Source organism: Pelodiscus sinensis, chromosome 6 (genome assembly GCF_052426305.1).
Source record: "Pelodiscus sinensis isolate ZL-2025 chromosome 6, ASM5242630v1, whole genome shotgun sequence".
Taxonomy (NCBI): Eukaryota; Metazoa; Chordata; order Testudines; family Trionychidae; genus Pelodiscus; species Pelodiscus sinensis.
Window position 1 is genome coordinate 106,936,630 of NC_143057.1, and position 144,179 is coordinate 107,080,808.

At 43.2% G+C, this 144,179-nt stretch overlaps 1 protein-coding gene and 1 long non-coding RNA gene across 2 annotated transcripts; one reads left to right on the forward strand and one right to left on the reverse strand.

Moving 5' to 3' along the window:
• Window positions 1–26,130: 26,130 nt before the first annotated feature.
• SLC1A3 (solute carrier family 1 member 3) lies at window positions 26,131–115,121 on the reverse strand. Its single transcript, XM_075932532.2, has 10 exons — window positions 114,528–115,121; window positions 112,645–112,924; window positions 81,989–82,126; window positions 47,313–47,517; window positions 45,487–45,529; window positions 37,680–37,975; window positions 33,362–33,595; window positions 32,762–32,956; window positions 31,209–31,343; window positions 26,131–28,804 (listed from the first exon to the last, which is right to left on the reverse strand). The coding sequence occupies exons 2-10, from the start codon at window positions 112,823–112,825 to the stop codon at window positions 28,600–28,602; spliced, it is 1,632 nt and encodes a 543-aa protein (XP_075788647.1). The 5' UTR covers window positions 112,826–112,924; window positions 114,528–115,121; the 3' UTR covers window positions 26,131–28,599.
• Window positions 60,738–63,111, forward strand: LOC142829969 (uncharacterized). The gene is made up of 2 exons (XR_012904949.2): window positions 60,738–60,916; window positions 62,586–63,111. It is a non-coding gene; the product is annotated as an uncharacterized LOC142829969 (long non-coding RNA).
• Window positions 115,122–144,179: the final 29,058 nt, after the last annotated feature.

Sequence of the window (144,179 nt, forward strand, 5' to 3'; positions counted from 1 at the left end):
TTTCATCATGACCTCACTTTTTATTCATTTTACTTTACCCCAATTAATATTAGTAATGTCTTGTTCACAGGAAGTGAATTCTTGGTCCATTTGACCAATATTCAGTTAAGTAGAAAACAAAAGTCATGTTGTGACAAATTTAGTTGGCAGTAGCAGCAGTAACATATAAAGTTCATTCAATAAGAGCAGAGGAACAATACTATGGTGACTTGGGTGACCAATCAGAGCTGGAAAGGAATACTTGATGAATACTGAATACTCAAAACCCCCAAAAAACAAAAACAAACGTCAAAAATGCCAAACCTTGCAATTAACAGTTAAGCACAGTTTATTGGCTGGTATTTTTTTCACATACACATTCACTGAAAAATTCTAAATAGCCAATATGTTGGTAAAAATTACAGCCTGTTCATATATAAATGTATGAGAGGATAAAATGCTAAATTTACTTAATGATTTGGCCAGCTCTATATAGTACTTTTTCCAATATAGATTTATGCATGTGGGTAATTTTTATTCAAATGAGTGGTCCCAATGAATTCAAATAGTTTACTTTTGTGAGTAAAGTAGTTCATAGGCTCAATAAGATCTGAGCTTTAGATACTAAGGTGACATGAACATTATAAATATCTTAGGTAGGCAGAATGTGTGTATTGCTTAATAATACAATGGCTATATTGGGTATCATGGCATTATTTATGCTTGGAACAGGAATGACAGGACTCAGTACTCTGTAAATAATCATATAAATAGAAGCGTAATGTCTGTGCCTCTATAACACTGTAGCGTTACAGTCTTGCCTCTGGGGGCACTGTTGCGGAGTGCTGCACAGGAGCGCTGACCCCAAACGGCAGCTTGCGCCGCTGCTCCTCCACGGCAGCCTGACTGAGTGGCGCAGAAGTCAGCTGAGCACCATGGCGGGAAGGGAAGGGGGGCTGGGCAGTGACGTACACAGCCAGGGGGCAGGGCCCAGCCATGTAAATCATCGCCCTGCCCCCCTTCGCCTTCTGTCCTGTGCTGCTCAGCTGGGCTGCCATGAGGGAGCCAATACGGCCATTTGCCGTTTGTAAGCATGAAATCATAGAGTTCACGATCCTAAGGAAGGGTAGATGGGAGAACACAAAATTGAGACAATGGATTTCAGAAAGGTGGATTTCGGTAAGCTCAGAGAGCTGATAGGTAAGGTCCCATGGGAATCAAGACTGAGGGGGAAAAACAACTGAGGAGAGTTGGCAGTTTTTCAAAGGGACATTGCTAAGGGCCCAAAAGCAGCTATTCCACTGCGTCGGAAAGATAGAAAATACGGCAAAAGACCGCCTTGGCTTAACCACGAGATCTTGCATGATCTAAAAATAAAAAAGGAGTCATATAAAAAATGGAAAGTAGGACAAATTACAAAGGATGAATATAGGCAAACAACACAGGAATGCAGGAGCAAGATAAGAAAGAGAAAGGCACAAAATGAGCTCAAACTAGGTACGGGAATAAAGGGAAACAAGAAGATGTTTTATAAATACATTAGAAGCAAGAGGAAGACCAAGGAGAGGGTAGGCCCACTAGTCAGTGAAGAGGGAGAAATGGTAACAGGAAACTTGGAAATGGCAGAGATGCTCAATGACTTCTTTGCTTCAGTCTTTACCGAGAAGTCTGTAGGAATGCCTAACTTAGGGTACGTCTAAACTACATGGCTCCATCGACGGAGCCATGTAGATTTGTTGTTTTGGCAAAGGTAAATGAAGCTGTGATTTAAATGATCGCGGCTTCATTTACATTTACATGGCTGCCGCGCTGAGCCGACAAACAGCTGATTAGCTGTTTGTCTGCTCAGCGCACTAGTCTGGACGCTCCCCTGCCGACATCAAAGCCCTTTGTCAGCAGCCCCGGTAAACCTCATCCCACGAGGAATAATGGGGCTGCTGACAAAGGGCTTTGATGTCGGCAGGGGAGCGTCCAGACTAGCGCGCTGAGCGGACAAACAGCTGATCAGCTGTTTGTCGGCTCAGCGCGGCAGCCATGTAAATGTAAATGAAGCTGCGATCATTTAAATCGCGGCTTCATTTACCTTTGCCTATGTGTCTAATCTACATGCCTCTGACAACAGAGGCATGTAGTCTAGACACAACCATAGTGAATGCTACTGGGAAGGGGGTAGGTTTAGAAGATAAAATGAAAAAAGAACAAGTTAAAAATCACCTAGAAAAGTTAGATGCCTGCAAGTTACCAGGGCCTGATGAAATGCATCCTAAAATACTCAAGGAGCTGATAGAGGAGCTATCATCTTTGGAAAATCATGGGAGACCAGAGAGATTCCAGAAGACTGGAAAAGGGCAAATACAGTGCCCATTTATAAAAAGGGAAATAAGAACAACCCAGGAAACTACAGACAAGTTAGTTTAACTTCTGTGCCAGGGAAGATAATGGAGCAAGTAATTAAGGAAATCATCTGTAAACACTTGGAAGGTGGCAAGGTGATAGGGAACAGCCAGCATGGATTTGTAAAGAACAAATCCTGTCAAACCAATCTGATAGCTTTCTTTGATAGGATAACGAATCTTGTGGATAAGGGAGAAGCGGTTGATGTGGTATATCTAGACTTTAGTAAGGCGTTTGATATGGTCTCATGATATTCTTATCAATAAACTAGGCAAATACAACTTAGATGGGGGTACTATAAGGTGGGTGCATAACTGGCTGGATAACCATACTCAGGGTATGTCTACACTACCCTGCTAGTTCGAACTAGCGGGGTAATGTAGGCATACCGCACTTGCAAATGAAGCCCGGGATTTGAATTTCCCGGGCTTCATTTGCATAAGCGGGGAGCCGCCATTTTTAAAACCCCGCTGGTTTGAACCCCATGCAGTGCGGCTACACCGGGCACGAACTAGGTAGTTCGAACTAGGCTTCCTAGTTCGAACTACCGTTACTCCTCATTTCACGAGGAGTAACGGTAGTTCGAACTAGGAAGCCTAGTTCGAACTACCTAGTTCGTGCCCTGTGTAGCTGCGCTGCACGGGGTTCGAACCAGCAGGGTTTTAAAAATGGCGGCTCCCCGCTTATGCAAATGAAGCCCGGGAAATTCAAATCCCGGGCTTCATTTGCAAGTGCGGTATGCCTACATTACCCTCCTAGTTCGAACTAGGAGGGTAGTGTAGACATACCCTCAGAGAGTAGTTATTAATGATTCTCAATCCTGCTGGAAAGGTATAACAAGTGGGGTTCCGCAGGGATCTGTTTTGGGACCGGCTCTGTTCAATATCTTCATCAAGGATTTAGATATTGGCATAGAAAATACACTTATTAAGTTTGCAGATGATACCAAGCTGGGAGGGGTTGCGACTGCTCTGAAGGATAGGGTCATAATTCAAACTGATCTGAACAAATTGGAGAAATGGTCTGAGGTAAACAGGATGAAGTTTAATAAAGACAAATGCAAAGTGCTCCACTTAGGAAGGAACAATCAGTTTTACACATACAGAATGGGAAGCGACTGTCTAGGAAGGAGTACGGCAGAAAGGGATCTAGGGGTTATAGTGGACCACCAGCTGAATATGAGTCAGCAGTGTGATGCTGTTGCAAAAAAAAGCAAACATGATTCTAGGATGCATTAACAGGTGTGTTGTGACAAGACACGAGAAGTTATTCTTCTGCTCTACTCTGCGCTGCTTAGGCCTCAGTTGAAGTATTGTGTCTAGTTCTGGGCACTGCATTTCAAGAAAGATATGGAGAAATTGGAGAGGGTCCAGAGAAGAGCAACAAGAATGATTAAAGGTCTAGAGAACATCACCTATGAAGGAAGGCTGAAAGAATTGGGTTTGTTTAGTTTAGAAAAGAGAAGACTGAGGTGGGACATGATAGCGGTTTTCATGTATCTAAAAGGGTGTCATAAGGAGGAGGGAGAAAACTTATTCATCTTGGCCTCTGGGGATAGAACAAGAAGCAATGGGCTTAAACTGCAGCAAGGGAGGTTTAGGTTGGACATTGGGGAAAAGTTCCTAACTGTCAGGGTAGTCAAACACTGGAATTAATTGCCCAGGGAGGTTGTGGAATCCCCATCTCTGGAGATATATGAGTAGGTTAGATAAATGTCTATCAGAGATGGTCTAGACAGTATTTGGTCCTGCCAGGAGGACAGGGGACTGGACTCAATGACCTCTCGAGGTCCCTTCCAGTCCTAGTATTCTATGATTCTGTTATTCTGTAACAATTGCACATGAACGTTTGAGATGAATGTTTGGTTCATTTATATTTTCTGTTTCTTATTACAGTAAACTTCTGATAATCTAGCACCTTTAGGACCCAGGGGGTGCCAGATTATCAAATATGCCGGACTATCAGAAGGGGAGGCTCTGGAAGGTCTGGGGTGGGATGCGAGCTCAGACCCCTCATAGCTCGCCCTTTCGATAGTCCGGCTCTGCCCCAGGCATCCCCGATTCAACCACTGCTGGTCAGTTTCAGCAGTGGCTGAATTGGGACGCCTGCGGCAGAGCAGCTGGGGTGCTACCGAGTTGGTCCCGTAGCGCCACCCCTCGGCTCTGCAAGACCAACCCGGCAGCACCCCAGCTGCTCTGCCCCGGGCTTCCTGGAATCAGCTGCTGGTCAGTTTCAGCAGCGGCTGAATCGGGGACGCCTGCGGCAGAGCAGCTGGGATGCTGCCGGGTTGGTCCTGTAGTGCAGCCCCTCGGCTCTGCAAGACCAACCCGGCAGCACCCCAGCTGCTCTGCCCCGGGCTTCCTGGAATCAGCTGCTGGTCAGTTTCAGCAGCGGCTGAATCGGGGACGCCTGGGGCAGAGCAGCTGGGATGCTGCCGGGTTGGTCCTGTAGTGCAGCCCCTCGACACTGCGGGACCAACCTGGCAGCACTCCAGCTGCTCTGCCCCAGGCATCCCCAAGAGCAGCTGGGGTGCTGCCGGGTTGGTTTCACAGCCCCGAGGGGCAGTGCTACGGGACCAACCCGGCGCATCCCAGCTGCTCTGCCCCCGGCTTCCCCGATTCAGCTGCTGGTCAGTTTCAGCAGCGGCTGAATTGGGGAAGCCTGGAGCAGAGCGGCTCCAATTGTCCAGCTGCGCGGAGCACTTCCGGGTTCCCGATGGTGCCGGACCATCAGGAGTGCCGGAGCATTGGATGTTGGACCAATGGAGTTTTACTGTACTCTTTTATATTCAGCTGGGGAAATTAGGAACATCGGAATTGCCAGAGTGGATAAGATCAGTGATCCCATCTCTGGCCAGTACAAGGTACTTTAGGAATAGTGTTGCCAGATGGTTTCAACAAAAATACTGGACACGCTTGACATTACATCACAATCTACATTACCTCTTATTTAGAAAATACCGGACATTTCTATTTTCTCAATTTGCTTCCTGAACAGAAAGCTAAAATACTGGACTGTCTGGTTAAACCGGACATTTGGCAACCCTATTGAGGAAGACACAAGAATCCTGAAGTAGGTGGTCAAGGAAGAACACTACCCAAAAGGAAGGTTTCTTCCAGCCTGCTTAGATTGGCTTATGCTCTGTGACATGAGGATTTATACCTTTTCCAAACCCTTTTTGTAAATAAGTCTATCTAAGGTACCTATTGATCTTTTTATTATCCATATAATTTTATCCATATATTATATTTTATTATCATCCAATCTTTGTTTTTAAATCAGCAGAACTCAATGAGACTGTGGCAATGATTTCCACAGGCTAATTATACATGATGGAAATGTGATACCTTCCATTTCATTGTATGCTCCCTATTGTGAGGGGGGTAAATAGGAATGCCCATGTACCTTCTCCTTACCATTCATTGTCTGCTGTATACCTCTGTTGCATTTCTTATTTATTTCCTTCCTAAGCAGTCTTATCTTTTCAATCTCTTTTCATGCATCTAATTATTTTGTTGTGTCTCTTTTTGACGTGGGGTGAGTAAGCACAAACACAATATTGCAGTGATGGGGTACCATTTAGCTATGTAACAACTTTTCACTATTTTCTCTGCTATTCATTTTTTATGTATGTAGACCAGGTGGTGTGTGTTTGTTTGTTTGTTTTTTGGAACAATGGAAAATCATTCAGCAATGATTTTTAGCATCCACAATGGTGCCTCTGTATCTTTTTTGAGGTGTGTTACAATGTCTTTAAGAAAGTTAAGTTGCACAGATATATAAAAGCCAGGAAATGCTAAGATAAAAGGTTTTATATTTTATGTGTGTTAAAATGGTATAAGACAATATTGTTATACAAGAAAATCTGCATTCTGATTTGTTTTTAAATACAGATACTGTGACAATGCATCTCTTTCATCATATCAGGGCTCAGATTTTCTCCTGTGGTTATTGAGGAGGTAAATCTGGGATAAATCAGTCCCACACCAGAGGTTTAGTATTTCATGTTGGCTTATTTAAAGGGTAAACCATAGGGACGGCATGAGGATTTTTTAAAACAAAATATTACATTTCCTAATTCTCACTGGAATAGTACCTCTTCTTATGCTGGCTACTAGCAGCAGCCAGGCCGAGCCATTGTCTTTAAGCGATGCTGGGCCTTTCCTCAAACAGTAACAAACACAATATTTCTCCATACAAGGGGCAAACAGCTCTTTACCTAGAAGCAGCATTTTTCCTCACTGCACACAACTCTTCTACACTTGCTTCTTCTCTCTTTTCACTTTACTGAAGATTTTAAAGGTTACAGCTTTCCCTTGATTATACACCAGTGTGCACTGTTAACCTGAAGTAGCCTTTTTCAGTTCATAGGAAAAAAGAGCATTATCCATTCTAAGACTGATATATGGGTTTCAACTACCCCTCCAGAGCTCTCAGGTCTAACTTTGTCACAATAGTGTGATATAGATATTTTATTTCACTTTTCATGTATCCAGAGCTGCATTGGTTTCTAGTCACAGGATTTGTGCATGTTTACCATGTGTTTCTGCTTTGCATGGATTTATATTCCCCTGAGTTTCAGTCAAAGTTTTGGCTGCCTTTCAATTTTAGTGACATTCAGAAAAATAAAATAAAAGATATTTGTCTGACTTGGTGGAGTTCCACATTTTTGCCTCTAGGTTGCACGTAGTTAAAGACAAAAACTTTAAAGCATCACAGGTTCATGTGTAAATTGAAGCAAGCCCAATGTCTCATGATTTCTAAGTTTCATTATGTAGGCTTTGCACAGACATGCATCTATTCACCACATCACTGAATTTTCTCACTTGGTCAATCCCTATGTACAGTTTAATGAAATTAGTAGGAAACTTTACTATGACAAAACTCTGTACTTTTAGAAATGGGTAAAACTTGGCTGTTTTAAACAAATCAAATTATTTTTGTTTTTACCACTAGATGTCAGTGTAAACAAAGAATTAGCACTTCATTAGTTATTGTGAGTTTAATCCCTTCTATATACTAGATTGGTGAAAATCTCAGAGGGGTAGTCTGTGTTAGTCTGTAATTAAAAAAAAAAAAACCCTTACAAATGAGTGGTTCTGGAGCACCTTAGGGTATGTCTAGACTACATCCTTCTGTTGGCAGAGGGATACAGATTAGGCAGGTCGACATAGCAAATGAGGCAGGGATTTAAATATCCGGTGCCTAACTTGCAAAAAAATGGCCACCGTGTTTTGCCGACTTAGCACTTTGTCGGCAAAAAGCGGTAGTCTAGAGAAGGATCTGTCGAGGGGAAAAAAAGCCTTTTTCGACAGATCCCTCTTTAGACTGCCGCTTTTTGTGGACAAAGTGCTGAGTCTGCAAAATGTGGTGGCCATTTTTATGCAAATTAGACACAGGATATTTAAATCCCTACCTCATTTGCAATGTCGACCTGCCTAATCTGCATCCCTCTGCTGACAGAGGGATGCAGTCGAGATATACCCTTAAGGTACACTACCCTCCTAGTTCTAACTAGGAGGGTAATGTAGGCATACCGCACTTGCAAATGAAGCCCGGGATTTGAATTTCCCGGGCTTCATTTGCATAAGCGGGGAGCCGCCATTTTTAAAACCCCGCTGGCTTGAACCCCATGCAGCGCGGCTATACGGGGCACGAACTAGGTAGTTCGAACTAGGCTTCCTACTTCGAACTACCGTTACTCCTCATTTCACCGGGTTCGAACCAGTGGGGTTTTAAAAATGGCGGCTCCCCGCTTATGCAAATGAAGCCCGGGAAATTCAAATCCTGGGCTTCATTTGCAAGTGCGGTATGCCTACATTACCCCGCTAGTTCGAACTAGCGGGGTAGTGTAGACATACCCTTAGAGACTAACAAAAAACATTTATATAATATCATGAGCTTTCACTTTTTTCCCCTTTCTTCTCCTCTTCTCCCCTCTTTTTCTGCTTTATATTTTGGGTTTTCTGTACCTCTCTGTGCCTCTTTTTCCACTTCTCTAAAGAAGTGGGTTGTGCCTATGAAAGCTCATAATCCTACATAAAATTTTTTGTTAGTCTCTGAGGTGCTACAGGACTACTCATTCTTAAGATTATTTTTTTTTTTTAGACTGGTGAAAGGCCTTTGGACCATATTAAGTAAAAAGTGGGAGATACGGGCCTGGTCTACACTTAAAAATTAGGTTGATTATCGTTCTAGTGCTCAGAGGTGTGCTGACCCAATTCTTGGTGTAGACACAGTTAAATAGATGGAAGAATGAGCTACCTCTCATTACTTGCGGATAGGGTTGCCAGATGGTTTCAACAAAATACCAGACACACTTGACATTACATCGCAATCTACATTATATCTTATTTAGAAAATACCGGACATTTATATTTTCTCATTTATATTTTGTCAAATTGTTTCACTAACAGAAAGCTCAAATACTGGTTCAAAACCGGACACCTGGCAACCCTACTCGGAGAAGTATTGTTCCTATAGTGATGGAGAAATCAATTCCTACAGTGATAGAAAGATCTATGCTAAAGCACCTCAGTAGCCACTGTTTGCCATTGCTTTCAAGGAAGGAGGATGTAAGTGCAGCGGCGGATTTAGGGCAGGGCGAGCGGGGCAGCTGCCCCAGGCCCTGCGCTTCCTGAGGCCACGCGCATGTGCCGTGGCACCACGGTGCATGCACTGTGTCAAAAGGGAGGGCCCTGCGAAATTTCGCTGCCCGGGGCCCCGCAGCACTCTCATCCGCCCCTGTGTAAGTGCATCACAGGAGTCTGACAACATGCATGCAGAACCACCCACAACAATTCTTTTGTCCCATCCGGCACTGGGAACCTAACCCAGAATTCAAATGGGCTGCAGGAACTGTGGGATGGCTCCCCACAGTGTGTCACTGTGTGAGTCGATGGTCGCTACGGTAGTGGGGAACGCACTCTGTCAACAGAATATGCTTAGTAAGGACATGCATCTTTGACTTTATAAAATCAGATGCTAGATGTTGACCTCAATCATTTCCACCTAATTTCATAGTGTAGACGTATCTTTAGAGCAGTGTTCCTCAAAGTGGTCCATGAAACCACTCTGAGAAACCTGTTAACTGGTCGCGCCAGTATGTTTACTTACCAGCGCCCTGCCTGCAGAGCCTCACAGCTCCTATTGGCTCCGGTTCACTATTTGCAACGAAGGCGAAGGACACAAAGTGGTGGCCTGGCCCAGGCCGATTTCCTGCTGCTCTCCTAAGCAGCAAACAGCAAACTGGAGCCAATGGGAGCCATGAGGCTCCATGGCCATGGAGCCGGTAAATAAACATACTGGAATGGCCAGTTAGCAGGTTTCTGAAAGTGACTTCATGGACCACTTGGAGAAACACTGCCTTAGAGAGAGACAGAGGGAGACTAGGAAAAGAATATGTCCTTATTAGCCTGGCCCTGAGGAAAAAGAATACTCCAAGGAAAAGAATAGGCCCCTTAGAGTCAGGGTGTTAGGGGATGTGACGGGGCAGAAGCGCCCTGCACTCCGACGCACCCGGGAGCTGTATGCCTGGCGGCTCTCCGGCCGGAGACGGGAGCCGCCGAGTCGGGCACTCCATGGCCAGCCGCAGGGGCGGCCCCAACACAGACCGCGCGGCGGTGCGCCAGGTGTTCCCAGGCGGCCGCGGCCACAAGACGCCTGGGCAAACTGGGGAAGCCTGGTGACGTCACGGGGCGCATGACAGCACCACGCAGCCACAATGCCAGGCCGGAAGTGGACCCATGCTGGGCCGGGCGGGGCCCCGCCGGCGAACAGCGGCGCGGGTATTTAAACCCCGGATGGCACCGTGGCAGGGGGGGAGTGCCGAGAGCGTCATCCCCTGAGAGAGGACAACGGATGGGCCCCAAGCCAAGGTGGTAAGCCCCGACTCGGCGGGCCAAACCCAGGTGGGGAGAGGAAGCAGCCCAGGGCGGGCAAAGGGAGCCTGCAGGCTGGTGAGTTAAGGCAGACGCCCAGCCAGCCGGACAGGACAACCTTGCTGTCTGAGTCCTTAGGGCCCTGAGCTGGGGTCCGTGAGAGGGGGGACGGGCCCGGACCCCCCTCTCCCCATCATGGGAGACAAGCCGACCTCCTACGTGAAAGAGGCTGGCAAGCCGAAAGTACAGGTGGCTAAGACACGGAGAAATGGACTATGGGGTCACAGGTGCATGGGATTAGGGGGGAGGCGGCAAGGATGACTGCACCCGCAAACGGGGACGTTTACAGGTGGTGGAGAATGTGGGTACTTTAAGCCCCGAGCGGAGGGAGCAGTGAGGTTTTTTTATCCCCTTGCCTCACTTAAGGTCCAAAGGCACCAAAATGGATCTGGCGAAAGTACTCGACTGGTTGATGGAGCATCAAAGGCAACACCAGCAGCAACAGACCGTGCTCATATAGCAACTCTCCACCCAGCACTTAGAGCAATAGAAGCAGCTGGTACACGAGCTGGAGGAGCGGTTTGAAAATCAGCAGGACTGGTGGAGGGAGCAGTACGGGCTGGCGCGGATGGTGACCCCGGGACCCTCGGCAGGGGAAGGAGAGGAAGGTGGTCCAGTGATGGCCCCCATTCGGCTAGCCAAGATGGGGTCTGACGATGACCCGGAGGCATTCTTAACCACATTTGAATGGGTCGTGTCCGCTGCGAGATGGCCTGAAGACCAGTGGGCTACCATATTAGCGCCGTATCTGACGGGACCAGCCCAGATGGCTTATAGGAGCCTGGGCATACGCGACACGTTACACTATTACAAAGTGAAAGAAGCCGTGCTGGACCAGCTCGGCATTACTCCTGAGACGTACAGACAGAAGTTCCTAAGGGAACGATACATAACGGGAGAGCGGCCAAGGGCTATAGCTCAGAGATTATGAGAGGCGGCCTGGCGGTGGCTAGAGCCAGAACAGCAGACAGGGGTCCAAGTCGCAGAAAAGGTGGTCCTCGAGCAATTTTTGAACATCCTGCCATCGGGGGGCCAACATTGGGTGAGGAGGCAGCACCCGTCAACGTTAGAGGAGGCCGTAACCCTCATGACGGACTACGAGGCCGCCGAGACCGCCGAAGGAGTAGGGAGAGGAGACCGGCCCCCTTCGACTCCGAGGGGAGAGGCCCTGAAGGTGGCCAAGCCACGGGGGGTTCCCAAAGAGACCCGGACCCAGAGGGCTGGGAAGCCAGAGACCCGAAGGCTAGCGCCGGCCTGGACGATCCTGGAGAGAAGACCTCCACCGGGACCTCCACAACCTCCCATCGCCGGAGAATCAGCCTCAGGGGAAACCGGCCCATCCAAAGGGGCATGTTTCCGGTGCGGGGAGGAGGGGCACTTCCAACGGGAATGCCCCTACATGGATTGCACCTATACACAGGCCTTGGCCGGGGATCAGACGCAGGAAGGAGGGGCGAAGGCGCGAGTCACGCGACAGGTGAGGATTGAAGGCTGGGTGGTGGAAGCTCTGATAGACTCGGGCTGTAGCCAAACAATTGTCCGGGAGGACCTGGTGGGAACACAGGGCACTCGGGGACCACCGGTATTGGTCCAGTGTGTCCAAAGGGACGTACACTGGTACGCAACGGCATGGGCCCAGATTGTCGACGGAGCTCACAAAAGTTGGGCTTTCGTGGTAGTGGCCCCGAAGCTAGTTTACCCGGCCCTCCTCGGACGTGACTGGGAAGGGTTCCGGCGCGTGATGGACGAATGGGGGAACCAAAAGAACCGGGAAGACGTAGAGGGCATGCTGGGGGAAAGTGGGGAACGCGCTGACCGCCCGGATGGCGCCGGGAGCAGGCTGGCGGACCCTCAGGGAAGGATGGAACCCCAGGTTACCGAGGCACCCCTAGAATCCTGGGACGGCGACTTCCTCCAGGAACAGAGGGACGACCCCACCCTACAGCACGCCTGGGTGGCAGTCAGAGAGGAAGATGGTGCGGAGGAGGCGCGAGCAACTCGCCACGGCGGCCCATTCTTCGAGGTATGTCGCGATCGGCTGTACAGGGTCACGGAGGGGGTGGAAGAGCACGGGACTCTTAGACAACTGTTGATTCCCGTCTGGTACCGTCGCCCACTGATGGGGCTGGCCGATGCCAACCCCTGGGCTGGGCTATGAAAAGATGGTACGTAGGATACTCCAACGGTTTTATTGGCCAGGCATGTACCGGGAGGTTAAAGACTTTTGTCTATCCTGCCCGGAGTGCCAACTCGTGAGCCCCAGGGGAGTCCCCAAGGCCCCCCTCGTTCCCCTACCGGTTATAGGTGTTCCCTTTGGGAGGGTGGCCATGGACCTGGTAGGTCCATTAGAAAAGACAACCACCGGGTGTCAATACATCCTGGTAGTTATGGATTACGCCACACGATACCCCGAAGCCGTCCCTCTGAGGACGACGACAGCAAAGGTGTTAGCAATTGAGTTAGTGAAGATCTTTGCCCGGGTGGGAGTGCCCAAAGAAATACTCACAGACCAAGGGACAAACTTTATGTCTCGACTCCTGGCAGAGCTGTGTAGACTGTTGTGGATACATACCTTACGGACTTCCATATATCACCCCCAAATGGATGGCCTTGTGGAGCGGTTCAATAGGACCCTGAAGAGCATGTTGAGGAAGCTTGCAGAACAGGACCCCCGCGCCTGGGACCGCTTATTACCCGCCCTAATGTTCACAGTAAGGGAGGTCCCCCAAGCATCAATGGGATTCTCCCCCTTTGAACTCCTCTATGGGAGGCAACCCCGGGGGATACTAGATATTGTAAGGGAAAGCTGGGAGGCCCAGGAGACACGGGTGAAGGGTTCAGTCCCATACATCCTAGAACTGAGGCAAAAGCTAAAAACCCTTGGGGACTTCGCCCAGGAGCAGCAGCGGGAGGCACAGGCCCGGCAGGCAGCCCATTATAATATAGGGGCCCGCCTAAGAACTTTCGGGCCAGGAGATCAAGTCCTGCTCCTGCTGCCCACACAAGACTCTAAACTGTTAGCCAGGTGGCAGGGGCCATTTGAAGTGGTTAGGCGTGTGGGGGAGGTAGACTACGAGGTGCGATTAGATAGGGCCCGCAGGGAGACGAAGATTTACCACGTCAATCTCTTAAAGGCCTGGAGGAATCAGGAGGGATTAATAGGGGACCTGGCGGAGTCTGATATAGACCTGGGACCCGGAGATATGACTCACACCACGCCCCGGAAGCCCAGGCTGAACTCTGAACTAACCCCAAAACAGAGAGAGGAACTGGAACGTCTGCCCCAAGGATACAGAGATGTGTTGACTGACAAGCCAGGGAATATGACCCGAGCCTACCACCACGTGAACACCAAGTCGGGGAAGACGGTGAGAGAGCCCGTACGGCCACTACCAAGGAAAGCCTGGGAAACGGTGAAGGAGGAGGTCCAAAAAATGCTCTGCTGGGGGGTGATTGAAGAATCCCATAGTGACTGGCGCAGCCCGATTGTATTAGTACCGAAACCCGATGGCTCAATACGCTTCTGCATTGATTTTCGAAAAGTTAATAGCATCTCCCAATTCGACGCATATCCGATGCCGAGGGTGGACGAACTGCTGGATCGTCTGGGCTACGCTCGCTACTTGTCAACGATAGACCTGAGCAAGGGTTATTGGCAGATCCCCCTCACTGCCGCTTCGAGGGAAAAAACGGCCTTCTCAACACCATTCGGACTCTACCAATTCGCGTGTATGCCGTTCGGGTTACACGGAGCAGCCGCCACGTTCCAGGGGCTGATGGACAAAGTATTAAAAGCCCACCAGCCCTACGCCGCGGCATACATCAACGATATCGTTATATACAGCGAAACCTGGGAAGAGCACCTGAAAAGACTGCAGGCTGTCCGAAGGACCTTGCAAGAGGTGGGGCTAACAGCGAACCCCAATAAGTGCCACTTCGGAGAGCAAGAGGTGACGTATCTAGGCCTGCGGGCTGGCGAGTTAAGGCAGACGCCCCGCCAGCCGGACCAGACAACCTTGCTGTCTGAGTCCTTAGGGCCCTGGGCTGGGGTCCGTGAGAGGGGGCGGGCCCGGACCCCCCTCTCCCCATCGTGGGAGACAAGCCGACCTCCTACGCGAAAGAGGCTGGCAAGCCGAAAGTACAGGTGATTAAGACATGGAGAAACGGACTATGGGGTGACAGGTGCATGGGATTAGGGGGGGAGGCAGCAAGGATGACCGCACCCGCAAATGGGGACGTTTACAGGGGGCCTATGCTTTTCCTAGGCTCCCTCCTTCCCTTTCTACTGTGAAATTAGATAGAATTCATTGAGGTCAACATTTTAAGTGTTATTTTGTGAGACGCAAGGGTGGAAAAGAGAGCTTGTGGGGAGGCAAGTAAGAAGCAGCCCAGGGAAGATCAGCAAGGTTGGGAACTGAGCAGACTGTGGCTGCACTTTGTAGGGTTTCTGGGTCTGAAACCCAGAAGAGTATGTGGGCCTGGTTTCCCCTACCAGCCACTGATAAAGTGGCATTGCCTGGTTATTAACTCCAGTGACACTCTATAGCCTATCAGTGCCTTGCCAGAGGGCTGAGTCATGAAGAAGCTTCAGGTTCTGGAGTGAGAAAAGGGCGAATGACACAGCAACTGCAAGGAGGGGTGGTGATCTGGCAGAGCTAATTCCCAAAACAGCCAGGAGGTGGTACTGCCTAATACTAAATAGAGCACCCTGTAAATATCCAAGGCTTTGTTGCTCACTATCTCTACTGTCTTCATGTATTCCTGCCCCTGCCCCCGCCCCACAAACACACACATTTTAAATCCGATTTATAGGCCTAATTTGCAATGTAGCATTCAAGTTCCAGTGAAATAGATGGTTGTGCAGAGCACTCATCACCTTGCTGGAGATGGTTTTGTCAAAGGTTATTTATAGATCTTAGTGCAGCACTTACTTTTATTTGACCCACCACTTCTGTAAGCCCTGGACTGCCTTCAGGATGCTAAGCAACTTGTGGAAGCTAGAGAAGCTGTGTTTGGCATCTGACCTGGCACAGACCAGCCTCAGGCAGTGTTAAAACTGGCTGCACAAAGTCAAAGACTGAGCAGTGTCTCCAGACTAGCTGAAGACAGGTACGTGAGGGGGGCTGGTTTCAGACCCTCTGATTGGGTGCTTCCATTTTCCCTGCCTTTTTGTGGTTATATGCAGCCAAGCAGGCAGTGTTCCCACCCCTTCCCTCAGGAGAACTACTCTTACAGGGGGGAGGCCTGGCTTTGGAAGTTAAAGAGCCCAGCAGAGCAGAGCAGCCCTGCTCCCTCCTCTCCTGCGAGCAAGCAACACTCCACCCAGGAAGAGAGAGAAGAGAACAGAGGGTGAAGGGCACAACAGACATGGTGATGTTTCCATTGGCATTTTTTTTAACTTCATTTTTTTTCAGATAACTTTATGCATTGGGGTCTAAGCTTGGGGCAATGCCTCTGTGCCTCTCTTCTTCAGATGCACTAAGTGTTCCTTGACCTCCTATAAAGACTTGAATCTTTAGTCTATTGATTCATTTGTAATGGGAGGATTTCTGTGAAATCTTTATAGTTGGTCAAGCATGAACCTCTGCTTCTTGCTCCTGCTCCTTGTGGCAGAAGTGTGTAATTGCCACACCTTGTTTTTTGTGTTCTGCACTTTTTCATCAGTAAGAACCATGCTGCCTGCCTCTGCCAACAGCAAGCTTCTGTTTTGTGTATTTCAACCTGTTCTGGAAGAAAGATACACGGCATGATTGCTAATGGAGACAGCTCCCTTGTACACACTTACCTTGTTCAAATAAAGTTTGTTTTGTCTGAACGTATATAGAAACTCTTGTTTGTGAATGCAAATCATATGGTAGCTTTTGCCTTCTATAGGAATAAGATTGGGGTCAGTATCTAAAACACCAGGCTCCCAAATGCAGAAAATTTCCAGTGCCAAAATTATCAGTCTCTTTCAGCCTGTTCAGTAACAACTGTCTGAGACAAGCAAGCATGTTTGGTCATTGTAAAGTAAAACTGAGACAACGCAGGGAGAGATTTTGATGCTTACATAGGTGCTGTCACATCTCCTAGCTTGAATCAATTTCCATTATGTAGAGGGTTTGCTGTTTGGTTCAATGGCTCTCAGCAGCCCCACTATACAAATTGTTCCAGCGCCCCTGGATGCTCAGCTACATTGTTAGCTTTCAATGCTGTTCCATAAAGCGATCCTCCCTTTATTCAATCATCCTTCAGAGTATCTGACTCTGTTTGTCACCAGGAGGCCTTATTCACTTCTGAGAGCAGCTCAAAGGAAACAAGGGAAAATTGACACCTGCGTATACAAAGCAAAAGTTTTTGCTTCTGTCTCAACAAAATCAGAATGTGTTTCCACAAAGTGTATCACAACACATCCTGATCAAATCTGAGAACTACCTCAGAATTAATGAGTAATATTAATACTAGTTAAGTGCCCCTCCTTGATTTTTTGCTACATTTGAAGCCAGCACACTAAATAGTATGCAAAGTTGTTCTTTTAATTGTTGAGTTATGCATATTTTGGGGGAAGATGTTTGCTGTAAAAATAATCTTTGCCACATGGTGGCAGAAAAATCTACCCTGACAACATTTGGCTGTCATTGCTGGGAAACATTTATAGCTTTTAGCAAGCTGATTGTTAAAGAGCCACGGTACATCAAAAAATGAAGCACTGGCAGCATGTGAATAGCTTTTTCTCATTGTGGGGGCTAAGTGGCACAGTGGGTTAGTGCCATAGTCTTTTTCTTCTGGAGACCAGGGCTTACATCCTGGCTTAGCTCATAAATAAAAGCAAGTTGGGTGGTCTCATCCCAATTCCCATGTGTGCACATCACAAAATCTGCCGCACAATTTGGCATGACTGGTGGTCTCTGCTTGGGAGAGGAATGGGACGAGAATAGCTGGGGTGCCACAGGTCAAGAGCAAGGTGAACTGGTACAACAGGATGAGGAAACTTGTCTAGCTCCTGCTTACACTGAGCTAATGATAGGCACCCTGTTATCCATAATAAGTTCACTCTCAATTTTAAAAACACTTTCATTTTGGTTTATCTTCTGTGAGCCAAGTCAAATGATCTTCACGTTGTTGTCATTTCATTTGACATGAATGTGAGTTTTATCTCAGTAAGGAATGCAGGATTTAGCTTTGTTTTCATACATAGTAGCAAGGAACAAATTATTTTTAACATTTATTTTAAAGTGAATGTAGTTTAACTGCTTATACATAGAACACCTATAATACAGGCGAGGGCAGGTCAGGCACTGGAGGCAGCACTTCTGTTTAGGTTTTATTGTGTAGTCAAACCTCTGTATAGGTATTTATATCAATTCCAATAGCATAGTATCTGAGTACCGCATAATTTGTAGTGTATTATTCCCCCAACACTTCTGGGAGGCAAGGAAGTACTATTACCTTCATTTTAAAGATCAGACACAGAGGCAAAGAGGAGCTAAGTGACTTGACCAAGGTCACACAGGTAATTTGTGGTGAAGAGAATTGAAACATGGGTTTACCAAGTCGCAGTCAAGTGCCATTACCTGTGGAGCATCATACCTCCATGTCCAAATGAACTTTTGGCTTCTCAATCCAGGACATTAATTACAATAATGTATGTCATTAAAAAGTTACATGTAACACTCCATCATGTATTGTATGTATAAAATATTATACATGTACTCTAGAATGTGCTACATTAATGCTCTCCAGCAACAGTACGCTTCTTCTTTTTTCCATCTGACTTTGCTTTTGTCTTGGACTGTTATTTCTCTCTCCCAACAGCTATAAATCAGCTGAACAATCTCTCATTCCCGAAGAGAGTTAAGTTACAAGTGTAAGAGAACACATGCACATTTTACAGGTTCTTTGTATGTATGAAAGCTCATATCTTTAAAAAAAAAAGAACTGTATTACTTATGTTTCTCCAATCAGAAATAGATCCAGAATAACTTCATTTATTTTGGGTATCAGAGGAATTACGGGAATTAAGGGACAAAATAAATTGGGATGGGAAACAAAGTATTAGGGCATGTCTACACTGCATGTTTATTTTGAAATAAGCTATTCTGGAAAAAATAGTCTGAAATAGCTTATTTTGAAATAGCGCGTCTACACTACAAGGAAGCCTGAAAACTAGTCCGAAGCAGGTTTCCCTAATGTGGATGTGCTACCTTGATTTAGAGCCCCAGCAGGCACTGGTGAATAATTAGTTTGAATGGCCCTGGGAAGGAGCTATTTCAAAATAGCAGCACTGGCGCATCCACACTATTTCTATTCTGAAATAGCTATTTCAGAATAGGCTCTATTCCTCATGGAATAAGGTTTACAGAAGTTGGAATAAGACATCCGTTATTTCAAATTTATTTCAAAACAACAATTTCTGTGTAGATGCTTGCATTATTTTGGAATAACAGGAAAAGAATGGGGGAATATGGGTAACGGAGAGGCATGGAAAATAAAAGAGGGTATGTCTACACTACAACGTTAATTCGAACTAACTTAGTTCAAATTAGTTAATTCGAACTAAGCTAATTCAAACTAACGCATCCAGACTAAAAAACTAGTTCGAATTAGCATTTTGCTAATTCGAACTAGCATGTCCACATTAAGTGGACCCTGAACCGGGCTTAAGAATGGCTAGAAGCAGTGCCGGCAGGGCATCAGCTGAGGACTTAGAGCGTGGAGCTGCTGCCTCAGGCTAGCCGAGGGCTGTGCTTAAAGGGACCCGACCCCCACCCCGGACAGATAGTTCTCAGGGGTTCCCCGCTTGCAAAACAGTCCTGGCTTGGAGTGCCCTGAGTGCCCACACTGGGCACATCACAGCACTCGGCCATCAGCCCGGCTGCACTTGCCGCAGGCTGCCATCTGGGGAGAGGGGGGCAATTGGGGGGCTGCAGGAGAGCTTCCCCCCCAGAAGCCCGCAGAGCCAGCCCAGTCCTCCCCAGGGGGCTCGTACCCCATTCCTCACCTCCTTCCACTTACCCTTCCCTAGCCCCCCTTCCTGATGTACAAAATAAAGAAAACATGCGGTCAAAAATAGAATCTCTCTTTATTGAACAAAACTCGGGGAGACTAGGAAAAGGAGGTGGGAGAGGGGAAGAGAGAGGGTGGGAGAGGGGAGGACAACTAAAATGATCAGAGGTTTGGAACAGGTCCCACATGAAGAGAGGCTAAAGAGACTGGGACTTTTCAGTTTAGAAAAGAGGAGACGGAGGGGGGACAGGATAGAGGTCTATACAAGCATGAATGGGGTGGAGAGGGTGAATCAAGAAAAGTTCTTCATTAGTTCCCATAATAGAAGGACTAGAGGACACCAAAGAAAAGGAATGGGTAGCAGGCTTCAAACTAGTAACAGAAAGTTGTTCTTCACAAAGCAGAGAGTCAACCTATGGAACTCCTTGCTGCAGGAGGCTGTGAAGGCTAGAACTAGAACAGAGTTTAAAGAGAAGTGAGATAAAGTGATGGAGGTTGGGTCCATGGAGTGGTATTAGCCAGGGGGTAGGAGTGGTGTCCCTGCCCAAAGTTTGTGGAAGGCTGGAGAGGGATGGCACGAGACAAATGGCTTGGTCACTGTCTTCGGTCCATCCCCTCCAGAGTCCCTAGGGTTGGCCGCTGTCGGCAGACAGGATACTGGACTAGATGGGCCTTTGGTCTGACCCAGTTCGGCCATTGTAAGCTCAGGGCTCAGGGTCGGGGGTCTCAGTGGACCACCTTGATTTTCATGCACACCTGCTCCTGGGTGGCCAGGCTGGCAGCTCTCCTGCCCTAGACAGCCGCTTTCCTGTGCCTAGTGCGGAGGTCGTGGATGAGGTCCACGATGTCCGCACTAGACCAGGTGGGTGCCTGCCTCTTGCGTTTCCGGGCAAGCTCCCGGGAGCCGCCAGCCTGGTCTAGGAAGAGGGGGATGGCTGGGGGGCATCGGGTGGGTGGCTCGATCCGTGCCAGGTTTAGGGTCTGCTGGCTGGGTGCTGGCAGGCTTGCACCTGGCACGGACACCGTAGCCAGCCTGTGCCCCTTTAAGTGGTCCGGGGCCGGGATGGGGGCAGTAGAGTTTCACTGGTGTTGGCCAGAGTGGCTATCAGGGAAAGCTGGGGAGGGCTAGCCTCCCACTAGTTCGAATTAAGGGGCTACACACCCCTTAATTCGAACTAGTAAGTTCGAACTAGGCTTAGTCCTCGTAGAATGAGGTTTACCTAGTTTGAACTAAGCGCTCCGCTAGTTCGAATTAAGTTCGAACTAGTGGAGCGCTAGTGTAGCGCCTATGAAAGTTAATTCGAACTAACGTCCGTTAGTTCAAATTAACTTTGTAGTGTAGACATACCCGGAGGGATTAAGAAGAAGGAAATGATAGAGGAATAGACATACATTCTTGTAGCCATATAAGTAAGAGTTGGTTGAAACTGGGAGAATATCAGGAAAACAGGAAATTATTTATTACCATTTCTTAAAGAAGTCTTGAGAAATTACTGAAAAAAACCCAGTTAACGCAGAAAAAGGAAATGAGAAATAGTAGTTATGGAGAGAAATCAGAAATACATAGAGCTTGTGTATTGAACCATAAACTCTGTTTTCAGAGACAAATGTTCCCGCAGTGTGTTTTGGAAGCTTCACCCACTCCTTGAACTTGAGAGATTTCTTTATAAGGACTCAGAACACTGACTATATGTATTAGGGCTAATGTTTTCTCTGTTAGGGCTGTGAATCTTGCTGCCTTTGCTGATATCATGTTTTTTGTTGTAAATCTGTTTCTGATGTACACACCATGTCTCTTGCTTTCTCTTTCTCTCCATTTGTTACTCCATACCTGTGATTTATACTAATCTTTCACAGTGATGCCATTAAGAGCTGCATGGGGCTTAGCTACCCAGCTCTCATTTATTTTATTCTGGGAAACAGTGCAGTTTGATTACAGTGGAAGTAAAGTGAATTGCTGAATAGATGATTGGCACTAGGAACAGTGTAATTTACTGTTTTATCAAGGATGTGGTATGGTATTAGTTGAACAAAATGGCATTTCTCATAATGGACTACAAACTTCACAGTGGAATTTGTGTGAGTACAGTACTTCAAATAAGGAGACAGAAGCCCATAATTGATTTTCTACATGAATGATAATTTTCCTTCATGCTGCCCACATGCTGTTACACACACACAAACTCTTGTGTCTGAATAGGGTGTTCATTATGTACCCCAATTCCCAAATAAAGGAGCTATTGAGAAACTGTAGCATGTCAGGGCCCTTTATCTGGTGGAAGGGGCACTGTTTAACAGGTAGAGCAATTGTGTGCGTAGAATAGCCAGATGATAAACTAAACCTTTGTCTTCAGCTGTGCCAATGATGGTAATAATTCCAGAAATAATAGGCTCTTTAATCAAACTTTAAGCATGAATATAATGGTTTATTACATAAAGTGGGAGAAGTCTCACTGGTTCAGTTTATGTACATGATTGCTCTGCAAAATTTCATACAAAACATTTTGCACTTCCTAACATGTTTCAGCAAAAATGAATGTATTTTGCAGACAAAATAAGTTCTACAATCCTCCCATGAGGTAATTATTATTTATTATGATTAATGCTACCCATTTTACTGATGTTTAAACTTCAGTAAGTACAGAGAGAGTAAGTGGGTTGGCCAATGTCATGCAATGAGTAAATGGCAGGGCTGGGAATAGAAACTGCACTATTGCAGACTCTCAATCGCTCTTCTAATAGCATCCCAACAGCCAGGGCCGGCTCTAGGTTTTTTGCCGCACCAAGCACAAAAATTTTTGGCCACTCCATCCCCCCTTTTTTTGATGGCTTTTACATGTTTGCACTTTGCAATGGGTTTTTTTTTTTGGGGGGGGGGGGGATGACTGTTTAAAATAAAAAAAAATGAAAACAGAAAATATGTAGTTAGTGAAAAAAACCCAATTTCCTACTAGTGTACTCATTTAATTTTAACAAAATCATAATTACAAACAATGTGGGTTCAACTATACACTGTAATGAAAAATATTAGTGTTTTCCAGTGCGCCCAGTTTCTCATAAATTAAAAGAATCTATATGAACTGAATTTTTCTAGTTTTTATACTTGCGTAGCCTTTTAATAATTCAGTAAAATCTAAATTTTTTGCAATGGTACTTTCAACTGAAATTAATGTGAGTCCTGACAAATGATTTTCAGACTTGGTAGACCTCAAATAATTTTTTAGTAATTTCAGTTTTGAGAAATTGCGCTCACCAGAAGCCACTGATACTGGTAATGTTAAAAGAATGAGTAATGCCATAGCAGTGTTTGGAGTGAAAAAAATCATTTCTTGCTATAAATTCTAATACATTTAGAGGAGAAGTTTTAGGATGTATTAGCTCAGATAAAGCTATTAATTCATCATACAAATATAATTTTAATTATTTTTTTCCATAAAGGCAAAGGTGCTTCAAGTAAACTCCCTCTCCCCTTTCACTTGCTGCTGGATCACAACAGCCTTTTCCCTGCCCTGTCCAGCCCCTCCCTATGGACAAGCACCCCTCACCCTGACCCACAGCCAGCTCAGCCCTGCCCCCCGACCAGCCAGTGCCCCTCACTCCTGACCCACAGCCCCTACGGCCAGGCCAGCCATGGGCTCCCCCCACCAGCTGCCGGTGCCCCTCACTCCCTAACCCACAGCTAGCCCAGCCCAGCCCTGCCAGTGCCCCTCACTCCTGACCCACAGCCCTTCCAGTGTCCCTCACTCTCGACCCACAGCCAGAATATCTGTGTGTATATGATTCCTTCACTAACAGAAAAAGTTCTCAGCAAAAAAGGAGAGGCACAATTATGGTGTGTCTAGACTACATGGCTCCGTCGACGGAGCCATGTCAATTAGTTTATTCGGCATAGTCAAAGAAGCGGGGATTTAAATAATCCCCACTTCATTAAAATAAACATGGCCGCTGCGCTGTGCCAACGATCAGCTGATGCCGAATAAACTAATTGACATTGCTCCGTCGATGGAGCCATGTAGTCTAGACATACCCTAACAGTGTTAGGTAGAAAAAACTCTGTTTCCCCATTCTTTTGGGATTCAGGCATGCAATCCTCAAGGGAGTCCTCGGGTATGTCTACACTACAAAGTTAGTTCGAACTAACAGACGTTAGTTCGAACTAACTTTCCTAGGCGCTACACTAGCGCTCTGTTAGTTCGAATTTAATTCGAACTAACGGAGCGCTTAGTTCGAACTAGGTAATCCTCATTCCACGAGGATTAAGCCTAGTTCGAACTAGCTAGTTCGAATTAAGGGCTGTGTAACCCCTTAATTCGAACTAGTGGGAGGCTAGCCCTCCCCAGGTTTCCCTGGTGGCCACTCTGGCCAACACCAGGGAAACTCAACTGGCCCCCTTACGGACCCGGACCCCCCCCACGATCTCCGCACTAGGCACAGGAAAGTGGCCGGCTAGGGCAGGAGAGCTGCCAGCCTGGCCACCCAGGAGCAGGTGTGCATGAAAATCAAGGGGGTCCACTGAGACCCCCGACCCTGAGCCCTGAGCTTAGAATGTTCATACTGGGTCAGACCAAAGGTCCATCTAGCCCAGTAGCCTGTCTGCCGACAGCGGCCAACCCTAGGGACCCTGGAGGGGATGGACCGAGGACAGTGACCAAGCCATTTGTGTCGTGCCATCCCTCTCCAGCCTTCCACAAACCTTGGGCAGGGACACCACTCCTACCCCCTGGCTAATACCACTCCATAGACCCAACCTCCATGACTTTATCTCACTTGTCTTTAAACTCTGTTCCAGTTCTAGCCTTCACAGCCTCCTGCAGCAAGGAGTTCCATAGGTTGAGGCTTCACATGTTGCCCCTGTCCCCTGCACTATCTCATTGGCCAGTTTCTGGCCAGTGGGAGCTGCCTGTCTGAAGAACAGGCATCGTGCAAAGCACGAGTCCCTCCTCCCCTCTGGCTCTTAGTCACAGATGACATGGCTCCTGCAGCCTGTGCAGGGGCAAGGCAATTAGGGAGGTTGCCTGAGAAACATGCTGGGCTGCTGGCTGGGACTCACCCAGGTAAGTGTCCCAGCTAGAACCTGCCTCTGGCACTTCAGCCTTCCCTCCCCCCAAACTTTTGCTCCCTGCCCCTATAACCCAAGCCCTCTGCCCCTCCTGAATCCATACCCCCATCTCAGATTCTGCACCCCAAATCCCTGTCTTAAGTCACAACCCCATCCTGTCCTTGGTCACAACCCAAACCCCTGCACCCCCTCCTGCACTCCAGTCCAGTGCCCCAGGTCACAACTGCCTCCTTCACCCAAAATCCCTCCCAGTCCCCACACTCCCTCTTGCATCCCAACCTCCATCCAAGACCCCGCACCTCCTCCATTAACATTATGGAAGAGTGCGGCCGTTGGCTACTTTCCAAAATCAAAAATTATTGCTCACCTCTGGTGTAGAACGTGGTTTGAATTAGTGCTGTTTCCCCCTGCCCTCTGGCATGGTTTTGTGTTGGGGTAGTTGGAGCAGCCTCAGTGCTGCTCTAACCTGTGGTGAGGCCAGCGCATGAGCACCAGGAGAATCGGAAAGCTCCTTAATTGTCCCCACCTCCTCCTCTGTACCCAGTGGACACAGGAGGTGATCCAAGCCACCGCATTTATTACCACTATAAACTAGGCATCAGTGTTTGAAATGTCTGAAACAGTTTTTCAAGTTCACATGCAAGAGGTCACCATGTGACTGTTAAAAGCATGTGAGGCTATTGGTCTATAGTCTTGTCTAATAGATAGTGTACAGTTAATACCATCAGATACCATGTTACTTTTCACTGAAATTGTCTTCCCCCAGAAGCACACCCAGAAATTAAAATTTTAATTAAAATTTCAAATCCATTTTACAGCTCTGCAAATAAGCCCATTTTACAGCTCTGCAAATAAGTAGCCTAAACATGGCATCTGGTCATATTTCAATCAATATATAAGAAATTAGAGAGTTTCCATTCTACTCTGAACAGTGACAAGTTACAAAACTGGATAATGGAAGCTCCTTGACTGTGATGAATTCTCCCATTAAGAAAATGTCTTCAAAATCTGAAAATTAGAGGTAATCTAATTAACTTGACTTGTGTATGGAACATGTTTCTTTATAGTTCTAATGATAAAACATGTGGCAATTCATCTAGAAAAATCCTACAGTGATCCACCAAAAGAAATAAATATTTTAGGGCATGAAAACAAAACTTAATTATTAGATAATAGAATTGTTGTGGGAAAAAAAGCTAATTTACCCATCACTGTTAATGTAATGAAACCATTTAATTGTGTTGGAATTTTATAGGATTGTAAGGCTAAACGGAGTTCTAGCTGTTACATCATACTTTATTTTTCAAATTTTGCTTTTGTTTGCTCAGTTGTGGTGATATGCTGATTAAATCTGTGGGCTGTGGTGATAGAATTACATTTTATAAATAATATCTCAGCATTGACCTATGTAATTTACAAGTCATATGAAAGCTCTTTATATTGTATGTTCAAGGAGCTATACATCTATTTGCACTAAAATAAACTTAACTTACATTAATATTTTTCTCTTTTTTTTATATAACTTTTTCCTCTGTCACATTTTTCTTCCTTTAATCTCCTTTTGCATCCTTCTATCTATGGAAGTTAAACATTTTCGTCATGGGAGACTTTAAGAAATGGGAATTTGAATTATAGAGAAGTAATCATGTATTAATTAGATCCTGCTGAGTAGAAAGTACAGGATTTCCTAAAACCCTCTGAGTTCAAATACTTGGATTGTGTTTGAAGATTTCTCTTTAAAGAGGATTTGAAAGAAATCACACAATACCAGAATTCCGTAAAACTATTTTTATTGAAAATACATCTACAAAGTAATGTTTCTCTAGCTATATTGGGTGCATCCAAATGCAGAGCCAATCAGATATGGGAAATGGAATCTTTCTATAGTAACTGATTTCCATAAGAAACAAAGTTAGTAAAAAAAAATAATCACAGACTTTGTGACAACTCATTTTTCTCTTCTTATGTCATGTAAATGGCTGTCTTTCTATTAAATCTTTGCAGGGTATTTCCAAATTGAGTCTCCACAAAAATTAAATTGTTACTCCATACATTCTAAAGTTAACTTTTATAAACACACATTGAATACAGGATCTATATAAAAATATCTCTAATTACATATCTGAAGATGCCTGCTAGGTTTTCATTCTGTTAGCAAGAAAAGTTCACACATCATCACTTTCAGTCAGAGATTCATCTAGAGCTTTTGAGGTGATTAAAGCACTGACTGCTGTATACTCTCCGCTAAATTCTGCTCACTTCACTTACAAGTTGTTCCTCCTCAAGTTGATTGGGTTGTTAAAAATGAGCAGGGTTTGTCACCCTGGGGGGAGAAAAAAACTTGCCCTGTTGCTTTAAAAATTGGAAAAAACTGCCTTCAGTTATCGCACTTACATTTTCACCACAATTACATTGACGTTTACACAACAGTCCTTATGGCCTTCTGAAGACAAAAGTTACAGATGTTCTTGAATATTTGGCAAGTGGCAATTGTGGTATGACATGAGTGTCTCAGTTTTGTGTGTGTGTCCCTCTCTCTTTTTAGTTCAAAACAAAACTAAATATTTTCAAATAAAACAGACCACTCAGTCAGTTTTGTGCTTGTGGATTCATGTTCCTCACTCACTTATATCTAACTGCATCATAAATCTTTCCATTTTAACTCCTATGGTAATACAAGGAGTGGAAAAGGAAAATATATACAATTAATATTTTTCATAAAAGGGTTTAATCTGGGAATAAACTCTAACAACAACAAAAAAATAGACAGAGTATTCTATTCCCCCTCCCTTTTTTCTTTCCTTCTTTGTGTACTGAAGGAGTTCTACAATATTACTCTTAAACTTTTTCTTATTATATTTTAAACATTTATTAAATGTATTTACTATTCTGCAGATTATATATATATATATATATATATATATATATATATATATATATATATATATATATATATTTTCCTAGTAAGTAATAGAGCACCCATTAGTTTTACTTTCTAAAAGATTATTCTTTATATGTGAGATGCTGCTGGTAAACCCTCAAAGATATGGGAACCTCACAATGGGAGTGGGGAGTTTTCTTCCCAGTATAAAACAAGGTGTATTTGGCTAATAATTTTACTATTTGTTCACAGAATGACACCAGATAGATTTCCACTTTTAGAAAGTGACCTCTTGGTCACAGGACTTCTAGCAATGCAATTTCAGCAATATAAATACAGATTTAGAGCCCCATTCAGTTAGGTTCTGAACACTTTGTGCCAGGTATGAAGTACCCTCTTGCAAAGTGCTGGCCCTCTCTGCTATTTGTATTATGTATTATAGATTGTGAATGTATCCACAGTGTGCTATGAATGAAGCACAAATGAAGTACACTTCCTGTGCTAAAGAGCATATAATCTAGGGCCCTGATCCCTCATATGTGTAACATTGCTCATCAGAGCAGTGGCATTAAAATTAAGGGGACTAATCAAGTGAGTGAAGATACACACATGCATAAGTGTACTGGTCAGTGGGAGCTGAAGTGTTAAACACTTGTTAAGAACTGGTCACCATTGACACTAAAGTGTCCTACTAACAAGAAATCACTTTATCAGAAATGACGTTTCAGTTCAGCTGGTAAAAGAGCTGATCGTGGGTATTTTGTTAACCTGAATACATACTCTTTTTGTTTTTCTTTGCTTTTTAAATGTAAAAGTCCTCCCTTTGTTGTCTTGCTTGTAACAGGAAAAAGATGTAACATTTCGGGGGGAGGGGAACAATCCTGTTAATTTGCTTATTTAGGTGCAGTTGCCAAGTTAAAAATGTTGATTTGTGTGCTTACTGATGTTAACAAATGGGTAATAGGTATTTAAAAAAATAAAAACCTTTTCAGGTTGTATTATCTGTTGTGACTTTCCAGCTTATAACAAAGGTCACATTTACAGGACTGAGTAACATATACGCTGGTATGACTGGTATGTTTCTAAATGATTTAATAAACACTCTCCCTCTTCCTCTCCCCACCCCGCACAGTTAGCACATCTCTAGCAGGGCCAGTATGATAACGTGTTAATTTTTAAAAGGGGGATGCAAACACATACTTTGGCCACTGCTAATTCAGAACATTTTTTAACAACTCAGTTCCAATGCTATCTTATGGGGGAAATCGAGATATAAATGGGCTTCTTGAAAACAAGATATGAATAGTTGTAGAAAATATATTCCCCACGCTTCCAGTGTTGGAATCATTCCCTGGTCTATCCTACATCTTGGTTTCACTGTCTAATGGTCTTTCATTTTCCTTTTCCTGTGAGATCAGTTGGTAGGGTTTTTTCATTTCATTCTCCTCTATCACAGAATTACCCATCTCAGCATCCTTGTTCTTCAGCTCATGTCGTGACAAATGTTCAACAATTCCTGCTCCAATGGAGTCACCCAAGACATTTGTAGTGGTACGGAGACGGTCCCTGGAAAATATTTGAGTTAGTCTTGTTTTTTCCCACTTGCTTAAGAGAAACATTCAGAGTCTGTGTTAAAGTAGCTTTTGAAAATAACCATAAAATGATCCAACACTTCAATGATTATTTATTAATTTATCTGAAATATTAATGGAATTACTCCATCTTTGTGGAAATTAACAAATATGTTAGAATTCTAAGTCCAATGCAGTAACCTGAAACATAATGGTGGCAGCCATTTCACTGGAGGACATGGCTCCAGTGATATGTAGTGATATGGGCAGAGTGAGCTTTGATAGTTCATGTTTGAGGGCTTGTATGTTACAATAAGGCAGGTGTAATAATCTCTAATACCTGAACTGATTGAATGTTTCTGCCTTAGCTGTCATTCCTAAAATGAAAATAAACTATTGTAAATAATCTAAGGTGAGAATCATGAGTGGCCAAAGCAAGGGCCTTTGTATCACGTAAGGCCCCAAAATGGTTGCCTGTGGCTGTTGAGGTTTTGAGTGATTTCAAAGGGAATTAGGCCCCTAAGTACTTTTGAGGAGCTAGGTGCTGGTCCATATAAAGACCAGCAAGAAATCAGTTGAGCTGGAGGATGTCAGGAATGCTCCTGTATGAGTCCCTGTGTTAAGGGAAAGATTTGGAGTTGATGAGGTATGAAAGAAAAGTGCCTGGGATCTGTAGACCATAGTGAGAACAGGAAATACTTAATGAAATTTTTTTGGTTATACTTTTTTTCAACCAATGTTCTGCTGTGGCATTACTTCTTCTTGGGCTGGTAGACAGCCCAGCAGCTTACCCATATCTGTAGGGGTAAAAATATACCCCCTACATTTTGTGAAAGGCCCCAATGGTAAAGGGGTGGAGGAAGGTCCACTAAGGAGCTACTGAGACATGATTGTGTACAGTTACTCCCCACACAGCCCTTAGGCTAGAATAACAGCTGGAGAGGAGGAGGAATCCTGGAGCAATCCTGGAGCCAGGCTGGAAGTAGATTTCACATTCTCATCACATCCACCTGCCTAGATCTTAAATGTTTGGGATCTATGTACATGATGAGAATTTCAAATTGAGCATTGTTGCCATAAGTAACTCAAATGTTGGGGTAAAGTTCATTTTTCTCTCTGGTACTCATTAAATCCCAACATGAGCCATGGTGCTGCTGTATAGTCAACCCTATGTGTAGCATCATCCATAGGCAATGCTATGAAGAATAGTGTAAAGCATAGGGAGGGGCAAATGATTCCAGTATCAGAGAACTGTTCAAACCCCCATATATGTCATCTGAATTCCTCTGTATTCCCTTTCAGTGGGCTCAAATGCTTCTCTTACGCTTACTTTGAACTGTCGCCAGGAAGTATGGTGGGAGTTTACAGTTAGATGAACTCTTCCCAGTATGAATGTCTTCCATAGGAAAACAACAGCCATTTCATCTCTGCCCTAACTTCTCATTTGTAGTTGAATTCCCCATTACCCTACCCAGATAAGAAATGGACATAACACAAGAACATAAGATTGGCCATACTGGGTCAGACTAAAGATCTATCTGTGTAGCCCAGTATCCAATGCTCAGAGCCCAAGAGGGAATCATCAAGTGATTCAAACAAATACTCTCTGAAGAGCTGGGATTAAGAAAAAGGGAGCAATGGCTGCTATCCTTCCCTGACAGACCTTGAGATGGAGTGGCGGAATGCTTACCTCTTCACTTACCCTACCCCCGCAAAGACATGCCCTGGAAAGTGGAGCAGCTTGTCTACCACCCTTATTTGCAGTGGCAAACATGGAAAGATTCCTGGCTTCTATGCTGACAGTGATGCTGTTCTATTCCTATAACCCTGCACAGAGAGATGCAGCTGGGCCTAAGGGGATTCCACAAGTCCATACAGATATAGGAATTCTCCTCCTCTAGTACCATTGTTCTAACTGGGGGTGGTGGTGTCATCTATGGTAGCTGCATCCTGGAGCCCTAAGTCAGCCCTTCACTTTCTTTGTGCTTGCCCTGGAGTTTTTATAGCATGTTGGGGGGACCTCAGAAAGAAAATGTTGAACCCCTGCTTCAGCAGACACAGAAGTGGGGAAACAAATGTCTGGACATATTCAGATGTCTGATAAGGCTAATATGCATATTATTTAGAACACTAATCTATTCACCCGTTCTTAGAGAAAGCACACAAACCTTCACTGCTCTGAACAGCCTGAAGTGTTGGGATAAATCAACTCTGAACTGAACCACTGAATGTCCAGACTTTGAGCCTCCTTCATAATAGGGTAAAAATGTGTTCTTCAAAATAACCACATTTTCTAACTATTTTCAATAAAGGAATAAGTAAAATGATCACATGACTTGCAATGTCCAGTGTATTTTAGAATATGTTGTAGCCCTTTAAGAACTCTAAGAAATACTCACAAGAACCAGTCCACTGCAATGATAAGAGTGATGTCCTCTGTAGGCAAACCAACAGATGTCAACACAATGACCATGGTGACGAGTCCAGCCTGAGGAATTCCTGCAGCCCCAATACTGGCAGCTGTAGCTGTGATGCTATGCAGAGAGATAACAGAGAGAAAATAAGTCAGCATCCAAAAAGAATTCTTACTATTTTGCAAACATTTAAAATATGAAAAAATGACTGTTTTTAGGATGAATACATGTTATTCTGATAGCAACTAACAGCCCCAGGGATGGAGCCGCACTGTAGAAATACAGAAAGGCACTGTAGAAAGGCATTGTAGAAATACAGAAGGAAAAGACAATTGTCCCAATTGTATACAAGGCTCTAGAAAAAGAATATTAAGACAAGGCATTTGAGTAGGTATTTCTCTTTCTGTTTTTTTTCCATACAATTTCATATTGTTGGAGAAAAATACAATGTAGAGGCTTAAGGATTATTTAAATAGAAATGCCCATTTTAGAGATCGGTTTGAACTAAACTCCCCATCTGAACACAAAGAAACTTTGTGAAAGTTTGTATTTGGACCCAAACTTCATAGTTAGCCCTTATCTTAATAATAGGTCAAACTGAAATCTTGGATCCAAGCACCTTTTGGTCTTTAGAGAAATTTGGCTCTGAATTTTCTAGGTTTCATCTCATCTTTGTTTGATAAATAATCTGTATCTAATCTTATAGAAGAATCAAGATTTAAAGCACAGGTCTAATGATAACACATTATCATCCCTATGTACAGGGGCGGATATAGGGCAGGGTGAGCGGGGCGGCTGCCTCGGGCCCTGTGCTTCAAGAAGCTCCGCGCATGCGCCGTGGCACCACCGCGCATGTGCTGTGTCAAAGCGGGGGCCCCGCGAAATTGTGCTGCCCTGGGCCCCGCAAAATCCTTATCTTCCCCTGCCTATGTAATACTGGACAACTGGGGAATCTAAAAGACGGTATCCATATAATCCATGGTAAATTTCATATATGTACTGGAGAGCAGAAATCCAAAATAAAAATGAGTCATGAGGGTCTGAAAGAATTTTCCCTTGTGTTGATTGAATATTGAAGTAGAGTAACAGTATTTAAAACTAGAAAGCTTTTTATGGCACAAAGTTAATAATAAACAAAATCTGAGATTTCTCCAAGTAATTTATATTCACTCAGCACTAGTATTGTAGCATGTTACTGTGCTGATTGTTTATGGTGCACATGCAGATGAATCACACAAACAATTAGACTACTTCACAATTTTTTTTCACACACTAGACATCAATAATACCATTTCTGCTCATAGCATTTTTCATAGTAATATCTTCCTGTAATACAAGGTGCAAGAATGTAAATCTACAGCTCCTACATGCTGCATAGATACTTAAGCTATCTAAAGTAATATATTTTTAAATGCTGGCTTTTGCTGATTCTCTTAAATATAGTAGTCTGTTGTTCATACCATTGTTAAAGGTAAGTTGAATCAAAATGTACACACACACACACACACACACACACACACACACAATGGCTTTTGTACCTGATTGTGATAATCTGCCCAAAATTCAGTTCAAAGTTGTTAACCTGTGCAATGAAAATTGCAGCCAAAGCCTCATATAAAGCAGTCCCATCCATGTTAATAGTAGCACCCACTGGGAGCACAAATCTTGTAATACGCTTATCCACTCCATTATTCTCTTCTAGACATTTAAATGTTATAGGTAGGGTGGCAGAACTAAAACGAGAAAAAGACAATATAGATACACACAATATATAATAATCTTCTATACTAGAGAGCATTAAGTCTGAAATAGTGTCCAAAAACAGAACAAATGAATGACAATTAATTTATTTAGTTATATCAACCTGTATTGTTTATCATACCAATAATACTATAGCATAGATTTCTCAGGCTTAGATATTGTTTTAACATTGATACTAGAGTAATTATAGCAATACTTCCAATGATATTTGTTAATGTCTTCATAGCAGAAAACGACCTTTTCTAATGCATCATGGCATTTGGGTAGACTAAACCCCTTTCACTGACATCCAAGGGAGATTTGTTTATGGACGGCGGGATTGGAAACATTTTGGTCAGATTTTATTTATAATTGGGCCTTAAAATTTCTTACCGTACCTTGAAGATGTTCCCAAAGCTGTGATCAGTGCCTGCAGGAGTCCTCCAATAAATACCCAAGGGTTCTTACGAACAACCAGGAAGTAGAGCAGTGGTAGGACAATAATAGCATGAATGAGCAAGCCAATAATAACTGTTACAGTGTACATGGCAAGCTGTCCACCAATCACCCCCATATCTTCCATCTCAACAATTTTCCCAGCAATCAAGAACAGGATACCAAGTGGAGCATACCTACAAGTAAGTAAGCAAATCAATTTGTGCTGAACAAAGTTTGTGTACAAAGTTATACTGATATAATGACCATAAACATCCTGGACCCAATTCAAGATCCTGATTAGTGGCAAGTCCACTGGGCAGTGGAGGCTATGTGCCTCCTGGTTCCCAGTGATGAGTATGGTTGGGGAAAGGGGTACAGTCAGGAAGCTGTTAGCCTGGCATCAGCAAACCTACTTCAGATTATAGGTAGCTGGGAATAATATAAGAAAGGCCATCTTGAGGCTACTTTTATGACGCACAGAGTTGAGGCTTTCCAAAAGAAGTTTAAACCATTTTCCTCAGCTGTGCCATATACTACTCAGCCAGAGCTGAGGATCTAGCCCTCAGCATGTCTACCTGCTAAGTTAAGGCATATAAAAGATTATCTTAATTGCAGCTGGACTTTTCATGGGGTCATATTTAAAAAGTCGCTGCTCGGCATTTTGCTATACTTTTGTAAAATTACATAACTTGATATTGCATTAGACTTTGCAGCCATCAAACCCACCTTGAAGTTTTCCAAATGCAATAATTCTCACCTCATATTTTAAATTATCTAATATTTCTAATATTATAATAATTACTATAATACACATATTTAGGAATGTGATAATGAGGGACAAAATGTTTGAAAAAAATTAGAAATTATTAGAAAAAATAAATTTCTTTATAACATTACTGCAGGATTTGTTTTTGTATCCATAACACTGGAGGTGTATATGTGTTTGTAAGATGATCTGCTGTAGCAAATAAGACGACGAGGAGTCCTGTGGCACCTTATAGACTAACTGAAGTGTAGGAGCATAAGCTTTCGTGGGCAAAGACCCACTTCGTCAGATGCATGTAGTGGAAATTTCCAGAGGCAGGAATAAATATGCAGGCCAGGATCAGGCTGGAGATGATGAGGTGATCCAATCAAGGAGGATGAGGCCCACTTCTAGCAGCTGATCTGGAGGTGTGAATTCCAAGAGAATAGAAGCTGCTTTTGTAGTTAGCAAGCCATTCACAGTCTTTGTTTAATCCAGAGTTGATTGTGTCAAACTTAAAGATGAACTGTAGCTCAGCAGTTTCTCTTTGAAGTCTGGTCCTGAAGTTTTTTTGCTGCAGGATGGCTACTTTTAGATCTGCAATTGTGTGTCCAGGAAGATTGAAGTGTTCCCCTACAGGTTTTTGTATGTTGCCATTCCTAATATCAGATTTGTGTCCATTGATTCTTTTACGTAGGGACTGTCCTGTTTGGCCGATGTATATAGCAGTGGGGCATTGTTGGCACATGATGGCATATATTACGTTGGTGGATGTGCAGGAGAATGTACCAGTGACAGTATGGCTGATCTGGTTAGGTCCTGTGATGGTGTTGCTGGTGTATATATGTGGGCAGAGTTGGCACCGAGGTTTGTTGCAAAAAAACCTCGGTGCCAACTCTGCCCACATATATACACCAGCAACACCATCACAGGACCTAACCAGATCAGCCATACTGTCACTGGTACATTCTCCTGCACATCCACCAACGTAATATATGCCATCATGTGCCAACAATGCCCCACTGCTATATACATCGGCCAAACAGGACAGTCCCTACGTAAAAGAATCAATGGACACAAATCTGATATTAGGAATGGCAACATACAAAAACCTGTAGGGGAACACTTCAATCTTCCTGGACACACAATTGCAGATCTAAAAGTAGCCATCCTGCAGCAAAAAAACTTCAGGACCAGACTTCAAAGAGAAACTGCTGAGCTACAGTTCATCTTTAAGTTTGACACAATCAACTCTGGATTAAACAAAGACTGTGAATGGCTTGCTAACTACAAAAGCAGCTTCTATTCTCTTGGAATTCACACCTCCAGATCAGCTGCTAGAAGTGGGCCTCATCCTCCTTGATTGGATCACCTCATCATCTCCAGCCTGATCCTGGCCTGCATATTTATTCCTGCCTCTGGAAATTTCCACTACATGCATCTGACGAAGTGGGTCTTTGCCCACGAAAGCTTATGCTCCTACACTTCAGTTAGTCTATAAGGTGCCACAGGACTCCTCGTCGCTTTTGCAGATTCAGACTAACACGGCTACCCCTCTGATACTTGTAGCAAATAAGGCAACATATCATTTCACGAATGCATTGTTTTCTTTGGCCCCTGACTCAGAAATGTTGCATGTTAGACTTTTGTAAAGATTTCATAGTAAATCTTCTGAGTGGGGATTTAGTTTTTGTGTTATTCTACAAATAAAAATGAATAATAATTCAAAGGAGAACGAACATTTGTGAATAGCAGTGACATATTAATATGGTATGCAATTACAAAAGCAGTGTTCTGAACTAATGAAAATAATGGGCATATTGTTGATGATGGTATTGTGATATCTTTTTTTCTCTGTAGAGTTAGGGTACATCTACACATCAGGGCAAAAGTCGAATTAAGATACACAACTACAACTATGTCAATTGCATAGCTGAAGTTGAAATAGCTTAATTTGGCTTTTTGCACTGTCTAAACAGCAGGAAGTCGAAGGAAGAGCACTCTTCCTTCAACTTCCCTTACTCCTCGTGAAATGAGGGTTACAGGAGAAGGAGTAAGAAGTCCTCCATCTCAACATTATTTCGAAATAAAGGCTTGCTGTGTAGATACGCATTTTGTTATTTCAAAATAACGTCAGTTATTCCAAAATAACACTGCTTTGTAGACATACCCTTAGAGGCAAAGAGTGATAGAAGTTAGGGTATGATAAGAAGGATATGCAAAGCAAACTCTGTTGCAGACTCTGAAGAGTGTATTTACCTCTTAATCATGATAGTAGGAATTATTCACATGCATCAAGAGGTGATTATACACTAAAATATTTAGATCCTCTTCAGTTTAATCTATCAGTATGCAGAATTAATTTTCTTTAAAAATCATGTTTAGTTATAAATAGCTAAACAGGTATTACCCTTCAGGATTGGCTCCTCCACAGCAGTTAAATGGAGTAGGTCTAGTGAAGTCAATGGAGCTCTACCGATTTCCAGTCAAAGAAGATTCTTAGATTCACAGATTTTTAAGGGAAGAGGAGACCATGAAGACCTCACAGTGCATTAAGCTGTGGGGCCATTGTCTGGCTTGAAGGAAAAATGTGCATGACCCTTTTTAGGTTGGAAAGGCTGTACCCCTTCCCTCCGCCCCAAAAGATTGCTGATTGTGAGAGAGACTTGCTGCAGCAGTTTCAACCACATCAGTGTGGGGATGCTGACCCATCCCCTGCTCCCTGGTGACTGGAAGAGAGAGGAGACTATTTAGGTCCATGCTGGTGCTGGGAAAACCCTCTTTTTTTTTACCTGAATCAGATGGACCAGCACCAGTCCTCCCACCCACAAGAAATAATTAACCAGGTTTTTCATGATCCTTATTGTGTAGGGATCACACCAGTTACTTCTTTCTCAGGGGTATGGGAAGGAATTCTTTTCCATGCCACCATATTGGCCAAAGTAATTTTTTCATCTTCCCTACAATGCTTAGTTGGGGAACTTGGTAGGGCAAACATAAAACAACGGTTAGGCTAAGATGTTGTGCTTCATTATATCAAGGTAGGGTGGATGTCTAGTGCAGGTACTCCTTAGGGGATGGTTACAGTGATAAAATGGATTGGCAAAGGATTTAAAAGAGATTATTCTTTAATTGAATAGCAAGGGAGATTCAGGCTTGGAGCCAATTCTTTTATTGTCATCGTCCCCCCCCCCCCCCACATCTACATTTGAGGAGGGAGGTGGTGAGGTTTCAGCAGCTGGTTGGCAGGGTCCAGGATGTGTAAAGGGGGAGGGCTGTTAACAGCTCCGCTGCTCTCTTGGGGATATATAAGTGATTGCGGAATTACCTGCATTATACACTTGTATTTGCCAGGTGCTCTCTGACATTTAGGAATAAAGTTGTGGCCTAATTAAACCTCCGCCCATCTCTCCTGTCCTCCTTCCACTATAGTTGAACAATGAACTTCTAATCTGACCACCTACAAAACACAGATCCTCAGTATCCAAAACATTCTGACATAATTTAACAAAGCATTTAACAGAAGCACTTACCACATGATCAGAGCTACCAATTTCATGATAGCTTCATTAAGGCTATCAAAGAAGTTTCTTAATGGCATCCCTTGCTCCTTCATGTTCCCAATCACCAATCCGAAACTTATTGAGAAGACCACCAGTCCCAGGGCATTCACTCCATTTACGCCACCTGGAACAGGGATCACCTCCTCTTTCATTCGAGTTAGGGTGTCCATTGCCTCTGATACATTGTTTATTACGGAAGCCACAACAGATGTTTCATTGGGAAGAATTGCTACTCTAAACTTTCTCTTCTCATAATTCGTTTTAAACTTAAAAAAAGAAGAAAAGACAGAAAACAGAGTGACTTACTGCATGAACAGACAAGTACACTCAGCATTTATCACTATCATGTGATATTAGCAGTATTAGTTCTGATTTTTATATGTCTTTTTTGAGTTATTAATTTGTAGGGTTGGCAACCCTATAGGATTAGTTTGGAGTTGCCAAGAATTAAAGATTAATCTTTAATTAAAGATTATGTGTTGTCATGAAATCTCTACGGGGTATGTCTACACAGCAGAGTTAAATTAGAAATAAACTACGCAACTTGAGCTACACTAAGTGCGTAGCTTAAGTTGAAATAGCTTATTTTGAATTTGGGAATGTCTACACAGCATTTATTTCAAAATAGAGCACTCTTCCTCCAACTTCCCTTATTCCTTGTACAATGAGGGTTACAGGAATTGGAGTAAGCAGTCCTTCAGCTCAACAATATTTCAACATTATGTAGACGCGGACTATGTTGTTTCGGAATAATGTCCGTTATTCTGAAATAATGCTGCTATGTAGACATAGCCTAAGAGTCCATCCAACCAAAATTGGCAACCCTACTTGTTTGTTTTATATTTAGAGGTAAAATAAAGTTTTAGGATGAAAATCTGGATCCCCTGAAGTAAATGGAAATTCTTGCATTGACTTCAATGAGGCAAGCATTTCACCCTTATTTTTCAAGTGATCAAGGCTGTACATTAGCCAGAACTACAATTTTTGTAACAAAATTGTGACTTTTGGATTGTACTTTTATAAGAAGTTATGATTTTTTCACTGTTTGCATACTACTTAGCAAGATTTTTCCATAAATTGGACTTTTTAGCTTTTTCTATGCTTTTTTAACTATTGATTATAGATATTTCATACATTTCTACTGGAAAGATCAATGTAAGGATAATATAAATATCATGCACCATGACTTTCCTTTGTTCAAAAACTGAAATTAGGAATTTTACATATTTTTGCCATGGAAAAGCATTGCATTTCACTCTTTCTAATAATCTGTGATTGATTTAGCTCTACATTTACAAAAGAATTCTGTCTCCTGTGACCACTGACCACCACTGTGAACAAATCAGATTCAAATTCTGAGCATTCTCCAAATATTTACTTTGAAAACAGCATTTATATTTTTCTCATGATAATTTCATGTTCAGAATATTTATATCTATACCAGAAAACAAATCACAGCCCTATCCTGCCTACACAAGGAACCTAAGTCTCACTTATACAAAGCCAACTTTTATATCTCTCTGAGTAAAAAAATTTAAAATCACCTAAGTAACTTAGGAACATTTATCTCATTGCACCCAATGGTATTTAGATGTTTAATTTTCTTAGGTGATGTTGATAATTTTACTCCATTATACCTATTCACTGAAAATGAGGATCCTTTCAATTAACCTTCAAGAATGCCAGATATTTTAGGGCACGGGTGGGGCACCTGTGGCCCCTGGCTTGCTTGGATCTAGACCCCAAGGCTTGGGGCTCCCACCCCAGCATTGGGGAGTATACGCTGGCCCTCCTTCCCCACTATCTCACTGTGGGGCTGGAGCACACAAAATCTACTAGCCTGGGGATCAGCAGCCCCGACCCAAAAAATGTTCCCCACTCCTGTTCCAGGGCTTTAAATCAAATGTATAAAGAAACCACTAATCCTTCAATCTGAGGGTATGAGTAGACTACAAGTTTTTGTCAGAAAAAGGTATGCAAAATGTGCTGCGCATTTTGCGTACCTTTTTTCGATTCTTTTGTCAGAAGAGGCTTTTCCGACATTTGGCCCATCTAGACTCCCAAGCCTAAATCTGAGTATCAGCATTTATTAATCCTTTTGGATGTCTAATCCCTGCTGTAGTATTCTAAAGGTCTTTAGCCTTTGCTTCCTTCCCTGACAGCATCTGGAAGTAAGGATTTTCATGCCCTTCTTAACAAAGGGGATTAGTGACGGGACTCCTTCCTCCCCCTCCAGACTGTGGCCCAATACCCTCAAAGAGGCAACAACGTCCAGCATTCTGGAATGTCTTATATCTGTCTCCTCAGGCCACTTCCTACTATCTACTCTCTCACCAAAGTCTTGTACTGTAGTGTGCCTGAAAGTAGTGACAGAAGAGAATATTGAACCTTCAGCCTCTCTGGGCTCAGCACACATGCTCTTTCCCTCCAGGAAAATGTTTCTGCAGCACCCATCTTCAGGAGCTCTCAAGATAGGGCAGGGAGAGAGAGCTGTCAGGACCCTTCTGCTCTATCTCTGGCCAGCATATGCTTTTAGGCGGGGTTAGCTAGGGTCACCTAGGCCCTGAGATGCTCCTTAACCCTTTAATTCCTGTTCGGTTTATACATGGAAACAGTCTCCTTAATTGAAATGCAATGCCTGGACTATTAATACATCCTAGCCCTTATCAGTCTAAGTTAACCATCCAAAAGACGGTCACTTTTAAGTAGGCAGATACCACATCTCAATGAGAGGAGAGCTAGGTTATTTGTGTGGGCCTTTGTCTGAAGGGAGAGGCACAAACTATATCCTGTGGGCTGTGTGACGATGTTTCCATAGATTACAGTACTAAACTGAACTCTAGTAGAATGCAGTTAGATCAAAGTGACATTTTAATATCTCATTTCCTTATGCTGCGAGTCTTTTTATTCTTTTGACTGTTTCTTTAATGGGACTATTTATGAGAATTTAGGTTATTCTCTTAAGAAAGACATTTCAGGAAAAACAGCCAATGAAGTTATGCTGCTTGGGTATGCCTACACTACCCCGCTAGTTCGAACTAGCGGGGTAATGTAGGCATACCGCACTTGCAAATGAAGCCCGGGATTTGAATTTCCCGGGCTTCATTTGCATAAGCGGGGAGCCGCCATTATTAAAACCCCGCTGGTTTGAACCCCGTGCAGCGTGGCTACACGGGGCTCGAACTAGGTAGTTCGAACTAGGCTTCCTATTCTGAACTACCGGTACACCTCATTCCACAAGGTGTACCGGTAGTTCAGAATAGGAAGCCTAGTTCGAACTACCTAGTTCGAGCCCCGTGTAGCCGCGCTGCACGGGGTTCAAACCAGCGGGGTTTTAAAAATGGCGGCTCCCCGCTTATGCAAATGAAGCCCGGGAAATTCAAATCCCAGGCTTCATTTGCAAGTGCGGTATGCCTACATTACTCTCCTAGTTCGAACTAGGAGGGTAGTGTAGACATACCCCTTTATACTAGCTGTGGATAAGGCCCCATTTGTTTGAAGATAGAGACCTTTTTTTCCTTGATAGACTTATAAATAGTGGCATTATTGGACTTTTGCAAGCTATGGCATTATTTCAATAATGAATAATACATTTCAAGATGAATTTTAATTAAATTATCAGAGTGTGAATATAAACAGTATCAGTTGTCTTACATACTAAAATGAATAACTTGTTTAAATTTCTATCATCCATGTCACTGTATTTGGTGATACAAACCATTGAACACAATTGTATTTGAATTTTATGCAAGACATTTACATCAGAAACCTCATACTAATGCAGTCAAATACTTTAGTAGTTAACTTGCAAAAAGGATAGTAACATAAAATGGTAATTATTAATATTCAGTATATACGAAAAGAAATAACACCATGGTATGTAAGAGAATGCTATAACAATATTATGTAGATGTAGTGACTCTCCTACTGTGGTTTAACTTTTGATTACACAGGTCAGTTCATACCTCCCAACCTGTCACTGCCAATGTGATATATATTATATCGGCAAACTTGAAAAACATAAGAAAAATGGTATCTCAGATTCTTGATTCAGCATTTCCCTTAATTTCATGCTGAATTATTTATAGAAGCATATATGAATCCGGCATCTCAACAGTAGCTGTGATCTATCTCAACTGGCTATGATAATTACAGGCAATAGCTAGTATTCTAGTGATTATACTTCATGTGTCTCGTAAGTTTAACACTTCAGTCTCAAGCAGACTGTGAAAGATAACACAAAACTGGGTAACTGGGTAACAAAATGACAGATGACATTCCATGTTGATAAATGCAAAATGATGTGCATTTGAAAATATAATACCAAATATATACATAAAATGATGGGGGTCTAAATTAGTTGTTACTGCTCAAGAAAGAGATCTTAGAGGGAGTCATGGTTTTCTGAAAACATCTACTCAATGTATAGTGGCAGTCAAAAAAGTTAATAGGATGTTGGAAATTAAGAAAGGAATAGATAATAAGAAACAATATAATATTACTACTTTATAAATCCATAGTATACCCACATACTGAATACTGCATGCAGGTTTGGTTGCCCCAGCTCAAAAATATTGGATATATTGGAATTGGGAAAGATATAGAAAAGGTCAACAAAAACAGAGCGGCTGCCATATGAGGAGAGATTAATAAAACAGGGACCTTTCAGCTTATAAAAGAGATGACTATGCAGGGATATGATAGAGGTCTATAGAATCATGACTGGTGTAGAGAAAGTAAATAAGGAGGTATTATTTACACATTCTTATAACTCAAGAACTAGGAGTCATCAAATGAAATTAATAGGCAGCAGGTTTAATTTTCATAACCTTGAAGGCTGGACAATGTTCTAAAAATTCAAAGTTTATTCATTTTGAGCAATACCATTCTATCAGCTACATATCTAAGCAGAGGAAGTGTCTTATGTAAATACAGTCTGCTCCAAAATTTTTACTTTTCAGAATATTTAACATTAACATTTTAAACCCTATTATAATCTGGCTTCCATGCCATCCACTGGCAAGAAGGAAGTGGTTTAAGCTGTCTCCCCCCCCCCCCCCCCACACACACCCGCACTGTTCAAAGAAAGAGCTGAATAGGCTTCATTAGGAGTCTCCTATGTTAAATGCTCAGTCAAAGCTGAAATCAGTGCTGGTAGAACTGCATTTCTGCTCTGCCTGCTAAGAGCTAAAAAATCACTGAAAGATTAAATCACTTGAGAGGGGGGAGAGTTTCTGCTCATCCTGCAATGTTCTGAAAATTACTAAGAGACTAATGTGCAGATGCCTCAACAGAGTGATAGGTGGCAGCAGAAATTGACTGACAATTGGCTGGTCAATGAGTGGTGAGGTGGAGAGGTGCATTGTGTCACCAGCAGGGCAGCAGGTGGAGAGGTTACAGCAGGTGGCCAACAGGGTGGCTGGCAGAAAGTGGTGGTGAGGAAGTGCTCGAGCACCAGAGAGAGTAACATGCCTTTGTGCCCCCCACTGGGTGGGAAGCGAACTTTGCAGATGCATCTCTGAACTCTGAGTCAGCAACTGTGAGAAGGATGCAGAAAAGGATTGGTTATGTGGGGATTGCTGGACTTAAGAACCTGAGGATCCTTCAGGGTGGGTCTGTTGCTCATAGTTTATGTATATGAACCCTGTTTGTGGTGTTATCCCAAAATAATGCCAAGTTACTTCCCTCCATTTAATAAAAGTTTATTTTCTATACTCAGACTCAGTGCATGTAAATGAGCAAGCATGGCCTCTCAGAATGCCCACGGGTGATATGTAATTGTTCCATGTTACTGGGTAGGGACTCAAGCATTGGTTTTGTGTTGTATCAATGGAAAGGAACTCCTAGATATTGAATCCAACCCTGGCTGCTGCTGGCTCCACCTGGTGGAAAGGTTACACTGGTAATGGGTGACAGAGAATGGATTATTTGCTGATTAACTGTTCTGTTCACTTCCTCTGAAGCACTTTGTATTGGCCATTGTCAGAAGACAGGATACTGAGCTAAATAGACCTTTGGTCTGACCCAGTATAGCCATTCTTATATTCTCTTCCCTTGTGCAAGGACTTGCAAGAAAGAGTAATAATAAATGGGTGAACAAGTTCAGAAGAAATATAGTAAGCACGATGAACCTTGCCATTCTCTTCTGTCAGACCGTCTTGATTTCCATCATTAGGTGCCACAAATTACTCTACGGTATATTTCAATATGTTTCAGGTTCAACTCCTTTTTAAGTGAAAACTGCCAAAATGCCAACCATCCCATAGGCTCATGTACTGTAGGGGTTATGTGTGCAATGGGCGTAGCACAAATTGCATATCTTATTTCGAGTTTAGGGTGCTGTGTAGGCGCACCCGTAGGGCATGACTAGACTACATGGCTCCATCGACGGAGCCATTTAAAGTAGTTTACTTTACATAGTCAATGAAGCGGGGATTTAAATAATCCCTGCTTCATTAAAATAAAAATGGCCGCCGCACTGTGCCGACAAGCAGCTGATCCGGCACAGCACGGCAGTCTAGACATGGCGTGGTCAACAAGGGAAGCCTTTGTCGACCGCTCTGGTGTGCCTCGTGAAATGGTGGATGCTTTCCAAGTAAGCATACTCTAATGATGAAAGGGACCAGATGGAAATAATTGTTCTTAAATATCTCCCGTTTATTCAGCTACTTCTGGCAATTCTTCTATACTGTAAGGTAAATTGAAGAACATGGTACATTTGTCAACAAAACCACAGAACATATTTATTTGCATAACAGTTCTTGCATTTTATAGAGTGGAAATTGTGCACTTAAGTAAAAATGCAACTTTCACAATATAAGGTAAAATCTCTTTGCATATATTGGGTTTAAAACAACTAGTATGAACTACTTTGCTGTTCACTGCAGTCAGTCATTTAAACTGCCTTCATTCAGAGGTCAGAACTCTTCTCCATGATAGCTTGGGGTGACACTATTTAATAAGACTAAACTCCCTGAGTACATAAGTGATATGTTTTAAAGATACTATAAAGATACAGCTATGGCTCCAAGCAAAGTTTCTGATACAGGAGCTAATGAATGGTGTATAATGTCAGTGAATGCAAGGTGAGACTGGTGTCAGGAAGAAGTAATCCTATTCTTGGTAACATACATTTATGTAGAAGGCTCACTATATTCATGAATTGCACTGCAAAGCTTTTGAAGGAGAAATTTAAATTCTCATTAGTATATTTTTTTCCCTTCTAACAGGAATGTTGGTTAGGGCTACACTGCTGGTGGAGAAACACAAGACATAACAATTAAGTGACAATATTTTTGGCATTCCTGCCTTATCAGGCAATAAGAAACAAGTAATAGCAAAGCTTCATATCAGTTTGACCTATTTGCTTTGCTTTTGAAGTGTGCAGTAGGCTTCTCTACTTCCAACCTATATTCTTCGCAAACTTCCTGGATTTGTTCCCACCTTTGTACCAATAGTACTTTCCCCTTCTCTTTTCCCTGTCCATAATATTGTCATTATAAAGAAAAATATCCATTTATTTTAATTAAGCTTGCCTTATACAAACCTGGAAAACTTTTTAAATTTTTGAGCTTGGTGGCCAGGTGGGTTTTCCCAAGTTCTCACAGCAAGTACCACTGTATAAATGACTGAAAACAAAACCCCCATTTTAGTTCATTTCCTTTAGCTGAAAAGTAACAGTGCATGTAAGATCCATGATTTCTGTAATGGATCTCTAAATTATGATATGAAAGATAGCGTATTGGAATTTCAGTTGGATTTAACAACATATTTTTACCTGTTTAAAGCAGGCTTCCACCAAGTTTGGAGGGAACATGTTTCTGTAAAAAGAAGATAAGAGAATGTGAGAAATATTAATCAGGATCCAACAACATGTTAATCAGTAGCTTAGCTGCTGTAGATAAACTGATTCCTGAAGGATAACTAAGATGAAAAAAACCCATGTGTATATGTTATAGTGAATAGGGTCTCAGTTATATTATTAGCCTTATTAGTTTTTCAGGACGAAATATCGGAGGGCCAGCCAGTACTGTGTTTCAAAACCTACATAACAGGCATGACTATGAAACAGAATGTTGGTGGCTTATTCAAATGCATATGATTAGATGCCTTCTTTTTGGTATTGGTATTATATGTTGGTAATGCTGTTTATTAAAATGATCTGGATACAGATTAAATTTGCTCAATCTTTAATGTCATTCCACTTTTCAAATGAAAGCTCTTGACATTTTGACAGTAACACAATTTAGTATATTTTATTGTGATTACTAAAAAGGAATAGTCAATAAGTATTCCTAATTAGAGATGAAGGAAATATTTCAATCAAAACATTTTTTCAGGAAATAATGCATATTCAGTGACACTTAAACATTTCACACATCCATGCCAATTTTTTGCCAAATTGTTTCAGTAAAAAAAAAAACTCTGAAAATAATTCCCTAAAAATTCTGAAACATTTTGTTTTGAGATATTAGAACAAAATGTTTTGATTTTTTTATTTGAAATTACTTTGTTTTGAAAGTTCCTTTAATTTTACCTTATAAATTAACAAATACGAATGCTTAAAATTGAACAGAAATGTTTCACTTTCTTTAATTCAAAGAATATTTTTACTTTTCAGTTTGCCTAAAATTTTGGAAAAAAAAATTTGGTTTGACCTAAAAAGTGTATTTTATTATTTTTTGAAATTGCCAACAGACTGAAAATTCTGTTTACACAGCTCTCTTTATATTGTTTAAAGAACATACAACATGCCCTAAAGCGTTTTAGAATAATTTTATATGTATTGCAAATGTTTTTTCCACAATGCTGAAATTTCACAGGGAATACATGCCAGTCTTCACCTGGCTGATCTTGAAGAATCTTGGTGAATCTTCTGTTCCATTCTGGACACCTCCTTCCTGGCATCATGGTTCTTGGAGGTTTCCCTCCATGTCTGTGCTCTGTGACCCTCACCAACAGATTTAACAAACAAGATTGTCTTCTGGATTGCTTGGTGGTAAAACCATTGGGTTCACATTATCGGCTTGTTTGGGTTCACACTATCCTTGCATAGCCCATGTGAAACACTGGTTGGAAAGAAATGCACTGCACAGTTTCTTTGAGCTTGGATGAAACAGACTGCTTTGCTTCTGCTCCATTCTTCCATGTATTTTATCTACTTTTCCCTGTTTTTGTTTCTTCTCCATTCAAATTGAGCAAAAATATGGCCCCAAAGTAGGGGCTGAAATGTAAAATTAAGATAAATGACTAAATTAATGGGTTTCAGTGAAGTGAGACTCTATTGAAGTAGAGGGTAAGGTAGAGGAGAGTAACTTGGTGTTAGAAGTTGTAGTATGTGGAGGGAGAGAGAATGCAGCGGGCAGTAAAGCAGGTCTCTGAACACAACCTTATTTTGAATTTTCAAAGCAGTTTCTTTCCTTGCCACTTTGTTCAGCTGCAGTCAACTGCAGACACTGTTGGTATAACCAGTTTGAAATGAAATGTGGCTAGTGTAGCTAGTCACTGTCCTACATGTTCTATGTTAATTTTCCCTGAGATGTACTTTTAGATATTACCATTGTTGCCATTGATGTTGAAATATGTACAATATAATAGCCGTACCTGATCAAATCAAGAAAAGCATCTGCTGCTGTCACTTGCATAATTTTGCCTTCCCTGTGCATATTTTCCTTTGTACCTTTCCCAGGGTGGATGATGACCACAATGATTATACCAATCATTACAGCAATGATTGTAGTACTCATGTAGTAGACTATTGCTCGCATTCCCATCTTTCCTGATGCTTTATTATCCAGGGCAGCCGTTCCTAATAAATTTAAGCACAAAAATATTCACTTCATAAAACTGTGAGTAAAGACACTAAACTCAGTGACTTGAGTGTGGCTTTGTGGGAGGAGTTCTGATAACCAGTACATTTAGAACTACTTTAGTTACATTGGTAGTACTGCCATTGTTTATGCTCCCACCTCCCAAACTTGTTATTACAAAATTACTTGTTATGCGAATTTAATTTTCCACTGAATTATCTGGTGTTAGGAAACTGGAATTATCTAGTGTTAGCAACTGATATCTGGAATCAGGATATGGAAATAGACAGACCATTGGTCTGTTCTGATATGGCTTTACCTTTGTACCACTGAGATAATACCTGGAGTTTTGGTTAACAGATTAAGCATAAATCACAAATACTTCATAGAAATCTGCTGCACTTAATCTGGAATGGCAGGAAGGAAATCACAGAGCACCTTGACACGCGATTGACTGCCTATCTGATGTGTTTATAGACGTGTGTGCGTGTGTGTGTGTGTGTGTGTGTGTGTGAGTGTGGAGTACCTTATAAAAATGTTTAATACAATGATCTGAGTTTATCTTTGGCCCAGGCCATGAGAGATTCAAATACATTTAGTAAGGAAATCCTTGCTATTTTCTGAATAAACATGTGTAGTGTTTTGGAAGCATCCCAAATGTTTGAAACATCAGTCCTAATATTTTGCTGATCTTAGTGAAATTCTGATTTATTATGCATACCAAGGTGTTCAGTGTGGAATTTTATTTAATCATTTTTGCCTAGTTTGCGCAAACAGCTGTTTTTCCGGAAAAACTCCGCAGTGTAGACACATCCACTGTGATACAGTGAAGCCTAATTCCATCTTTATGTGCTTTGAGATCTTTGTATGTTCTATACTAATGAGTGCAAAGTAGTAGTATTGTTTAAAACACGAAGTAAATTATAAAACCCTTTAATCTAGGAATGGGGAGTGCTTTTTTTAAAAAGTTTCCACCAAAGCTAGCTTTACTAATATATGTAAACACAAGTTTTAGTAATTATTGGTCCTTTCTGGTTCTGTGAAGAATATATGCAATTTTTATACCTGATGAGATTTGTTAGGATTGTTATTTTTAGTTAAATGTATACATATAAAAATAAAATGTATAATTAACAATGACAGAAAGAAAATGTGATATTGAAAATTGTGAGAACAATTTGTTCAAAACTTTGCTTATGTATTTTGAGTTTAAATGACTATATGTTCTTATTCCACTTGCACATATTGCTAAACAAGTAGCTATAAACTTTTTATTTTTTCCCCTCTGCATTTAGCTTAGCTCAGGCCCTGGGCTGCAGCCATTAAAGCCCCCATGGACTGTATTCTGGGCCAGCTCTGCCTTGATTGGGGGATTGGGAGTGGCAGGTCTGCATGCTGCACTTCCTCCTCTCCCTCACCCTCCTGGCACTGCATTTGCATGATGAGCATGGCACTGAGAAGCTCTGTCCCAGCCCTGCCTTGCCTGCAGGCTCTACCCCCTGCAGTTCTCATTGGCTACAATTCCCAGAAGTGAGTGATGGTTGCACACAGCCACTTGTTCACCCCACCAAACATGAGCTGCCCCAGGTAAGCACCCGTTCCTCATCCCCCTGCCATAGTCCCCCTCCCATACCCTAGCTCTCTCCCAGACCCGATATCCTACGTCCCATCCCCCCGCACTACCTCCTACACTACAAATCCTTTGAGCACAGCTGGGAGTTCCCTGCATCCCAAACACCTCATCTCCAGCCCCATCCCAGAGCCCACATCCCCAGCTGGAGCTCTCCTTCCCTCCCTCCCTCTCACACCCACCTTCCTGCTTCAATTCACAGCCTCCTCCTATAGACTGGATCCCTCATTTCTGGCTCCACCTCAGATTATAGGGAGTCCCACAACATCTAGTAGCCCCAGGAGAGTTAATCTGGCCTTGGTTCCTGGGCTATAAAATTGCAGTGTAGATGTTCGGGCTTGGGTTGGAGTTGAGTTGTGGAACCCTCCCTTTGCAGGAACTCAGAGCCCAGACTCCAGCTCAAGCTTGAATGTTTACACTGCAGTTTTATAGCCCTGCAGCCCAAGCATTGACCTAGGTCAATCCCAGGTCTTTTAGTATAGACATACCCCTCGAGGCTAATCCAGAGCCCAGTGAAATTAGTCAGAGTTTTTTTTCCATTGGCTTCAGTGGGTTTTGGATGAGACCTTCCGTAGGTACCAGGAGCCATACTCTTTTCTTACTGAGCTGCTTTCCAACTTGGCTTGCTATTTTGCGATCATGCTGCGATGTTGCCTTGTATTTCAATTGTGCTGGTCTTCATAGAATCATAGAACCATAGAGCTGAAAGAGACCTCAGAAGGTCATCAATTCCAGTCCCCTGCTCTAGGCAGGAACAATCCCAAGTAGATCAACCCAGCCAAGGCGTTGTCAAACCGAGACTTAAACACCTCTAGGGACAGAGACTCCACTACTTCCCTAGGTAACCCATTCCAGTGCTTCACCACTCTCCTAGAAAAATAGTTTTTCCTAATATCCAGCCTGGACCTCTCCCACCACAACTTGAGACCATTGCTCCTTGTTCTGCCATCTGTCACTACTGAGAACAGCCTTTCTCCAGGAACCTCCCTTCAGGAAGTTGAAGGCTGCTATCAAATCCCCACTCACTCTTCGCTTCTGCATACTAAACAGACCCAACTCCCTCAGCCTCTCCTCATAGGTCATATGCTCCAGCCCCCTAATCATTTTCGTTGACTTCCGCTGGACCCTCTCCAATGCGTCCACATCCTTTTTGTAGTGGGGGGGGGGGTCAGAACTGGACACAATACTCCAGATGTGGCCTTGCCAGAGCTGAATAAAGGGGAATAATGACATCTCTGGATCTGTTGGCAATGCTCCTCTTAATGCAACCTAATATGCCATTAGCCTTCTTGGCTACAAGGGCACACTGTTGACTCATATCCAGCTTCTTATCCACTGTAACCCCCGGGTCCTTTTCTGCAGAACTACTACTTCGCTGGTTGGTTCCCAGCCTGTAGCAATCCTTGGGATTCTTCTGTCCCAAGTGCAGGACTCTGCACTTGTCCTTGTTGAACCTCATCAGATTTCTTGTGGCCCAATCCTCCATTTTGTCTAAGTCACTCTGGACTCTATCCCTGCCCTCCAGCTTATCTATCTCTCCCCCTAGCTTAGTGTCATCTGCAAACTTGCTGAGGGTGCAATCCATCCCCTCATCCAGGTCATTAATAAAGATATTGAACAAAACTGGTCCTAGAACCAAACCTTGGGGCACTCTGCTAGAAACGAACCACCACTGTTGGGCCCGGCCTTCTAGCCAGCTTTCTATCTATCTTACCATCCATTTATCCAGTCCACATTCCCTTAACCTGCTGGCAAGAATATTGTGGGAGACCGTATCAAAAGCCTTGCTAAAGTCAAGGTATATCATATCCACTGACTTTCCCATGTCCACCGAGCCAGTTACCTCATCATAGAAGCTAATCAGATTGGTCAGGCACGACTTTCCCTTTGTGAATCCATGCTGACTATTCCTAATCACTTTCCTCTCCTCCAAGTGCCTCAAAATGGATTCCTTAAGTATCCCTTCTATGATTTTTCCAGGAACCGAGGTAAGACTGACTGGCCTATAGTTCCCTGGATCTTCCTTCTTGCCTTTTTTGAAGATGGGCACTACATTTGCCTTTTTCCAATCATCTGGGATCTCTCCCGATCTCCATGACTTTTCAAAAATAATGGCCAAAGGCTCCTCAATGACATTTGCCAACTCCCTCAGTACCCTCAGATGCATTAAGTCCGGACCCATGGATTTATGTACGTTTAGCTTTTCTAAATAGTTCCTAGCCTGTTCTTTACCCACCAAGGGCTGTCGATCTTCATCCCATCTTGAGTCACTTAGCGCATTAGTCCGGGATCCCACCTTGTCCGTGAATACAGAGGCAAAGAAAGCATTGAGTAGTTCAGCTTTCCCCACATCATCTGTCATTAGGTTACCTCCTTCATCCAGTAGGGGCCGCACACCCTCTCTGATCACCTTCTTCTTGCTAACATGCCTGTAGAAACCTTTCTTGTTATCCTTCACATCCTTAGCCAGTTGAAATCCCATTTGCGCTTTCGCCTTCCTGATAACCCCCTGGCATTCTCGAGCTATACATTTAAACCCCTCCCTGGTCATTTGTCTAAGTTTCCACTTTTTGTAAGCTTTCTTTTTATGCTTACATTTACCAAGGATTTCCCCTGTAAGCTAATCCAGTCTCCTACCATGTTTGCCTCTCTTGCTACGCATCGGGATGGTTTCTTTCCGTGCCTTCAATAAGGCTTTAAAATACTACCAGCTGTCCTGGACTCCTTTCCCCTTCATGTTAGCATCCCAGGGGATTCTGCCCATCCGGTCTCTGAGGGAGTCAAAATCTGCTTTTTTGAAGTCCAAGGTGTGTATTTTACTACTCTCTTTTCTTCCTTTGGTCAGGATCCTGAAATCTATCATCTCATGATCACTGCTTCCCAGGTTGTCACCCACCTCTACTTCTCCTATTAGTTCCTCCCTGTTTGTGAGTAGAAGGTCAAGCTGCGCACGGCCCCTGGTCGGATCCTTCAGCACTTGTATCAAGAAGTTATCCCCAACATTCTCCAAAAACTTCCTGGATTGCCTGTGTACTGCTGTCTTGGTTTCCCAACAGATGTCAGGGTGATTAAAGTCCCACATGAGAACCAGAGCCTGCAATCTGGAAGCTTCTCTCAATTGTCCGAAGAAAGCCTCATCTACCTCATCTACCTGATTCGGTGGCCTGAAGTAGACACCAACCACAACATCACTGCTGTTGTTTGCACCTCTAGTCCTTATTCCTTATTCCTTCTTTTCCTCTTCAGACAAAGGATTTTCTAGTTTGAGACAGGGAGGGGCTGACTGCTCTGTCCCAGTTCTTCACCTTTAATGTTTGTGGAGCCTGCTGAAGTAAATGTTCAAGATGGAACATAGAAACCCAAATATTAATGAAGTCTCAGATTTTGCTATATGAGAAGACAAATTTCTACCACACAAAGATGGCTCCTAGCAGGTGCTGAACATCCTCACCTCCTACTGAAGTCATTGGGAGCAGAGGGCATGCAGTGCTTCACAAGAAGCTGTTCTCACCTCGCCAGATTGATCTCATTGCTTTCAATAGCTTTTGTCGTGTCAACATAAAAAATATTATCCAAAAAATCCAGATGTTTTTAAAACATGAAAGAATAAAATGTGTTATTTTCTTAATTATTGTAAGGGTTGATGAGGCTTCTTAGGGCTAAATGGGTCTCTGGCAAGGTTCTTAATGGAGAAGCAATAGAGTTAGCTCTAAAGCTTTTATGTGTCACAGGCCATTGTGTACATATTCTTTTCTTTTACAGAAAGCCTGCAAAAGCTCCCATTGTTCTGTGGAGATGTATGTGCCCCTTTAATCCTGGCCACAGTTTGCTCTCCCACATGGCTGCTGGCTCTCAACAACTCTGCCATCTCATTCATCTCTGCTTCATCTTCTTCGTGTGCTCTCCCCTCCCCACCCTGCCCATGGGCCTGGGAAACTTGCTGGCCCACTGGTCACCATAAACAAGAATGCCTTGCTGTTGTCAAGGCAACTGTGAGCAGAGTGCCTGTAATCTTTGTATTCATACACACACAGGCTGAATGGGAATCATGTTTTGGGGAAAAGAGGTCTCTCAAATTCAAAACAAACCCAAATTATCCTCCCCCCTTCACATACTCTCTGCCTCTCTTCTGCTGAAATGAGTGTGAATCAGTCATACTGAGGCGGAAATAAAGACATAACAAACAGTTCTCCAGAGTGCTTAGGACAAAGGGCAACACAGTACAGCATTCCCTAACAAAGGTGCTAGAGAGGAAATTGAACAAAATGTTTTGAGAATTAGGAAAGGTAGCAACAAGCATGGTAATAGAGAGTGTGGAAAGAGCTGTCATCAATTATGGGCATATATAATTACAGACTGCAACTTTTACAAAAAATGGTTGACTACCAGCCATTATTCTATTCCTTACCCAGCCAGATCAGTCATACAAATTAACCTAAGGTTGTATTATGGTGACTTCCTTGAGCCCAGGTGGATTATTATTAATTATGATTATGATTATGATTATTATTTATATTTTTCTTAATCATTGCAGACTGAGCTCTATAAAGTTGCTCTGAGATGGATATAAGCTAATTTGTAGTTTTGTGTTGTGATAACGTAAAGGGACAACCTTTCATATACAGTTTATCATAGTCCACACACACACACACACACACACACACTTGACCTTTTGACCTTTTAGCATTTTTACACATGAGCAGAATTTGATGGAACAGCTGAATAGAAAAGAGTACAAAGATAATAGCACACAGTGATCAGCAGCTAGCAACCAGGAGTAGCAAATGGGAGGTTTACAAGAGAGTTGGTATCACAGAAACTTGGTGGGAAAATATACACGACTGGAATATTGGTATAGAAGAGTACAGCTTGCTCAGATAGGACAAGCAGGGAAAAAAGGAAGGAGGTGTTGCCTTATATATTAAATATGTATACACTTGGACTGAGGTGAAGATGGTCATAGAAGACAGACTTGTTGAGAGTCTCTGGATTAGGTTAAAAGGGCTAAAAAACAAGGGTGATGTCATGCTAGGGATCTACTACAGACCACCTACCCAGGCAGAAGAGGTGGTTGAGATTTCTTTTAAACAACTAACAAAATCATCCAAAACACAGGATTTGGTGGTGATGGGAGATTTCAACTATCCAGACATATGTGGGGAAACTACACAGGGCACAGATTATCCATTAGTTCTTGGACTGCATTGGAGACAACTTTTTATTTCAGAAAGTTGAGAAAGTTACTTGGGGGACGGGGAGGGAAGCTATTCTAGATTTGATTTTAACTAGTAGGGAAGAACTGGTTGAAAATTTGAAAGTGGAAGGCAGCTAGGGTGAAAGTGATCATGGAATCATAGAGTTCATGATTCTAAAGAATGGTAGAAGGGAGAGCAGCAAAATAGAGACAATGAATTTCAGGAAAGCAGATTTTAGTAAACTCAGAGAGCTGATAGATAAGGTTCCATGGGAAGCAAGACTAAGAGGAAAAACAACTGAAGAGATCTGGCATTTTTCAAAGGGACATTATTAAGAGCCCGGAAGCAAACTATTCCTATGTGTAGGAAAGATAGAAATTATGGTAAGAGACCACCTTGGCTTAACAAGGAGATCTTACATGATCTAAAAATCAAAAAAGAGTCACAAAAAGTGGAAACTAAGTCAAATTACAAATGATGAATAAAAGCAAATAAAAAACCTCATTTTTTGAGGTTTACAGGATCTTTTGAAAAAGCCTTCCCTTTTCGAAAGAACGATGTCTAAACTGCGGTTTTACTTTCGAAATAGCACTTTTTTGAAAGAGAGCCATTATGTGATTATGCAAATGAAGCACGGGAAATTCAAATCCCAGCTTCATCTGAAGTTTCAAAGTGCCTAATTTACATCCCTCTGTTGAAAGAGGGATGTAATCTAGACATAGCCTAGGAAAACATTCCTAACTGTGAGGGTGGTTAAACAATGGAATGGATTGCCTTGGGGGGTTGTGGAATCTCCATCACTGTAGATTTTTGAGAGCAAGTTGGATAGACATCTATCAGGGATGATCTAAATGGTGCTTGGTGAGGGCAGGGAACTGGACTTGATGACCTTTTGAGGTCCCTTCCAATTCTGGTATTCTGTGATTCTATGAGGGATTGAGAGAGCTAGATACACCTACCATTCTCTAAACTTAGGTCAATAACCCCTCGCCCCCCAGAAACGCCACAACAGAAACAACAAGAACAACAACATAAAAAAGCTACAGGAGTAAAAAGAAATGCTGGCAGAAGTCCAGCAGAAGAATTGGGGTTATTCAGTTTATTGCACCAAATGCAGCATGTATGATTACTCGCCTTGTGAGCAGGTGACATATATGTTGCTTTTGTGCAAGGTGCTCATGGCTCTCAGCAACTGAGTATGGGCTCTTGAGAATGGAATGGTTGACCAGGAGCAGCTAAGGAGACAGAAAGGTACATATATGAGACCTACCCTCAGTCTGACAGCCTCAGTGCTGTTGAGGTCTGCTGTTGAGGATGAAAATGTTTGTCAAGAAAATAATCTTACAGCAGTGGAGTGGATTCCTCTCCGGGGGAGGGAAACCTCTTATTAGGACTTGACAGGTAATAGTAATGAAGGTTTTGAGAATTAAAAATACAGATAGTTGGGTTTGTGATGAGTGGGAGATCCACATGGTGAATTGACTGCTAGGTGTGTAGATTGCAAATCCCTTGAGACAGCTAGATGATGCTGGGGAGGAGGTAGTCATGGTATATATAAGTAACAATGACATAGGAAAAGGAAGGAGAGATGTTCTGGAGGCCTAATTCATGCTGCTAGATAAGGGAATAAGGTCTAGGACTTCAAGACAGCATTCTCTGAAATGCTTCCAGTTCCATAGGCAGAGTGAGTTATATAGGCAAAACTGCATGTGTGGATGAAGTGATGGTGTAGAGAAGGAGGATCTTAGGGTTATTAGGAGCTAGAGAACTATTTGGAAAAATAGAAGTCTATGCAAGATGGATGCGCTCCACCTAAATCAAAATGAAACAAGATTGCTGGCATTGAAAATTTAAAAAGGACTTAAAGGAGTTTTAACATTAAGGGCTGGAGGAAAGTTGACAGATGCAGAGGAGTTTAGCAGCAGACATCACATAGGTGAGTTTCTAAATTCTAGTAAAGAGGAAAGGATAGAAGTTAATAAAGTACAGTTAGGAACTGAAGATAAACAGTGAAATGACAGAGTGTATTTAAGTTACATTATAAGAAAGCAGAGAACTAAAATGTGAAAAAATAAGTGCTCATACACTTATGCTAGAAGTCTAAATACTAAGACGGAGTGGACTTGAGTGCTTGATATTAAGTGAGTATATTGACATGGTAGGTATCACAGAATCTTAGTGGAGTGATGACAATAAATGGGACATTGGAATATAAGGGTACAAGATATATAGGAATGACAGAATAGAGTCATGCAGGTGGGGGTATGGCACTATATACTAAAGAAAGTATAGAGTCAAATATAGTAATCTTAAATTAATCAAACTGTACCATAGAATTGCTATGAATAGAAATTCCATGCTTGACTGATTAGAACATAACAGTAAGAATATATTACTGAACACCTGTTCAGGAGGATGATGGTGATTGTGAAATGCACAGGGAGGTTAGAGAAGCTATAAAAATAGCATAATGACATAAGAATGATCATATTGGATCAGACCAAAGATTCATCTGTCTTTCTGTAATGTCCAATGCCAGGTGATTCAGAGAGAATGAACACAACAGGTTATCATCAAGAGACACTATTATTGCCCATCCTGGGTAATAAATAACTATTGATGGACATATCTTCCATGAATTGATCTAGTTCTTTTTTGAATTCTTTTATAGAAAACTCAGTAATAATGGAGGATTTCAATTATCCCCATATTGACTGGGTACCTGTCACCTCAGGACAGAATGCAGAAATAAAGTTCTAGGCAGCATTAATGATTACTTTTAGGAGCAACAAGTCCTGGAAACCATGAGAGGAGAGGGAATTCTTGATTTAGTCCTAAGCGAAGCAAGGTCTGGTCCAAGAGATGAATATAATTGAGCCACTTGGTAATAGCAATCATAATGTAATGAAATTAACATTCATTTGGGTGGGAAAATACTAAAGAAGTCCACCATAGTAGCATTTAACTTCAGAAAAGTGAACTACACAAAAATAATAGGAAATGACACAAAAATGAAGTGCCTGCAAGCTTTATGGAAACTTTTTTTTTAAAACCATCATAATAGAGGTACATTCCAAATTAAAAAGAATAGGGAGGGGACTGAAAAAAATGCCACCATGGCTAAACTACAGAGTAAACAATGTGGTTAGATGCAAAAAGTTCCTCCTTTATAAATTGGAAGTCAAGTCCTACCATGGAAATTTGAAAGAAGCATAAACACTGGCAAGTCAATGTAAAAGTATATAATTTGGTAGAGCAAAAAAGAATATGAAGATTTATTTTGAGCAAAAGACTCAAAAACTAATAGAATTTTTTCAAGTACATCAGAAGCAAGAAGCCTGTCAAACAATTATTGGGGCTACTTGATGATGGAGGTGCTCAAAGAGCACTGAAAGAAAATAAGGCCATTACAGGGAAGTTAAATGAATTATTTGCTTTGGTCTTCACACAAAGGATGTAAGGGAGAGAGCCACACTTGAGCCCTTCTTTTTAGGTGACAAACCTGAAGAATAGTCCTAGACTGACAGTAGAGGAGTTTTTGAGGCAATCAAATATGAAATTACAGAACTATTAAGTGTATTGTATAACTTATAAATCACTTAAATCAGCTTCCCTACCAGATAGCTGGAGGATAGCTAATATGAGGCCAATTTTTAAAAAAATTACTCCAGAGGAAACCCTATCAATTATAGTGATAGAAATGTAGCCGTGTTAGTCTGGTGTAGCTGAAACAAAATACAGGACTCTTTAGCACTTTAAAGACTAACAAGATGGTTTATTAGATGATGAGCTTTAAAGTGCTACAGAGTCCTGTATTTTGTTTCACCTATCAGTTATGTTTGAGAAGCCTAACCTCCAGCAAAATAGGTTAAAACTATATTAAAGAACAGAATTATTAGACCCATAGATGCATGTGATTTTTGGGGAAGAGTCAACGCAACTTGACTGAAGGGAAATCATGCCCCAACAACCTATTAGAATTTTCTGAGGGAGTCAACAGGCAGGTAGAGAAAGGTGATCCTGTTGATGTATTATACCTGGACTTGCAGAAAGCCTTTGATAAGATCCCTTTTTGAGGCTCAGAACAGTTATGGAATAAGAGGGAAGGTCCCCTTGTGGTTTAGTAATTGGTCAAAAAACAGGAAATAAAGGTTAGGAATAAATGGTCAGATTTCAGGATGGAGAGAGCCAAATAGTGGGGTCCCCCAGAGATTTCTATTGGGACAAGAACTGTTCATAAATAACCTGGAAAAAAAGGTAAACAGTATGATGGCTGCAGATGACATTAAATTATTCAAAATAGTTAACTCCAAAGCAGAATACAGAGAGTTAGGGATCTCATAAAACTAGATAACTAGGCAACAAAATGAAAAATAAAATTCAGAGTTGACAAATAAAAAGCAATACACATTGGAAAATTATAATCCAAAATATACATATAAAATGATGCAGTCTAAATTAGCTGTTACTCCAAGGTCTCTTTCTGAAGTGGTAATTGTAGCTAGATCTCTGAAAACATCTGGTCAATGTGTAGCAGCAGTCAAAAAGCTATCAGAATGTTAGGAACCATTAGTAAAGGGAAAGCCAAGAACACAGAAAATATCTTAATGCCTCTGTTTTAAATCCACGAATACTGCATGCAATTCTGCTCATCCCATCTTAAAAATATATATTAGAAACAGAAAAGGTACAGCAAAGGGCAACAACAATTATTAAGGTTAAGGAACAGCTTCCATATGAGTAGAGGTTAAAAAGACTGCAACAATTAAGCTGGAAAAGAGATGAGTAAGGGACACCTTGAGGGGATATAAGATGTCTATAAAATAATGAATGTTATGGAGAAAGTGAACCAGAAGGTGGTGTTTGCCCTTTCCCGTAATTCAAGAACCAGAGGTCATCTGATGAAATTAATAGGCATCAGGTTTAAAACAAAAATAAAAAAGTACTTTTTCACACAGATGTACTTCTTTGCTCTCCTAACTAAATATTATCCGAGACAAAACATAGCAAAGATTTTTCCCCAACCCTTTTTAACCTTCTTTAATAAAATAAAGCTGTTGTGACAGCATAGTTTTAATATATGGCGAGTTGTTATAAAGCAAAGTGATTTAGGTTTTTCGTTAATATTTAATATGGCAGATAAATAGAAAGTGACATCTTAAAACTAATTTAAATTAATACTAGGTCGACATTTTGGAACAAAATTGGCAACACGCTCTTTCCAAAATATTCTTTTTAACATACATTTCCCTGAAAGTTTTAGTCTCAGTTTTTTCAAAATTAATCATTGAAAAGATAATGTTTTTGTTATTAATTATTTACCTGATTATTAGGACTGTCAAGCAATTAAAAAAACGACTTGCAATTAATCGTACTGTTAATAATAATACTGTAATAATAATACATCCCCCCCACTCTGACCCAATGCCCTTACCCCTCCCACAGAGCCAGGCCCTCCCAGCCCCTCCGCTTTAACCCAGAGCTCCTGCCCGCCTCCGGAACTAGCCACACCTCAGCTCCCCTGCTCTAACTGAGTGCCCCTGCCCACCCTCTGAACCAGCCAGTCCCCCACTCCGCTGCTCTAACCCAGTGCACCCACCCCTCCCCCAGAACCAGGTACCTCCAGCACCCTCGCTCCAACCCTATGCCCTCACCCCTCCTGCAGAGCCAGGTACCCCAGCCCCCCTGCTCTAATCCAATGCCCCACCTCTCCCGCAGAACCGGGGACATAACCAAGCAGGGCAGCAGGTAACACGGTGACTCCGTGGGAGGAGCCAACCCCCCACATTGGACCTGCCCTGGGTCTTACTGGAGCCTCTGCTGCTGTTGCCATGCACTTTTCCCTCCAGGTGCTGGGGTGCGTGCACAGAGTGGCCATGAACTGTCCAGGCACGCAGCTCCATATGTTCCATTTGACAGTCACATGCCGCCGCTGCCTCCTCCCCGATCCCCTTTGCAGGGCAAAATCCTCGACATTTTTTGCCATTTAAAAAAGCCGGCCGGATGGATCTTTAACAAGTGAAAATGAGGACATGTCCGGGGAAAAAACAGATGTATGGTAGCCCTAGATTAATGTGTGTTAATTTTTTTAATGCCTGCATTAATCGCAGGCATTAACACATGTTAATTGACAGCCCTACTAATTATCCTTTTACAGAGGCTTTATTATGAGGCTTTAGTAGTTGCTTGGAAAAGTCCATAATGATAGAATAGTAATAAAGACAACTGTTGATTCTTAAATGTGGCTGTGACGGGATGTACCAGCCCCGCACTGTGAAAGCTGAGCCTAATCAGGTCCACCTGGCTGAAAAAGCCCTTCCCCCGCAATCCTGCTGGGCATGCTCAGACTGTAGCCCAGGTATAAAAGCCTAGAGGGAGGCTCAGTCTGGACTGGCAGGTGGAGGTGAAGGGCCTCAGGTGGGAGCTCCTGAGCAGCAGCTGGCCACTCAAGAGGAGAGCTGTGGAGGCGCCAATGCCAGTTGGGACGTGACCACCGTGGACCTCTGGGAAAGCATGGCTCCTGAGGAGTCAAAAGACCCAGCCACCACGTGGGAAGTCGGCCTTTTGGACCAGGTAGGAAGTGGCCCGGGGGGGTGTGAAGAAATGGACTCTCCCGCCCAGAGATCCTCAGGGTATTTCAGTAGGATTCCCTGTCAAGGGAGTTGTAGGCCGTCCTGCCACTCACAGGGCCCTGGGCCGGGACCCGGTGGAGTAGTATGGGCCTGGGTCCCCCTGCTGGGGTACAACTCCTACCCCCGTGACTAGGCTCATCGGGCCGTCCAGCCCTGCCTTTAAGGGCCAGTGATTGACTCTAATACTGACTTTGGCTATTGCTCCATCCAGCCCTGCCTTAAAGTAGACTTTGTTTAACTGCCTCTGGCGATCAGGCCATTCAGCTCCAAGGGGAGGGGCCAGACTAGCAGTGATTTACCAGTTATGTGGGACATGCTACAAGGTCAGATACCCTGGTTGCACAGGACCCTACCCACCAGTGAGGTGAAGGAAGGACTGCCCTGCAACAGTGGCTCAATTTTTAAAAAATTGTCTTTCACTCCCTAAAGAAACAGTCTTCGATCATGTCTACAGTGCAGGAACTTTATCAGCAAAGATGTGGCGCCATAGCTATGCTGGCATAACACCCAATGTATTGACAGAAGGTATTTGTCACACTTCAAGGCAACAGCTCCCATATTTCCTCTTAATTGTTTAGCAAGGGCATCCACTCACTGGCTTCCAGCTCCCTAGACATTGCTTTTCTGATGGAGACATGCATCTCTCTCCCTTCTCTCTCCAGGCTGCACATTTTCTTGCCTTCAAAGTGTTATTCCCAGCGCAGACAGGTTGCAAAAGGACACCTTGCTTGCTTTTCAGTAATGGATAATTGTGTGACTACCCACAGTTAGAGTTACCACACATATCTTTCTGAGCAAGCCTACTTTAGTCTTAAGGTAAAAAGAGAAAACACACTAAATGTTAACAAAGAAAACATAATAAAAGGATGTACACACATGCTAATAAGCTTAACTGAGTTACCCTTCATCCCCTGTTCTAACATGGATTCTGGCAGGATCAGACCTTTAAATCTTCACCTTAGAGGATTCCTTATGGTTAAAAGTTCACCATGGCATCCTAAAAACAGGCTTAGTTTTCCCTTTATATATTTGGGGGGCGGTGGGTATCTGCAGTTTCCAAGAGCAAGCCATTAGAAGACAATATATTTCCTTCCCAGAGCTTAGCTTCAGAATTCTGGATTGAAAGTATGTCATATACATTACTGAGGTACTTCCTAGGAAATCCACTTCACAGGTATTGTTGCAAAAAAATTTTTTTGAAGTTCATAATGCCTCACAGAAAATGCATTAGTCAGTCTGTTACAGAAGGTGCATACATACATTCAATGATAACACACACAATTGCACATTTAATGTGGTTTAGCCTAAAGGTATTAATGCTTATTCAGTGAGGTTTAATTCAGTTCAGTAAAGATTATCTTAATTGTATAAGGTTTGTTTGGGGTTTTTAAAAAATATTGTCAATCTGACGTGAATTTTCTGTTGCTGAAGGAACACAACTTCTTGAGTGATAGAGGATAGGTTGACAGAAACATTTCTTATGTTGATCTAGATGCCTTTGCCTTTATGCTGGGTGGTTAATTTGGCATAGGTTGAGCAGTAAGGGGTGTGGGTTTTTTGTGCTCCTAAACATTATAGCTGTGTCAGTCTACATTTTACATGTGATCCAGGCCTTTCAAGGACCACTCCCTATCACCTACATCTTTCCGAACACTGGAGGATGCGTGAGATGACATCTGGAGATTGTAAGAATGATTCCCACTGTGGGTGATGGTACGATATGTGGAATAACAAGATCAGAAAAATTATCTGACTGGAATGTTTCTAAAGAAAAAGCCATTAGTTAGCTTAATCCAGTGGTAATTTTTGTCTGACTATGGCCAACATTGTTTGGGCTCAGTGTGTCTTTTGGGAGGTACTGACCACACTCCAGATCCACTGAAGCCAATGGAAGTGGAGGATATTGAGTGCCTCTCTGGACCAGGTCCTAAATTAATACCAAAGTAGACAGAACTTCTGATTTAAAGTTAATCAATCAACATAGAATAAATAATGAAATTGCAAAGAAGTACAACATTGTTAATGTTTACAGATACTTAATACTACAGCTTCATCTATGTATGTTAACTCACCAGTGCTAAAATTATTACAATTAATGACAACCTGAATGCCCATTAAAAATGTGCCTAAAATGCAGCATTGTGTAATGTTTTGCTGTGAAGATCTGCTTCATGGTCAAAGATGTTGACAGGACCCTTACATTTCTCAATTCCACTTATCTTTACTTAGCTAGAAGTTGTAATAATCAGATTATACATGTTAATATGTTTTGTTTGCTTTATTCAAACACGGCATGAAAAAAAACCCTCATGAGAAAATGCAGTATTAAAGAATGTAATTATATTCAAGCCACACTTATATGGCTGTGAGACTATCTACCTAATAACTGTGTGCAGAGTTTTCCAGTGAAAATCCCACTTCTTGAGCCAATCATAGAAAGTAGAGACCATAATTAAAACATGGGAGTTGACAGGGCATGGAAAAGCCCCCAAAAGCCCAAATGAGCAGCGGAATAGAATGATGTGATGCAAGGGATTCTCACAGACCCTTTGTTAACCTTTTGTTAACAAAACTAAAAGGATCATTGCGATGATTCTCTGCATATGATGGCGTGACACCCTCCCCCCTGCCACTTCCTGGAGACTGCTGAATCAGAGATGACTGATTCCTGGTGCTTATACTTTTGAATATATCCTTCTAAATGGACCAGATTGTACTAAATGCCAGGTATTTTTTGCCAGCAATGGACATCTCTGGATGTTTCTGTAGTCACACTCATTTCACATGACACAACTAGGAAGAATTCTGCTATCAATAGGTTCAGTATTTTTGTGAGAAAGCAAAAGACTTGCTACAATAGCAAGTCTGCCTAATATAGTATTGTTTGCCAAGGGGTGTTTCATCCATCCCTCCTTAGTTATGGCTATGCAGGACCATCTAAGGAGGGTCCTGAGCAACCCTCCCCTGCCCCAGCCCAGGTCAATCCCCTCTACTGGAGGCCCTGTCCTATTCCCCTTCCCTAGCCCTGCCCCTGTTCTGCCCCCTTGCAATGTAGCCTGGGGAATTATGGGGGCCTGGTGTGGTGGCAGCAAGGGTCATCCCCTCCATGCACTAAGGTGGCAGGAAGGCCTCGTAGCCTGCTCCACTCAACCCCAGTGTGCCGCCCTCTCAACTTGCTGCGCTCCACTTATCCACTGTGGCGGGAAGCAGAGTGCCCTGGGGTTGGGGTGCTCTGCTTCCCACCACCATTGAGACACTGCGTGCTGCAGTGGGCGGGGAGAGGGTGGCGGAGTGGAGCAGAATAGGCTTCTGAGCTAGTCTAGCTCCTGCTGCGACAGTGACTGCGGTAGATACCTTCTGCTGCTGTGCCAGTCCCTCGGCATCGGGTAATCCCATGGTTCCCATCCTATGAATGGTTTGGGTGGCTGCCATGGGACCCCCAGAAGTGTGCTGTCTGGGGTGACTGCCTCAAACCATCCTATGGATGGGACAGCTCTGTTTAAACAGAAAATGTTTAACTAGTTGAACAATAGATGAATTGATGTTTAAATAGATGATTAACTGAATAGATTTCCTAGTCCTGGCATGATTTTCCGCAAATGCTATTAACGGCAAAGTTTTCCGTTAAAAGCATTTTTGGAAAAGAGTGTCTAGATTGGCACAGACGCTTTTCCGCAAAAGCACTTTTTGTGGAAAAGCGTCCGTGCCAATCTAGACGCGCTTTTCCGCAAAAAAGCCCCGATCACCACCTTCGCAATTGGGGCTTTTTTGCGGAAAACAAATCTGAGCTGTCTACACTGGCCCTGTTGCGCAAAAGGACTTTTGCCTGAATGGGAGCAGCATAGTATTTCCGCAAGAAGCACTGATTTCTTACAGTAGGAAGTCAGTGCTTTTGCGGAAATTCAAGCGGCCAGTGTAGACAGCTGGCAAGTTTTTCCGGAAAAGCGGCTGATTTTCCGGAAAAACTGGCCAGTCTAGACACAGCCATGTACTCTTGGTACACAGAATTTTATCACAGGAAGGTATACTTTTACAGAAGCCTCTTAAAATATTGGCAGAAAGTCAGTAAATAGAGTGCATGTGTTCTCAAATAGTTTTACTCTGTTATGTCTTTTGATACTTTATACCACACCAAAACTAAATGCTAGAAAAGTATTTTTATTTTTGTTGTTGAACACTGATATTTAACATCATTATTATTCCTTTCTTTTTACAGTGTAAACCTCACCATGTTTGGTGCAAACACATTAAAACTGCCAATTTATCATGTAATGTAGTGATTTACAATTGCAGTAGTACACGATTTGCTTGAAAATGGTTTCAATTTGAATATTGCAACTTCATCAGACAGAGTCTATTAACGAAAGCAGGGGAAAGTTAGATAAACCTCTCCAGGGTAATGACCGGTATTACTAAGTAATCTGAAACTACACTATTGTCCTTCATAGTTAAATGACAGGTATACTGTATATTAAGAGCTCTCAAATGTTGTATTGCATTGTATGTAATCGATCCTGTTACTGCAGGAAACTGCAGTGCAACTATTGTTGCAGGAATATACTGTAGTGTTCTGCAAACCACAAATGATTTAGTTTGAAGTGCTGCAAGGTAACAAGAAACTTTTGGATAACCAAATGCTAAAGTGCATTTCCTGAAGCCCACATCTACCAGAGCAGGGCCCTGCTGTGGGGCTGTTTAGATACCCATTTAACTCTTCACATTATTCCATCCTTTGCTCACAGTTTTGGAATGTGCCAAAACAATATGTTTTTTGAAGGGAAACTAGGGAGTAATTTATCATCTTTATGCGTGCTAAGCAGAGCAGGAGGGAGAAGCAAGTGGAGATTCACAGCAAGCCATGAAGCAGTGATTAGTAACAGCTGACAATCTCAGACCAAGACTCTTTTTTGCTTTGGTTACTTCATTGTAATAGCAGAGTACAAAGGACTGACTGTCCCAGTGCCAAGAATCAGAAACCCAGGAACACAGAAAATAGCTGCTCAAATTTTTTGTTGGTAACAAAACACTGCAGCTACCTGTGCAGTGCAGTTCTAAAAAAGAAATCCTTTTATGTTCAGGTCAAGCCTATTAAGTTCTCCTAGAAATGTGATTTTCCTCCTAGGTTTAAAGCTTCCCATTCACAAGAACAATGGCAAAAAACCCCAAAACAAAACCAGAAAATACTTGCTTAAGAAAAAGGCTTGCCAGCTGAAATTGGTTGGCTCTACTCATGTTAAATAAGCGTGATGTAACATGATAAATTACTTCACTTTAATTAGAAGTAAGTTCATAGTAGTAACTGGCAAAGCATAGCAAAATCACATAATTTGAAATCTACAGAGTTTCTAGTTAGAAGGCAAATAAATGTCACAGTAATGCAACAAATATCTAAAGTATGAAAACTAACTAAATGAAAAATATTGCCTTCCCCTTATTCTGTACATTATTGTCACAAATATTCTGGCAAGATATTACTGTTCATAGAGATGCAGACAACTTGCTTGTCCAGCTGTGTTTAGCATATTCTACCTATGAACTACAGGATACGTTGGTTTATAAATGTAGTTCAAGGTATTAGATTTAATCTATTAAGACTTTGCTCTGGATTCTGGTAAATTAAGACCCTGATCCTTCAAAGCTATTCTGTACATATGAAGCATGACAGTCTATGAATAGAATGTATAATATCTGATTGGAAACTTGTGATGAAATCACATAATGTGACATGCATTTTGGCTACATCTACACTACAAAGTCTTTGTAGTGCAAAAACCTGTGGTGCGTCCACACCTCAAGCGTGCTTTTGGTCTAAAGGTCTAGAGAACATGACCTATGAAGCCAGGCTTCATGAACTGGGCTTGTTTAGTTTGGAAAAAAGAAGATTAAGGGGGGACATGATAGCGGTTTTCAAATATCTAAAAGGGTGTCACAAGGAGGAAGGAGAAAATTTGTTCCTCTTGGTTTCTGAGGACAGGACAAGGAGTAATGGGCTTAAAGTGCAGCAGGGGAGGTTTAGATTGGACATTAGGAAAAAATTCCTAACTGTCAGGGTGGTCAAATATTGGAATAAATTGCCAAGGAAGGTGGTGGAATCTCCCTCTCTGGAGATATTTAAGAACAGGTTAGATAGACATCTGTCAGGGATGGTGTAGGTGGAGCTTGGTCCTGCCTTGAGGGCGGGGGGCTGGACTCGATGACCTCTTGAGGTCCCTTCCAGTCCTATTATTCTATGATTCTATGATTTTGCGCAAGTAAATCAACAGTAAAATGGCAGCACAGAGGGCTTTTTGCGGTGTAGGTAAACCTCCTTCTATGAGGCATAACTCCTTTTTGTGCCTCAGCTGTTGCGCAAAAAGGCATGTATGGATGCTCTGTAGGGGTTTTTTGTGCAAACAGAGTCTATCTGAAAAAGCACAGATGTTCTGATGGTCATTCACAGAATGGCCATCAGAGCATCCTTGTGAAAGAGTGGTCATACAGTGTGGACGCTCTGTTGTGCAAAAGTGCATCCACAAAAGACTTCTTCCGCAAAAACCCGGCAGTGTAGACGTAGCCCTAGAGTATACTTGGTGAACTCTAACATATTCCTAAATTAATAGTATCTATATTGGGCCTTACATTGGGCACCTCAGATAGCAGCTTTAACAGAATCTTTCAATTAACTTCAGTGAGCATTGGGACAGGTCCATAATGAAAGAGGAGAATATATCACACATTCAGTTTTTCTGGAGGTCATGATAATTAAAATGATAGTGGCTTGTCTGCACTAGGTTTCCCAACATCATTGCCGCCAGTTGAGTTACCCTAGTAGTAATAGTAGTAGATACCATTCAATTTTGAGAGCATGTGGATATGCATTATGGCAGCACTGGCTGTGGCTGAAGCAACCGACTCGAGAAAAACAATCTCTGTTGCATCAGTCACATTTAAGTGTGGTATTTTGACCCTTTGGGCTCTACCTTCTGCAAACTCTTCTCTTCTCAGCTAAGGTAGACTCTTGTAACTCCACAGATCTTTCTTAAGCTCTTGTTTCCAAAGGTTGTGGTCCTGAGAGTGATCTTCCCAGTTATCCACATTCATGTCCACTTCTTTGAGGTCTTGCTTGCACACATCCTCGAAACACAACTTTGGGCATCCTTTGGGTCTTTTTCCAGATGCCAATTTGATGTAGAAGATGTCCTCTGGGATGCATCCATCATTCATTTGACACAAATGCCCAAGTCAGGAGAGGTGGTTTTGTTTGAGGAGTGTTTCCATGTGGGGTATGCTGGCTTCTTTGAGTACCTCATTGTTAGTGACTCTGTCCCTCCATGAAACTCCAAAGATTCAACAAAGGCAACACTTACAAAAGCTGTTGAGCCTCTTTTCCTGATAAGATTATAAGGTGTATGCCTCAGTCTTGTACTGAATTGCTCTAATAACACATGCCCAATACATGCACATGCACAGATCTTTGTATGTTCTGTCAGTCTGGTGTTTGCCCTACCCTCTGGCTAGGTCTAAATATTGCTATGGCAGCTTTACTGATTTTTGGTTGTTGAGTTCCATTTTAAGTGAGAGGTTGATTGTGATAGTGGACTCCAGGTACATGAACTCACTCACCACTTCAGATTAATAGGTGTTGATCCTGATGAAGGGTGCTTTTCAACTTCTTGGCATATTAGCTTAGACTTTTTTTTAAGCTTGTGATAAGCCCAAAGTCTTGGCAGGCATTGGAAAAACTCTGCATGAGGTTTTGGAAATAGTTGTCTTTGTGGGTTGTCACTGCTGAGTTGACAGCAGAGACATCTTGGAGGAGGAACCGCTGAGTCTTGGTTTTAGATCTGAGTCTTGCAAAGCTGAGCAGCTTTCCATCAGATCTTGTGTTCAAGTAAATTCCTAGAGTTGAGAAACCAAAAGCTTGTTTCAATAGCAAGAAGAGGATCCACACTATGAATCTGGAAAGTGCTTGTGGATAGTTCTCTGAAAACATCCACACAATGTGCAGCAGCACTCAAAAAAGTAAACCGAATGTTAGGAATCATTTAAAAAGGGATAGAGAATAAGATGAATATATTATTGCCTCTGTATAAAAACATGGTACACCCACCGCATCTTGAATACTGCGTACAGATGTGGTCGTCTCATCTCAAAAAAGATATATTGGAATTGGAAAAGGTTCAGAAAAGGGCAACAAAAATGATTAGGGGTTTGGAACAGGTCCCATATGAAGAGAGATTTAAAAAACTGGCATTTTTCAGCTTAGTAAAGAGGAGACTAAGGAGGGATATGATAGAGATCTATAAAATCATGATGGTGTGGCAAAAATGAATGAGGAAAAGTTATGTACTTCTTTCCATAACATAAGAACTAGGAGTCACCAAATGAAATTAATAGGTAGCAGGTTTAAAACAAACAAAAGGAAGTTTTTCTTCACGCAGCGTGCAGTAAACCTGTGGAACTCCATTCCAGAGGAGGTTGTGAAGACCAGGACATTAACAGGGTTTAAGAAAAAACTAGATAAATTCATGGAGGTTAGGTCCATCAACGGCTATAAGCAAGGATGGATAGGAAAGGTGTCCCTAGCCTCTGTCAGAGGCTGGGACTGGGTGACTGATGAGGGATTGCTTGATGATTCCCTGTTCTGTTCACTCCCTCTGGGGCATCTGGCACTGGTCACTGTCAGAAGACAGAATACTGGGCTAGATGGACCTTTGGTTTGACCCAGTATGGCTGTACTTATGTTCTTTTCAATCACGTTGTGATTCAGGATAGATTCTGTATACAAGGGTCTGAAATCTGTTCAGGATGACTTAGGTAAAAGATTTCTCCATGATACTAAGAAAGGATATGCCATGATAGTTGTTAAAAATCATTCCTATCACCCTTGTTTTTATAGAGAGTGATGATGTTGTTGTTTCCCATTTTTTCATACTTCACATTCTTTCTAGCACAGGTAGAGAAACCTATGATAGTGTTGTTGTAGGATAGGATTTTTTTTTGCATTTTATAACGTGACAGTTTGCAATCTTTTCCAGGGGCCTTTCCATTAGAGAGGACATCTATGGCATGACTAAGCTCTTAAACAGTTGATTCATCATCAGGTAGGTTCATAAGAGGCAGACTTTGAATGGTGTTGATGTCTACACTACAGCGCTAATTCGAAATAACTTAGTTCGAATTAGTTAGTTCGTATTAGCTTAGTTCGAATTAACGCATCCAGACTAAAAAACTAGTTCGAATTAGCGTTTTGCTAATTCGAACTAGCATGTCCACATTAAGTGGATCCTGAACTGGGGTTAAGGATGGCCGGAAGCAGTGCCGGCAGGGCATCAGATGAGGACTTAGAGCATGGAGCTGCTGTCTCAGGCTAGCCGAGGGCTATGCTTAAAGGGACCCGACCCCCACCCCGGACAGACAGTTCTCAGGGGTGCCCTGCTTGCAAAGCAGTCCTGGCTTGGCTTACCCGGAGTACCCACACTGGGCACATCACAGCACTCGGCCATCAGCCCGGCTGCACTTGCCGCAGGCTGCCATCTGGGGAGAGAGGGCAATTGGGGGGCTGCAGGAGAGCTTCCACCCCCAGAAGCCTGCAGAGCCAGCCCAGTCCTCCCCATCGGGGGCTCGTACCCCATTCCTCCCTCACCTCCTTCCACTTATCCCTCCCTAGCCCCCCTTCCTGATGTACAAAATAAAGGACAATTGTGTTCAAAAATAGAATCTCTCTTTATTGAACAAAACTGGGGGAGACTGGGAAAAGGAGGTGGGAGAGGGGAAGAGAGAGGGTGGGAGAGGGGAGGGCAACTAAAATGATCAGAGGTTTGGAACAGGTCCCATATGAAGAGAGGCTAAAGAGACTGGGACTTTTCAGTTTAGAAAAGAGGAGACTGAGGGGGGATAGGATAGAGGTCTATAAAAGCATGAGTGGGGTGGAGAGGGTGTATAAAGAAAAGTTCTTCATTAGTTCCCATAATAGAAGGACTAGAGTACACCAAAGGAAAAGAATGGGTTGCAGGCTTCAAACTAGTAACAGAAAGTTGTTCTTCACAAAGCAAAGAGTCAACCTGTGGAACTCCTTGCTGCAGGAGGCTGTGAAGGCTAGAATTGGAACAGAGTTTAAAGAGAAGTGAGATAAAGTGATGGAGGTTGGGTCCATGGAGTGGTATTAGCCAGGCGGTTGGAGTGGTGTCCCTGCCCAAAGTTTGTGGAAGGCTGGAGAGGGATGGCACAAGACAAATGGCTTGGTCACTGTCTTCGGTCCATCCCCTCCAGGGTCCCTAGGGTTGGCCGCTGTCGGCAGACAGGCTACTGGGCTAGGTGGACCTTTGGTCTGACCCAGTACGGCCATTGTAAGCTCAGAGCTCAGGGTCGGGGGTCTCAGTGGACCACCTTGATTTTCATGCAAACCTGCTCCTGGGTGGCCAGGCTGGCAGCTCTCCTGCCCTAGATGGCCACTTTCCTGTGCCTAGTGCAGAGGTCGTGGACGAGTTCCACGATGTCCGCGCTAGACCAGGCGGGTGCCCGCCTCTTGCGGTCCCGGGCAAGCTCCCGGGAGCTGCCAGCCTGGTCCTGGGAAGAGGGGGAGGGCTGGGGGGCATCGGGTAGCTGGCTCGAGCCGTGCCAGGTGCAGGGTCTGCTAGCTGGGTGCTGGCAGGCTTGCACCTGGCATGGGCACTGTAGCCAGCCCGTGCCCCTTTAAGTGGTCCAGGGCCGGGAGGGGGGCATACGAGTTTCCCTGGTGTTGGTCAGAGTGGCCACCAGGGAAAGCTGGGGAGGGCTAGCCTCCCACTAGTTTGAATTAAGGGGCTACACACCCCTTAATTCGAACTAGTAAGTTCGAACTAGGCGTTAGTCCTCGTAAAATGAGGTTTACCTAGTTCGAACTAAGCGCTCCGCTAGTTCGAATTAAGTTCGAACTAGTGGAGTGCTAGTGTAGCGCCTATCAAAGTTAATTCGCGCTAACGTCTGTTAGTTCGAATTAACTTTGTAGTGTAGACATACCCTGAGACAGTACAGGATGGACCTCCCTGGTCCAGCACCCTCAGGACTGAGTTGTCTTGAACAAGGGATTTTGCTGAACATGGGGAGGTCATTTTTGCCCCCTTCTACTGCCCCCCCCCCCCAGCCCAGCTCTGCTTCTTGCCTGGCCTCCTGGTGGGCTCCCCATGTACAACCAGCTCTGCTGCCCTGCCACCACAGCCCACAGGCCCGCTGTTGGGGCTCTCAGCTTCATTGTGGCAAACCACTGCCCTGCCGCTGGTGCTTCCAGTCCCACCAGCCCTGCCGTGGCAGCACTGGGGCCCCACCAGCCCACAGATCCAACACATGGACTTCCACCCCTCCCCACCCCCTGTAACAGACTGCTGCTCAGCCACTGGGGTTCCTGACCCAGTCAGCCCTACCAGGGCAGCACTGGGCAACTTCTGGGGCTCCTGACCCCGCCATCTCTGCCATGGCAGCACCGTGATCCTGCCACCAAGGCTTCTGGCCAACCAAAGCAGACTGCTGCCCCGCCGGAGCCTGCTGGCATTCTGGCTGTCCTGCCGTAGGCTCAGCTGGACTCCTGCAGCAGGGTTCACAGCCGTTGGCCTCCCTGCAGCCAGCCCGGCTGGGTTCCTCGCCCCCACAGGGCTCCTGCCTCTGACCCTTCCTGGCCCCCACAGGGCTCCTGATTTTGACCCTCCAGGTCTCTCTTGATGTTGCCGTACCAGGGAGACCGGGTTGAAAGACGTCCAACCTGTAGTTTTGCAGCTGGAGTGGCTGATAATTGAAAGCAGAGATGTGGGCAGAGGTAGAATTTTGAAGGACTTTGTAGGAGACAAGTCTCAGAGGGGTAGCTGTGTTTGTCTGTATCCGCTGAAACAAGGAAGAATCCTGTAGCACCTTAAAGACTAACCAGTTTATTTGGGCATAATCTTTCATGGGTAAAACATGGTTTTTACTCATGACAACTTCTGCCCAAATAAGTCCATTAATCTTTCAGGTGCCATAAGACTCCTCATTTCCGTAGGAGAGAAAATTATGTATTGTATTCTCTGATGTCACATGCAAGAAATTAAATGATTTGAAAATGATTTGATTATCACCAAGATTCAGATACCCAGAATATTTTCTGACCCTCTGTTGATAGGTGTCAGTGTTGGGGAAGATTCTATACAACTCTGATATTCCTACATTCTGGTAAATTTTCTGCTGGATGATTAAGCCAATCTTTCACAGGAGCAGTACAATAAAAATGACCTTAGCTGGGGGCCAGAACATTTTAAATTCTAAAACCAATGAAGTTCTAGAAGGTTCTAAATTATGAGATTTTTGTCTTTCCTCTTCCTAGTGGGGACTAGTACATGGATCTTAACTATATTAATTTCAAAGATTATTATTTTCAGTATAACTGGCAAACATTCCACATACTGCAGCAGAAGCAAAAATAAACAACTCCATATTATTTTGATAAGGAGACAATTGGATTTCTCTCCCATGTGTTTTACTTCTTAGTTGATTCTGCACTCAGATTTTAGGAGTTTTTTAGAGCCTACAAAAGAAATACTAGAGAAGTCAGTGAAACAAATATCTTTCTTGTGACCTACTGTATAGGGCAAAATATTACTCAGGTGTTTCTTAGTTTTCATATATGTACTGCATGTGTTGGAGCAGGAATGTTAGCTTGTCTTAACCTGAGATATAGAAATTCAGGACAGACAGGTGTTTCAAAATGTTTAGCTTCCCCTTTGACCTCAATACTCATACAATTGTGCATGAAGTATTTAGATCCAATCATCTCCACAAATATGCATAGATGGTGTTTTATTGCAGTGCACACCTTCTTTCCTTCAGGAAACAGGAGCAATATTGGCTGCATGGTCCTGGATCTCTTTCCCTGGGACTCTGTGGATGCCATTCCACTCGTGTCCCTGGGTCTGGATATTTATGGAGTTATGGTGCAGGTACTATTCTCTGTTTGATCTGTGGCTTTATATATGGAAACCAAGGAGGAAGTTAAAAAATCTGTTTTAAAGCAGTCTTAATTGTTGTGGCTGATATTAAACAGACACAGGGGTCCTTAGAAAATGGTAGTATGATTTCTTCAAGGAAACTTGTTGCCAGGTGGAGAGCAAACCCTCAGAGCTACATTGAAGCGTTGAAATTCATGCAGTATGATTTCTGACTCTATAGATCTGGGGAATGAGGTTCCCTGCTTTCCGTGTTAGAGGGAATGATGCCTAGTAAACTCCACAAGGTGAACATCATGGAGTTTTTTGCCTCCTCTAGCACTCAAGAATGTTATTACTTAGGAAGGGGAGTATGTTCCTTTACATTTTCTACTAACACTCGTATCCATGTGTTAGGATATTTATGACAATCTGAATGATAGACCTTTACTAGAGGACTGTGACGGGGCGTCTCTGTTACTCCAGGGTGCCATTTTGAGAGGGTAGGGAGAGCTGCAGTCATGCATACCAAGATGCTTCTTGCTCTTTTACCCCTTCCTCTCAGGATCAAGCAGAGAGGGGAAAGTACGCAGCTTGCATCACATATTCCTTTGCCCCTACCCCTCACCAGCTGGGAGCACGAAGGATTCCCAGAAGCTATTTATTTGCCTCCTGCTGGGCCTGAAGCCATCTTCAGGCAATGTCAGTGATTAGGGTGCTGCTGATAGTGCCCTGTCACAAGGACATGTGCTTCAGGGGGTAGTTAAGTTAGTCTGTTACAGAAAAAAACAACAAATGGTCTGGTAGCAATTTATAGACTAACAAAACATGTAGATGCTATCATGAGCTTTGGTGGGCACAGCCCACTTCTTCAGATGACCGAAAGTGTGAGTTTAAGATGTGCACACCCAAAATAAATAGCAGAGGGGAACGGGAGGGTGGAAGGGAAAAAAGGAAGGGGTCTTGGAGACAGAGAGCTAGAGGGAATCAGTAAGTATCTGAAGATTGGGTAGTTAAAATGAAGCAGATAAGAATCAAAGTCAATGGATAGTATCCTTCCTGACATGGGAGTCCACACAAAGAGCTGTTTGTACTTTCAATGGCTGTTAAGTTGGTAGTATCCCAACCAACTTTCATCACGATTGAGTCCATTAGCACGTGAATTGAATTTGCGGATGAACTCTAATTCCAATGCTTCCCTGTTGATCTGGTTTGTAGAACTGGTTTGTGACAAGACCTGAAGATCTTTTAAAGAGTGATTTGGAAGATTGAAGTGTTCCCCAATAGGTTTCTGTATGTTTCCTTTATGTAAATCTGATTTATGTCCATTGATTCTTTCCTGTAGAGACTGTCTAGTTTGTCCAATATATATCGCAGTGGGGTACTGCTGGCATTTGACGGCACAGATCAAATTACTGGATGTGCAGTCAAATGACATTTTGATTTGGTGTCATCAAAAGGAACTACTGGAGTGGAGTTTCATACCATTTCACCTTATAGGCATATCTATTGCCTCTTGCCAAAGGTAATGGTATCAAAAACTAAATTAATACTTATGTGTGATTGAATGGAATTAGTAATATAAACCAATTTGGACAGAGAGCAACAGAATTGGTACTAAGACAGACCAGGACAAATTCTATCATAGATATAATTCCATTGATGTGAAGTGTTCCCCAATAGGTTTCAGTATGTTTCCTTTATGTATATCTGATTTATGTCCATTGATTAGGATGTAAATGGTTTTGTTTGTTTGTGCCAGCACAGAAAATAGCTCTTCAACTCTAGCCAATTTGCGTAAATGAGAAATGAGCACAGAACTCATTCTAGTGCTGGTTCTGAGCAAAGACCAAGCACCATTAAAATCATACAATAAACTACAAAATGAAAACCACATACTAATATAGGAATTGCTCTCTATTTGTCAGAGTGACAGATGAATGCTCCCTTTATTTACTTGAATAATATGAACATATATGATCTTATGTTCCAAATCTGTCTGTTTGCCCATCGCTTTTGTTCATGCAGTCAATTTGCTTTGGAATTTTGGAACAGCTAAAGTAATCAGGATGATTGTTTGCCTGGTTGCTTGTGTTTTTCCTCTTTTAATTTTCTAGACTAAGTAAAGATTAGGCATTGTATTGTTTTACTTATGTGAGGTACCGTTTCCATACCCAACCTTCTACATTGTATTGTGACATAAGTATCTTTGGGTTAAGAGAATTTGCCAGCATTTCGAGAGGAGAGTGCATCCAGATGAGGAGTCTGGAGGATGTGGTTCTATTTTCAGTTTTGCCTTTGATCTGCTGTTTAATGTCAGGAAGTCAATGTTTACTTATTCTTGGATCTGGACTTCCAACACTCCTGTCATCTGAAGAAGTAGGTTGTGCCCACGAAAGCTCATGATACCATTCATTGTCGAGGATTATCCGGCCCGCTGACTACTACCCCATGCTACTCATCCACGTGGGCACAAATGATACTGCCAGGTGTGACACTGAGCGGATCAAGTGTGACTACAGGGCTTTGGGAGTACGGGTGAAGGAGTTTGGAGCGCAGGTGGTATTCTCTTCTATCCTTCCTGTCAAAGGTAGGGGCCCGGGCAGAGAGAGGTGCATCCTGGAGGTGAATGCCTGGCTGCGACGATGGTGTCGCCAGGAGGGATTCGGCTTCCTTGATCACGGGGTGCTCTTCCAGGAAGGACTGCTTGGCGGAGATGGAGTTCACCTTTCCAGGAGCGGGAAGGCCTTGTTTGGACACAGACTGGCTAACCTTGTGAGGAGGGCTTTAAACTAGGTTTGTCGGGGGCAGGTGAGCAAAGCCCACAGGTAAGTGCTGAATGTGCGGGACTGGGAGATGGGTTGGAAATGGGGGGGACTACGGCCTATAATGGCAAGGAGAAAGGAGGGTCAGGGCACAACAGGGAGGCAAGATCAAATCAGTATCTTAGATGCCTATATACAAATGCGAGAAGTATGGGTAATAAGCAGGAAGAACTGGAATTGCTAACCAATAAATACAACTATGATATCATTGGTATTACAGAAACCTGGTGGGATGGGACGCATGATTGGAATGTTGGTATGGAAGGGTACGGCTTGCTCAGGAAGGACAGACAGGGAAAAAAGGGAGGAGGGGTTGCCTTGTATATTAAAAATGTACACACTTGGACTGAAGTGGAGATGAATGTAGGAGATAGCTGTGTAGAGAGTCTCTGGGTTAAGCTAAAAGGGGTAAAAAACGAGGGTGATATCATGCTAGGAGTCTACTACAGGCCACCTAGCCAGGTGGAAGAGGTGGATGAGGCCTTTTTTAAACAATTAACAAAACTATCCAAAGCCCAAGATTTGGTGGTGATGGGGGACTTCAACTATCCAGACATATGTTGGGAAACTAACACAGCGAGGCACAGGCTATCCAATAAGTTTCTGGACTGCATTGGAGACAACTTTCTGTTTCAGAAGGTTGAAAAAGCTACCAGAGGAGAAGCTGTTCTGGATTTGGTTTTAACAAATAGGGAGGAACTAGTTGAGAACTTGAAAGTGGAAGACAGTATAGGGGACAGTGATCACGAAATAATAGAGTTCATGATCTTAAGGAAAGGTAGAAGGGAGACCAGCACAATTGAGGTAATGGATTTCAGGAAGGCAGATTTTGATAAGCTCAGAGAACTTGTAGGTAAGGTCCCATGGGAAGCAAGACTGAAGGGAAAAACAACTGAGGAGAGTTGGAAGTATTTCAAAGGGACGTTGTTAAGGGCCCAAAAGCAAACAATTCCGCTGTGTAGGAAAGATAGAAAATATGGCAAAAGACCAGCTTGGCTTAACAAGGAGATCTTGCATGATCTCAAAATAAAAAAGGAGTCTCATAAAAAATGGAAATTAGGACAAATAACAAAGGATGAATATAGGCAAGCAACACGGGAATGCAGGGGCAAGATTAGAAAGGCAAAGGCACAAAATGAGATCAAATTAGCTACAGGCATAAAGGGAAACAAGAAGACCTTTTATAAATACATTAAAAGCAAGAGGAAGACCAAGGACAGGGTAGGTCCACTGCTTAGTGAGGAGGGAGAAGCAGTAACAGGAAACTTGGAAATGGCGGAGATGCTCAATGACTTCTTTGTTTCGGTCTTCACCGAGAAGTCTGGAGGTGTGCCTAACGTAGTGAATACAAGCAGAGAGAGGGTAAGTTTAGAAGATAGGATACACAAAGAACAAGTTAAAAATCACTTAGGAAAGTTAGATGTCAGCAAGTCACCAGGTCCTGATGAAATGCATCCCAGGATACTCAAGGAGCTGATAGAGGAGGTATCTGAGCCTTTAGCTATGATCTTTGAAAAATCATGGCAGACAGGGGAGATTCCAGAAGACTGGAAAAGGGCAAATATTGTGCCCATCTATAAAAAGGGGAATAAGAACAACCCAGGAAACTATAGACCGGTCAGTTTAACGTCTGTCCCAGGGAAGATAATGGAGCAGGTAATTAAGGAAATCATATGCAAACACTTGGAAGGTAATAAAGTGATAGGGAATAGCCAGCATGGGTTTGTGAAGAACAAGTCATGCCAAACTAATCTGATAGCTTTCTTTGATAAGATAACGAGCCTTGTGGATAAGGGAGAAGCGGTGGATGTCATATACCTAGACTTTAGTAAGGCATTTGATACGGTCTCGCATGATATTCTTATTGATAAACTAGGCAAATATAACTTAGATAGGGCCACGATAAGGTGGGTGCATAATTGGCTAGATAACCGTAGTCAGAGAGTGGTTGTTAACGGTTCTAAATCCTGCTGGAAAGGGATAACAAGTGGAGTTCCTCAAGGGTCTGTTTTGGGACCCGTACTGTTCAATATCTTCATCAATGATGTAGATATTGGGATAGAGAGTACGCTTATTAAGTTTGCAGATGATACCAAACTGGGTGGGGTTGCGACTTCTTTGGAGGATAGGGACATAATTCAGAATGACCTTAGCAAGTTAGAGAAATGGTCGGAGGTAAACAGGATGAGGTTTAATAGAGAGAAATGCAAAGTGCTCCACTTAGGAAGGAACAATCAGTTCCATACATACAAGATGGGAAGCGACTGTCTAGGAAGGAGCATGGCGGAAAGGGATCTAGGGGTCATAGTGGTCCACAAGTTGAATATGAGTCAACAGTGTGATGCTGTTGCAAAAAAAGCAAATATGATTCTAGGTTGTATTAACAGGTGTGTTGTAAGCAAAACTCGTGAAGTCATTCTGCCGCTCTACTCTGCACTAGTTAGGCCTCAGCTGGAGTACTGTGTCCAGTTCTGGGCGCCACATTTCAAGAAAGATGTGGAAAAATTGGAAAGGGTACAGAGAAGAGCGACAAGAATGATTAAAGGTTTAGAGAACATGACCTATGAAGCCAGGCTTCATGAACTGGGTTTGTTTAGTTTGGAAAAAAGAAGATTAAGGGGGGACATGATAGCGGCTTTCAAATATCTAAAAGGGTGTCACAAGGAGGAAGGAGAAAATTTGTTCCTCTTGGTTTCTGAGGACAGGACAAGGAGTAATGGGCTTAAAGTGCAGCAGGGGAGGTTTAGATTGGACATTAGGAAAAAATTCCTAACTGTCAGGGTGGTCAAATATTGGAATAAATTGCCAAGGGAGGTGGTGGAATCTCCCTCTCTGGAGATATTTAAGAACAGGTTAGATAGACATCTGTCAGGGATGGTGTAGACGGAGCTTGATCCTGCCTTGAGGGCAGGGGGCTGGACTCGATGACCTCTCGAGGTCCCTTCCAGTCCTAGGATTCTATGATTCTATGATTCTATCTACATGTTTTGTTAGTCTTTAAAGTGCTATTAGATTACTTTACCTGATTACTTTAGCTGTTCCAAAATTCCAAAGCAAATTGTTGTTTTTTAAGTATTTCACTTCTTGTACCTCTTTTTACCACTCTACCTTTTGTCTGTCTTATTTATTTAGATTATAAGTTCTTTGGGGGGCAGGACTGTCCCTCAGTTTTTGTTTTTACAATGTCTAGCACAATGAGGATTAAGTTTTGGTTTGGACGCCTAAATTCTACTATAATAAATATAATAAATAATATTACATGTCAGTGAAATATTGCCAAGAGTTAGACATGCTGTTTATAGCTAAATGTGTCATTCCTTCTTTAGACATTGGTGTTGCATGTCACCTTGTAATCTGGGCACATTCATTGTCACCTGGCAATGATAGGATATTTTAGCATGGGAAGAAAGGGATACCTATGAAAAGAATGCATGATATTAACACATGCACACACAAAACATAACAGATATCCTTTGACTGTCTGAGTTAAAGCAAGCCCATAGCAATGGAGGACCAGTTCCCCAAAATACTACTTATGAACTTGCCATGTAGTTATCAAACAGACAGAACCATAATCAGGCTTGTCCTGGCTGCTTCAGGTTGAATGTTCTTTAACAGTCAGAGAAAGGAAAAACAAAGTTCGTACATTCTCATTCTGTCTAATTCATTCCCTATGCTATAATTTTGTGGGGCAGTAGAAAAGTGGATACAATAAGTGTCTTGGGAGAGTGAAAAGTCTGAGGGGTGGTTGTGTTAGTCTGTAACTTTAAAAATGAGTAGTCCTGTGGCACCTTGGACACTAACAAAAATATATAGAATCGAGAGCTAACATGGGTAAAACCCCACTTCATCAGATGAGCTGGAGTGGAAATAATATAGTCAAGATATTATATATATAATCTCAGCAAAAGCAGTTACCGGTTAATTGTAGGACTTGTGTTAATGAAGCTGAGCTGGATGTGTCCCATTCATAGCTATTAATGTGAAAGAGAGTGAGGAATAGCCATCATAATTCAGAATTTGGAAATGCTTGTTAGAAAAGACCTTCTATGCAATTATAGGAAACTCTATGTGGCTCATTAATGGCAAATTGCAGTGGTGTTGGTAATCTGAGTTTTCTTAGGAGTACTTGTTCAGGTCAACCGTAAGAATGTTTGTACACTGCTGAGCACACTGTTATGATCATGAAATAACTGTGTTGTCTGGTGTTAGCCACCATCCTTTATGTTTGCTGAGACTGCTGGTTCTATAGGAGTCCTGGAGGTGCTGCAGCAGACAAGGGAGATTATTTTGATTTCTGATTCCAGTTAAGGTCTGCAGTACTATAAAAGCTTGATCTAAAGCTCACTGATGTCAACGATAGTCTTTCCATTGTCCTCAGCAGGATTTGGAGCAAAACCAAAGTATGTGGAAGTTTTGAAGACTCTAGAATTGTTACCTTCAGAAAATAAACTTCATTTATGTCTTAGGGTACGTCTACACTAGCCCCCTACATCAATCTCGGGAGGCTAATGAGGGCAACCGGAATTGCAAATCAATAATATTTAAATATCCCGTGCTCTATTTGCATGTTCCCAGCCGGTCACCATTTTAGAAATTGACTAGCCCGAAGTAACTGCCCGTGTCTACACGCAGCAGTGAAACGAGATTCTGATTTAAAACTCCTAATTTGAATTAGCTGGTAAACCTCATTGCAGGAGGTCTAGGTGAAAAGGTCCTGTGGTTTGGGCTGGTTGTTATTGTGCTGAAGCAGTACACGGGCGGTTTGGATGAACTGCACCATGAAGCACAGCATGAGGCCCATGAGCCTGGCACTGCTTTTCAGCAGCTCTAGCTCTATAATGTCAGTTCCCTGGTGTCCATAAGGGCAACCAGAGCCCAGGGCGTGAGTTTGGTGTCTTACGAGGGGGTAGGCAGTGGAGGAGTGGAGTGTGAGATGCAGCTGTAGACAGAATCACATGTCTCAGGACAAGGAGGAGTTCAACCAACTGCAGTGTTATAGTAAATGTGTGCTCTTGTGTAGTTACAATGACTTTGGCATTTGAAAACCCCAGCTTTTGGATCCTTTCGCTGTTTTTTGAAGTGTGGATCTACTTTTTGTGACACTATCTGTAAATGACTCATGTTGCAGGTTAGTATTATTTTGTTGTATATCTTTGCAATGCCATGTCTGTCTACTATAGATCATAGAGTGCATATTGTTTTGAGTTGGTGCTATTATCTTTAACAAATTCATGGAGAATAGAGCAAATTTTTAAAAAATTGATTAGGCTTTTGTACCTGTAACTAAACTGGATACGATGAGTGGTAGGACCAGCATCTGCAACATTCTCATCAGTAGTTCTCCTGGAAAGGAAAAGTACTTGACTTCCCGGTAGCTCATTTGGTATGGTCGAAGACAAAATCCAAGGATTATGCCTGAGGGAAACAAAAAGCATGAGTCACTCTTCAAGGTTAACCACTAATTACATAATAAAAACATAAATGTTTGTACAGTAGTTGCCATTTAGAAGTCTCAGTAGAACAGAGTGTTTATTATGGACCAGATTTTCATATCTTTACTAGGATTGCCAACTCTGACTAGCACTATTCCAGGAGATTTTTTTATCCCCCAAATGATGTAATTTTCTTAAACTATGTTATCCCAGAGCACTGGCAGCCCTACTCCTTACTTATATTGAATGTCACCTTACTTCATGAGTAGGCCAATTTGAGGTCAATGGAAATTGCTTCTGAACATGACTAAGAATATCAGAAGGTGGCTCATTGTTTGCACTATAATTTTATTTATTGGATTTATAGAAAAGATTATTCAAACATTACATGCCCACTTAATGGCCAGGTCCCTTTACAATATTTAAGTATTCAATTTCAAAGAAAAAAACCAATACACTAAATATTAGTATGACAGGGTGCAGTCACAGAAGACCCTCTTGGAGGGGTTTTCTGGAGTGCTGATGAGGCTACTGTCACTCGCCTTCCGGCATAGTTCTATGAATATTAGCTGAATGTGAAAGCAAGTTACTGCAGCTTGTTTCACGTCCTGAAACTTGAGAGACGAAGAATTCTACAGCTTTTTTTGTATTGCTTAATACGCTTTTCAGTAAATGACTATATGCAGTATAATAATGGTTGTCCAGCATTACATAGTGGAATGAAACAGAACTTCTGAGATGCGGGGAATCTTTAATGGATATCCTGGCACTGTAGTCCAGGGGGCTGAGCCAGGCCTGGAAGCTAGGAGGTGAGCCCTAATCTTTCTTTTCCAATGACATCTACTATGGTTGTGGGCATGTCATTTAACCTCTCTGTAGCTCAGTTTCCCCACTTGTAATACTGGAATAGTGATTCATAATGTATCTGTTTTACAAGTATGTATTGAGGATTAATTATGCTGATATATTGTTATTAGCAGTGCAGAAAAGGATTTAAAAAAATAATTCCCTCCAGTGGCCGGAGCCACTAGGTGAAATTTTATGGTCTGTACCATGCAGAAGATCAGGCCAAGATGATATAAATAATCCTGCTTGACCTTAACATCTATAAAAATAACTAATATACTTAATGTGACTTTAGTAGTGATTTTAAAATATTTAAACACCGGATAGCTATGGAACATACTGACTGTGTGGTTTTTAAGTGACTAATGAGTTGTAACTTAAAAAGCTAGAGCAAATTTTCTTAACTTGTTTTAATTAGGTTTTTAACACTAGCTTTTAAAAGTCTTAAATAAGACAAAGCAGCCTATTGATGTAATAGACCTTTTAAGATTAAGTAAAGGGATAAGGCTATCTAACAAAATCAAATCAGGAACTAATCTAATGTTACTGTGAAGCAGGGTGTTTAACACCTCTCTGAAGTGGCTAGTATTCTGCAGGAACAGGCTTGAAGAAGCTGAATGCTCGAGCTTGCCTTTTTCAGTAAGAGTTTCAGGTTTCGGATTCTATCTGAACATAGTAATGAAACAAAACCTCACATAAAATGTTCCCATAACCTGTTGCACAGGTTTTTCCTCTTCCTTTTGTACAAGTAAAGTGCAAGCCTTCTATGATACCAGAAGCTCAACTTTCTGAATGGTAAAATGGTGTATCCCATCAGCATTGTAGTGGAGAACCATTTTGTAACAGAATCTTTCAGGCTGCTTCAGGACAAAAAACAATACTCTTTGTTAAAGTCATGGAGTAGAATTTTACGGGGTAAATATAGTACTGCAAAAAAACCAGACCTTCTTGTAAGCAAAAAGAACTGAAGTTAGGTGTTTTCAGAGATTGGTGTTAGGATGTACCAGTCACAGATGCAACTGAATTCCTGGAAGACTCCCAGCTTGTGTGACAGTCCCAGCGGTGAAATCTTTGCAGTCTTTTGTACATTGATTGACATTTTACTAACTGCTTTCCCTTCTGTATGGCTGCCCTTCCACCCCACTTCTAGTCTAGCGGAGAGGGGTGGGGAGGAGGAGGAGAAGAGATGAACCTTCTTCCTTCCTCCCCTTGATCTTTCCCTGACACTTTCTTCCTTTCTCAATTGTTGTTCTTGTCCTTCTTTCTCTGCCCATGACAACTATCTCAATGGAGGAGCTGTTGTGTGATGTCCCTGCTGCCCTTTCCCCTCATGTCCACCCTTACCAATGTTGGCCCCTCTGAGGCTGCCAGGTTGCCTGCCACACAAACCGTGGCAGTAGACACGGGTGAGAACTCTGGGACCCCCCCACTGCTGCAGCAGCACCTTCTGCCACTGTCACCATTAAGAAGGCCCCCTGAAGAACAGAAAGGGCTAGGGAACAAAGAAGTGCAAGAGCCCCACCAGGAAGGTAAAACCTCCCGTGGCAGTGACTCACTCCCCTGCTGCAGCACTGATGTCAGCTGCAGCTTCCACTTTCTCCTGCTCCCCTGTTCCCTTCACCAGCTCTGGGAGCGATGGTATCCTGGCCCCCAGGGGGTTCGTTCAGGTAGCCACCACCCCTTCTTGCTGCCTCCCAATCTTCTCTGGCTGCCTCTCGGAATTCCATCCTCAGCAGCTGTGGCCCCTTTCCCACCCTGATCATGAGGCCGGGGTCTGTTGCCTCCTGGTGTCAATCTTGCCCCACAGGACCCATAGGAGGGTTTGGCTTGAGGATGTTCAGGAGCCTGAGGCCCCGACACGCAATGCACTGAAGGCTGAGGCACGCAGTTTCTTGGAGGATATTTGGGCTCCAAGAACAAGGTGGCTCTTGCCCTTCAGTGCTGGGGAGACTTCCATATTGTTCTCCGGACTGTCAGGGCCATTTTAGGGGAGGGCAAAGGGATGGAGGGAGGCTGTGGCTTACCAGCGGATGTGCTGCTTCCACGATACCTTGCTCACATTTGGGTTTGGTCACAGTTTGCTGCGGGGTCCGATGCAGGCTGCCAGCACTCCTGCCTGCAAGGATCTTCCCCAGCCCTCCCAAGGTCACTGCTAATCTTTGCCACTCTGAACACCCGGGGCTGTAGGCTACATCTCCACAGCTGTCGGATGCTCTCTGTCCTTCAGGAAGGGGGGTACTCCATTGTATTCCTGCAGGAGACACACACCGTTCTGGCTGCCGAGGCTAGTTGGTGGCTGCAGTGGGGGATCAGGGTCTTTTTTAGCCACTTGTTTAGCTATTAAGCCAGGGTGGCAAACCTGTTCTCCCCGAATGTTCAACCCGAGGTGCTGGGAACCACCAAGGTCATGCAGGGTCACCTGCTGTACCTCCAGGTTTGGATGGAGGGGCTGACATTACACCTCCTTAACATCTATGTCCTGACGTCTGGCCCAGAGAGGCTCTGCTTCTTCCAGCAGGTGTCTGCCTTCTCAGCTCCATGGATCCTCATAAGTGCCTGCCTGGTCCTGGGCAAGGATTTCAATTGCACCCTCGAGGAACAGGACCACACAGGGACCAAGCAGTGCCAGGCTGCCATGGATATCCTCAGGGAGATAACAGATTAACACTCCCTGGTGGATGTCTGGTGCGACCATCACCTGGATGAGAACACCATGTTTACCTTTGTCCGGGAAGAGGGTCAAAAATCATTTCATTCTGGGTTTTGTGAGCACAGGCGTGTATTTGTCACGGTTCACCCCTGTTCCCGACACCTGCCCCTTCTGTGGTGTGAGGGACACTCTGGTGTATGTTTATCTTGAGTGTGCCAGAATACAGCCCCTCTTTGGGCTCCTCCAGGACCTCTTGCTGAGGTTCTGGCTGCACTTTTCCTCTCACTTTTTAATTTGTGCACACTCTATCTGTGGCTCCACAAAGTCATGGGACCTCCTCGTCAATCTCCTCCTGGCTATGGCTAAGATGGCAATCTACAAGACCAGGGAGCAGAGGATGCCTAAAGGAGGGGCCTGTGACTGTGGGGCCTATTTTTGCTCCTGTAGCTGTTCATGCACCCTGGTAGAGTTGCACTGGGTGGTGTCCACTGGCTCTTTCTAGGCCTTTGAGGGGCAGTGGGTACTGTCTGGGACCCTTTGCTTGTTGTCCCCATCCAGTTCCCTCGTTTTAGCCCTTTGACCTCCACATCCATCTGTGTTTTCTCTTTATTTGTCTATTGGAATAGTTGGAGCTAGGGCCTTTTGTATCCTCTCTGTAGGCTGGGGGAGCATTCTTTAGATGTGGGCAAATACAAAAAAATAGAGTGCTAAAAGTGTGGAGGATGGTATGAGATCTGTTGGCCAACCATGAAAAAACACCCAGCTGCTAGAACTTCTTCCTTGATTTGATTAGTGGCTGGAATGTTTGAATGAAGAGCTGAACTAGGAAAGAAAGCTGTAAAAGGCCAGAGGCCAAGTGACCGGGGGAGCAAGCAAACAGAGGACCACAAACAGGGGAGCTTGAGAGAGAGTTTGTAAGAGGGAGTCCATCCTAGTACAACCAGGATAGTTAGGAAGGGATGCATGACCTGTGACAATACTTCTCCTGTCTCCTCCACCTGCAGCCAGATAGACCACCTCACCATGGATACCTCTAAAGAATGGTAGTCTGAAGAACAGCAAAATAAAGAGAATTAAGCAGACTCAAGGAATTGGTAGATAGGGTCCCATGGGAACAAGACGAATAGGAAAAACAACTGAAGACAGTTGACAGTTTTCAAAGAGACATTATGAAGGGTGCAAGAGCAAACTATTCTGCTGAATAGAAAATATTGGAAGTATAGCAAGAGACCACCATGGCTTAACCAGGAGGACTTGAATTATCTAAACATCAAAAAGGAGTCCTACAAAAAGTAGAAGTGAGATCAAATTACAAAGGAAGAATATAAAAAAATAGCACTAGCACGTAGAAGAAAAATTAGATAGGTGAAGGCACAAAGGTAATGTATATACTACGTATGCACTATGTGGAAGATCAGCACTGCCACAGTTAATCTTCCGTGGTTCTAGTGAAGACGTGCTAATTCAAATGAGGGCACCCCCGTTCGTGCAGGTAGCCCTGCTCCTCATGAGTAAGGGAAGCCAATGGGAGTGCTTGCTCCTGTCGACCTCCCACTATGTGGATGATGTGAAAATGAGATTTAAGGTATGTAACTAATGTAGCTGAAGTTGTGTATCTTAAGTTGACTTTCCCCTTTAGTGTAGATCTGGCCAAAATGAGCTCAAACTAGCTAGAGACATAAAGGTGATAAGAAAGCATTCTGCAACTATATTAAAAGCAAGAGGAAGACCAAGGACAGAGTAGGACTGTTACTGAATGAAGAGGGAAAAACAATAACAGAAAATGTGGAAATGGAAGAGGTGCTTAATGACTTGATTGTTTCCATTTTCACCAAGAAGATGGTGGCGAATGCTAGAAAAAATGAAATAAGTTCATAAGCTAAAATAGGAAAAGAACAAGTTAAAAATTACTAAGAAAAGTTAGATGTCTTCAATTCACCAGGGCCTGATGAACTGCATCCTAGAATACTCAAGGAGCTGATTGAAGAGCCATTAGTTACCACCTTTGAAAAGTAATGGAAGATGGGAAGATTCCAGAAGACTGGAAAAGGGCAAATATAAATAAGGACATCCCAGGAAGTTACAGATCAGTCAGTTTAACTTCTGTGCCAGGAAAGATACTGGAGCAAATAATTAAGAAATCTATTTGCAAACCTCTGGAAGATAATAAAGTGATAAGTAACAGTTAGCTTTGTTTTGTAAAGAACAAATCATGTCAAACCAACTTGACAGCTTTCTTTGATAGGATAATAAGCCTTGTGGGTAAGGAGGAAACAGCAGATTTGATATACCCAGGCTTTAGTTAAAGCATATGATGTGGTCTCACATTACCGTCTTATAAATAAACTGGGGAAATACAATCTAGTTGTATAAGGACTCTATAAGGTGTGGAGGGGGGACAATGATATCCTAGGACAGGGAAAAGCATGACTATGGTGAAGTTAAATCTGGAATGTTGCATTCAATTTCAGGTACTTTCACACTAAGATGTAACAAATGTAATGTGTCCTTTCCCCCCATTCATATATTAGAAACTACTCCTTTTCTTCTACTAACTAGGAAACATGATAATTATCTATAATTATCCAAAAGGTATAAACACTTAAGGTAGAGAGTAATTTAGTGACCTACAATTAAACTTTGGAAGACCAAAATTAATACATTTTTATGAAAGCATTTTTGAGAAATACTTTTATTTATGAAGATTTTTTTTCTTTTGAGTAAAACTGAATAAAAATAAAGTATTTTTCTGTTATATGTGGGCATAACAAAAGGAATCTTCGGAGAATCTACCAGAAGAATTTAAGCACTATTATTTTGATAGATCAAATATTATGTATAATTTTCTTGAAATTAATATGAACATAAAAATCCCCTTATCGAGCTGATAAATAAACTTCTTATACTCCTGTCTGTGCTACAATGTGGGCTTAGTTTTGAAACATTTCAGGCCCTGGCCCATTTGTTATGTATATGTGATGGATGGCAGGCCACACACCTTCAAAGAGGATTTAGTTTCTACATCAATAGAACCATCTGGTCATAGTTAGAAAATTAGAAGTGGACCCTAACTCAGAATCAAGTAGCTCTGACCTCTAGGGAAATTTAAATCTAATCTGCTCTCTAATGCTGATTCCCCCCCGAACTCATCACCTTACTATGTGACCTTTGTAGCAGGATCTTTCACTAAGTCTCATAACTTCAGCAGATTTCTTCCCTTGAAATAGTGAATTAGCACAGAAATTCTCAAAGATAAAAAGACATACAATCTTGAAGGGAGTAGTAATAGGAACTCTGTTTTGTAAAATCATTGTTTCCAGTTTTTAACATAAATAGTAGGGTGTTTTGAATCCCTATCCTATTTCTCTATTTCAGAAGCATGCAGTTATGGACATAAAGATCTATAGAATTATTTATAGTGTATATAAACTTTCTTTGCAGAATATTTAAGTACAAAATATATAAAAATAAATTATATTTATTTTTGACGTGTTCTACAAGAAAAATATTAGGTAGTGCTTCCAACTCATGGTACAATATCTGAATTTTCCTTACTGATGCATTCCAATCCAAACAGAAGACATCAAAACCTGTCACTTAATTGAGAGAGAAGTTCTTACTCTTCCACTAGGTAAAATAACGCACCAGCTAAAGTCACTGTTAATGCTAATTCAGCACCAGTCCTGGTACTAATATTCTGTTTTAAATAAATAAGATATAATCAGTAACTGCATTTCACTGATTTATTTACATAGTAATAGAATGTGCCAGATCAGATTTCTGCACTTGTCCCATACTTAGTTTCTCACAATGACAAAACAATTGCTTCTGAGGATGGTAACAAGTTCTCAATTAGAGACATATATGGAATGTAATAAGCTTATTTCTCACTCTCATAAGTTTGTAGTTTATATCTTGTTTATTACTGAGAATGTTTCCATAATCCATATAAACATGTAATCCTTTTAAAAATCCCACTTACCTCATGGATCTAATGATATCTTGTGATGGTGAGCTCTGAAAACTGATTGTTATTTTATTAAAAAAAAGTGTATTGATTGATACAGGCAGTCCCCGGGTTACATGGATCCAACTTACATCAGATCCCTACTTACAAATGGGGTGAGGCAACCCCGCACTAGCTGCTTCCCCCCAGCAAACCAGGGAGACGCAAAGCTAGCGCCCCCCCACAGCAGACCAGGGAGACGTGAAGCTAGCGCCCCCCCCCACAGCAGACCAGGGAGATGCGGAGCGGCTTTTCTCAGCAGACACCTCAGCTTGAGAAGGACTGAGGGAAGTGAGGTGTGGGAGAATAAAACTGAGCTTTGGAGAAATGTTTGGCTAGAGTTTCCCCTACTATATGTACCAGTTCTGACTTTCATACAAATTCAACTTAAGAACAAACCTACAGTCCCTATCTTGTACATAACCCGGGGACTGCCTGTAATATACTTTTCATTTTGTTGAAGACTGCCTTGTTCTTGTGTTACAAGAAGGCAAATAGGAGCACTTGATTTACCATCTCAATGCCATTAGAAGCATTTGATTCATTTCCCTATACCATTCATTATTTTATATACTTCTAGGATATTCCCTCTTATTGATTTATTTTACAATTTCTGTGATCTGAGCAAAGCTTTCACATTAGCTAGCCACAATCAACTCTAGGTCATTTCTGTGATGGGATCCCCTGAATGCAGTAAGGGACTATAGGACTGCTGGGTCCCCTAAACTGTCCAGCCTGGTCTCTCCCTCACAATGCTTTGTTAGTGAAAAGCATCAAACTCCTCCAGAAGCTGTGACCACTCAGCCAAATAGCATGTGGAACCCCATACTAAGCTAGACTGCATGAATACTGCCAGCACCACTTGTGAATCACAGAGAGAGAGGCACCAGCCAAATCCCACCAGCTTCCAGTACTGTACCTCAAGAAAATAATGTCCATTTTTTTAATTAGTTCATCTCTTCATCAATAGAAAGTAGACACACACCAGCCTTTTGCAAACCTAAGCAAGTACTCTTACCAAACACTACCAGACAAACTCACTGGTAAAGATAAACAGTTAAACAAGTTTATTGATTACAAATGATAGATTTAAAGTGACTATAGATACAGGTAAAAAGTCAGAATTAGTTACCAAAAATAAAATATAAACATAGTCAAAACTCTCAGCCCTATTAGACTAAGCAACATCTAGATTAAGCAGTTTTTCTCATGCCTGTTGATATTGCATACAGATTTCATCTTTGAAACCTGGACCAGTCCCCTCTGCTGGAGTCTTTAGTCTTCTCCTCAGTGTCCTTGTTGCTTGCAGCATAGGTGGGAGCAGGAAAATGGCCAAGCATGAGGCCCCTGTGGTTTCTTTTATACCCTCAGTCCCATGTGCTTGGAGAATGCAAATCCAGGCATGATTAGTGGACATAGTTGCATCCCCAGGCAAAGTTGAGCAATTTATCTGGTGAGGATTCAGCCAGGTGAGTTATTGACTTGAACCTCCCTTACAGGCTACATCTGCACTGTAGCCTTCTTGTGAAAAGCTTATGCAAATGAAGCTTGGCGTGGAATATCGCTATGCTTCATTTGGATAATTAATGAGTAGCCATTTTTGCACAAGCGGCTTTTGTGCAAAAAAGAGCAGTGTAGATGGCTCCTTTTTGCGCAAAACCCCCTCTTGAGCAAGAGCCGTTCTTCCTCATTTTTTGGAGAAGCCAATGCTGTGCAGAAGCTGCATGAGGAATTTGCCATGGGTTTTGCAACCAACTGTTAAACTAACATTTATTTGTAAGGGGAAACTACACATAAGCTGCAAAGTTATGTATGTGTTGGAAGCCTGCCTTTCATTCAAGCACTTGTATATAAGGCTTTCAGACAAAATGGCAGTCTTGTTCTCTACTTGCTTACTTTCATACTCACAGGTGTTGAAGTCACTGCAACCAGCAACTCACCACTTAAAGAAGTAGCACTTGTCATATGATATTATTTTTCAGATTTTGCATTTGCTTTTGATCCCTGAATCTCTCTCACATTGCAGGACAAAAGAGCTTTTCCACAAAAATTTAGCATCTGCAAACAGTCTTCATATTGATGTTGACATCAGTTCTTTCTTCCACCTTTGATAGAGCCACATCTTTAACAGCTTTTAAAGGTATGCACTGAGATTCATAATATACCCTTTACTTTAGGGTCTCTTTTACTTTATCCAGCTCTTGTGAGGCCACATCTGGAGTATTGTGTCCAGTTCTGGGCCCCCCACTACAAAAAGGATGTGGACGCATTGGAGAGGGTCCAGCAGAGGGCAACGAAAATGATTAGAGGGCTGGAGCATATGACCTACGAGGAGAGGCTGAGGGAGTTGGGTCTGTTTAGTCTGCAGAAGTGAAGAATGAGGGAGGGTTTCATAGCAGCCTTCAAGTTCCTGAAGGGAGGTTCCAAAGGGGCTGGAGAAAGGCTGTTCTCAGTAGTGACAGATGGCAGAACAAGGAGCAATGGTCTCAAGTTGCAGTGGGAGAGGTCCAGGCTGGATATTACGAAAAACTATTTCACTAGGAGGGTGGTGAAGCACTGGAATGGGTTACCTAGGGAAGTAGTGGAATCTCCATCCCTAGAGATTTTTAAGTCTCGGCTTGACAAAGCCCTGGCTGGGTTGATTTAGTTGGGATTGGTCCTGCCTAGAGCAGGGGGCTGGACTTGATGCCCTTCTGATGTCTCTTCCGGTTCTATGATTCTATGATTCTTTCATGCAGATGAACCTGATCATATTATTGTCAACATTTCTCAATGGTTCAACTGTAGTTACTTCTTACACCAACTCTAGTTATACTTAGGACTCAGTTGAGAGTAGTCTTCCCTCTTGTGTGCATGAGAACTAATTGTTCCATTTAAATTATTGAGAAGTGGCTTCTCTAAGCCTTGTTACACTGTATCACATGACCACTTTATATGTGTGTATGAAGTCATTCATTATAACTGCTTTATTATGCTTCTTCAGTCTCCCGTAATATTGTGTGCTCAGTGGGGGAGATTCTAACCCCATCCTCAGGCGTATGTCTAGACTACATTTTTTTTTGAGAAACTGCCCTTTTTCCGAAAAAACTTCTCCTGAGTCCACATTGCAATCACTTTCTTTCAAAACTAAATCGAAAGAATGCAGGGTTTTTTTTTTTTTACATTGGTAAACCTCAAATTATGAGGCAGAACACCTTTTTTGAAGCGCTCTTTTGAAAAAAGGCATGTGTGGATGCAGAACAGGGACATTTTTTGAAAGAAGAGGCAGTTGACCTGTTGGCCATTCTGTGACTAGCAATCAGGGCTTTCTTTTGAGAGAGAGTCCATGCAGTCTGGACTCTCTCTTTTGAAAAAGCAGATTACTTTTTCAATCCGGTTTTGAGGTGTGGACGCTCTCCTTCGAAAGAAGCATGTAGTGTAGACGTAGCCTTCATGTCAGATAAAAGGGATGGAGCAGGTGAAACAGGCTCCAAAAGTCCTCCTTCCACACAAAAGACAATTCCCTTGGTGCAGGAAAATGCTGGCTTCTTCCTACAAGCTGTCTTCTGGAAGCTCTGGAGTATGAGGCATGCCAGGGATGGGCTAGGAGTAGGAGTAATTGTTAGGGTGGGGCTGCAGCACATAGTGATTCTTGACAGCCAGGGATCTGCTGCAGTAATTCACACATGGCCTCAAGGCTAAGTTGTATTAGGGGCTATGTCAGTCCCTGAAGTAGCTCCAAATTTGTAAGGTGCCAAGATAGCTTAAGGACACTTTAATCTCTCTTCTCTTAGGCTGAGAGCTGTGGTTTTGATTATTTTAAAGATGCAGCGCACAATATCATCCAATATATTTTTCTTGATAGTACAATCCCTAATTAATGTATTTGGGTACAGGCTCTTACCTGTTGGGGGTGTGATAGAAGCAGTCCTGGAACCTCTTACAGTTAGCAGCATAGAACAGAAACTGGAGGAATTGAAACAGGGACTGCTTGCCTCTCTCCTCTGCTTGAGAGACAGCAATAGCTTATGGGCCAGACCAGCTGCCCTATGGGTAAATAAGGCACCCAGTTGCAGGCCCCAGATAGTCTGCATATGGCAAAGACTGCCCTCCCTGTGAACTGAGCACAAGCAGGGACAGTTTATGGAGACAGACCTGTCTGCAAAACAACAGATTACAGTGGCCAGACAAGAAGCAACCCAAGGGCTGCTCAGGGCAGCAGAAAGTAAGATTCCGTTTTGTCTCTCAGACAGAGAACCTGAGTGACCCAAAGACCACAGTTCCAGGAAGGAGACTGAACCATCTCACTCCACTGTGTCTATGCCACCCAAGCCTGGTAGGTTTCCCCCCTGCACAAGAAAGCAGGGATGACCAAGCCTTTTAGTTCTTCTTGATCTTCAATTCCAACAATGACCTGCGAGGAGACTATGGGGGCATTTTTGTTATTTTTACTTAGTTTGTGGGCATTTAATATTTATTGGTGTGGGATTGGTTGGTTACTCATTGTGTGACATCCTTACTTCCTTTATCTGTTCATTCCCCTTTACTAACCCTACATATGAGCATGTCTCATCTGAGATCAACCTCATTGTTTGCAAATTCCTCCATAATGAGGGTGTAAAAATCATTAGCATTTCACGTGCTAAAAAATGAAACAGTCTGGTGGGACATCAGCTATATGACCTTTAATTCCTGATTTAATTGAAGAATTTCCCCACAGTAAATAAACACAAACAACCTTCCCCTTCTCCCCCAAAAAACCCACTTCTCCTCTAAATACTGTTTGATATCCTGTATTTCTGTGTACTTTTGTGTACTTTTTTAAAACTTATATACCCTCAGAATTACCTGGATGCTTCCTTATAACATACACATGTTTGAAATCTTCCCTAATATCAAACGAGTGATCTCAAATTATCAAAATTGTATTTTTTTCATCTGTAGCTCTGGGGCAGCCTCGCTGTGTGGACCTCCCTGCACAGAGCTGGGAGTCCAGAAATGTGCTACCAACTGCCAGAGTATCTGGCTCTGAGGCAGTCGTGCTATGTGGACTGTCAGACCCTCAGGCTTGCTGGTGATTCAAGCTGCCAACTGTCCTCGGAGTATGGAAGCCCTAGTGTCTTTGGTCTGGAGCAACCCAGATGTCAAGGTTGTCTCAGAACCACAGACAGACCCTGGGAATTCCAGGCAGCTGCTGAATGAAACTGTCAAGGATATCAATTTCACTGAACAGCTGTAAGGGTCCTTGGGAGCAAATTAGATTTCAGAAATACCATGTCTTGCTGTTTCAGAAGCAAAATATTTTTGGAATTTTGGTTTATGGGAGATGTTAAAATAGAAAAAATCCCTATGAACCTGAACTCTCATGTTTTGACAATTCTATTTGTATACGAAATTGGGAAGTATTGCAAGTGCCATTATACGGCTACATCTACACTACATCGGAGGTATCCCAAAATAGCGACCCCATGTCTATACAAGCCGCTTATTATTTTGAAATATTTTTCAAAATAACGAGCGCGCTATTTTGCCATCCTGGTAAACCTCGTTGCACAAGGGTTAAGAGATGGCTCAAAATAGCACGTTATTTTGAAATTTGGCACTGTGTAGACACGCAAAATTTAAAAATAAGCTATTTCAAAATACATTTGAAATAAGATATGCAATTTGCATAGCGCAAATTGCATATCTTATTTCAAGTTTAAGGTGCTATATTTATTTCAACTTTAAGGTGCACCCTTACTTGCAAACCATAATTGTAAACTTTTAAAAAATAATCACTGTAGTAAACTATTTGCTGTCTTCAGATGTTCCTTATCTGCTAAGTTGTGTGGTACATTTGCTTTGTCCTCAGATCTCTCCTCCACCTTGCTCTCTTTACTTTTAGGCTTCAGTAATTCTTTTATGATATTGTGAGTCACGTGACTTCTTTGCATCTCAATTTCCTCATCTGCAAAATAGGGACAATAATGTTGTAACTACTGTACCTTGCCAGAAGATTTGTGTGGAGAAAGATAATTCCATTTCACAGAGGTTTTCAATTATTTGAAATTTGAATTTGTTCTGATTAGGAATGAATTTTTTTTTAAAATCTCTGTTTAAAAGAAAGCCCTGGAACCTGTATCTCCAGAACTGTCCACCCAGATTCCTTCCTCAGAACTTCAGTCCCTAGAAAACCTGGGATCCTTGACTCAGGCTCAGTTCACTTGTCTGGCTTCCTGTGCCACAGATCCTGGGATGTGATTTCTGTCTGGGTGCCCCTAAGCTGTGCACTCTGGAAGTCCTGGAACTGTGAAGCAAGCTGGCAAGAAACCAGACATGTTTTAAAAGTTGCCTGGCAGATAGAGTTCCACTGGAACTTTGTTGAAATTGAATAATCTATACAGGATGTTTTGATTTTGATGAATTGAATAATTCTGACAGAACTATTTGTCTGAATTTTTCTGACCAGCTGTACTCACAGGACTTCTATGAAACATAGTTCATTAACATGCATTGAGATCCTCAGATGGGAGATATTTAGAAGTGAAGAATAGTACTGTCCTATTTTTAAACTCTGTTTAGAAGTATAGGGATAGTTTTTAATATTAGTTCTGCTGATATAAATCCTAAATCATAGAATCATAGAATAATAGGACTGGAAGGGACCTCGAAAGGTCATCGAGTCCAGCCCCCCGCCCTCAAGGCAGGACCAAGCTCTGTCTACACCATCCCTGACAGATGTCTATCCAACCTGTTCTTAAATATCTCCAGAGAGGGAGATTCCACCACCTCCCTTGGCAATTTATTCCAATATTTGACCACCCTGACAGTTAGGAATTTTTTCCTAATGTCCAATCTAAACCTCCCCTGCTGCACTTTAAGCCCATTACTCCTTGTCCTGTCCTCAGAAACCAAGAGGAACAAATTTTATCCTTCCTCCTTGTGACACCCTTTTAGATATTTGAAAACTGCTATCATGTCCCCCCTTAATCTTCTTTTTTCCAAACTAAACAAGCCCAGTTCATGAAGCCTGGCTTCATAGGTCATGTTCTCTAAACCTTTAATCATTCTTGTCGCTCTTCTCTGCACCCTTTCCAATTTCTCCACTACTGAAGTCACTAGAATTATCCCAGATCAGTATTAGTGTAAGCAAGATCATAATCTGGCTCATAAATTATATCCCATTATAATTACAAAGTTTTATGTACAATTAAGGTGCTGTTAGTCACGTTATAAAAATTATAATAATACCTTTCTGTCTGGAGATTTACGCCTGCTGCACCTTCTTGACAAATGCTCAGATTTTTTGTCCCTAAAATAACAGCTCTCAATTGATAAGTAAAAGCTTCAGGGGGTAGCTGAGTTAGTCTGTACAGGATAAACTTAAAAAACAACATCTCTCTTAAGCAGAGTGGTATATAGACTTTAACATACTGGCCAGTTTACACAGTTTCTTTATTAATTTTTCTCACCCATTTCTTTCTTTTCCAGTTCTCCCTGGATTGGAAGTTGACATACTTTCTAATAGCTTATGATTCTTTCTCATTTATTATGGAAAAGTTTCAAAATATCAACATCTGTTATAGTCTTTCCTTTATATTGGTGAGGCATCCAAAAGGCTACAGTTAGAATCTGGGGGTATGTCTACCTTAGCCCCCTAGTTCGAACTCAGGAGGCTAATAAGGGCGACCAAAATTACCAATGAAGCGTGGGATTTAAATATCCCACGCTTGATTAGCATAATCCTAGCCGGTCGCCATTTTGGAAACTGACTAGCCCGAAGTAACTGCCCGCGTCTACATGCGGCAGAGAAGAGGGATTCCGAGATGAACACCTTAGTTCGAATTAACTGTTAAATCTCCTGTTACCACGAGGAATAACAGTTAATTCGAATTAAGGGTTTTATCTCGGAATCCCACTTCTCTGTCACATGTAGACACGGGCAGTTACTTCAGGCTAGTCAGTTTCCAAAATGGCAACCGGATGGGATTATGCTAATCAAGTGCGGGATATTTAAATCCTATGCTTCATTAGCAATTTCGGTCACCCTCATTAGCCTCCCTAGTTTGAACTAGGGGGCTAGTATAGACGTACCCTAAGTCTTGTAGAGCTAGGCATTGTCCAAACTCCCAGGAGCACACCTTGTACTTTCCCTAAAACGTTTATGATCTAATTTAAGAGTCTTTTGTAAGATTTTATAATTCCTTATATTGGTATTAAAATATCCCATGATATTTTGTCTAAATGATACTGTGACGGGGCAAGCCCGCACCAGGCGGGGGCAGCCCCTCGGGAGGCGTTGTGAGCGGGAGGCCAGGCAGCCACCGGCTTTGCCCGGGCTGCTCGGCAGCCGTGCGCGCCGCCCCCAGCTTCAGCGCGGAGGGGGAAGGTGACGTCATGCAAGGCGCGCCGCGGCATCAGTCGCGTTGCCGGGGCAACGTGCTGACGTCCGGGCGGAGCGGGGGGGGGCCGCCGAGACGCACTGACGCCGGAACGCCGGCGCCAGGTTTAAAATGCCAACCCTGGGAGCGGGGGGGGGGGGGGGGGGGAGAAGCGCACCGGGACGGAGGCGAGCGGACGGCCCGCCAAGGAGTCAGCGGACCCACCCCTGGCAGTTCCCCGGAGCAAACCCCGAGTGGGGACGGTGAGTCTGCCGCCGGCGGAGGGGGAAGGAAGTGGCCCAGGGCAGAGTCAGGAGTGACTGGTGGGCTGGCGCGTTAAGGGTGCACACCCCGTCAGCCGGGGCGGGTCGAGCCGAACCCGCACCCTTAGGGCCCTGGGCCGGGGCCCGTGAGAGTGGGTGGGCCTGGGCCCCCCTTCCCCTCCCGCCTTACTCGGGAGAAGGAAACCGAAGACAAAGGTGGACAAAAAGGGTGGACAGGAGGACTCGGAACACTGGTGCAGGGACACCTCACGGGAGAAACTTGGGGGTACCGCCGCGAGATGGCGGCGGGGCGTCACAGATACACATTGTTTGTTTCTGTCTTATACCTGTTTACTTAATATTGCACCTTCACTTTTACTTCTTAGATGTACAGTTGTGCACCATGCTTTGTGGAAAATGTCCACTTCCATAGAATCATAGAAATGTAGGACTAGAAGACACCTTGAGAAGTCACCAAATCCAGCTGTAATAGCCATCTGTCATTCACTGGTCCTATTGGAGTCCAGAAGGTGGGCAAGCATAAGTAAGCCCTCTCACAACTAAAGGAACTCCCCCAGCCTATGGGGAGGGTCCACAGAGCCTAGAATGCCAAGTGATTATGAGGAACAAATGAAGAGAAAACAGGGACAGGTGTGGAGGTCAAAGGGCTAATATAAGTGAGCCAGACAGGGACACCAAGCAGAGAACCCTAGACAGTGCCCACTGTCCCTTGAAGGCCTCAAGAGAGCCAGTGGACACCACCTAGTGAAACTCTGCCCGGATGTGTGAACGAATACAGGAGCAGAAATAGGCCCCACCCCTCAGCCAGCCTCTGCTCCCTGGTCTTGTAAACTGCCATCTTGGCTTTAGCGGCCATTCACTGGTTGAAGGAATACATCGGGGTGGCCAACCCGTTACAGGCAAAGAGCCAAAATAGTGGTGGATATAGCACAAAGAGCGAGGGAAAAAAGTTGTCGAGCAAAAACAAAACCAAAACAAACAAAAAAAAGACGCTGCCCCTTTAAATGAAAACTCCAGTTTGGCTTTTTGGCTCCCGTTGGCCGGCGCCATCTTGCCGATGCCATTTTGCTTTGCTGCACAGGACGGCTCCTCTGCACCCAGTGAGCACAGGGAACCGGGGGGCCGGGTGCCCTTTGTAGGGGCACAGGGGTGACTTTGTGAGCTGCGAGGTACACATCGCGAGCCACACTTTCTGCGGTGAAAAGCCACATGCGGCTCGCGAGCCATGTGTTGGCTACCCCTGGAATACATGCTGGAGCTTGGTTAAACAGCTTTCTCTTCCCTGAGTAAAAAAAAGGCCAAAGCCTAAATTCAGCATACTTAGGCCGGCACCTGGGATCATTTAGAACTTGGTAGAGGCCAGAGGCAAATTAAACACCTGCAGCCAATTAAGGCCTGTGGTGCCATTTTAAAAGTGTTCCCTTGGGCTAGGTAGGGGGAAGGAAAAGAGTGAAGGACAGGAAGGAGGAAATGCTGTGTGCAGGAGCTGTGTGGGTGATGAGCTGATGGGCAGGTACCAAAGGAAAGGTACTGGGAGGGACTGTTTGGGGGAAGTGGTCCAGGGGGAAGCTCCCAGATTGTGAGTGGTAGTAACCCTGCCTGTTGCCGCTGCCTTAGGGTCCCTGGGCTGGGACCCGGAGTAGTGGGTGGGCCTGGGTTCCCCCTCACGTCCTCACAACCTCTGCCTCGAGAAGGGAGATCAGGACTCCAGAGGGGGAATTTATCCCAAATGTATAGGGTTGCCAGATGGTTTCAACAAAAATACTGGACACACTTGACATTACCTCACAATCTACATTACATCTTATTTAGAAAATACCGAACATTTATATTTTCTCATTTATATTTTCTCAATTTGTTTCCCGAACAGAAAGCTCAAATACTGGACTGTCTGGTTCAAAACCGGACACCTGGCAACCCTACAAACGTATGAACTAGCCTGTGATGAGTATGGCTCAGTAGGCTGTGGCTCCTGCCTCTAGTTATGAGACAAAGGCCATGTGGAGGGCCACAGCTAGTCTCTGAGGCTAACACTATCTGCCAGTAGCACAAGACCCACAGGAAATAGCTGAAGCTTTGCCACACAGCACCTTGCATGGAGGCAGGACCAAGTAAACCTACACCATTCCCCACAGGTATTTGTTCAACCTGTTCTTTAAAACCTCCAGTGACTGTATGCTATGACATCTCGTGGAACCCTATTCTGGAGTTTAACTAACTGCACGTATAGTTAGAAAGCTTTTCCTAACACCTAACTTAAATCTCCCTGACTACAGATGAATACCATTTTTTCTTGTCTTGCCTTCAATGGACAAGGAGAACAATTTCTGTCCTTTTTATAATGCCCCTTATATTTGAAGATTATCATCAAGTCCCCTCTTCAAGTCATTTTTTCTCAAGACTAAACATGCCCATCTTTTTCAACCTTTACTCATAGGTCATGTTTTCTAAACCTCTTATAATTGTGATTGTTCTCATCTGGATTCTCTCCAATTTGTCTACGTTTTCTGAAAGTGTGGTACACAGAACTGAACTCAGTGCTCCAGCTGAGGGCCTCACTACTGCCAAAGAGAGTGGGACACTTAGCTACCATCCCTTTCATATGACACTTCTCAACAAATCCCTGAAACATATTAGCCTTTTTTTGCTGACATTGTTGACTCCTATTCAATTTGTGACCTACTATAACTAGATCCTTTTCAGTAATATTACCATTTTTTAGGGGTTGGAGTGGAGGCTCTCGTCTTGGGCCAAAGGGCTCAGAGTATGGGAGGGGCTCCGGGCTTAGCCCAGGGAGGGAGATTGGGGTCCAGCAGGAGTTTCAGGGTGCAAGCTCTGGGAAGGAGTTTTGGTCCAGGGGGACGCACATCTGGGGCAGGAGGTTGAATGCAACAGAGGGTTCAAGACTGGGACAGGGATCCAGGAAGCAGGCTCTGGCTGGGCACTGTTTAACTGAGATGGCTTCCGGGGTGGTGGACCGTGGGGTTAAAGCAGGCTTACTCCTGCCCTGGCCTTGCACCACTCCTGAAAACAGCTGGCATGTACAGCAGTGGCTCCACGTGCTGCCCCTCACATACAGGCACTGAGCCCACAGCTTCTACTGGCCACTGTTCCCTGTTATTGATCAATGGGAGCTGCAGGAGTGAAGTCTGCAGGCATGGACAGCGTGTGGAGACCCTTTGTTCTGCCTTCTCAGGGGCTGCAGGGACATGCCAGCCACTGACAGGAGCAGCAATTATCACAGGGATAATGACTCCAGCAATGACAGGTGAGGCATTTTAGAACTCACTACTCAAAGAATTAATTTAAACATAAGAGAGAAATGAAAATTATGAAATGCACAGACCAGTCAAAAACCAAAAATAATACACTTTGCAAGCAGGAAAAGAAGTAACAACACCACCCAATGTATGTGTTGTGTCAAGAGGTGAGAGGGAAGGACAGTGCGTGTTTCTGAGAATGACAAAGACACGCACAGTGTGTGAGAGTGACCGAGATTTGCATTGCCAAGCTCCACCCATCCCCTTCTCTCTATGTGGAGATAGGGTACTGAAGTAGAGTGAGGACGGACACCCTGACATCAGCACCCCCCTCCCATACCCTACACAGCAAGCAAGAGGCTCCCAGGGGGCAGCTCCAAGGCAGAGGGCAGGGGCAGCATGACAGTGTGTGTGTGGGGGGGGAGGGGAGAATAGGGGGGCAATTAAAGTGCCAGCATTTGATAGCTTCCTGTCCAAACCAGTCAGGATCCCCTGTCAGAGGCTCCAAGATCAACTGATAGATCCCGATCTACTGGTTGGTGACCACTGCTCTAACTCCTATTGCTCAGGCCCTCTAACGCTATTGGGAGAGTGTCAGAGGCACCATGTCACAATCCTTCCTGATGCTTTGCTCTTGCCATTTGCATAAAATGTGAACATCCAGAATTCATGGAATTAGCTCTGCAGAGACTCCTGATTCCTGCAATAACCATCCATTAATGTATGAAATCTAGTACATAGGTAGTCTAATTGTGTTTTTGAGGTGTCTGTCACAGTGCTAAACAAATATGGAATCAAACTCTGTGTGTGCCAAAAGAATTTTATGCCTGTAAACACTATAGAGTAAAAATGTTTCATTTCATGCGATACAGATTTTTGTGAGGGACATGGTCAAAGGATTTTTTTGAAAATCCAGTTAAAATATTTTTTAGTTTTCTTATATTCAACATTTCTTGATACACAAAAATAATCTGAGTAGGTTAGAGCCCGGATTTCACTTCAAAGAAGTCAGGATGATTTGTTCCTATTATAGCTTGTTATTTAGGGATTTTAAATATAATTTTTAATGATCTTTGCAATCATATCTCCTGGTATTGAAGTAAGGCTTTCAGACCTATATTTCAGAAGATCACCTGTATCAACTTATTAAAAGAGAGATAGGTTCCTGTAAGACATTTGCAACCTTCTAGCCCTCTGGTATAGTAGCTGATTTTAATAAGATGCATATTTTGCTAAGTCGCTTCATTCTTAAATTTCTTAAGAATTCTTGGGTGACTACTGTCTAGTCCTACTGACAGTATAGTCTATTTATTGTATTGATTTGTTACAGCACCTCTCACACTTCAGCCTCAGAGTCTCTCAATGTTCTCTTTGCTGCTCAACTCCTTGAAATATCACACCTCTAGGAAGGATGGTTCATGAATCATGATCCTGAAATCCTGTTGCATACAGGATTAATTAATGTATATTTACATTACCTACAGATATGACATCTACAGAGAAATCTCCTGATCTGTTGTAGCCCTTTCTGAAAAAGGTTTAACTCACCCTACAGGTCACACTAATGGCAAAAAGGTGAGGTGAAAATAACCGTAATAAACACCAAAATCTGTGCACTAGATAGTGTCATCTGCCTCTTCAGTATTTCCAATAATCTCTGATTAAGCAGAGTCTTCATACATAGATATCCAATAATTTTTGGCATTTTTTTGGTTTGTTTGTTTGTAAAGTTGGTCCTTATGGGTACGTCTACACTACAGCGCTAATTCGAACTAACTTAGTTTGAATTAGTTAATTCAAACTAAGCTAATTCGAACTAACGCGCCTAGAACTAAAAACTAGTTCAAATTAGCGTTTTGCTAATTCGAACTAGCATGTCCACATTAAGTGGACCCTGAACCGGGCTTAAGGATGGCCGGAAGCAGTGCCGGCAGGGCATCAGAGGAGGACTTAGAGTGTGGAGATGCTGTCTCAGGCTAGCCAAGGGCTGCGCTTAAAGGGTCCTGACCCCCACCCCGGACACACAGTTCTAAGGGGTGCCCCGCTTGCAAAGAAGTTCTGGCTTGGAGTGCCCGGAGTACCCACACTGGGCACATCACACCACTCGGCCATCAGCCCGGCTGCACTTGCCGCAGGCTGCCATCTGGGGAGAGGGTGTAATTGGGGGGCTGCAGGAGAGCTTCCACCCCCAGAAGCCCGCAGAGCCAGCCCAGTTGTCCCCATCGGGGGCTCGTACCCCATTCCTCCCTCACCTCCTTCCACTTACCCTTCCCTAGCCCCCCTTCTTATTGATGTACAAAATAAAGATAACGTTTCTTCCAACATTGACTCTGTCTTTATTGAAAAAAACTGGGGGAGACCTTCTTCCACGTACCCTTCCTTAGCCCCTTTTCTTGATGTACAAAATAAAGGAAATTGTGTTCAAAAATGGAATCTGTCTTTATTGAACAAAACTGGGGGAGACTGGGAAAAGGAGGTGGGAGAGGGGAAGAGAGAGGCTGGGAGAGGGGAGGGCAACTAAAATGATCAGGGGTTGGGAACAGGTCCCATATGAAGAGAGGCTAAAGAGACTGGGACTTTTCAGTTTAGAAAAGAGGAGATGGAGGGGGGACAGGATAGAGGTCTCTAAAAGCAGGAGTTGGGTGGAGAGGGTGCATACAGAAAAGTTCTTCATTAGTTCCCATAAAGAAGGACTAGAGGACACCAAAGAAAAGGAATGGGTAGCAGGCTTCAAACTAGTAACAGAAAATTGTTCTTCACAAAGCAAAGAGTCAACCTGTGGAACTCCTTGCTGCAGGAGGCTGTGAAGGCTACAACTAGAACAGAGTTTAATGGGAAGTGAGATCAAGTCATGGAGGTTGGGTCCATGGAGTGCTATTAGCCAGGGGGTAGGAGTGGTGTCCCTGCCCAAAGTTTGTGGAAGGCTGGAGAGGGATGGCATGAGAGAAATGGCTTGGTCACTGTCTTCGGTCCATCCCCTCCAGGGTCCCTAGGGTTGGCCGCTGTCGGCAGACAGGCTACTGGGCTAGATGGACCTTTGGTCTGACCCAGTATGAACATTCTAAGCTCAGGGCTCAGGGTCGGGGGTCTCAGTGGACCCCCTTGATTTTCATGCACACCTGCTCCCTGGTGGCCAGGCTGGCAGCTCTCCTGCCCTAGCCAGCCTCTTTCCTGTGCCTAGTGCGGAGATCGTGGACGAGGTCCACGATGTCCGCACTAGCCCAGGCGGGTGCCCGCCTCTTGCGGTCCCAGGCAAGCTCCCGGGAGCCGCCAGCGTGGTCCCGGGAAGAGCGGGAGGGCTGGGAGGCATCGGGTGGCTGGCTCGAGCCGTGCCAGGTGCAGGGTCTGCTGGCTGGGTGCTGGCAGGCTTGCACCTGGCACGGGCACCGTAGCCAGCCCGTGCCCTTTAAGGGGGCTGGGGCCGGGAGGGGGGCAGACGAGTTTCCCTGGTGTTGGCCAGAGTGGCCACCAGGGAAACCTGGGGAGGGCTAGCCTCCCATTAGTTCGAATTAAGGGGCTACACAGCCCTTAATTCGAACTAGTAAGTTCGAACTAGGCTTAATCCTCGTAAAATGAGGATTACCTAGTTCGAACTAAGCGCTCCGCTAGTTTGAATTAAGTTTGAACTAACGGAGTGCTAGTGTAGCGCCTATGAAAGTTAGTTCGAACTAACATCCGTTAGTTCGAATTAACTTTGTAGTGTAGACATACCCTTTGAAATTGAGGGATGGGTATAGTGACTTAGAGGCAGTTAGTTATGTAAATAGGTATGTGTGCAGTATTTCACTTAAAGCATATCAGTCAGGATATACAACACATCTCATATTCAATCTTACATCTTTCTTGAACAAACATTGTGTCAGTTTTGCCAATTTGCAAAGAAATGTGGAAACCATGACTATATCTATTAAGAAAGAGGCTAAGACCATCTAATTTGATTTCTGTTCAAATCAATCAGATTTATAAAAATAACCCAAGAAAATATATAGAAAACGCACCTCCATCTATACATGAAGGTTTAATGTTAACTGTTTGAATTACCTCTAATTCCCTTCAGTCTCCTCTCCTGTTCACAACTCTGCTCCTCTTTCCAGGTGTACTTTTCACCTAGAACTACTACCTCTTTTTGCCCCAAAACAAATTTTTCTTCAAAATGCAATTATTTTGGATGTCTTTTTATTATTAGACAGCTATTCCTGGCTGTCACTCAGCCTACTTATTTGGCTAAAGATGTACCAGATAGTCCCAGAAATCTAACAATTTTCATGTTCATTTTTCACGATTCACATTATAATCCTTAACATCAGGAACCTTTTATTTACTTTTCAAAATTCTTTCTCACAATTCATGCAACTAACTCATAGATTAGAAAGAGTCAGGCAACCTTAACTTAATAGTTTTTATAATAGTTCCTGCTAAAATAGCGTGTTTAATTTCCTGGCTTTAATCAAATATACAACCCATAAAATGACCATCAGGCAAAGATCAGGTCAACCATTATATCTATTGTAATATATTTTTTTATAGAATCTTTGCTCTGTCCTGCTGTCTTTTCACATAGAGAATTTCTTATTGAAATCATAAAGACACAAAAACATCCTTAATGCTCATGCCAACCTCTCACTTTCTATGCAATGTAACCTTCAATTTTAGTCTGTAAGAAGTAGTCTTATATAAATCGGCTTTAAACAACTTCGAATACGTTTGTAGAAGCTCTCAGACATCTTCTATTTCAAGAAAGTTCTGGTATTAGACAATTTATATGTAGAGTATAATAAATGTGTATTTCTGCACAGTGATTTTATGACTGATATAAAATATTTTTCAGCAATATTCTATTCTATGATAGTTCCAGAGTTTGGAGCATAGGAAGTTTGTGCATATAATTTATATATCTAACAGCACTTGTACCTTGACTGATCTCTCTCCAATACGTACATTTTTGATACCCAAATTGTCCAGTTATGTGATTTCTTTTTATTGTATGTGGCTTTAATAAAATAGAAGCATTTGAATTTTTGGATGCTGCTTAGTTTCAATAAATGAGTATGCAATAACTGAAAAATTAAAGGAATAGTAGTATTGTAGGAAGAAGTAATTGATAAAGTCAACATTTTACATTGGAACAGGTTTTGTTCTGTTGTAAAAAAAAAATTAAAGCAATCTTTTACATTTCCCCCAAGGTGATATTCAAGGTGCAGTTTAAGTGTTTGCCTGGGAATATGCTAGAAACATTTTTGAAAAGTAGGGAATTACTCAGTGAGGGGAGTCAGTGAGGAGCTTGTAAATGGTGCAGGTTCTTCAGCAGAGCACTGGAGCTGCACAGAGATTGCTTTCTAGCTTTGGAATTCTGCAGGAGTAGAACTCAATCCTTCATAGATCACTGCCATCTTCTAATGTATCTCTGTCTCCTTGGGTTGCTTCCCGGTAAGCTGTTTGTGCCATGTATAATGCATTCATGCTTGCTCATCTAAGAGCACATCTTGGTGTGGTACCTTACTATTGGAGCCTGGTGTCTTGGTCAAATGAATTTTAAGCTCCATACCTCAGGCACTATGTGACCAGCTTCACAAGAGTTCTGCTCATAAACTCTGTGTGACTTGAACTTTTTCCTTCTCTAGCTGCCAAGCTCCACTGGAGTTTGTGTGGGGTTTCAGAGTTCTTCTGGAAAAAACCTGGTCTCCTGTGAAGTGTTGGAAAGTGGATAGGAGGCAACAGGAATCAGGAGAGAGACTGTACAAGGGGAGAAGCATGGGGGAATGGAACAGCCACTGAGATTATGCCAGAGTTTTTGGTGAACAATACAAAGTCAGTAAGACCTCCTGCAGACTTTCTGAAAGCTATAAGGACTCCCAGCACACCTTAGAGAAGCAGCTGGTCATTTTGACATACTCAATTCACTAGCAAACAACTTGCCAAATATGCTATCTCAAAATAGGTCTATACCTTAGATCTTGCCAAGATTCACAGAAAAGCTCATTTAAAGTTTCTAGACAACTCATTTTGCAGACAAAAAAGAAATTACAGGAGTTTTCAAAGCATTTAGAATGACCTATTTTTTCCACGTCATATATCTCAATGATAGCTTGTTGGAAATCAGCTCCAATTTTATAAAAATTATCTCCTTGCTACAGACCACACATGAAAAATTTCATGCCCAAAGGAACTTCCCTGAGAATTTCAGAAAAGGGGCCAAGAGCAGGTATAGAATTTAGTTTCAGCTTTCACTCTGGAGAAACTTCTGACATCTCCATGCCAGTATTTTTATTTTTTACTTGCTTTTATTGCCACAGCTAGGAAAGCCTTTAATTGTATTCTAGCAATTGATTCTGTTTCCCCTCAAAGATACTTGGCCTTTGCAATGTCTTCTCTTTTGTTTCATGCTTTGTAATAGCATGTGTACATCCCTCCTTTTTTCTTCACTTCTCTTCATTCTCTTCAACATTCTTTGCAGTAGCACCAGAAGTTAGAGATGCTACTGTAGTGATGCCTATTTGAAATCATGGTCCTGAAGTAGGGAGCCAAGGCCTGTGATTCTACCAATTTAACCTCTACCAGAAGTGGCTCTGCTTAACAAATGAAATGGGAAGCGCTATATTAAATGTGCTTTCTTACCTTAGTCCCTTGACAAAAAAGCCTCTAGAAAAATATTGGTGTACCAACATTCTTACTTTTTTAATCTTTGATTTTACTGTTAGTGAATTCAGTCCATGTGAAAGCTGCTACATTGACAGTCCAGGGAACTAAAGGTCTTGGTTTATTTATCTAACCGATACAGTCTGGGCTGTCTGCAATGAAAGCTTCTTTAAATGTGCCCTGCATGCTCCCCATTGGTGTTGTTTCAACCCTGCCAACACAGTTCAGTTTTCATGTTCATTTAAAACCTGGTCTTGTCACTGAGACAGCCAACAAGGGTGTCAATTTGTGCTAACTGTGATTTAGTTTTGTGATGTGGACTACTGTCCACTAGGAACTAGAACTAGCCCACACTCTGATTTTATGTGGATTGCCAAATTACCAACCTGAGCTAGATTCAGTGACAATTTAGAGGTGCCCATACTCTTAAGTCTTCCAGTCCTCTTTATTTCTACATCAGCATATCAGTAACAGGAGTGCTACTTATTTAAAACCCCAAAAGAGTGAAGTTGATCTTTTATTGAGAGCCGTACATATGCTTCTCCTTTATTTGCATATATATAGTGTAAGTTTACACATCATTTTATAAACACAGGCAAATTCTGCTCTCCATTGCACCAGTATATCCAAAGTAACTCTTCTAAAGCCTTTGGAGGTATTCTAGAGCAGGGGTGAGGGACTTCTTCGGGTGAGGAGCCTCTGACCCACAGAAAATCAGATGGGCAGGCGATAATGGGGGCTGGAATGCCAGATTGGGCTCCCCAGTGCTGTGGGGGGAGGAGCCCTGAGCCCCAGGGGCTGGATCCAGACAAGCCAGGGATCATATCTTGTCCCTGGGCCTTAGGTTCTCCACCCCTGTTCTAGAGAGATCAGTGTATGAGTAGGCAGAATATGCTATAATGGACTTTTCTATACTGGGAATTTTCAGCAGTGCTAGCAATGATGGATGTGTTAGTGAACGTATTTTAATTTCAGATTCCATAATGCACCTTTTTCAGTGGACAATCAATTAAAAACATGTTAGTGTTGTATATTACTGATATTAATTTTTTGTTGACTGTGGCAAATTCTTGGGACTTAAAACACTATTAACCAATTATTGTTGATAAAATGTGAAAAGGTGTTATTTCTGTTATGGATATAAAGTAGGGAGAGAACGGGTGCTTCTACACAGCACTTATTTCGAAATAGAGCACTCTTCCTCTGACTTCCCTTATTCCTCATACAATGAGGGTTACGGGAGTTGGAGTAAGAAGTCCTCCAGCGTGACAGTATTTCGATTATTTCGAAATAACTGCCTGCTGTGTAGATGCGGACACAGGGTACGTCTACACTACAGCGCTAGTTCGAACTAACTTAGTTCGAATTAGTTAATTCGAACTAAGCTAATTCGAACTAACGCGTCTAGAACTAAAAACTAGTTCGAATTAGCGTTTTGCTAATTCGAACGAGCAAGTCCACATTGAGTGGACTCTGAACAGGGCTTAAGGATGGCCGGAAGCAGTGCCGGCAGGGCATAAAAGGAGGACTTAGAGCATGGAGATGCTGTCTCAGGCTAGCCGAGGGCTGCGCTTAAAGGGTCCCGACCCCCACCCCGGACACACAGTTCTAAGGGGTGCCCCGCTTGCAAAGAAGTTCTGGCTTGGAGTGCCCGGAGTACCCACACTGGGCACATCACAGCACTCGGCCATCAGCCCGGCTGCACTTGCCGCAGGCTGCCATCTGGGGAGACGGGGCAATCGGGGGGCTGCAGGAGAGCTTCCACCCCCAGAAGCCCGCAGAGCCAGCCCAGTCCTCCCCATCGGGGGCTCGTACCCCATTCCTCCCTCTCCTCCTTCCACTTACCCTTCCCTAGCCCCCCTTCTTATTGATGTACAAAATAAAGATAACGTTTCTCCCAACATTGACTCTGTCTTTATTGAACAAAACTGGGGGAGACTGGGAAAAGGAGGTGGGAGAGGGGAAGAGAAAGGCTGGGAGAAGGGAGGGCAACTAACATGATCAGGGGTTGGGAACAGGTCCCAGATGAAGAAAGGCTACAGAGACTGGGACTGTTCAGCTTAGAAAAGAGGATACGGAGGGGGGACAGGATAGAGGTCTCTAAAAGCAGGGGTTGGGTGGAGAGGGTGCATTCATAAAAGTTCTTCCTGAGTTCCCATAAAGAAGGACTAGAGGACACCAAAGGAAAGGAATGGGTAGCAGGCTTCAAACTAGTAAGAGAAAGTTGTTCTCCTTCACAAAGCAAATAGTTAACCTGCGGAACTCCTTGCTGCAGGAGGCTGTGAAGGCTAGAACTGGAACAGAGTTTAAAGGGACGTGAGATCAAGTCATGGAGGTTGGGTCCATGGAGTGCTATTAGCCAGGGGGTAGGAGTGGTGTCCCTGCCCAAAGTTTGTGGAAGGCTGGAGAGGGATGGCACGAGACAAATGGCTTGGTCACTGTCTTCGGTCCATCCCCTCCAGGGTCCCTAGGGTTGGCCGCTGTCGGCAGACAGGCTACTGGGCTAGATGGACCTTTGGTCTGACTCAGTATGAACATTCTAAGCTCAGGGCTCAGGGTCGGGGGTCTCAGTGGACCCCCTTGATTTTCATGCACACCTGCTCCTGGGTGGCCAGGCTGGCAGCTCTCCTGCCCTAGCCGGCCACTTTCCTGTGCCTAGTGCGGAGATCGTGGACAAGGTCCACGATGGCCGCACTAGCCCAGGAAGGTGCCCGCCTCTTGCGGTCCAGGGCAAGCTCCCGGGAGCCGCCAGCCTGGTCCCGGGAAGAGGGGGTGGGCTGGGGGGCATCGGGTGGGTGGCTCTGTGCCGTTCCAGGTACAGGGTCTGCTGGCTGGGTGCTGGCAGGCTTGCACCTGGCACGGGCACCGTAGCCAGCCCGTGCCCCTTTAAGGGGTCCGGGGCCGGGAGGGGGGCATAGAGTTTCCCTGGTGTTGGCCAGAGTGGCCACCAGGGAAACCTGGGGAGGGCTAGCCTCCCACTAGTTCGAACTAAAGGGCTACACAGCCCTTAGTTCGAACTAGCTAGTTCGAACTAGGCGTTAGTCCTCGTAAAATGAGGTTTACCTAGTTCAAACTAAGCGCTCCGTTAGTTCGAATTAAGTTCGAACTAACGGAGCGCTAGTGTAGCGCCTAGGAAAGTTAGTTCAAACTAACGTCCATTAGTAGTGTAGACATACCCTAAGTTATTTTGAAATAATGTTGCTGTGTAGACATACCCTATTTGGCCCACGGACTGTCAACAAAAGGCCACCAATAAAATGGGAATTATTACAAATAATCCTACAGATATGAGGAACTTTAAAAGCAACAATAATGTTTGATTCCTAAGGAAGCTTAGGAGATGAAGCAATCAAATGAATGTAAGAAAACATTGTCACAGCAGCTTCTGCAAAGTATTAATGTCACTGCTCACCCAAGCAAGGTTTGGCCTCATTTTTAAACCTTAAAATTTGGCAAATGGATGAGCAAGTTAATATGTTTAGGCTTGAAATTAATATGATCACACAAATTATTACAGAACCAAAATCTACTTGCTCCACAATAGTAGTTGTTTCATTCAGTGCAAAATGATATTGTTTAGATAGCAAAATTCCAGATAAGAGAAATAATTATGAATAAAAATTAAATATTTCTGCATAGAACATATTGTGGTAAAAGTTAATTTTCTTCATATAAAAATGATTTCCACCAAAACAATCTCTTTTATATAGCTAATATATATATAAATGAATATTTTAAAATTTTGGCACATTCTAAGTCTATCGCTCATTTTGCAAGTCAGACCCACTCCCATTGAAATCAGTGGAAGCTGAAAAGTTTGGGCATGCTGTTTGATCTATTGAATTCCACCCTGTATAAAAATAGTATCAGTCAGGCACCATCTTGCAGTCCTCAAGATGGTAGAACTCTCCGTGTTTCCCAGGTTGCATATTAAAGATGAAAGTGTAAAAATCAGAGTTACTGAGAAAGTGTGATCTTGGCTTTAGGTTTGTATTTTCTTTTATATTCATCAAGGGCAACCCCAAAAGTTCTAATCTGGGTTCTATTCTCTGATATTTGTCTTGGAGAAGCAAATGACCTTATAATTAATATTGGGACTTCTGTCTCTCATTTCAACATATTAATTGTATGGGTTAGTGGAAAGTGACATTCCTGGGCATTATATTGGAACTGCTTTTTGGCAGAAACAGATTTTGTTTGATTTTTCAGTCCTTATGATTCTGATATAGTAGGATTGATTCTGAAATAGAGGAGTCTTTCACCAAACTGATTCACCTTTTTGAATACTAGTATAACTAAAATTATACTTTCTCCAAAACTTAAATGTACAATTTTCAGAGCAAAAAAATGTTCCAAGCCAGCAAGTTATTATCAGTGGAGAAGAATTTGAGAGCTCTTTCAAATTGCTAATTGCTGAGGCCAAGTGATATTTTCTAAGGCTGTCAAATGCAATATCCCTAGAGATCAAATTACTCACCAACAATGACAGCAATGACGGTGAAGAGCACAAAAGCATTCCTCAATAGGTAACTTTTAACATCATCCTTAGTTATGCTCTGCACTTTCTTTTTTGCCTTGAGTGTACGTTTCCGGACTCCCTGCTGAAAGCGCTCCATCCTATTTCCAGATCTTGGATCTTCTCCGTTACTTTTAGTCATCTATATTTTGAAAAGTGATTTCTTCTATTACAATTTACGGCTCTTAAAATCTCCCCAGAAAGACAGCCTACCCTCTTCCTTGGGAAGTGCAGGAGGAAGCTAGAAGACAAAATATAACAAATAATTACAACGAGTTAAACTTTCAGAGACATGATCAGTCAAATCTGCACATGTAGACAAATATTAGTCATATAAAAATCAGGCTTAGGTTATGTAGATTATCCAATTAGTTGATTGCAATATATGGTAAATAGCTGCAATGTTTGGTAGAAACTTGATTTGAAAGTACAGATTTTGTTCAAACTTGTCTTTCTGTATTTGCAGGGAATGGTCTTGATTCTTCTTTCACACTGTTACAAATGAGGTGTAACTTCACAGCTGTCAATGGAGTTACAATCATGTAAAACAGATGTCATGGGAGAATCGGATACTCTATATCTTTAACTATTGATCAAGCTTCATTTTTACCTATCTAGCAGGCATTTATTTATCCAAATGGAATCTGTTTATCCCACCTTTCAAATTAAATGTCTGATAAATAATATCTTTTAAAGTCATACCATTCAGAATTTTATGTATTTCAGATGTTTTTAAATTTTAATGCTTTGTTCTACACTAATTTCTCTCCTGTTCCATGGAAAAAGACAGCAGGAATAGTTTATCTCTTTACTTACTACTCAAAAGTTTATCTCTTTACTTACTACTCAAAAGGAGTTTCATCTTTGAAACTCACTTCAAAGATGAATGTTACTATGCTACTCTGAACACATCTCTAAAACATCAAAAGATGCAATTCAGTTAGCTTGTCATTTTAAGTTTGTTGCAAAACATTATCTTGTAGTGTGAATTTGTATTGACTGGCAAAGAATTGATATGTTCTGATAAAAATCACATTACAGATTTGGCTTTAAAATTAAAAAAAGCTTTCATTTCTTGGGGGGAGGAGTCACAAATTCATGAATGGGTATAGCTGGCTGCAGCACTGAAATCTATTCTCAATTATATAGATCGTTTACATCTGCCTTGCTACATCTATTATCTAATTAGTTTTGCAGAAAGCATTTAGAAAGTTCAAGTTTTAGAAGTCAGATGATTGAAGGGGCTATCATGTTATTTAAAGGTAAGAGAATATTTTAATGAGATTTGGTCTTCTTTTGGAGTTAAATATATGGTTTAAAAACTAGTATGTTAATATACCATTCGCCTTGGATTTTAACATGCTGTAATATTGTTTTTAACAAGATTGCATGTACACACACATTTTCTATTCTCCCTCCCCTATCTCACCTCTTTCCTTTATTTTTTAAAAAAATTGTATTTTCAATTGGAAAAGCTATAATAGTTAATAAGTCTTTTCTTAATTGGCTGTAGAGTGGGGGAAAAGTTCTTAGGCTGAACTAAATATTTAAACTATTATGTACAGTATTTTTGATTTTGGAAGTATGACTGCTGTGTATATGAATGAATTTTTCTTTGGAAATTTAGTCTGAAACATTTTATAACAAGCTTATAGATTCACTCCACCTCTTTGTCCATCCAGGACCACCAAAATATTATCCCAGCCTACCCTTTATTAAGTAAGTTTAAGTTAAAAAAACAATTCAGTGTACCCCCAAAGAATCATTATATCAAATTACCTAGAAAAGTATTTTAGAGGAAAAGAATGAAAAGTGAGAAATGCCAGCAAAATAAACAAGCTCACCTTCTCAAATTCTGCAATGATCCAAGCACAAAAGGCAACCAATAAGGTAAATTTCCCAGTTGGTACAATAGAGGTGAAAAATTCAGTGAGCGAGAGAAGGAGAAGACTGACAATATTCATGTGCTCTAGATACAGCAACTTACTATCACTGTAACTTAAGAAAAGGGGAGGAGACTATTAATCCAACTCAGGGGAAAAAATAAAAAACACAACTGAAGGGGGGAGAGCTGAGCTTCTGGAATATTGATTAGTCTTGGCCAGTAAAAACAGGGTTGCTTTCTTTGTTTTTCCCCTTTAGACCACTTTCACGCTTTGTCAGTTCAGCTTCATTAGAAATGCAAAATCAGGATTCAGGAAGCATTGAAGAATGACACACAACAGAGAAGGCTGGAAGTTTTTGTGATTAGATATTCCAAAAACCAGGAGTCTGTAAAAATGAAACATAATTAAATAACATTATTCCATTACCTTTAAAAGAAAAGATGAGCTATCTGAGGATGTTAGTCTACTATAAGAAGTGTTTTAGTTTGCAGTTGCAAGGTATTTTCTAATCCTTAATGCCAGTTATTTAAGGAAGCATCTAGGATAGAGAAACAGCTTTACATCTCTCAGGAGTAACTGGAACACTATCCAGAATAGATCAAAATATGATGAGATACAGTTCTTGATAGTTTTCTTGTAGTTACTCAAAAAGCAAGATGAGGCTTGTCTGTAGTTCAGTAATTTAAACTCTTTCAGAGTAAGCCCAGTTCAGCAAAGATTGTCTCAACAGCGCAGTGTGTGAATAACAAAGGAAAAGCTCCAAACATTCAGCTTTTTCCTAAAAAGAAGTTGTCTTTTTTTTTATTTAACGGTTTGCACCATTGGTAGAATTTGGAGGCGGGGGAAGGAAGGAAAAGCATCTTGTACCTCTTCAGAATATGAATTTTGAGTTTAAATTCTGGTTGAATCACAGATATATGACAGGTGATAAATCATGTTGTTTAAATATTGTAGGCTAACATTTTAGCATATCTTTTTATGAGATTCCTGAGCTTTGACACCGTATTGAGATTTATAAGATGAAAAGTGTGAAATATGTTTTGTACTAGGTACTAATATTACTAGCTCTATTTCAGAGAACAGGACTTTGAGTTAATAAGCTTTCTGTAAAAAAGAAAAAATTTACCACATCACAATCATTATAAAAACTAGACATAATTAGGATAAACTTAGAGAACAAATTGAATTTGGTTGGATTAAAATTATTTGCCAAAAAACACACAATGATTTTGCTTTCTTATCCAGGGAATAAATCTGTGTTCACTATGTATACTCTGCCTGATTTCAGCTGTTTTCTTTAAAAAAAATTATCTAAAAAGATCTCTATCAAAACCAGATAGAGTCTATGTACAGTTGCTGTCTACCCTGCTTAACAATGTTGCTTTTAGACACACAGAATATTGGATTAAAGAACATCTGCAGTCAATTTAGGTCCAAATTCTGAGTAAAGACTCAAGAATCTGATGAGCAAAGAAAACAAATATAAAAATTGAATTCATTTTGAACTGCCAATGAATTGGATGAATGCATATATCGTTTATTCAATTAAAATTGTCTTACCTACTATGTTAATTACAATCACTTGCTCTTTTTGACAGCTTATATTGTTGCATATTTAATAGCAATTTCTTCTCTTTAACAGTACCTGCTGTACTTTACATTCCTGCCTAAGGGGTCCTACTTATCCCATCAGTTAACAGAATGGTATTTTTCATGATGCAGTTTTTAAATGCTTTTGACATGTAGCCTGAAACTGGGATATGACCTTTTAGATGACCTGTGAGCCTTAGTGATCTGCTTGTTTGATTTTTCCCTTGAAGGCTAGCAAACTTTCTGTGGATTTTCCCAAATAAGGGCTTGATCCTGCCCTCATTGAAATCAATGGTAAAGCTCCCATTGAGTTGAGTGAGAGAGGATTAGTTATTAAATCAAGTGATTTTCATGTATTTCTTTATTTAGTTTCCTACAGATATTATGACAATGTAGTATTTTCTTGTGGAAGGAAATGAATTTAGCGGCTGAATCAGGACACCTCGGGCAGAGCAGCTGGGGTGCTGCCGGGTTGGTCCGGAGCGGTGCTGCGGGACCAACCCGGCGGTGCTGCGGGACCAACCCGGCCCCCCAGCTGCTCTACCCCAGAGTTAGGCAAGAAAAGCCTGGTCTGCTGGGGGGAGGCACTAGCTGCACCCCCCCACCCCCAGCAGACCAGGGGGACAGGAGCAAAGCCGCGGAGCACGCCCGCAGCGGGACAGCCCGAGCGCGCCTGGGCTGTCCTGCTGGGGGCGTGCTCCAAGGCTTTGCTCCCCGTCTCCCTGCAGACCAGGGAGACGGAGAGCAAAGCCGCTGAGCACGCCCGCAGCGGGCGTGCTCCGCGGCTTTGCTCCTGTCCCCCTGGTCTGCTGGGGGGTTCCAGCAAAGCCGCTGGACCCCCCCAGCAGACCAGGGACACCAGAGCAAAGCCGCTGCCTGGGTGGCTTTGCTCGTTTGCCCGGGAGCAAAGCCGCCCAGGCGGCGGCTTTGCTCGGGTGTCCCTGGTCTGCTGGGGGGGTCCAGTAGCTTTGCTGGACCCCCCCAGCAGACCAGGGGGACAGGAGGAAAGCCGCCCAGCTTTGCTGGACCCCCTCAGCAGACCAGGGAGACCGGGAGAAGCTTTTCTCGCCCCGGAGGACACGGGTGGCGACCCGCCGCCCGTGAGCTCCGGGGCGAGAAAAGCCCCGTTCGTAAGTGCGGATCCGACATAAGTCGGATCCGCGTAAGTCGGGGACTGCCTGTAGATCCAACTATTACACAATAACCAAGCCAATCCAGCTGTAGAAAATGTAACAGGTATAAATTAAGTAATAAACAATAACTTCAATATGTCCAGTTTCATTGTTTGGATGATGATACATGTAACACAGATGAGTGCATTAATCCCAGCTGAAATATGTGTTTAAGCATATACTGTGAACATATTCTTACCTGTAAGCAAATGAACATTGTATGCTAATGCACAAAAGTTCTGGTGGTTTAGACACACTCATGAATAGCCTATCAACATGTTACTTAATTCTGACATGTAATAGACATGCCAGCATCTGTCTGTGGCTTGTGCCAGGTCCATGCTTTTACAAGTTTGCTGTCACACCAGGAAAAGAATGTGTAACCATTACCATTCCTGAAGGAGTTGTTTCAAACCCTCTCCTGTCCTTATTATTTAGTTGTATGTGGTAAAGAAAATTCAAAAAATCTGGTATGGAAATATCACAATAACTTGTTCTCATATATATGATATATCCTTCCTTTCATCAAAGTAGGATACAACGCGCTTAGCACTCATCTACAGGCTTCTGATCTCATCCCCATTCCCTAAATCACACTCCCTTCCATGTTGTGACAACAATCTCTCCTTATATATTTTGGCAGTTTTATATCCACTCTAAGCTTAGGTCTACACTACACTAGGTACATCGGCTTACAGTACGCCATCCAGCTACGCAAAATGTGAAGCTGGATTCAGCTTACCTTAAGCTAAGCCACTGCAGTGTCTACACTGCGGGATGCTGATGGGAGCACATGCTTCCGTCAGCTTCCCTTACTGCTCGCAGAATGAGGAGTACCAGCTGCTGGCAGGGGCTTCCCTCAGCATTTGATTTGGGGGGGTCTACACTAGACCCGCTAAATCAAATGCTAGAAGATTGCCCTCCAGAGGGTCAATGTTTCCCATAGTGCAGATGTACCCTAGGTGAGATAATATAGGGGGTAGGATTTTTTTCAAGGTTTAATCTGGTTGGAAAAATTAGGGATTTTTTTTTCATCCAAACCAGTTCATCCATCTTGGCTTATCACAAGGGATACTAATGTATCTGATTTTTGGCTGAACATATGTGAAAAATGTATCATACTTGTGATTAAGGGCCAAATTCTCATCCAGTTATAGCCGATGGCAAAATTCTTACTAAAAGCAGTGAGACCTGAAGATGGCCCTTTACTCATATGTACTCCACACACCTTTAAGACTGTTTGTTTGCAAAGCCAACCTAATTCTTTCTAATGATTTATTCTGTTTCTAAACAAATGCTTTAGTGGTGCTACTTCTACAGATTGCCCAGGAAAGAATGAACCAAGCAATACAATTCATACAGGAAAAAAACCCCAAGACTAAGCTTACAATAGAACCATTCTGAGTTTTCTTTCCTGGATAGGAGGTACTGTATGATCATATTTGAAAACATGACATGTCCCCTAACAAGGTGTAATTACATACAGAGAAAAGTATATGAAATTTACCTAAACTATCCTATGTCTTATTATTGAAAACACATCATTGCAGAGATAATTAAGTTATGGATACGTGCTAGTCTTGTTTCACATAAGGATTGCTTTAACTTACTAAATAAAGAGGATGTCATAAAAATACTGTACTGACATTTGCCAGTTTTTTACCAGACAGTTATTGCAGCTATCAGCTATAGCTCAGATGACACTGTGTGGTAACTGTTGGCAAATGCTGACTCTTTAATGTTAGTTGTATGTTATGTGATTTTAGAGCTCCAATTCTGACATGTAATAGACATGCCTGCATCTGTCTGTGGCTTGTGCCAGGTCCATGCTTTTACAAGTTTGCTGTCACACCAGGAAAAGAATGTATAACCATTACCATTCCTGAAGGAGTTGTTTCAAACCCTCTCCTGTCCTTATTATTTAGTTGTATGTGGTAAAGGAAATTCAATATTTCCCTCTATTGTATAAGTAAAGATAACAAATTCCTATTTGTGGTATTTTTGATGGGTGCTTATCAACAGTAGTGCAAAATGATGCTATCAAACAGCATCTCCTTTAACCAAATGTATGAATGTGTTTGAAATCCTGCATTCCTCCTCCCACTCATGTCATCATACAGGGCTAGATTGTGTTCTGCTTGTTAATATAAGGGAGCAAGGATCCTTTCAGATACTGCAGCATGATCCAGTGCATGAATCCTTTGGTACACCATAGCAGGCCTCAGCAAAAACATGAGGGACTAGACTTCTCAACCTGAGAACACCTGTTTAATAATTTGTTTGCAGATTTCTCATAGGATTAGTAGCAGATAATGTGAATTTCCTGGATCTTGCTGCTCACGGTCCTATTTTGGGTATCCCCCTACCATTGGGATACAGAGACAGGAGACCTATGATGTAGTCACTTTTCAGAATGGAGAGATGTAACCAGTGGTGTCCTCCCAAGGGTCTGTACTGGGACCAATCCTATTCAACATTTTTATAAATGATCTGGAGAAAAGGGTATACAGTAAGGTGGAAAAATTTGCAGATGATACCAAACTGCTCAAGATAGTTAAGAAAAAAGCAGACTGTAAAGAGGCTCAAAAGGATCTCACAAAACTAGGTGACTGGCCAACAACATGGCAAATGAATTTAATGTTGATAAATGCAAAGCATTTCACATTGGAAAGAAATAATCCCACCTATACATACAAAATCATGGAGACTAATTTATCTATAACCACTCATGAGAGAGATTTTGGAGTAATTGTGGATAGTTCTCTGAAAACCATATGAATCCATGGTATAGTTTCACTCAAAAAATATATATTGGCTTTGGAAAAGATTCAGAAAAGGGCAACAAAAATGATTAGGCATTTGGAATGCCTGCCATACAAAGAGAGGTGAAAAGACAGATTTTTCATCTTAGAAAAGAGGAGACTAAGGGGGGATATGATAGAGGTCTATAAAATCATGACAAGTATGGAGAAAATGAATATGGAAAAGTTATTTATTTGTTCCCATAACATAAGAACTAGGGGATCACCAAATAAAATTAATAAGTAGCAAGTTTAAAACAAACAAAAGGAAGTTTTTCTTCACACAGCATGCAGTAAACCTGTGGAACTCCTTGCCAGGGAAAGTTGTGAAGACTAAGATTTTTAACAGGGTTCAAGAAAGAACTAGATAAATTCATAGAGGTTAGGTCCATCAGTACTTATTAGTGAGGATGAGTAGGAATGGTGTCCCTAGATTCTGTTTATCAAAGCCAGGAAATGGGTAACAGGGGGGATTACTTGATGATTCCCTGTTCTGTTCACTCCCTCTGGGGCATCTGGCATTGGCCACTGTTGAAAGACAGGATACTGGGCTAGATGGACCTTTAGTCTGATCTAGTTTCTCTGTTCTTATGGTGGGTATAGTAGACGTAGTAGGTGACTCCTCTTCCACAAATAGAAATATCACTAGGTTATGATCTGGCCCATACAATGATCATGGTCACTCGGTCTCCTGTCTCTTGCACTCCTGTTTTCTAGACATCTGCCTTAGAAAAAGCAGGAGAGATAAATAAGAAGCATGATTAAAGAAATTACTATTTCTAAAATGGATTCAATTCCAACAGTATCTCTGCATGGAAGCCATATTGTGTACACACTCTCGTTTATGCATCTGTTTTTTACTTCTAATGAAATATTGTGTCTAAACTAAATTAATTTTGGGTAGCTTTTACAGTAGCAAATAAAATACAAACACAAAGAACACCTCATTTAAATCAAGCTCAGTTAAGGAAATTCATTTATGTGGAGCATTATGTTTATATGAAATTTTTAATACATCATGTTCACTGTTATAGAATCATAATTATAGCAATCAAGACCGTATAGAAATCTTTTGTAAAAATAATTATAATTTAACACAGCTCACAGTGCTGTTATAATAATGACAATTATAGAAACTGTTTAGCATTTGGACCTTTTTGGCAGGATGACTACGCATTGTTTATTGTGAGAAAGAAATGGGCACTGAGAAAATATGCTAATTTTTATCCAGGGGAAAATGCAATTTCAAGTTTAGAAAACTGAATGGCAGAAAGTCTTTTGTGTTAATGTCTGTGCATACAATCAATCCATAACGACAGAGATGATTTCAAGTCACTATGTTTTGTTGGTTGATCTGTTTTATATGAAACAGGAGAGAGAACTCAAAATGCTATTCTACTTCAGAGTGTCCTTGGCATCTGCCATTCATGCTATGTGGTAGGTATCCTTTTTTTAACCCTTTCTCTGCCCCTTTCACTCCCCCAGCTTTTCATTCTGAGAGCTGTTCTCTGCTGGGGCCTGATCCAATGCCCATGCAAGACAGTGGGAGTCTTTTCATTGATTTAAAAGGGCATTGGGCCAGGCCTTTACTGCCCACTACCTTTTCTGCATGTCAAAAGTTGGTCAGAGAATTGTCTTCAGACCCTCTAGGAAAATTAGGCTGGTAGAAGATCTACATAGCACAGCCCCAACTCTTTTTAGTGGAGAACTGATGTGTCACTTACCGGAAAGGTGGTTTCAGTTTGCTCAATTGGGTAGTAGGGGGTTCTTTCTGCCAATACTGATATCATGGGTCAGAGGTGACATGAGTTTTCATGGAACAGACAAGATATATTTTAGAAAAATCACCCGTTTTTAAAGTTCTGTATATTTAAACTTTTGTTTAGTGGGCAACTATATCAGTATGATCTATAACAGTGAACATGATGTATGACATTCATATTGTGTACACAATCTTGTTTATGCATCCATTTTTACCTATACATATTGTACATTATTTTAAAGCCATTCACTACAAAATAAAGCACTACTAATATGTTATAAACACAATTGTAGAAACAAGAATAAAAGCAAAAGACAATAATATTACTCCAAATCAGACAAGAATCTACCAAACCTCCCAAATTTAACTGTTTGCTGTTCCTCCTACAAACTTATATGTATTAATCTCAAAATTGCTTTATGTACTGATTAGATATTGTTTCTGCCATATGATCCATAAGTGGCTTCCATTTGCTTTTTTGCTGACATATAACCCTTGTCATAGTTGCTCTGAAGTTGTACACAAGTTTGCATGAGTAAAACTTACAGGATCAAGGCCTGGATGTTTGTCTGACCTTTTGTTCTCATTTCCTATGTATTCCTTAAATAGGACTACCAGTTAAATCTATCAGAAACTTGCATCTTTCAGTAACTGGAGCAGTGCTGGGCCAGAGAGGCTCTGCTCCTAAGGCAGTACTGAGCATCCTCCTGAAAGTAGACCAGGTAAAAGGGAGCTCCACCAGGCCCAGAGAGAATAAGAGGCCATTTCCAGGAGGAGCATTTCTCTGCAGCAAGAGAAAAGGATGTTTCTACTGTGGAGATCTGATTGTGAGTCTCCCCATGATCCCCAAACCAGATACCCTCTAAGATGGAGGGAGAACTATGAAGAAGGGCTTGATAAAGCTTCAAGTGTTGACCCTAAACTGTGGGGCTTTGGAAGTAGACTCTCAGCCATGTCTACATTCACAAACGTACAACAGCACAGCTGTACCTCTGTCACAGCGGTCATGTGGCTGTAGAATGCTAGCTGGGGCTCGTTCGCTCCTCAACATAAGAAATGAGTGGCAGGAGCTATGTCAGCAGGAGAGGGTCTGTCTTGACATAGTGCCATGTACAGAAACAATTATGCTGGCAAAACTTATGTTGCTCATGGCTTAAGTTTGCTGTGACCACACTGTAAGATGAGATGCAGTGGTGGTAGAAAATGGCCCAGGGCTAAGGTGTGCAAATGGGCTGGGTCAAATTTCAGGGCTGGGACTTGGTGCAAGACTGGGACCTGGTGCAGTGGAGAACCCAGGTCCTTCTACCATACTGGAGCTATGCCTTAGCCCCAAGGAAAGGTTAACATCAAAAAGGCCAGTGTAGCTAAGGTCTCATCCAGAGTGCAAGAACAGCTTGAACTAACAGGCTGCAATTGGAAGCCCAGGGCAAATAGGTCTGCTGAGCACCCGAACTACCCCACTAGAGATTGATAGTAGTGGAGACAGGCCCAGACAGTCAGCCTGTTGGCCAACTTAACCACCCTGTGACAAACTGACAGAGACTGGAGTCAGAGTCCCAGATCACTAGACCTTCTAGCTAAATGACAAACCACCCACTTCACCTATTCTCAACATGATCCGGCTAGAAGGTTGAATGTTCCACTCATGCTGAGCTATGAGCATGCCACACTCGTTTTGCTGCTGCTTTTATCACTTAGCCACAGCTAGCAATGGGTGTAACTGACTCCATTTGCCCCACAGATCATCTCATACAGAAAAATAATGGGCATGGTGGAGCTAGTTGGAAATCCCCTGGGTTGATCAAAGATGCTTGGAACATATTGAAACTGAAACAATTCCCATTTTCAGTAAACTAGCAGGCGATAACACAGAGACATTCTGTCAGCCTACAAACAGAGTGTGAACAAGTAATCATTTTAATTAATTTGTTAAACTCAAATGACCTCAAGAATGAATAGCCAGATACCTTGCAAAACAAAAATTTAAAGACTGATATAAAGCCAAACAAGTGAATTCATTTAAAATGCCGCTTTATACAAGGCTTTCACCTAACTCCACAATATGCCTGTATTTCTTCCAGTTATGTCTACCACCTACTGCTAACTTCAAAATAGTGATATATTGGGTGTCTTACTCAGCTGCTCTCTGAATGGGCCCCATTCAGCATTGCTCCTGACTCATTCCACATGCAGGCAGAGCTCCCACTGAAGACAATGGGAGTTGAACACTCTTGACCCACTCTTTACTTAAGCACAAATGCGATTGTCTTCACTGGGAGCTTTACTTGCATGAAGAGTAAATCAGAAGTGCTGAACAGGGGCCTGAGTCATCTATGTCTTGATTTCCATTTCCTAATGATGATTCATGTAGCCTCTAAAATCACTATGGAAACCTTTTTTGCCACTAACTTGCACTTTTTAAATTCATTCTATAATCTTAAACACTCCGGCTGTGTCTAGACAGACAAGTTTTTTGGCAAAACCACCTGCTTTTGCGGAAAAACTTGCCAGCTGTCTACATTGGCCGCTTGAATTTGCGCAAGAACACTGACGATCTAATGTAAGATTGTCAGTGTTCTTGCACAAATACTATGCTGCTCCCGCTCAGGAAAAAGCCCAAGAGAGCCAGTGTAGACAGCTAAAATCCGTTTTGCGCAAAAAAGCCCCGATGGCGAAAATGGCGATCGGGGCTTTCTTGTGCAAAACCGCGTCTAGATTGGCACGGATACTTTTCCACAAAAGGTGCTTTTGCACAAAACCATCCGTGCCAATCTAGATGCTCTTTTCCATAAATGCTTTTAATGGAAAAACTTTTCCATTAAAAGCATTTGTGGAAAATCATGCCAATCTAGACGTAGCCACCATCTGGTATGTAATGTGATTAAGGTATAATCCCACAAGACGTCTGCATACTTCCTGAGGAGTGTTGAATGCTCTCGGCTCCCAGTAACTCCAGTACAAGTTGAGACCACTCAACACATTGCAGGCTTACCTCCATGGAGCTACCGCTGGTCGTCCCACCGCTCCATGATCAGTTGGTCCCTCCAGTCGGAACTGGTGTCCAGCTTCCAAAAGCATCTCTCCATTGTGTGATGCTGTTCCAAGGGTCTTGCTCCCACACAGAGGGAGAGGGTCTCAATGATGAGCTCTGTGTTGAGCTTGTGCAGGGCCATGAAGGCAGCCTGCACAAACTGCAGCATGGCAGTGGGGGCCATTGCATGTCCATGGACAGCTCCAGCTCCATTGCAAGAAGACTGCCGTGGTGTCCAAAAGTTGGGCAGCCAGAGCAAACGCTACTAAAGCTTTGTTGTCCCTCAGGGTACGTCTACACTACAGCGCTAATTCGAACTAACTTAGTTCGAATTAGTTAATTCGAACTAAGCTAATTCGAACTAACGCGTCTAGAACTAAAAACTAGTTCGAATTAGCATTTTGCTAATTCGAACTAGCAAGTCCACATTGAGTGGACCCTGAACAGGGCTTAAGGATGGCCGGAAGCAGTGCCGGCAGGGCATCAGAGGAGGACTTAGAGCGTGGAGATGCTGTCTCAGGCTAGCCGAGGGCTGCGCTTAAAGGGTCCCGACCCCCACCCCGGACAGACAGTTCTCCGGGGTGCCCCGCTTGCAAAGCAGTCCTGGCTTGGATTGCCCGGAGTACCCACACTGGGCACATCACAGCACTCGGCCATCAGCCCGGCTGCACTTGCCGCAGGCTGCCATCTGGGGAGACGGGGCAATCGGGGGGCTGCAGGAGAGCTTCCACCCCCAGAAGCCCGCAGAGCCAGCCCAGTCCTCCCCATCGGGGGCTCGTACCCCATTCCTCCCTCTCCTCCTTCCACTTACCCTTCCCTAGCCCCCCTTCTTATTGATGTACAAAATAAAGATAACGTTTCTCCCAACATTGACTCTGTCTTTATTGAACAAAACTGGGGGAGACTGGGAAAAGGAGGTGGGAGAGGGGAAGAGAAAGGCTGGGAGAAGGGAGGGCAACTAACATGATCAGGGGTTGGGAACAGGTCCCAGATGAAGAAAGGCTACAGAGACTGGGACTGTTCAGCTTAGAAAAGAGGATACGGAGGGGGGACAGGATAGAGGTCTCTAAAAGCAGGGGTTGGGTGGAGAGGGTGCATTCATAAAAGTTCTTCCTGAGTTCCCATAAAGAAGGACTAGAGGACACCAAAGGAAAGGAATGGGTAGCAGGCTTCAAACTAGTAAGAGAAAGTTGTTCTCCTTCACAAAGCAAATAGTTAACCTGCGGAACTCCTTGCTGCAGGAGGCTGTGAAGGCTACAACTAGAACAGAGTTTAAAGGGACGTGAGATCAAGTCATGGAGGTTGGGTCCATGGAGTGCTATTAGCCAGGGGGTAGGAGTGGTGTCCCTGCCCAAAGTTTGTGGAAGGCTGGAGAGGGATGGCACGAGACAAATGGCTTGGTCACTGTCTTCGGTCCATCCCCTCCAGGGTCCCTAGGGTTGGCCGCTGTCGGCAGACAGGCTACTGGGCTAGATGGACCTTTGGTCTGACCCAGTATGAACATTCTAAGCTCAGGGCTCAGGGTCGGGGGTCTCAGTGGACCCCCTTGATTTTCATGCACACCTGCTCCTGGGTGGCCAGGCTGGCAGCTCTCCTGCCCTAGCCGGCCACTTTCCTGTGCCTAGTGCGGAGATCGTGGACAAGGTCCACGATGTCCGCACTAGCCCAGGAAGGTGCCCGCCTCTTGCGGTCCAGGGCAAGCTCCCGGGAGCCGCCAGCCTGGTCCCGGGAAGAGGGGGTGGGCTGGGGGACATCAGGTGGGTGGCTCTGTGCCATGCCAGGTGCAGGGTCTGCTGGCTGGGTGCTGGCAGGCTTGCACCTGGCACGGGCACCGTAGCCAGCCCGTGCCCCTTTAAGGGGTCCGGGGCCGGGAGGGGGGGCATAGAGTTTTCCTGGTGTTGGCCAGAGTGGCCACCAGGGAAACCTAGGGAGGGCTAACCTCCCACTAGTTCGAATTAAGGGGCTACACACCCCTTAATTCGAACTAGCTAGTTCAAACTAGGCTTAATCCTCGTAAAATGAGGTTTTCCTAGTTCGAACTAAGCGCTCCGCTAGTTCGATTCAAATTCGAACTAGCGGAGCGCTAGTGTAGCGGCTATGAATGTTAGTTCGAACTAACGTCCGTTAGTTCGAACTAACATTGTAGTGTAGACATACCCTCAGAGAGGTAGGCAAGCAAACAGCAGAAGCAGAGAAGCAGAGAGGGGGGGACCCTTTAAGCAATCTCTCATCTAGGCTTAGGCAACAGCACTCGGAAGCAACTGCTGACTTAATGCTCTGCCTTAACTGGTTCTGGGTGCCCTTATATGCAAGATAGCGTCCACAGTGATTGGATGCTATCTATAGAAAAAGCAGAATGCTTTTCTGATGCGCTTTTTCTGGAAGATCTCGTCCGAAAAAGCTTCTTCTGAAAGAAGCTTGCAGTGTAGACATAGCCACTGGGAGGACACAGGTGAGGACATAGGAATGCAAGGACTTTGATTCTAGGAACCTATAGACAGATAAGTGGACTTCCTTTGGTTTGATGTCTTTAGTCTTCTATCCTTGACTTGCTGTTCTACATGTGGAATGTGGACACTACCTAACTGCTGTTGTGAGTGAAGGTAAGTTTAAAGAGGCCTTACAAGGTGTTATCTCCTCAGGCTCTATCTATAAGCTAGATAAATTCATGGAGGTTAGGTCCATAAAGGCTGTTACCCACGGAGTAGGAATGGTGTCCCTGGCCTCTGTTTATCAGAGGCTGAATATGGATGGCATGAGACAAATCGCATGATCATTGTCTTCAGGCCATCCTCTCCGGGGCACCTGGTGTTGGCCACTGTTGGCAGACAGGCTACTGGGCTAGATGGACCTTTGGTCTGACCCAATCCGGCCGTTCTTATGTTCTTATGTTATGTTCTTATGTAAGCAAGGCTGGTTCGTTGTGGGAGGGTCTCTGTGCCTTCCTGGGATGACCTGCTTGCATAGCATCCAGAGACCACAGAGCCATGTCACAGTGACAGACACTCTCCTGTATACATTCCAGATTTACTGTCACATGACAATCTATGTTCCTGCCTTTTCCTTTGTTTTGGTACCAAACTGAAAAAAGGACACTAAAAGCCAGAAGGAGAAGAGGTACCAAGATGGAAGACAGGTTGTCCTTTTGCCAATCCAAGGTGGCAGTTACAATAAAAATGGCACCCATAACCAACTATATATATAATCTATTCCCTCCAAGACAAGCACCAGTGCTTCAATGTGCAGCACACCCCCAGTACCATCTGGAGGCCACCAATCTTTATCCTTGGCTCCAGCTATGAGGCCTAAGAAAGCAGGCAGAAGCAGGCTTCCAAGTCCACATAAAAACAAGGGCTAGCAGGGAAGCAATCTGGACTGCACTCAAGCATCCCTATTGAACGTCAAGGCCGCACCTCAAACGGAGAGGTGTGATCCACCCTTCTCCTCATCACATACTCCAAGTAGGGGAGTGCTGAACTCCGTGTGCTATCCACTCCTAATTCCCTGGTTGTGGAGGCAGTGAACCATCAGGAGCAACTGGGTGCTGCCCCAGGGAATAAAAACTCCAAGAGGCTCGATTTGTTCAGTTACAGGCTTTATTCGTCTTACAGCCTCCAATTTTGCATAGCGAACCACCAGGCCTTGATAACCCACTCCAAGATTAATATATGGCAGGCAATGTCCAAATTCGAATCCGCCCTGCCTGAGGCTTCCGAAAAGGAGTTCCAAGCTCTCGCTGATGAGGGTGCCAGAGCAATGCTCCAGACAGCGTCTGATGCAGCGGACCCTGAGACTCATTCCATGACAATGGCAGTCTCCGTGTGTAGGGCATCTCAGTTGCTCCTTTCCATGGAAACTCAGCAATAAATTCAAGATCTCAAAGAAGATGGGACCACTCTGTTTGCTGAGCAGACAGACATTAAGCTGCATAGATTGAAAGGTTTTCATATTACCTGAAAGACTCTGGGCTTCTATGTCCCCAGTCCTGAACCCAACATGAATATAAAACATTCTCTAGTAGAACCAGAAAGATCATTTTATTTTCTCTGCAATGGTGAAATTTACCGAACCATTTCCCTCTGAACTGACACTTGATGTAAGTGACAGTTTTTCCCATTGCACTTTTCAGATGTATGGAGTTGGTTCCAACCTTCAAATTTTCCCTTTTAGTGTGGCTACAAAGCTTACAATAATAAATCCTTGCTATTTGAAGACCTTTTCAGCTTCCCCTTGATTTCTTTTTAATTACTAAACTGTTTTCTCAGAGTAGGTCTTCTATGCTGGTCTTGCAAGCAGTGTTAGAACAATTCACTGTTCTATTCAGTTTCTATCTGAGTGCTCCAGATAAGAGCTCTGGAGACAGGAACATATTCACTTCCCGCAGTGGGGTATGAGAACATTATAATAACCTCTCCCACAGTTCCAAAATCTCAGAGCTATTCACTTCATACAGGCATCTTTAACACAGTATAATAAAGGGGACTTTCAAAATCTCCCTGTATTACTTCCCATTGAGAGCCCAGAGCTCAGGATGCACAGCAGTATTCAAAAAGCAAGAGATTTTCTATTATAATCTTCTTTTTTTAATGCATGTGTTTGTCCAAATTCAACAGGACAGCTGTGTAAATAAAAATGTTTTCAAGACATTTTATGTTTGTTTGATTCTCTTGATATACACATGCTCCCTGTACATAAACACATATGTGTGTGAAAACTGATGCATAGTGTACACATGAGACCAGCTATTGACTTCAATATATCTATTGAATATATTCATCCCAGTTGATGATCCAGACCATATTCTCTGTAAACGTTATTATGTATTACTATATTCAGTCTAGAAAACTGATCAATTAAAACTATTAATTTCATAAGTTTTGATTCCTTTTATTCTTATATCTTTTCACATAAGTAATTTCTACTATTGGACAGTTATAGTACATAATAATATTTTATATAAAATCTGATGTTGCAGTTTGGAGACCAGGATGCCTGTTTTTTTTAACAGGACATTATGTAACATTCACATTACTGAGCAAGTTTTCCTGAGTCAAACTATCTATAGAAAGAGTTAATTACATTTTTCAAGCATATTCTATAAAGGAAAATGTGTATCAGATTGCTTTCAGAGCTCAGAAAGTGTTTACATGAATTTAATTGCAACCTGAATAAGAATGCAACATCCTCATACCATTTTTTTCTTGTTGATATTCTGGATTCCATGTCATCCTCATTTATGAAGAATTGTTCAATGTCTCTTTTCCTTGAATATTTCCCTTTTAATCTTATTTATTTTATGGATGAAATCAGTTGAGTTATTTGCATGAGTAGAGTAAAAATGGTGAATTTTTCATTAATTGTTGAGAAGGAAAATGAGAGGAATTTTTCTGAATGGAATGATAGGCTCAAGAAGTTCGAAGATGTCTTCACTTGTTGCAGGTATTGAATGTGAGCATTTCATACATATTGTTTTGCTCTTTACATGATAAATGTAATATGGAAGACCTAGATAGGCACAGAGGTGTTCAAATAACTGTTTACTAACTACATATAACATGCAAAGCTTAACTATATTTATATGTACTGCCAGAGGTAATCTGCGGGAGGTCCATGTGGGGTTCTGCGCCCCAGCAGATTTGTGGCTTAACTTGTTACTGACCATGTTCTTATGAACAGAGTATGCTCAGTAACACTGCAGAAGCCAGCTGTTCTTACTCTGCTCCCCTCATCTGCAGGTACTCTGTACACGGCTGCTCTGGCAGGTTTCTAAATATAGAGGACGGAGCACCATTAGTAGAGTTTAGGGAGGAGGAATATGTTGTTAGGATTATTAGGATGGTAGGAAATAGCATATTCAGGTAAAGTTGTTTTGGTTATATGCTTCTCTTTTTCTACTGCAAGGTAAAATTTACAGATATCACTGGAATGAAAAAGCATCAAAGTATATTTTAAGGCTCTCAGTTGGTGGCATGCACCCTCACCATTAACACACATCAGGGGTTATTGCAATGTAAGAAGTTAAGTGTGTGGAGTAGTATCTTCACCCATTATCTGGCAGCAAGCCATGAAACAGGCATTTGTTTAACTCAGTTGTTGCTTGAACATGTACTGGTCATAGCAGCGAGAGATGAAAAGCATCCTGAAAACCTCCAGAAGAGACCTGCCACTGGTAAAGATAATCTGTATAAATCATAAGACAAAACAGAAGTGATCTCATCACAGCCACAAAATATATGATACTTAATTTCCTTTCTGTGGATGGACAGTTATTTCCATAGGTACCTGACTAAAACGGCAACAGTGTCATAACCTCTAAATAAAGCATTGCACAATGAATGGGAATGTTAGTATAGTATGTGGACCATCATTTTGATGATGCCAAGGTGATAACATCTGAAAAGGTCCTTCTACACCATAGCACACCTTTGCCTGTAAAATTAGCTTGTGACACGTCCCCTTGTGGAATAGGAACAGTAATTTCATATGTGATGGAAGATTATATTGAAAGACCTATATTGTCTTTACTTCTAAATTCTGTAGAACATGCCAGGAGTCAAACTCATAATGGTTTGTTTTGATTTTCACCAAGAAGGTTGGTGATGATTGAATGCCAAACATACTGGAGAAAATGAAAGTTAAAAATGAGAAAAGTTAAATCTCTTTAAGTCACCAGGACCTAGTCAACTGCATCCTAGAATATTGAAGAAGCTAATAGAGGAAATATGTGAGTCATTGGCTATTATCTTTGAAAAATCATGGAAGATGGGAGAGATTCCAGAATATGAAAAGGGCATAAATGTCCAGGAAGCAGCCACAGTGATCCACGAGGGCCTGGAGTACGATGGAGAAATACCCTTTTCTGTTTATGAAATGGGCCGCTCGATGCTCTGGGGCACAGACGGGGATATGGGTTGCATCTAGGGCTCCCCTGCAGTTGGGGAACCCAAGGGTAGCGAAGCCGGCCACCGTAGCCTCCACGTCGTGCAGGCGGATGACTCTCTGGAGCAGGATGTCGTTGATGACACGGATGACCTGCAGACAGGTGCAGAGAAACACAGGGGAACACATAACATAAGGCAGGGTGAGTGCGTGCTCCCTTGGGGGGGCTCCCCCCGTGATGCCCTCTGTCCTCACACACACACACACACATGCACCAGGGCCCCCTCACCCCACGTCCCCCTACCACCACCAGCGGACCTGTGCAAGGGAGGGATGGCCCAAACCCCTGGATGACCCAGCTTGGAGTCTTGCCTGCCCCTGGGCATGGAGTGCAGCACCCCCCCGCCCCTCCAGGACTTACCTGCATGACAATGGCACTGACGGTCAATCTGCCCACCGATCGGTGGCTGTCCAGGGTGGCCAGCTTCCATAGTGCAATGGCGACCCTCTTCTCGACTGGGATGGGTGCCCGAGCTGGGTGGTGGTTCTCTGGAGCACAGGTGTGAGTCAGGCACATAGCTCCAGGAATGTCTGCTTTCGCATGAGCAAGTTCCGGAACCATTGCTGGTCATCCCATTGCCCCAGGACCAGCCGGTCCCACCAGTCGGTACTGGTGTCCAGTCTCCACAAGGACCTCTCCACTGTGGGGTGGGGATGGCCTCTCTGGTGAGGGAGTCCAGAGTGACCTGCACCTCGAGGTCCTGGAGGAGGAGTGCAGCAGCCTGGAGCAGCAGCCGCAGGCATTCCAAAAGGGCCGGAAGGGGCCAGAGCAGGCACGAGGCCACCCCTGGCTCCATGGCACAAGAAACAAGCTGAGATAGAAAAATCAGCCAAAGGCACTAAAGGCACAAGGCAGTGGTGTCCAATAAGGCAGAGGGAAACCACAAATAGAACTGCTATGGCTGTGTCAGTCCCTGCAAGAGGTCCTAAAGCACGCAGTAGGAGAGAAACAGCTGTCCGGAGAGATCCCTTTAAGCAAGTGTCTCAAAGGAGCTCCAGCCCCCGCCCCCAGAAAGGGCTGTTGCCCTTTTGCCTTCTTCAGAATGGTTCTGGGCTTCTGCTTTTGCACAAAAACGTTCCGCCAATGTAGATGCTCTTTTGCGCAAAAGCGCATTGTTCTTACGATGAGTCCCAGACTAATACAGACACTCTCTTGTGCAAATACTCTAACGCAAAAACTCTTGCGTTAAAAATATTTGCACAAAATCATGCCAATGTAGACGTAGCCCAAGCCTTTAGTAAAGCATTTTATACAGTCTCACATGACCTTCTTATAAATAACTTGATTATGCTTTAGGCAAAGTGAGATTAGAAATATGAAGTGTGGATCTGTGTATAATTCTAAGGGCATATCTACACTAGGAACTAATTTCAAAATAAGTAAAATCTCAAAATAATAACTCCCAAAATAACAAAATCGAAATAGAGTGCCCACACTTTGGGAGAGCATCAAAATTGCTCAGAATTATTTTGAAATAGCGCATTCACACTGATTGGTGCCTGCCTCAGATTTAAAGCCCCCTGAAGCACTCTGGGGAGGGCACCAGAAGGGCGGATACTTCCTGTGGTTGCTTGGTCAGGCAAGCTGCAGCTCGTGCTTTCAGGGGCTTCTCCCTATGGCTGCGTCTCATACGCCATTTCTCTACTGCCTCCCCCATCGTGAGACACCAAATGGATGCAGTGTGCTCTGGTTGTCTCTGCGAACACGAAAACACTGACCACATGGAACCAGAGCTGCTGCAAAGTGGTGCCAGGCTCATGGGCCTTGTGCTGCGCCTCATGGTGCAGTTCATCCAAACTGTCCACATGCTGTTCCAACATGATGATGACCAGCCTGAACTGGACGACCTTTTCACCCAGTTCCTGGCACTCCTGCTGCTGTAAATAATCCTCAATCCTCTGGACACTGTTGAACTCCACTTCTGGCGGAGGGAGACCAGTTTGGACTGGTGGGACCAGATCATCATGGAGCAGTGGGATGACCAGCAGTGGTTCCAGATCTTCTGCATACAGAAGGTCAACTTCCTTGAGGTCTGTAAATGGCTTGTCCCTGCTCTCAGGTGACAGGACACCCAACTGCCATCCCTTTCCACCTTCTCCCCACCCCTGCAGAGCAAATAAAAAAGCTTTTAAAAACAAGTGTGTTTATTTGGTGGATATCAAATACAGGAAGGACTGGGGAAAGAACCTGGAATGGGAGAGGTGGGAGGAGTGGATCTCAGGGATGGGGCCAGGAGCTTTCTGCTGCTCCCAGTCAGCCTGGCACTCCTCCTGATCAGTGGCCTGCCCACGGAGCTCCTCACTGAGCCTTGGACAAGGGACTGGAGGCAGGCCATCTGCTCACACAGCGGGTCTTCCTGCGTTCTCTTCCTCTGGTGGATATCACAGAGTCAGGAAAATGCCATGGGAGGTGGTGGATGCACCACACTCACAGCTGGACCAGCTGTGAATAAAAGTTACCAGGACAGTCATCCCAGAAGACACTGTGTATGAAGCCTAGCCCTAATCTCTGAGCCGACACCAAAGGTCTCAGTTCAGATGATGGCAACATGCTTCAAGCAAGGCCATATGATACCTAGGCAGTGGACTCTTAGTTGCAGGGGCACAAAAGTCCCAGGGGAGCAGCACTACATCCACAGACCGGGGACAAGCAGGCATGGGATGCTGCCAGCCTGGCCAGAAGCTTGCGGGTGGGAAGGGGGACAGCATGACTCCGGCACACTCCAAATCCAGCATTGGCAGCATCCCACAGAGAGAGGACTTGTATCCCTGCCTGCTGGTGTTGGGAGAGGTGTGTGTGTGTGGGAATGGCAAATGCTGCTTGCCAGAGAATGGATGCTGCCTGAGTGTGGGCATGACCCTGTGATATGTGCAGTGCTGCTGTTTGTTTCCATGACCTCGTTAGTGGTGGCTTGTTGTGGGAAGGTGTCCCACTACGAAGGCCGGAGTAAGGCAGGCCTCTCCAGGAACTTTGTGAGAAGGATTGAGGGGTTCTTGTGTGAGAGCCTCCAGGATGGCATTGAGCTGGTCGTACTAGTATAAACCAGGACCATACCATATGTGCTAATGTGGGCCCCTACAGTTATTTCAGATAATGGTTCAGTACTCTTGTAACGATCTGTACATGGTTCTGTTTTTCCTGTAAGCCCAAACTGTAGTAGGTCCTAGACAGACATGTGACCAAGCTACCTGGAATTGGAATCCATCTTGAATATGTATTTTTCCATGGGGATAGGAAGACTGAACAAAAGATTTCCACCCCAGGGAAAGTCTATTTAATGAATGGAAAGCAATCATGCTTTTGCCTTCAGCTAGCCTTTGAAACTGCCTTCCCACCTGAAGAGGATACAGAAGAAACTGATAGACCCAGGCTAGGGGAAAGATCAACTCTGGCCTGTGAAGAATTTCATCTCAGATAAGAATATGAGGAATATGTTTTGTAACAACTTTTCTTAGTGTATTAGGATTAGCTGGCATGTTTTATTTATTTTGCTTTAGTAATTTAATTTGATCTGCCTTTTCATTTGTAATCACTTAAATCCTATTGTTTATTATCAAGCCCAGTGTAAATAATTGTTAGCTGGGGGGAGGGAGAGCAACCACTGTGCATATCTCTGGTTCATTGATAAAGGGGGCTGACCTTATGAGCTTTCTCTGTGTAAAACTTTTATACAGAGTAAGATAGAAGTGCTGTCAATGGCCTCATAGCTGAGCATGCCCACCGAACTGAGCTAGTCCTGTGCTGTATGTTCAGGAGTGGTGTGACGGGGTGGCGGGGATCGCAAGCCCCAACCCCGCGCCCCGCACTTGGGCGCTGCAGGGAACTGCTGTTGAAGAGCCGGAGCGGCTATGCCGCGCCTGCTCTGCGGTGGCCGTGGGCGCAGGCGCTTCCCCGGCGCCCGAGCCCCGGGAGCTGCCAGCGGCCCGAGGTGCATGCGCCTGCGTCCCAAGCCAGGGGCGCCGGATTCAAAAGCCGGGCAGCCAGGAGCCCAGAGGGAGAGACGGCAGCCCGCCCAGTTGGCGAGGCGGCCGGTGCGGAGAGCGGAGGACGCGGTGGTACCGGATGGTGCTCCAGGACTGACAGCAGGAGAACGACGCAGCCGGCGAGGGTGAGTCCCACCCGGCGCCCCACCGGACCAAGCGTGGCAGGACAGGACCGCAGGGGTCGGAGGAAGTAGCCCAGGACGGGGTCGGAAATCCCCGGGGACCGGTGAGTTGCGGCCGTAGCCCCCCGGTCAGGCGGTGCGTTTAAGACGCCCACCCTTAGGGTCCTGGGCTGGGACCTGGAGAGAGGGTGGGCCCAGGTCCCCCTCCACCCTGATCGGTAACCTAGGGTATGTCTACACTACCCCACTAGTTCGAACTAGCGGGGGTAATGTAGTCATCCGCAGTTGCAAATGAAGCCCGGGATTTGAATTTCCCAGGCTTCATTTGCATGAAGCCGGCCGGCGCCATTTTTAAATGCCGGCTAGTTCGAACCCCTTGCCGCGTGGCTACACGTGGCATGGAGTAGCTTCCTAATCCGAACTAGTAGCTTCCTAATCCCGCGGCACGGGGTTCGAACTAGATGGCATTTAAAAATGGCGCCGGCCGGCTTCATGCAAATGAAGCCCGGGAAATTCAAATCCTGGGCTTCATTTGCAACTGCGGATGACTACATTACCCCTGCTAGTTCGAACTAGCGGGGTAGTGTAGACATACCCCTAGAGACAGAGGGTATGTCTACACTACCCTCCTATTTTGAAATAGGAGGGTAATGTAGGCATACCGCAATTGCAAATGAAGCCCGGGATTTGAATTTCCCGGGTTTCATTTGCATAAGCGGGGCGCCGCCATTTTTAAATCCCCGCTGGTTCGAACCTCGTGCCGCGCAGCTACACGCAGCACGAATTAGGTAGTTCGAACTAGACTTCCTAGTTTGAACTACCGTTACTCCTCGTGGAACTACCTAGTTCGTGCCGCGTGTAGCCGCGCGGCATGGGGTTCGAACCAGCGGGGATTTAAAAATGGCGGCGCCCCGCTTATGCAAATGAAGCCCGGGAAATTCAAATCCCGGGCTTCATTTGCAATTGCGGTATGCCTACATTACCCCGCTAGTTCGAACTAGCGGGGTAGTGTAGACATACCCTAAGTGTGACAGCTGAACGTGACTAATTGCCCCGGTCCCACGGGGCGGGACGTTACAAGCGGCCTGAGGCCGACTGCGGCAGCTGGCGCCCTAGGTGGAAGGCACGATCTGCGCCCCCACCTGCACAGCCATCAATAGCTATGGCGTCATCATTGGGCGCCTTAGGCTACTGCCTAGTTTGCCTAGGTCCACGGGCCGCACCTGTGTACGTTGCTTTGGTGGGGGGCTGTTACCCCAAGTCTGTGCCTTGTCTGGTGGAAACCAGGGCTTCAGGCCCAGCAGGATAGTATGGTGGGGTGCCCTGCAGGGCAGTAGGTGGGCCCTGTCATACCTAATTCACTGGGTAACAGTTTTAGGTGACCCCTGTTATCGAATTCATCACAAATATCATATGAAAAACCATTTTCTTAGATCACAGATCATCAGCCTCTAGTTTCAATTTTGGACACAGGGAAAGGAGCAAAGGCTGCCAACACAATTAGAGAGAGAAAACATGTACTGAATTCTGTAGACTAAATCATGACAATTTGCTACATTTAAAGGACAGAGGTGCAATGGGGAAGCCTAGGCAAGTGGGGACTGCTTTGCAGGGTTCTTGCTACATTTCAAAGGCAGAGGCACAGCAGTTGGGATCTGGCGCAGTGGGGAATGAAGCAGGGATAGATTATTTCAGTAGTGTGTAGGGTTTGGATACATGGGAGTATTCTTCCATAGTCATCATGCCCACTCTATACAAGTGGGAAGAGAGGAGGTGCATATGAACTTAGATTTAAGTTAATCCAAACATGAAAGTGGACCACATTGACAAAGTCCAATATTTGTAGTAACCTAGTTTTTTCATGTCCCTTCTAAAAATGCAAAAGGGTTTATGAAATGTTTTAGATTACTGAATCAGTTTTGTATTTCCCAAACTGTTTTAAATAATTGCAGCAGTGGAAAGAAACACAGTTGAATTAATTCAGATACCGTTATCATTAGAGCAGTATTATCATTTGAAATTCTATCCCCAAGCTACAAACTTTCCAGAATGAGCATGAATTTGAATATTTTGTAACCTTCTTCATGGCAGGAAGTTGGTAATTGTAGAAGCAAGTAGTGTTAAGCCTGAAGAGAGAGCTCCAAAGAGCTGATTCCAAAGCCCATAAGAGGATGGCTCCATTTTGATATAGAGGACTTGTTCTGGGGTGAGTCACTTTTCTTTATTATTATTATTATTATTTTCATTTATTATTTATTATTGTATTTATTAACCATATTACAGCATAGTGAGAAAATAAAAAAGCAGTGTGGAATACTATATTCATCAATCATTTTCTCCATTGTATGCATTTTTACTTAAAAAATATTCTCAGTGCACTAATACATTTAGAAATGCCTAATTTTAAATGAGAGTGGCAGTTGAGCTCCTGACAAAGATCATTTTATTAAAGTATATGCACATGAACAATAAAAGCTGCATGTATCATTGTCAAAAGATACTCTAGTCTCTTCCTATTTTTCATTCTGTGCTTATGTTTACAAAGGGTGAAGAGTTGGCACAGTAGGAGTCTGTTGTTTACTCTCCAGTTAGATATAGTGCTGTATAGGCTTCATAGAGATCTCCCCTCTGGCCTTGCCAGGAATCTTGACACTTTGACCAGAGAGGAATACTCTCTCCATGGGTGAGAAGTAATTCAATCTCCATACTAGTTCAGTCAGAGTGTAGGCTAATGAGCAGTCTAGAAAACACCAGTTATATTTTCATAATGGTTTGGTAATTCTGCCCAGATCTGTGTAATTATGAGTCAGATACTCAAAGGGAGCTCAGTATGACCTCTGCATTTGTGTCTGCAGGTTTCACATTTGAACATGCATATTGCAATGTTTGCTATCTCATTGTCTGAGCAATATACACCAGTCTGTACACACCATTGTGTTATGTTGTATGACAGATATGGCAGTTTCCTGCAATATCTTTGGGAGATCTTATTGAGTTAACTTTATGTATCATTATGTATAATTTATGTATCACATTTATTATTAGGGTGTGTCAAATACAGTTTACTGGACATAGTCATTAAAATAAAAATGGCTGCCGCACTGTGCAGACAATCAGCTGATCCGGCACAGCACAGCAGTCTAGACGCGGCTCGGTCTACCACTCCTTTGAGCCTCATGAAACGAGGTTTACAGGAGCGGTTGACAAAGGCTTTCCTTGTCAACCGATCTGCGTCTAGACTGCCTCGCTGTGCTGGATCAGCTGATTGTCGGTACAACATGGCGGCCATTTTTATTTTAATGAAGTGGGGATTATTTAAATCCCCGCTTCATTGACTATGTTGAGTAAACTACTTTATATGGCTCTGTCGATGGAGCCATATAGTCTAGACACACCCCTAGAAACCATCATATGTGTTACCCCAAAAAATTCCCACTGGAGACCACCCAGGGTTACACTAGCCTGAGTTTATTCATAAATTAAAGAAGATAGAGCTGCCACCAAAGGTTTAAACTAAAGAGGGAACCAGCTATTTCTCACACACACAAACAAACACATACCACACACACACACCTCCATTCATTTGCTCATTCACACACATTCATTCCTTCTCTCAGGCACTCACACACTTACACAGGCAAATATGGATTGCAGAAGGAGACAAGGCATGTAGATTCTGGAGGGTCTGCCTGCTCATCATGGCTGGGGAACTGGTGGCTACTTCTCAAAAAGAAAGAAAGAAAGAGGTGGTATCTGCATTGTGCTCTCTCCTTTTATTGTGTCTATATAGCTCCTGTGACTCATCCTCCTTTGTCACCAGAGAGCATACCCAGACTTCCCTTGGTCCAGCAGAGCAGCAGTCTGATGACTCATCACCATGTGTTCAGTCTTGCAACTTCAAACACACACACACACACACACACACACACACACACACACACACACACACACACACACACACACCCCTCTCTTCATTCACTCGGGAGAATGCAGTTTAGAGCAAGTTACATGCAAAATGGCTGAGAGTTGCAGCTTACAGTAAGTTTCTGAACTTATAAAGCAAAGTTGCTGAGAGTTACAAAGTTGCAAAGTTTTACAAAGATGACAGCGAGTTGCAAGGTTTAACAAAGATTGCGATGAGTTGCAGAGTTTAAAAGGCAATGCAGACAGACCATCAGCAATGAAGTGACTTAGAAGACAATTGCCTTCCTTCCCCCAGCAATACAGTCAGCAGGAGGTTTTTGTAAGTCAGCATAAGCTGCCGAATATATTGCATGCCTCTCCACATGCCAAACTTGCTCTCCCGATGAATGAAGTTCTCATGGACCCAGCAAATATCATCTGGCAGATGCCAGCCACAATATCTCACAACTGCAAACTGGACTTTGCCGATACCTCAGCAAATGCCATTGTCTGTGCAGTTGTCATGAGATGGGCATCGTGGCTCCAACTTTTTGGATTTCCCAGAGAAGTCCAGGCCACAAATGAAGACTTGCCTTTCGAGGGAACCAAGTTCTTTGCTGAATCCACCAATGCCTCACTCCATACACTAAAGGACTCACGTGCCACACTGAAGACACTCGGCATACACATGTCTGTTAGAAAAAGAAAACAGGGAAGGTCATTCACGCGAAGGTACAGACCTACACCTTTCAATCAGCAACCCAGGTAATATGACAACAGGTGCCAACCACAACAAAGTAGGCACAGACAGACCTCTGAGCAGACACAGCTCAGCAGCCATCCACATCCTGACAGGTGTTTTGAAGTGCTGATCAAGGGTCTGATAGCCACAATTTTTCCACAGCAGCATGTGTTCCTTCACAATATTTGGCAGTAGACTAGCTGTGTTCTATCCAACATGGTGTACCATCACCACCAACAGGTGGCTGCTGGAGATCATCAAAACTGGTTACTGCATCCCATTTTTAGTTATCCCACCTTCTCACCCCCTCCCTTGCCTGTCCCTCTTCAGGGACGCCTCTCATGAACATGTGCTCATACAAGAGACAGAACACCTTCTTCAACTGGGGACCATAGAAAAAGTATTACCTGAGCACAGGGGCAAGAGGTTCTACTCCCACTACTTTCTCACCACCAAGAAGACAGAAGGATGGAGGCCTGTCTTAGACCTCTGCAAACTCAACTGCTTTGTTCAGTCCCAGTGATTCAAGATGGCAATCCTCGCCACTAACATTCCTGCCTTGGAAAAGGGAGCTTGGCTGTCTACCCTCGACCCCCAGGACACCTATTTCATATCTCAATGCAGATGCTTTCTGCAATTCATGAATAGGGGACCTACACTTCCAGTACAAAGTGCTACCCTTTGGACTCTCAACAGCCCCATGAGTCTTCTCAAAGGTCCTTGCAGTGGTGGCAACCCATCTGCGCTGAAGGGGGATCACCATATTCCCGAACTTGTATGACTGCTGTTAAAAGGTCCCATAGGGCATGACACAGGACAGGCAGTAAAAACCACTAGAGCCCTATTCGACAGTGTGGGGCTCCAGAGAAATCTACCAAAATGCACTCTAACTCCTACCCAGAGTTTAGAATTCATAGGAGTGCACCAAGACTGCAGGACTGCAATAGCCTCCCTACCAGAACAGAGGATCTCAGCAATTGTAGACCTCATATCTCTAGCACGTGCCAGCCCACGCATAACAGCTCACCACTGTCTCCAACTTCTAGGACACATGGCTGCAGCCATGTTTGTGGTACCATATGCCTGCCTCCTTGTGAGGCCACTCCAGGCATGGTTATATATGGTATACAGGCTGTACGTCCATCATATAAACAAACGTCTTGCAATGCCCGCCTAGATAAAGGCCTCTCTCACATGGTAGACTGTGTACAACCATGTGTACAAGGGTGTCCCCTTTCAATAACCACCAGAATCACTAACAATCACAACACTCACTTCACTATTTGGGCCCCGGAGGAAGCCAAATGACATATCAGCCTGCTCAAGCTTAGAGCAGTCTGCAATGCTTGTGTACACTTCCTCTCTCTGATCCAAAACAAAACAGTACAAATACTCCTGGACAATGTCACAACGATGCACTATATAAACTGGCAGGGAGGAGCTTGGTCCTATCAGCTCTGCCAGGAAGCAGTTCTCCAGTGGGAATGGTGCATCCCATGAAACATAAAGTTGGTGGCAACCTATCTCCTTGGCAGACAACCTTAGCAGACATTTTCCACAGAATCACGAATGGGAATCAGTCCTTCAATGCTGACTCCTCTTTTCAGGAAGTGGGGGTTTCCCATGATGGACTTATTTGCAACCCAGACGAACACTCGCTGCCCACAGTATTGCTCCAGAGCAGGCACAGTCTGCCACTCCTTAGGGGATGCATTCAGCATAAAGTGGGAAGCACCCCTGCTGTACACATCCCCACCATTCCCACTTCTCTAAAGGGGGTTACTGAAAGTTGAACAGGACAGAACCAGGGTAATCCCCACAGGTCCCAGCTGGCCCAGACAAACTTGGTATTCATACCTCCGACAGATGAGTGAAGCTCCACCTCATCGCTTTCCACCAGTCTGATTCCTGCTCACACAACAGAACAGGCAGATACATCATCCTGGTGTCCAGTCACTTCATCTTCATGCATGGATGCTAGCTGGTTAACTCTCATGAACTGCCGTAGACCTACAATGAGAAAACATATAAATAAAAATGGCACTGGTTTACAGTATGGTGCTTGAAACATAACTGTACTCCAGCAGACACAGATGTCTCACATATTCTCCACTACCTCCTAGGCTTACACAAGAGTGGTCTATCTCTAAGCTCTATCAAGGTACATCTTGCTGCCATTGCAGCTCTACATACCCCGGTACAGGGTTACTCTGCCTTTACTCACCCATCTATCAAACCATTCCTCCAGGATTTACACAGTATGTTTCCATCACTAAAGGATCCAACATCTGCATGGGAACTAAATCTCATGCTTAGGGCTATTGTGGGAAAGCTTGTTGAGCTTCTAGCTACCTGCTCTCTATTACATCTATTGACGAAGGTCACCTTCTTTGTTGCAATTACTTCCACACAAAGAGTGGGCGATCTGGGAGCCTTGATGGTGAACCCCCCCCCCACACAATTTTTCATAAAGACAAAGTGATCCTTCGTACACATCCCAAGTTTCTCCCAAAAGTACTTACTTCATGCCATTGCAATGAACTCATCTACTTAGCCATCTTCTTCCTAAAGCCCCGAAAGGATGGCAGGGAGGTGACACTACATACCTTAGAAGTCCACAGAGTAATCACTTTCTACTTACAACAAAACTCTACCACAGAACTCATGACTTTTGGTCTCATCTACAGAGAGATCAGGTTGGTTTGGCACGATCTATCTTTTGTAAAACCATGTTATAATTTGTCCCAGTTGCCATTAATCTCAATGTCTCTAACTACTTTCTCCTTCAAAATTTTTTCCAAGATCTTGCATACTACAGATGTCAAACTAACAGGCCTATAGTTAACCGGGTCGCTTTTTTTCCCTTTCTTAAAAATAGGAACTATATTAGCAATTCTCCAGCCTCCATCCTAGAATTCTATTTCCCTCCCTACTTAGGTGAAGTCCACCCCGAGAGAACAGTCCTCTGTCCATAAATGCCTCCCAGTGACCACACATCCGAAAGCCCTCCTTATAGCACCACTGCCTAAGCCATCTATTGATCATCATAATCCTGTCACATCTTAGTTGCCCTTCTCTAGGAACAGGCAGAATCCCACTAAAGATCCCACTAAACGGAGTTAGAATGTGCCAGTTGTACTGCAGTATGTGATGTGTAATCCAAAAGCACCTCTGACTTCAACAGGGGATGGGTGAGGGAGCTATAATTGAACGCTGGCTCTGTGTCCTCTTGCAAGAACCCTGTACATTAATATATCCCCAAAGGTGAAAAGATTTGGATTTTCAAGGTCTTGTTTATACTAAGACACAAAATCCTTGATAATCTAAGATCAGGATGGTGAGTGATTGTTGCTTCTCCAGTGTTCTTCCAAAGTGGATGCAGTAGGCTGATTTGTCCTTGCACTGCACTGATTTCCGCATAGAAACAGAGACTTCTTGTTTCCATGACACACATCCTGCCTGCAGTTGTCTCTGGAGCTGAGTTTGAGGTGGTTGCATATAGCAGTGATAATAACATATGAATACCTATATATACAAATGGTGCTGACCTTTCTGGTCAGTGCA

Bases quoted from the DNA above. Each gene is read 5' to 3' on its own strand.
- SLC1A3 (XM_075932532.2), bottom strand. From the start codon at position 112,825: ATGACTAAAAGTAACGGAGAAGATCCAAGATCTGGAAATAGGATGGAG. The intron at 82,127-112,644 runs GTGAGTAATTTG...TGTTTCCCTCAG, and splicing joins CGTCATTGCTGTCATTGTTG to GCATAATCCTTGGATTTTGT. The intron at 31,344-32,761 runs GTACAAAAGCCA...CTCTCTGCATAG, and splicing joins GGGCAGATTATCACAATCAG to CATCACAGCTACAGCTGCCA.